Here is a 144,179-nt window from a genome sequence, read left to right as displayed (position 1 = left end):
GAGCCTAGTCCGACTGAGATCCAATAAATTTGGATGACTCAACGATGGGTTGATTGCTCATTCCCCATATGTTCCAAATTTACAGTCGGCAGATGATCAATAGAAGAGCAAATATAATTGCAAAGTATTTTATCAAAAAAATTCATTCAACATTGCATATATGACGTTTTACCCGACCCGAACCCCGACGGGTAATTCTTGAGTGTTTCCATTCTCATCCCGAATGATCGGGGGACGAGTTTACCTGCCCCATCCCGTAAGAAATGAGAAGAAAATTTAACATAGAAGCAAAATGTAAGAAAATAGAGCTATATATAAAGGTGGCATTCTAGGCTAGCGGTGGGTAAAATACAAGAGTAAAACATGGAGTCCATCTATGGTACATAAATTTTTTTTTTTTTTTTGCGCCTAGTACCCAAAAAGTCACTTTAATGGTAAGTATTTCATATTGAGTAGTAAGTATTTCATAAGAAGTGACAAGTATTTCACATTGAGTGTCACTCAATGTGAAATACTTAATTATCACTCTATATGACATAGTACTTACTAGTCAGTGTGTCAGTGTGGAGTTATTTCATTTGAAGTGGTAACTATTCTATATTGCGTGATAAATATTATACATCTAGAATACTTACCACTCAATGTGAAATACTTACCGCTCCTTACAAAATACTTACAACTCAATGTGAAATACTTACCAGTTATCACTAAAGTGACTTTTAGGTACCATACACCAAAAAGTGATTTTGTGTACCATAGAAAAATTCTAACCATATTTGTGCTTTGTTCCACAACAAGATCAATGTCCAAGGAAGAACCATATTTATATTCCGGCCCAATATAAAAACCGGACGCGGGGGCTGCTGTCCCAATTTTGGGGCCCATCCCGGTCTCGCTCCGATGATCTGAATCGTTCACTTTGTAGAGCTCGTCGAGTAGAACAACTATGCAAAAAATCAGCTTAATTGGATATCATTAAGTACCTGATCGGAGCCCATATAACTCTCAGTCCATGGGTTACAGTGGATTTGATCCAGTGTTTCGGATCCATTCTTTTTAAGATAAAAAGGTTCCGATCAGGTACTTAATGATATCCAATTCAGCTGATTTTTTGCATAGTTGTTCTACTCGACGAGCTTTACAAAGTGAACGATTTAGATCATCGGAGCGAGACCGGGGTGGGCCCCAAAATGGGGTGCAGCAGCACGCTGCTGTCCCCTTGGGGACAGCAGCCCCCCTCCCTCCATAAAAACCGGTGGCACCGTGGCAGACTACTATATGACTAGATTTAAATAGCGAATTGGCATGTTTTCTTTTGTCCGAGAAAATAGACATTCTTCTGAAGAAAAAGCAAATAGACGGAGGAAGCAATTGGTAACATTTTATTCATAATATTTATAAATAAAAAGACGAAGTGGCATTTGCATTTCCACATAACAACAGCTCCCTGAGCACCAAGATTCTCATTACCTCCCTCAGTGCCAGGATTCTCATCAGCTTCCTCAGGAGGGTTCCCACCAGCCACGTTTTCATCAGCTCCATCATGACCTTCCCCAGCAAGTGGGCCTTGGGGGACCAGGCTTTCAGCATCACATTTCAAAATGAGTTCATCAAATTTGGACTTAAAAACCAGGTCCACCCCTTTGACTAGGGAAGACCTGGCCTCATCATATCTCTTCAGATGGAAGTAGGCAATCTAGTACCAAAACGAATAAGACTTCAATAAATTCTGATAAATGCACAAAGAGGAATGAAAATGAAATGGAAAATACAGTGGAAATCAAATAATTCTTGTGTATTATTAATGATAAGTTGATTATAGAAATTGTAGGAAAACATGTTTACTAGTATTTGTGATGAAAACAAATAATCCTGAAAATCGATGAAACAAATTAGAATGGACTCAAACTAGGTTAAAACCATAATTGGTTACCCTCGTAATTTGCTAGGAGAAACTTTTTTGTATAACCAGTATACCAAATACTTGGTATCCCTCACAAATAATGTGACACAAGGCAAACTGTAATTTATGAGGACTTCAATTGTAATTTATTCCGTGCAGCCTTATTGCACAAAAGTAACCGAAGTCGTTTTGGTTTAGCCTTTTGTTTTAAGTTATGTGCTAAATTTTTTGGATCATGTGCAGCAGAAACTTGATTATGAGAGTTTTAGTAACAAAATTTAATTATAACCCTTTAGAATTATATAATCAAAATAATTAGATCTTCGCACCGATTCAAACAAATTGAAAACTGTAGCACATAATTTTTTTTAGACTATTTATATAGTACTATTAAAAAAATATGGTAAAAAAATTAAGTACTCTAATTTTCAATCCGTTTGAACTGGTGCGAAAATCTTATTATTTCAATCATATTATTCTAAATGGTCGTAATTATATTTTGTCTATAAGACTCTTATAATTTAAGTATCTACTCTTTATTTGAGACCCTATAGAGCAGAAACTTGATTATGAGAGCCCTAAAGACCAAAATTAATTATGACGCTTTAGAATAATATGATCAGAATAATAAAATCTTCGTATTGGTTCAAACGGATTGAAAATTGGAGTATTTAAATTTTTAACCATATTTTTAATACTATATAAATATTCCAAAAAATTACGTGCTTCAATTTTCAATCTGTTTGAATCAATGCGAAAATTTTATTATTTTGATCATATTATTGTAAAGGATTATAATTAAATTTTATCACTAAAACTCTCATAAACTAATTTCTGCTCTATAGAGTCCCAAAAATTGGAGCACATAAATCAAAACAGGAGGCCAAACAGGTGTTAAATGTGGCATAGGAGACAAAACGATGTCGTCTACTTTTGCACAACAAGGCTCCCAGATAAATTATATTTGAAGTCCTCATAAATTACAATTTGCCACGTGTCACATTATTTGTGAAGGAGGGATACCAAAGTGTTTGGTATACCGGTTATACAAAAAAGTTTCTCATTTGGCAAATCCAGCCTCGCCTTTGCACGACCCCAATATAGGCCGGCACTGTCATTGATTGATGCCGTGAAACTCTTTTCTGCTTCAGTGGAATCCTTGCCCAGGAGTGCTTCTAACGCGTGAATTATTTTCTCCTTCGTGAAGGGATTGAAGAAGAACATAGATTTCTTGCCTTGCGACAAAACTAACTAGCCAGCCTTCAAGAATGTGCGTAACAATGGCTTATTATTACAACCGCGGAAGGTGCATAACAATCAATGAATTCAATACAAATGGTTGCCCCACTAAACCTTAGGTACAGACCGTGTTTTCGAAAAAAAGTATTTGGTAGAAATTTCTTCTCTAGCTCTATCAAATTCTCTTTCTTTCTTTTTTGCCATTTCATACATTGGACTCTCCCATATATTCTGGCTTGACCCAATGTCGCTAACTAATCACTTATTGGTCCAACAACCACTTATGCACATTCTTTCCTTTTATAGCGATCCACCTCCTCAATGAACAATTAGGATTATTTTCATCCAATGGCCCACATTCTCCTTCTTAATCCTGCTAGAAAATATTATTCCTTCTCCACATCTCCACAATATGGCAGAACTCTCCACACAAGTCTAGCATATGGAGTAGTAGAGATTTCTAGAACATTCCAGAATCCTTTAGAATTTTTCAAAACTCGTTAACTTCCTTCTAGAATCTTCTAGAAAGATATAGAACATTCTCCAAACTCGCTAATACCTACCCCTCTCTCTCTCTCGAAATCCACCACTCTCATTGGTAGTGCTATATCTTATGACTAGCGAATTGTCCATGCCTATAGCACTACCCACTCTGATTGAAATTACCTTTTGAATCTTGCTAGTGACTCAAACACTAAATTGATGCATTCGTGTATCGTATTTGTTCCACTTCTTAGTGGCACAAAAGAAAACTACTTGAGAGATGTAACTTGACCTATCGTAGCAAATAAGCCCCTCTACCAATCTATAGACCCGACAAATACAATTCAACTACCTCCGGATAAACTGGGGAAATGGAAGGTTTAAGTCCTTTTCAAATTCCGATCAAAAAAAGTCCTTGGCAAATTGCATATAGAAATTACCTCAGGAAGGGAATCATGGTGGAGCTACGGTCTGCAATAGTATTTTGTTTGCTGCTTTTAAATTAGAACTCTTTATTTTTTTTGACATATCAGATTATATTTTATTTTGCTTTTAGATTAGAAGACTTTCACCTCAAAAAGGGAATCATCGTAGCTCCACGATGATTCCGTAGGTAGAGGAATTGTATTTGTCGGGATCTATAGATTGGTAGAGGGGTTCGTTTAGTTGCTATGATATGTCAAGTTACATGTCTCAAATAGTTCTCTTTTGTGCCACTAAAGAAGTTGAACAAATACCATACACGAATGGATCCAATTTAGTGTTTGAGTAATTAACAAGATTCAAAAGGTAATTTCAATTGGGGTGGGTAGTGCCCTAGGCACAGACAATTCGCTAGTAGATACATATTACGAAAAATGTACTAAAAAATAATCCTAGATATTTTTGATCAACTTATGTATTTATGAAATTTAGACATAATTGTAGATGCATGCATACAATATTGTACAACATACCTATTTCAAAAGGTAAAATATTAAATCTAATAGATGCATACAATCTTAATGTCTAAAACACATATGCTTTAGTGTCTACATATGCTTGACATGAGTTGGACCTATTGCTTATAGAAAGTTCTGATTTAAGAAAAAGGTTATTTTTGCTTGTAATCCTCAAAATGGAGCAGCTGAAATTGATTTTCAACTAAAATGACACTGATGATTGATTATGAAACAAAAATCTTGGTTTCTCGTCGTAATTAAATGTAGAAATAACGGATTTAAATTGTTAAGATTTCAGTAATCGTATACGAATCTCAATCAGATTTTGTCGTTTGTTCAACCGAGAAGAATGACAATTCTTATATTAGATATGAAGTACGTAGTATACATAAGTCCGGGAAAAACCCTCTAAGGGAAGAACATCCACACGCAGGTGGGGAGACTCGAACTCCCTTATGAGATGCAAGAGTTCCAGTCAACTGAGGTAGCCCCAATTGGTTACTTAGTAGCTTACTAGTACGGATTACCGAAAATTAAATTGTAAAGTGACTAGTATTGTATCAAAATGACTAATGAGAATATTAATTATTCATTGAACGGCATAGTGTAAGCAAAATAAGTAATACTCCGTCTTTAAATAAGTGTCCCTTAAAAAAAGACCTGCAATTTTTGAACAAAAAGATAAAGTAATTTCGTGCATAATTTTTTCAATTTCTTCACACCGAATAAAAAAATGTATCCAAAATAACATATCTTCGGCGTCTTCGCTGGCAACCCGAAGTGAATTACCGAAGTAGTTGCTTATGCTTTGACCGTGTTAACTCCTAAAACAGAATCAAGACCTAATTTAATTCCTCATCCCCAAAGTAGTCCCCATAAGTTTGTAATCAATTGAAATGTACAGTAATTTATTAAAGATAACAAGAACATAAGAGCTGAGTACCTCTAGAAACTGAGAAACATAGTGCTAATTCTGAGGACTTCAATATTAGATAGTTTGAACATGATATTGCTCATTGAATAAAGCTGAGGAGAGGCAAGAAATTAAGTATCACGTCGTTCAAATATGGCATCTGGGTCTTGAAGTTAATGACACGAGCCTCCCCACAGTAACGAAATGTTGAAAGAGTAAAGAGCATCAATGGCTTTTTTTGTGTTTGTTCATTTTGTGATAAATTTTTTTACCTCTATTGATTCGTCTCGACGAGAGAAATTAGAAAAAGCAATTTTTTTTTTTTTTTACTTTTACCCAAATACTTTTGAACATACCTAAGATATTGTCCAAATACTTTTGAACATGCTGGAAAGAGTAGGAGCATCAATGCCTTTTTTCGTAATTTTTTTTTTTTACTTTTACCCAAATACTTTTGATCCAATTTTTTCATGCTCATAACTATGAAATCAATTTCTATTTTAGATCTCGCAAAAAGTATATCCTAGCTCAATTGAACATCAATAGCTTATTATGTCAACAATTCACATTTGGTAACGACATAAGTGAATACAAATGGGAACTGTTGACATAAGTTATCTGTGTCCGATCAGGCTAATTTTGTATAACGACATACTTCCTTACGACACCTAAAAATCTAAAACACGCGATTTCAATCACCAATCAGGACCTGTGACGGCAAATCTAAACCAAACTGGAGGATCGAGGACTTGACAGGAGCCCGGTTTAGCAGAGATCCCAATAAATTTGGATGACTCAACGATGGGTTGATTGCTCGTTCCCCATATGTACCAAATTTACAGTCTGCAGACGATCGATAGGAGAACAAATATAATTGCAAAGTATTTAACACAAAATTTCATTCAACATTGCATATATGACGTTTTATTTGGTTTTACAAAATCCAATCTATCAACAGCCTTAACTACACCTTCCCTCAAACTTCCTGCACAATCCAAATCGACTCCAATTCTCTTGTATGCAAAGGCAAAAAGAACAGAAACAATGTGGCCACACGGCTTCGAATGAAAATGCTATCCTAATGAGGACGAAAATTGTATAGGAAAAAATTGAGAGAGAGAGAGAGAGACGAAAAGATACAACAAACAACGCCCGCATCAATCATGGAGACGTCTCTAATTCAGCAGCAACTTTAGTATTAGCAACTGAGGCTGAAGACGTCTGATCAATTTCCTTGCGGGATGCTTCCCACAGTTGCTGTTCTATTCCCAGTTTCCTCAGCTCTGTCAATCCTCGATCAACTGCAAAGAGCAAGATTGGTTTATTTTTAAACAAAATCATTTGTGATTAGTCCATATCTTATGCAGTTTCTTTCCAGTGGCTAAGGATCCTTAACCTAAAACCAATACTTCATTTTGTTTTTCAGACTTTGGGTAGTTCTAATGTATGTAAGGTTTTGTATAGCTATTTTTTACCCATCTTTAATATAGGTTGCACGGTTGCACCCCATTTTCCAAAAAACAAAAACATGTGCACACATGATCATTGACAACGGATGATTTCAGAAAACCTCAAATTCTTAGTCACCAAGTAGAGTATTTTTACATCTGAAGTTGAGAGGATCTTTTCTTCCATCATCATACACAATTCTAGTATTATTGTATAATCAAGCAGGCAATTGTTTACCAAGTTCCTAGCTTTATTTATGTGATTCATCTCATTAACCATTCCTACTCTTTACAGAGGAACAACAATTGATTTATGTTTTCCATTTTATTTTGTGGAGAGCAAGCCCCAAGTGGTGGGAGGATTTTATCACGTCATACTATGAGAAAGTAGATCCTACATGAAGAGGAAAAGAGAACTACCATCAACAGCATCATGTGATGTCGGAGACTGCCCAACACGGCTCATCCAGAACTGAAGTTGCTCTTCTGCAATATCCTCTTCTACACCATGAGCTTTGGCTCTTCGCCAAAAGTATGTAAGCCAAGCCTGCACATACCACGTAAAATTGGAAAGACGATGAATTATCATATTCATGACTTCAAAACAGATAATACTCAATAAAGTAACTCCTCAAAAGATGCACAGTGCACACTAGTAACTCTGAAGTCCAAACATAGCACCATGCATGAAGATCTCAGTGGCAAGGTTATGAATCCCGTACCGTACCGGCCGGTACGTACCGGTATTGTCCATATCCGGTACCCTACACCTCTAATTCCGTTCCGGCTCAAATACCGGATGGTACCGGAGATACCGGACCGGTTAGTACCAGCCAATATCGGATAATACCGGACTACTTTTAAATTTATTTTTTTCTTCAACTACAGGACAATACCGGACGGTACCGGGCAAATACCGGGCGGTACTGGACAAATACCGGAATATTTTTTATTTTTTATTGTTTTAAAAAGTGTATATTATACTATAAATTCATTTAGGTAGGAAAATAACACTAATAGCGATCAATCCGAAACGGTACCCGGTACCGATATGTACCGTACTAGTAAGAAAACCGGTACTCTAGCCGGTACGGTTTTCAGAACCTTGCTCAGTGGACCAACTTTCTGAAGCAGACCAGATAACTTACACCACAATTCCAAAATTAATTAGAAAAGCCTAAATAAAATTGAACGTTATAACTTCTCCAATCAGCTCTATAGGGAGGAGAGTTAATAAAACTTACAATAGCCAGAAAAAGGAAAAAAAAGAGGGAAATAAAAGGTTTATGCGTGGGCCCATTTGCCTGTTGAATCTCATGGTTGTCACAAATGATAAAGGACTAGAGTTCACTGCCTCTACTACCAAAAATCAGTGAAACTTGGCACCCGAACTACTTGGATGTGGCCCTGCAGAACGTTATCCATATTAATTGAACTCTTAATGTTAGGTCATTATATTAGATAGGGCACGTATATCTGGTATAAAAAGATAGCTCTTGTACCACCATTGGCCAGTTGCCAACTATATTAGTCTCCCTGTTTGCTGTAGCCAATGGCATGATGGTCAACAGTGTTCATCACCCTCTTAATTTTTCAACTTCCTATGTGATAAAAAAATGCAGTGGAAAGCTCCGAAGATTCTTCCGAGATGTAAAATCATCCCTTCAGCATGCAGGACACTAACGCATCACCAGGAAAAGGTCATGAACGTTAGAGCCTGACATAACAACAAACAGAGAGAAGCAAGCAACCGACCTGCTTGAAAAGAACATCTTCCAACTCGTCCGAACTTAGTTCTGCAACCAAGAATATTAAAGCTGAAATTAGTAAATCAATCAATTGTTTATTTTCTTTAACAAAAACGAGATGCAAACTCTCTCCAGACACCATCAAGAGAACAAACAAAGGCACTGCATATTCAGATACACGGCCTTTGATTGTGTGTTCTATCAGTGACACCAGCAAGATGGAATAACAATGGCATTACCTAAACTACCAAGTAAGTTACACCCATTTAAACTGCCTCTAGCCGAAAAGGCTAAAAGAGAACCAAAAAGAGAACGAATTAAGAAGAGAACAAACCAATTCTGAGCCAGGATATAGGTGATAAATAATATAATACATTTATTGCATCTGCAATATCTATCATAACAGCAATTAGAAAGTCATTATTACCAAACGCCTCCATAAATTTAGGATCGGCCGATGCTTTGGGATCTGCAACAAAATGGAAATCGAATGACGAGTTTAGTACATAACATATACTTTCTATACAGATAGAATTCACTCTCAGCTTTATATGAAATGACCAAATTGCTAACAGCTGGAAGATCTATATTTGTAACATGTCAAAAACAGTACCAAATAGAAGCTACAGCTGCAATATTTGGTTTTGGAAAAGATAGAGTGTAGTTTAACAGAGAAATAAAATAGTTTCAGCATGCCTATTCAAAGAGACAAGTTAATAGGAACCCAAAAGTAAAGCCACTATGAAGACTAATGAGGCGGTAACTTATGACCTTTGAATATGGCAAAACCAGGCTGAAAATTGTTTTTGTATAAGCGCACATTTCTTTCTGTGAATCGACGTCCCCCATCGCCTGGGTACCAAAATAATACGAAGTATATAAACGTGAGGGCATCCTCATTCAAGAGCTAGCTTTTGGGATTGAGTTCTACTCAAGACCATGTAACATGGTATGAGTCCTAGGGGTGAAAGTAAAAAACCAATAACCAAGACCAAACCACCGGTTTGGTTTGGTTTGGTTTGGTTTTTCTAGAGGTAATTGGTTTTGTAAAAACCAAACCAAAAAAATTGGTTTGGTCCGGTTTGTCACCTTCCAAACCGGAATAAACCGGACCGGACCATATATGTGTGTGTCAACTTTTGTGTGAGGAAAACCGGCCCCTATATACACACTCCCTCTGTCCCATAAAGTTAGTCCCCTATGAAATTACGTGCAATTTTCAAACCTAAAAATAATGTATCCATTGAAGTAATTTTTTATTTTTTTGCACCGTTCAAAAGAACTCATCGAAAACTATCAAACAAGATCTATAATGCACAAAAAAATCTTTCAGTAAGTACATTATTTTTAAGCTTGAAAATTGCACTTAATTTTGTAAGGGACTTACTTTACGAGATAGAGGGAGTATATATATGTATCAAATAATTATATAGATATCCATTCCGTTGCACCCAAAAAAAATTTTGTATATAGATATGAATAACACTTAACAGTATTTTAAGAGGTAAAACTTTGCTAGAACAGTAGGTTAAAGTTAAAAGGTTAAAGAAGCACCTAAAAAAATAAAATAAAATAAACTACAAGGTGTTTGTTCTACTGGTTTTGTTCTTTATTGCTTAATTCACCTAAAAAAATAAAATAAACTACAAGGTGTTTGTTCTACTGGTTTTGTTCTTTATTGCTTAATTCTACTGGTTTTGTTCTCGCAGTGTGCTACAAGGTGTTTACAATTCTTGTGGATCTTATGCTTGGAGTTCAAACCAGATTTGTGTGCTACCAAGTCTCGTGTTTCTCATGCTTGGAGTTCAAACCGGAAACTGGAATAAGCCGGTCAAACCGAACCATTCACAACCCATTGGTATCCGAGCTAGGTATCAGAGATGGGTAGGGAGCGTGTCTTTGCCCTGCACGTAGCATGTGCTGCTGTTGAGTGAGCACGCTGCGTGTGAGGGAGGTTGTGAAGGGAAGTCCCCCATCGCCTGGGTATCAAAGTAATATGAAGTATATAAGCGTGAGGGAACCCTCACTTCAAGAGCTAGCTTCTGGAGTTGAGTTCCACCCAAGACCATGTAACACTTTCTTATCGATAAGATCAAATAGAACATCCAAAAATGGCAAAAGAAGGACAATTGGTAGTACCTGAGGAGAATTGCTGAACGAAGTTTGGACGTCGAGATTGGGCAAATGCAAGCACTACAGAATCTTCAACCTTAAAAACATATAAAAAAAAATCCTTATTAAGGACGCGATAACATCAAAGATGTCGAAAAGTGAACCACGAAAATGAGTCAAATTTTCTATTGTAAAAAAGAAATCAATAACCACCCTGATGAGCAAATACTTCCAGTAATTTACGCTTTATTTCATAGGTTTGGAAGAGAAAATGCAAATGAAAAACAGAAACAACTATATTGAACTAAGAAATAAAGTAGCAGACATCAGGAAAAACCTTCAAGGAAGCTAGTTCCCTTAAGCCCATTTCAACTGAAAGCATACTTTCGATATTTCCTTCACCGGTTAGGTCATTCAGATCTCGAACAACTTTGCTCCTCCTATCCGAATCATCATTTCCTGCTCCTTTTTATAAAGAAAGAGAAATCTTAGGTAAGGCAAACATAGAGATGCAAACACCTAAAGCAAAAAAAAAAAAAAGGAAAAAAAAATCCCTGAAATTGATTGCAAAGTGAGGACTTGCCATTCTTCCAAGACTCCTTGGCTTTTTGTCCAGCAGAAACAACAAGTTCAAAGGGAAGAGGTGCTAAAGATGACCAGTGCTCATGCTTTGAGACTGCTATATCTGCACATATGCCTGTAGAGTAGGCAAGCAAAAATTGAAAGAATACAAATATAAGGTGATGGAATCACTACAGAAGTTGGCCACTCATTTAAAGGTAATACCAGAACAATGGGATACAAGCAAATCTGGGAATTAACTTAATTTGATAAAAATAGAGTGGTGTCTAACAACTCATTGCTTCACAAAATCATGCTTCATATGATATGTACCCTCTATAAACCGAACAAATAGATTAGAAGATCGAAAAAATGAGAGAAATTTTTAAAATGGCACCGATTTTTCATTCACTACAAGACATGAAAATCCAACTGACGAAACAGATAATATGCCACTCTTTTATGCTTTTTGCTTAGTTGTGTTTAATCCCTCCGTCCCAACTTCTTGGTTCTCTACGGTTTTACGAGTAATTTTCAATGGCCTATATCTCTCAATGTATATTGTTTAAAATATGCAATATGGATCTTATTTAATAGATTTCAATTATTTCTATAAAACAATATTTTCAAAAACATAAAAAACAATATACATTGAGAGATATAAGCAACTGAAAATTGCATGTAAAACTGTAGAGGACCAAGAAATTGGGACGGAGGGAGTAGTTCTTTCCAAGGATGGCTCTCATCTTTCCAAATTTCTAGATGACGTGCCCCTTTTAAACATACTTTGCTTGGTTTTACTAACTTGCTCAATTACTAAAAGAAAACACAATAATTTCCCACTCTTTCACAATAATAGCAAGTATTGACACACACACACACAGAAATAGTTAAAGTAATAATAGCAATTAGCAAGTACATTACCATGTTGTACAGCCAAGCCCCAGTAGCGGGCAAGCCAACACCTCTTCAAAACAACCTCCTCCTACACATAGAACCAAAAAGTAGATTCCAGTTAAAAGGGAATCTTCAGAGATCTAGTCATAAATCTTGTTACAGCTCTGAAAGACAACCATCTCCTCATGAGTCAAAATCATTCTCTGCGTCATCGTACGAAGAGCTTTTGCTTCAGATTCTGCCTCTTGGAGCTGTTCTACAGCACTTGCAGTATCATCCTTTAAGTTCTGATCCACACAAATCGAAAAAGGCAAAAAAAGGATCAACAGTATGTATTAAAACGAGATTTATTATTGAATGACTTAACAACTGGCTTACAATACCTCAATTTCCACACGAAGGGAAGCAATTTCCTCCTCTCGGCCATCCTTCGTTTGTTTTGCAGCTTTAAGGGCAGCCTGTCAAAAGAAACGTAATGTTAACGGCAGCCTATGACAAATAATAACATCCAGCACAAAGCAAACAACAAAGACTCCCTGGTGATTATCATAAGAGATTCCCACCACATCACATCATAGTGGGTAACCAAATCTACAATTTGAATAATTGGAACAAAAAAATTTGAAAAACATGGCTCCTATCAACAAGTCCTTGTTTGCTTAAGTCATCCCCAGAGCACTAGCACCTGAGCAACAATAAAAAGGGGGCAATCATTATCAACTATTTATTATGGCGCTCATACTCACCTCTCTTTGACGCAATGCCGCTTCCTTCCTGCAAATAAGTTACATAGCACGTCATACGGAGAACATTATTTAAAGGTATAACACAGGTGAAACAATTCGGAGTTTACCTGCTCAACAATTTAGCTTCCAGCGATACACCTTCCCCAAGAGAAGCAACCTATATGTTCAGAATTTGAATAGTGAAAGATGAAATACCTAACATCATAGCCAACGCTGTAAAATGCAAAAAACGATATATAGCACTGTGTTCAGGAGGGAGATATGGTAGTAAAGTATTCCATTACTTAGCCCCCAGTTTAGAAAACAGAATAATGGGTTCAATTGGCTAAGAGGTTACTGGTGATCTGAAAATAATTTTAGATAGTTCAAACAATAACAGATAACAGTTGATATTCATTCGTTCTGCTGGCACAGTTCCCAGTTGATAGCATGGGCAGGCTGATCTAGAAAGATATTATACCAAAATGACGTACTTAAAATACCACAAGAAAATGGAAATATCCATAGGATGAAATGTTCTCCCAAATAAGAGCACAGACATGACATGATAAGGTAATGGAATGCATACAATTACCCATAAAAGTAAGATATTGTCACAGCAAGGACTGGGACATCCAGAAAAAACTACTTGTATGTCTATATTCTTATAACACAACTAAACATTCTCAAACTCTGGAGGCACCAAAGCTAAATTTGCAATGGATTGGAAGGTCCAAAGGAATCATATACAGGTGTTGCAATGTTATTTTATTAGTGTGGGTCCTGTGGGATAAGCGGTGGGTGAGCTGATATCTGAAATGACCGAAAGGTGGCACGAGCAACACCCACTCACACGTGGAGAAGTAAACAAATACTACGTAGGGATCACAATGAAACAAAGTGAATTGCAACACAAATAAAAAGAGAAAAACATAAAACCAAATAAAGAATACAACCCCCAAAATCCGAAAGCTTATCTCCAATACCATGCCAAAGTAGCTAATTTAACACTAATTTGAAATAGGTGGAAAATATCGACTTCATAGACCAAGCTTGGATGGCTTAGAGCGGCTATGAGGGACAAGTCGCTAATATTCCCTGCATGAGCGTCCCGGTAACAAGGTGTGGTGATAGATACATAGAAACACACCTGGGGTGGAGACTTGATCTGCAAGGCCCCAACTCCTACTTCTAAGGCCGTGTGAGAATTTTGGAGTGTCCATGCTCTAATTTGGAAGGCATTATCGTGGGACAAGCGTGTCTAAGAACATGATAACGGTCCAAAGCTCAGTATTAGTAGTACCACAAAGAGGAGAACAAAGGTTGACAAATGGTTTGTATCTCTTTGTGACGTTTACTGGTTCACAGAGATGCACAAAAAGTGGAAGTAGCCAACATGACTGTTAGCCTATGGCAACAGCAACTACACTTCAACAATCCTTTAAGTAAGAATCCATGACACATATTAACCTAACTAAATTTGTTCAGAATTTTAATTTTCAGCTACTATGCTCTTGTTTCTCCAATTATACTCTTAGTCCTTTAGCCAAGAGTACCCATTGCACAATTGAGATGTGCTGGCTGCAGACCAAATCATTTTGTACAACATAACTAGGTTGCAAATTTCAGAGTTTGCTCATCTCATTTCCAACAAGTCATGGCTCCTGGTAATGTGCGTGAGTTAAGTAGGTCATGTAATTGGGCAAGCATCTTATGCACCAGAATAGTTTTAGAAACAATAAGATCTACTAACTTTTTTAACAAAGGATGTCCATGGGATGCTAAGCAGGTGTCTAGGTGCATCTACAAAGCATCAGTGTCAAACATAGACATGGCAACTCCACAGATTTGTCTAAACCTCTTATCTCCCCATAAAGGCAGCCAACATGTTTAATCAAGAGAAAAGAGAACCTAAAAAAGAACCATCTCCTCTATATGGAAACCTTATTTAGCCGATATATGCAGGAAGCCATACTATGAAAGAATGAAGATTACCAACTAATTGAGATTGAGTACCTGTTTCTCAAGCTCCTTGGCTCTGGCCTCAGCTTCTTCACGCTTTTCTTCTGCATGCCGAAGCTGCAGAGCAAATTCAGGCATAACTTGAGACAAATCAAACTACTTATATCAGCACAACTTAATTAACTTATTGTGCTCATTCGTTCCATTGTTTATTCGCAGCTTTGAAGGTAGGCATTGAGGAAACTCACCTTATCAAGGACAACTTCATTTTCCTCCTGTAGCATTTCAAGCTGCAATTCGAGCATATGTCAGCATGGAGTTAATTGGATTTAAGATTAAGTTACAAAAAAAAAAAAAGAAGTAAGCTGCTCTATTGGAGTCTCATTCAAACCAACCCAAGATTACTGTTCATACTTCATCTCTAAGCGCAGAAGCCTCCCGCAGATTTCCTGTATCTTTCATGTCAATAGGTCCAGCATCAGACGTAAACCTACAATATTTTCAAATACAGGAACTATCAAGGGAACTGCTAATATACCCTTCCAAGTGAAATTTTCTAATTCTGCCCCTCAAAAAAAAAAATCACATCAAAAATATACATACACCGTCGCGAAGAGTTCAAATCTGGGTCCAACATTGAGCATCAGAAATCAAGTAATCAACAACAATAAAGGGATTGACAACTGCAAGCAATTGACCCAACATCTAAAAAGACCAAATCTTTACTGTAGAGTTTTAACACTATGTCAACATTCGAGTGAGTGGACTCTACAGATCAATTGTACGCAAAAGCTATGTTACATGACCTCGGGTTTGGTTTTCGGCGTCAGGGAAGTGGCTTCACTGTGCAATAGATCATTTCACTCATATTTTTAGGGTTCTGCATAATCACTGGGATAAACTAGAATTAAAGTTATTGGGAGCACTATTACACATCAAAGTGTTCCATACTTTTGCCCAAGAGTTGAGTGTCCAACACAAGTACTTCGTAGGGGTACAAACAAGCCGAATCGAGTTGAACCCTGTCAAGCTCGGCCTGGCTCAGGTTTTTAAATTTTGGTATCAGGAAACGTAACGGTTTTGGTCGTAGAGCCAAATATAAGCTGCTATCGGACCGTATCGGCCGATAGGTAAGTAAATAACAGTATCGGAGGTCCAAATTTTCATTATGTAACGGCTTTTATTTAAACACCCTGGCCTGGCTAGATAAAATAACCGTTTGGCTTGAGTTCGGCTCGTCTAAATTTTTGTTAGCTTGCGGTTCACTTGAGTTCAACAAACCGAATCGAGCCAAATTCAGGCATGAGTTCAGCTCGTTTAAAGTCTTCAAAGCTTGTAAGACTCAAACTCAAACTCACCAAATTGAGGCTCGAATTTGATCATTTTTATTTTATCGTGGTACATAGACATTACCTAATATAAGCCAAAAAAAATTTAAAAATAAAATCCATCAAGAACTTGATCAACAAAAAGCTTTTACGAGATCCCTATAACAGAGCATATATACCCCACTAAAATATTATCTGTGAATAATCCTCAGAAAATTATTATTTGCATTTTGATTTAAGGTTCGCGAGCCTAATTGAACCGAATAGTCTTAGCTTTGGGCTTAGCTCATTTATAGAACGAGCCTAATGAGACTTGGGTTTGGTTCGTTTAGTAGCAAATCGAACTTGAACGGGGCCCTTACCGAGCTAAGCATTGAACAGTTCGCGAACTACTTGGTTCATTTGCAACCCCAAGTACTTGTAACATTAACAAGAGTCCATATAGCATAACACAAAAGAAAATCTGTACAAAATGCTTAGCATGATTAGCTTCATTTATGTCCAAGTGAAGGAGAGGAGATTCCATATAATTCACGATGGACCGAAGAAAACACACCAAATGAACCCCAAAAAAAGAAAAGAAAAAGAGCAAGCTGTGAGACATGTAATCGTACATCGGTAGGTTGTCAGGTTCATTGCTTTTTCCAAAAGGCCATAAAGCGCCTCCACAAGTAAGTTATAATACGGGTAAATATCCGCAAAGTGTGCAAGAACAGCTTGAGTTTGAATCTTCAAAGAAATAAAGCCATTCTCCACCGATAACAACCAACAATAGAAAAGCAATTCTAGTTTTATACCTAAAAACTACATTTACCGATCATCATCGACGAAAAAAAGTGAAGGAAAAAAAAAAAAAACCTTCAGACCTCGTTTCCCTTAGTCTGGCACTAGGAGGTTCTATTGGTGGAATGGAGACCGGCGTTCTCAGCGGCACTTGACTACGTGGCACTAATGTTGTTGTTGAACGAACTGACATTGACGGTCTTCCAGCTGAAGTAGAACGAACTGCCGGGGTATGCTCCATAAAGTTCCGACCTAACTACATACAGCAAAAATAAATTAGCCTTCAAAACTATAACAAGTTAAACTAGTCTTCCCTATTCTAGTATTAAGCAATATCTGTACTCAAGAAATGCAATCATGGATAGCCAACTAAACGAAAATGAATTTGTAACTGGAATTAGTCTTCTTAATGTAGAATACCCAAGCTTGACTCCACTGCAAGGTAATAATAGTCTAAGGCATCCAGAGTCGATAGCGGAGGGTTTTAGGTCAAAGACTCCAATGTGATAATGGAGGGATTTGGGTCAAATGTTAAAATGTTTGTTATACTTGGGTTGCTAAATGGAGCTGGTAGGACGAATTTTTTGAGTAAAATCTAACATAATTGCTAACTGTAGTTGTCTGGCTCTCACTTAACAGAGGGAGATAAGATAGGGGTTCCACTTGTACTTTTGTCCATTTTGATTCCTAAATTTAGACTACCGCAGTTACATAAGGTAACTTCTACATGAGGAACACAATACAAATCAAACTTGCAAACAAGTTTAGCTCTGATACTTTACATCGCCTAACTCGGAACTCTATTCAGATCAATTTGATGCAAACGATGATAATCAGATACTTCATCAGACAATCAGAAATAAATTGCCAATGATCAGGTTGTCAAATTTTTTGAAATAGTAATCACGAGTTGACTTGGTAATGGATTAAAAACTCAACCACTAACTTAAAAACTCTCATCACCTAGTACTGATTAAATAATGTAAGCTCTACATGAAGAACAACAAAACTAAAATCAAACTTCCTAACAGGTTTTAGTGAGGAATTTTACACCCCTTTACTCGAATTCTATCCAAATTCAATTCGATGCAAACGAAGATAATCAGATACTCCATCAGACAATCAGACTTAAGTTGTCTGCGAAAGATCAGATTGACAAATTTTTTGAACTGGTAATCACGAGTTGACTCTACAATCGATTCAAAACTTGTCCACTAACTAATAATCTCTCCATGCCTAATACTGTTTAATAAGTAGAACTCAAAACCACAGAAATCCAAGCGACTTCCCTGCTGTCCAAGGCAATCTATAGTGAATAGTGGAGGGTTTTGGTTCACTTGTTAAAATGTTGCTGAGCTAATTAGTCGTATTAGAGTTCTCAATGGAGCTGCTAGAATGAATTTGTTAAGTCAAATTTTACTACTCTTGCTAACTGTCGCCACCCGTTTAACTGAGAGGTAGAACATGGGGGTTCCATCTGTACTTCTGCCCATTTTTATTTCTTAAATTTAGACTATCACGGTTAAATATAGTAACTTCCACACGCGGAACAACACAATTAAGAATCAAATTTGTTGCATCACGTAACTCGGAATTATATCCAATTTCAATTTGATCAACCGAGGCTAAACAGATACTTCATCAGACAATCAGACTTAACTCGTGAACTACCAATGATCAGGTTGAAAATTTTTTTAACGAGTTCTAATCACAAGTTGACTCTGCAATGGATTATAAACTCGTCCACTAACTAACACCGATTAGGTAACATCTAATACTGAGAAATACGTAACAATCATGCAATGCCACGTAGGCAGACAGGTGTAGTGGTGGAGTGTTTCGATAAAATTACCGCGGGTGACGGAGATCTAGTAGGCCTAGCAATCGAGACAGCGGGTCCGCCGTTGCTACTCCGATTAAAACTGCTTCCAGAAGCCGGGGCCGGCCTCCGGAACCCCAGATCGTCGTCGTCGTCGTCCTCGTCGGCCGCCTGCGAGGCCATGACTTGCGCCAGGCGCTGCGCGGCGGCCTTGGCTGCGACGTTCTGAGTCCGCTTGATGGTGGAGAATCCGCTCGACGGCGGCAGCCGCGCTCCGGGGTGCGCCGGCGACATGGCCGGCGAGGATGATCCGGTGCTGCTGCCGCTCCACTGGCGCGTGTACACCGGGCTCCCCGTCCTCCGCCGATCCATTTGTATATATAGTAGTTGAGTTTATGTGTGACTATGTGGTTGGATTTTTTCGGGGCTAGATTCTTGGGAAGAGAATTGTCGGAGAGAGAGAGAGACGGGGGAGATCGGGATGAGAGAGAAAATTGGGAGGATCGGAGAGGTTTGAACGAAACGACACCGGGAGACGGAGGGAGGTGGCGGTGACGACGTGTTTCGCGGGGAGTGAAATTTGAGGAAAGGAAAGGAACGGAAAGTGGGAAGAAAATAGAGGGAGGGGTGACGGAAGTCGTTAAAAGACAGAGATTTTTCCGCTTATTTTTTGATTTTTTTAATTTGAATGATAATTTTTTATTTTTTATTTAGAGGAATTAATAACAAAAAAAATGGCTCCAGACTAGAAAACGCAAACTAAAATTGAATGAAGAGAAACAAAATAAAAGAACTGACTTGGACCTCATTTCGCTAAGCACTTTTTCTCTTAGCGCGTTTTGTTCTTATTCAATTTTAGTCTTGAGCCAATTTTTTTAGTGTATTATTGATTCGTCTAAGTAAATTTTTTTTAATTTTACTCAAATACTTTTGAAAAATATCCACTTTTAAGCCAAAAATGCCAATTTTTTGACTTTTTTTCTTGAAAAGTAAGTTATTTTCAAAATATCTGAGTAAAAGTAAAAAAAAATTATTTTTTCGATTTCTCTCATCAAGACGAATTAACAATCCACAAAAAATTGACATGAAATTAACAAACGCGAATCTTTTTTGAATAAGGACAAACACAAAAAAAAAACCCAAAAAAAGTCCTAAAATTCTTAGCGGAACGGGGACTAAGTACTTTTTTTTTTCAATTTAAAAATGATATATAATGAGAGAATAATAACCTGTCTCGTAAAATGAAAAATAAGTTCTTACAAAATACTATAAGAATCTTAACGGAACGGGACTTTATTTAAGCCAAATCGAGCGAAGCCCAAACTCATAAACAGTCCATTTTTATTTTTGAATTTTTAACGGCATTTGCATTTTTATTTCACCTTTAACGGTTCCGCAAAATGCTCCGAAAAGTAACTTCCACGTTACTCTCCCCTGAGAAATACCGTAAACCCGATATATCGGCCTCCACTTCCATAAACAATTTCAACTCATCACCCCAAACCCCAAGAGAAAAAAATTATTCAGGCCGCGTTCTTACGAACTTAACTTAAATTTGAGAATTGTCTTTATTTAAATTATTTTTTTCTATTTGTTAATTTTGCACCAAACTGTTGTGGATTATTAATTCGTCTCGACGAGAAGAATAGAAAAAGTAATGATGAAATTCTCAAATTTAAGTTAAGTTCATAAGAACCAGCCTCAATGCCATAAGAATTGAAAAAAAAAGGGCTTGAAATAGCATAATTTATATCCAGTTGGACCAACCTAGCGACAGAACATCATAAACTGTCCCACAAAAAAAAATAATAATAATATCATTGTTGCTACCTGTTCTTGGCTATATTTGACTTTTTGCAAGAATATGTATACGACGAAGTCACGAAGCATTGTTACGTGATGCCTCAACTTTTTTCTCCGCTACACATTGGTTGGGTTCCTATCATAAAGTGTATGGAACCCAAACAACTTTGTGATAAAGAAAGAGTTGAGGCAAGACTTGACAACGGCCGCAATAATCACTCAGCCCTAAGGTAAGGTTTTGTTCTATTCGTCTCCTTAAACTATTCTTTCCGTCTCAATTTAGTTGACTCTCGTTATATTATAACCGATAATAAATTGCTTATAATTCTAAGTCAATAATAAAATTATGTATGCAATATGACATTGTTTGGTAGATCTTATTTAATTCTATTAAACAAGATTTTTATTACATTAAGCGATATAAACAATATAAAAACGAAATGAACAATAACTAGTAATACGAGCGGATGAAGTGATTCTAAAAAATAAAATCTAAATCAGTAATTGTTTGAATGTGTATCATCGTTATCTATTAATAATTTTAATAGCAAGATATTTTTCTACAGAAGTACTACTAAAGAAAATTTGTGGAAAACTTTCAAAGCAGAGGCGGAGCTATAACGGGGCTAATAAGTATATTATTGTCCTTTAATTTATGGTTTAATCTAGGCTAAATTCAAATAAGTTTACATCATCATACGAAATTTTCTTATTTACTCTTATAGAGAAGTAATACGTGTATTTTATTATTCAAAGAAAAACTAAAATAAATCACATACATATTGTTGCATTGACCCAAGATAATGTAAGTGTATAGTGTGGTATGCCAAATCACAAAAGATATGAGTACTATAAACAATTTACTTTTTTGAATGAAAATTTGACTATTTGCTCGGCCCCGAGCTTAGATTAAAATTTTGGCTTCGCCGCTGTTTCAAAGTGCATTAAAAAATTAGAGAACAAACACTTTTTAAAAAGTTATTTCACATGATTTTTAAAAAGAAAGACTAAATGGGCAAAGAAATATAGTAAATACAGAAACAGGAGTATAGGAAGGAGTCTGAGTTTAAAAACCTGAATGATTAGAAGAAGGTACCTTAGCATGAGTAATTGAGTATGAGGAGGTCCCATAGTATATTGCCCTTTGCTACTATTTCTCTTGTTACACTAGCCAGTGGTTAAATGTCTTTATTACTCCTCAACTTTACTTTGAAGGTAAATAATTTATAAAAAATTCTTTTAGAACTTGAAGATAGATTAATAGTCAAACAAGTTTTCTTATAACATGATCGTTAAGGCTTCATAACAACAAAGGGTGAATAATCTGATACTTTCTGTGGTGTTAGCTAGATGAAAAGCACGATGGACCACAAATAAAGATTAGACTGATATTGTTGTTCTCGTTTTTTTTTTTTTAACGACAAAATTATACTAAGCTTGTGGTGATTTTAGTGCATAAACTCTTTTAAATACAACACACGATTCCCCTCCTTTCTTCGTAGAATGGAAAACGCATTTTCCCCTTTGACAGACAATTGAGCAACATGTAACTTTTTCATCCTATTGAATTTTGTTGGCGTGTTTCATGGAACTTATTATTATTATTATTATTATTGGGACTTGTTATGTTAAGACCCTCTTGTTGGCCGGATTCAAAAAGAAATGAGGGTTATTTCGTAAACGTATTTCTAAGTAATGTTGAGGCATCTTGAGCAACCTTGTCGTTGTAGTATAGTGGTAAGTATTCCCGCCTGTCACGCGGGTGACCCGGGTTCGATCCCCGGCAACGGCGATTTTTGCTCTTTTTTTCATTCATCACAAAATACTGGAGTACCTTGGTTGCTCGAGCTGACAACCCTGAGTTTTCTGAGTTCACATTACAACCCCTGCGGTTATGTAATTTACATTCCCAACTGTATACTAAGTACTACTTCCTCCGTTCGAATTTAATAGTTCATCGTTTAATTTTAATCGGATAAAAAATGAGTTATATTTTTAAATTGGTAATGAATTTTATATCCAATATAGATATTATTTAATAGATCTTAATTAGTTCTATAAGACAATGCTTTCAAAATTACATAAAAATATTATAAATTACAAGATATAATCGATTGAAAAATGACACATATTCCCAAAAAAGACTATTAAATCCGAACGGAGGGAGTACTTTTTTGAACTGCAAATATTGGCAAACATTCGCAGCTTTAAATTACATTAAGCACTTTGGTTTCTTCTTCAAAATACGGAGTATTGGATAGTTATACTCTTCAACCTAGACGCATTTGATGATGGCTGCATTTCCTTAGGATAAAGAAACCTGATTCTTGTGTCTTCTGACTTAATTCGACATCTACTTTGCAATTACGTAGTCCCAAAAAGAGAGAGGATTACATGGTGCTAATTAATATTCCTTGTGTGGGAGATAACTATAGTGGAGGGGTGACATTAGCTGGATTCTCCTATCGTATTATCTTTCTCTTCCATCCAAAAATTAAAATAATGATCCTTTTCGTCTCATTTTTCATTTATACAATCTAATATGCTATTGTGCGAATCCTACATATTGCGTCTCTCCCTCCCACAATCTCATCATTTTCAGTTATTCAGAAAAGTACTGATTAATTACATAATTAATTAATGAGGTGCGGTGGAAGTGTTAGTTCCATAGCTAACCAACACTCAAATTACAATTTTTTATCCTTTTTTAGTTAGCCACGATATCCTTTTTTTGGTTAATTAATTGAGCGGATAAGCTAATTTGACCCCTCCCGAATGCATTGTTTGGTAGGCACAACACATTCGAATTAGCTTATTTTAGACATAATAGTAGGGATGGCCATCTCGGGCAACCCGTCTGTATCCGATCGTTATTCGTTCCGAATGGATCGGATTTTTCAAATATCGGGGCGGATTCGGATTTATTTTTCAAAAAAAATTCAGAGATCGGATCGGATTCGGAGGTAAGTCTGTCCCCGCCCCGAATCCGATCTCCATTCCTGATCCGCCCCGCTTTGTCCCCGAATACCCGAAAATCTGTTTTTTTGATAAAAAAATCCGCCTCCGATCCCCCCCGAATCCGATCTCCATCCCCGATCCGCCCCGCTTTGTCCCCGAATACCCGAAAATCTAATTTTTTTTAAAATAAAAAATTTGCCTCCAATTACCCCCGATCTGTTCCCAAATACTCTGTTTGATAAAAAATCTGGGTTTTTTTTTTCAAATTCGGATATCTGAATATCCAATCGGATCTCCGTTCTCCGTTCGGGGCAGGAATGAAGGACCCAAAAATATATCCAATTGGGGTGGATTCGAAGGTCAAGTGGGGATTCGGATATGTCAATATCCGCTTCCAATCCGCCCCGTTGCCATCCTTCCATAATAGTCTCTCTATAGGCGGACAATTTCTCTCTTCCTTCCTAAAGATTGGTTCAACATAGAGATTTGGTTGGTCCGTCGAAAAAATTAACGGGCTGCTAGAGATTTGTTAAGTTGTTAAAATCACGGGTCAACGATAGTCTAACTTTGGGGAAATAACCAAACCAAAAGCGGCTTAAGTTGGTTGAGTTGGGTGTTATGCGAATACAATTTGACCTCATAAATTCAATAATACCAAGCACGTTCGATCGTCGTACCACACCATACCTCCTATTGACTATTGTTATGTTTGCACCTACATGGCCTTCTTGTTGCACCGCTCCTCACATCACGTGTACGCAAAAATGTCCATACCGGTAGTGTTTCGGTCTATTTTAGACCGATTGGATATAAACGAGAATCTTGAGGATTTTGTTAGAATTCTCATGTGATTCAAAGAGAAGATAGACTTTTCACGATTGCTCCGTGAACATAGGGTGTTTATGAAGCGGCGCAATTTCAGTCGTCCATTCGCGCAATCAATAGCGAGATTCGTTTTCAATTATGACCGGTTACAATTAACTTTTTCCCGGAAAAATTTCATTAAAATTCTGGACCGTCCAAAACACTTTTAGACCGAAGCGATTCACTTCCGTAAACTTTCGTTACGGAAGTTGACAGTTTTTGTTGTGCCGAACACGAAATTGAGAATATAGTAAATCAACAAGCGATAAACAAGAACACAAGGATATACGTGGTTCCGTTCAAGCACAAAGCAAGAACGTACTCCACGGGAAAAAGAGCAAAAGGATTCACTATAAACGGGGAGAGAAACAAAGAGCCGGCTATACCCGTAACTCTATTTGAAGCACCAAACAGATATCTGTGGACAAATCTCTGGTGGAACCCAAAAGGGAGACACAAACCCTTGGTGGAACCCTAAGAGCATAAACAAAACCCTAATATCTAAGCCCTTGAACAAAAGACCATAACCCTGAGAACCCCCAAAGTCCCTATTTATAGGAAAACACTAAATAAACCTAAACCGAATAGGAAAAGGAATCCTAGTCAATTTAGGAATTCTAGTCAATTTCCAACAAATCTCCACCTTGACTTGAATTCCATCGAATTCAACACAATAGGCAATCCTCTCCTTTAATCGCTCATCTCCCCCAAAAGCCCCTCCACGGGGCCATCACCAACGGCACAAACGAGCAAGGCTCAAGCACACCTGCTTGACCTTGTAAACGCGACTTAGGAAACCCAGCCGCACATGCCTCTAAATTGAGCCTCTATCTTCCAACGGGCACCTCCCATCCAACGCATCCCTCCCGAATGCACTCGAAGATCTGGTCAAACTCCACACGGAGTTAATTACCGACTCTACCACAGAGTTAAAAACCCAACATTGAGGCAACCTCGAATTCACCGATGAAGAACCCAAAGATGTAGCACCCACAATCGTACTACCATCAAGCACATAGAGGTTATTCGATTTTCGACCCTTCATCAAAACACGAGCACCCTTCAAAACCCTCAAGACTCCACCTTCAGCGGTATGCTTCCAACCCAAAGAGTCAAGAGTACCCAAAGAGATAAGGTTCCTCTTCAAATCTGGTATATGTCGAACACCAAACAACGTCCTCACAAACCCATTATGCATTTTGACTTTAACTGTTCCAATCCCAACAATTCTACAGGGCATGTTATTCCCCATAAGAACTGTACCACAGCTGACCGATTCATAAGTATCGAACCAATCTTTATTCGGACACATGTGGTAAGAACATCCGGAGTCCAGAATCCATTTGGTATTCGAACAGACATCACCGACACTCACAGAAAGAACCATAAGTGAATCGTCGGAATCTTCTTCAACAATACCAGCAACAACCTTCTCTTCAAAATTATTCTTATTTTTCAACCTAAGACAATTTCTCACCATGTGCCCATATTTCCTACAGTAAAAACACTTTACTTCCTGATTTGTGGAACGAGAGCCAGAAACCCCTCTACTGCCATAATCCCTCTCAGAAGTTCTTCCTTGCACCATCAAACCCTGAGCATCAAAATCACCACCCTCACCGGATACTTTTTTTCTCAATTCATTCGAATACAAACTAGACTTAACGTCCTCCATGGAAATTGTATCCCTCCCATAAAGTAGGGTAGTAACAAAATGCTCATAAGATGCAGGCAAAGAACATAACACAATAAGAGCTTGATCTTCATCATCAATCACAACATCAATATTTTTTAAATCCATAATAATTCGATTTAACTCATCTAGATGGTCTTTTACGGGCGTACCTTCCCTCATACGAAACGTATAAAAGCGCTGCTTCAAATACAACCGGTTGGTAAGAGACTTCGTCATATAGATGCTTTCCAACTTCAACCAAATACCGGCAGTAGTATCCTCCTCCCCGACCTCGCGAAGCACATCATCGGCTAAACACAACTGAATCGAACTGTGCGCCTTCGCATCGAGATCCTCAAACACACTATCCTGCATATCAGCAGGCTTCTTCGATTTTCCCAACAAAGTCTTGTGTAATCCTTGTTGAACAAGCAAAGCCTTCATCTTAATACGCCATAAACTGAAGCTAGTGCTCTGCCCATCGAACTTCGCAATTTCGAAACGAGTCGCCATTGAAACGATCACCAATTGCACAATACGCAACGGAAAACAAAAGCCTCGGATTGAAACCCGGAGCTCTGATACCAATTTGTTGTGCCGAACACGAAATTGAGAATATAATAAATCAACAAGCGATAAACAAGAACACAAGGATATACGTGGTTCCGTTCAAGCACAAAGCAAGAACGTACTCCACGGGAAAAAGAGCAAGAGGATTCACTATAAACGGGGAGAGAAACAAAGAGCCGGCTATACCCGTAACTCTACTTGAAGCACCAAACAGATATCTAGGGACAAATCTTTGGTGGAACCCAAAAGGGAGACACAAACCCTTGGTGGAACCCTAAGAGTATAAACAAAACCCTAATATCTAAGCCCTTGAACAAAAGACCATAACCCTAGGAACCCCCAAGGTCCCTATTTATAGAAAAACACTAAATAAACCTAAATCGAATAAAAAAAAAAATCCTAATCAATTTAGGAATTCTAGTCAATTTCTAACAGTTTTTCTGGTGATTCAAATTAGGGGTGTCAAATGGGCGGGTTTGGGTCAAAATGGGTAAGTAGCAAGTGGGTTGGGTCTTTAATGGGTCATTGACCCATTTAGACCCATTAATTATGAGTCTAATTACCCATACCCAACCCAACCCATTTATTTAAAAGCAAACCCGACCCGCCCATTAACCCAATTACATATTATATACTAAAATGACTAAAATACATATTTTTTTGAATAAAGACAAAAAAATTGGCTTATTTTTGTCTTCATTCAATTTTTTTTTACTTTTTAGGTTTCGATCATAATTTTTTACTTTTTAGATTCCTCCTGTCATGTCGAAGCAATAATCCACAAAAAATTAATGAAAAACAAACAAATGCGAAAAAAATTGAATAAGGATAAAAAAACAAACCACAAACAAAGCCAACTTTCCATTCATGATAAGTTGAATTTTCCATTCGATTAGAATCAAAACTAGCCCGTTGCGAGAAAAATCGAATTTTTTTGTTTTTGTTCAATTTTTTTTCTTATTTGATAGTTTTGCGTCAAACTTTTGTGACTTAGTGATTGGTCTCGTTGAGAAAAATCGAAAAAGTAAAAAATTATAATCGAAACTCATAAATTTTTAATCCAAATCCTATGCGGGACTAAATACCACGAGAGAAACTTAATTCACAGCAGAGCTATTTATTTTGACTGGTCAATTTTCAATTTTGACTGGTCAAAAATAATTGTTACCTGTCACAATTAATTTTTAATATCGTCCAAAATATATTTGGATGCGAGTGATTTAACACAAAAGAATTGAATAAACAGTAGAGAGAGAGAGAGAGAGAGAGAGGGGTCCTTCCCATGGGAGAATCTTTTCATTCCTGGGCCATTACGAGAAAGCCATGGATTCCGTCGGGGACGACTCCATTCTACCGTTCAGAACTATTTATTTTTTTTGGTGGGTTACTTGCATGACCCATTGGGTCATTTAAGTTGACTCAATTAATGCCCAATTAAGACCCAATTAATAATGGGTTAGTTGGGCTTGGACTCATTTTTACCCAACTAATAAATGGGTTGGGTTGGGTCTATTTTTTAGTTGATGGGTATGGGTTTGTTAATGGGTCTGAGTTCAATTTGCCACCCCTAATTCAAATCACCCGGAATACTACTACATCGAAACTTCGTGCGAACATACGAAGGACCTGAAACCTCATTGCTTGCGTCCTCAAACCAGCTGCCATTGGGCCAAACCGTATGGCCAAAGCAAACCCACATTGACTTGGAAAAACACTTCCGTTTTCCAAATAACTTGGAAATGTCAATCCCAGTGGTTCAGAACGTTCTTCATCTTTTTATTTTTGTTTTTCATGTCTCGAGCCGTTTAATAAGGTTTGCCCTCGTACAGAAGCCATTTACAAGTAATTACAGGCATGCCATCTTACGTTTTTTTTTTTTTTTTTTTGAACAACCAACTATTTCTTTTCATTTCAAAACTCCGGGGACATTACAAAAATTTCATCGCAGGATGTTGAATGAATTAAAATTGTCAAAATTTAGACATGGGCTCATGCACTAGCAGATTCTACGACACATGCTGCAAAAGCATACCGAGAATTGCATACGATGATACCAAGAATAATATTGGGCATAGCCGAGGACCAGTCAAAAATTTCTTAGGAAAATTCAGTTCAAACCATAGGAAGAAGCTTAGATGAAATCATTGACATCCAACCCACAAAGAGGTGAGAAAGTCCCACAAACAAGAAGAAAACATCTGCAAGAGGAGGAACACTAATTATTACTAAAAGGAAGAAATAAAAAACTCAAGTCACTGTAAAAAATATTGGCAGCGTCGCCTCGATTCTAGCAACTTATTCACTAGACGAAGCATGGATCTTTTGTTAGTCGACGATAAATTTATAATCTTTCATGATTTATCGAGGTGTGGATTATATTGGCCCAAACCTCTGATTATAATTTTTTATTTTCCCCAAATGTTCCGTAGTTCAGGACAAGTACGGTGGCAAATAGTTCCATCAAAAGCCATTTAAACCGCGAAGCAGAGCGATTAATCGTTGAAAACGCAGACATTTTCGACTCTCTCTTTCTCTCTCTCTCTCTCTCTCTCTCTCCATATACTACCTTGGACTCTCTCTCTCCTCTGCTACAAACCGCACACACGAAACAGAGCACGCACAGAGTTACACCCTCTCGCAATGGAGTTCTCGCACGGCTCTCGTCAATCTCTGATCCCGAGCTTCATATACTCCCCCTCCACGTCTCTGTCAACGAAACTCACCGACTTAGACCGCTTCGCCACGACTCGAAACCCCGCGGTGCGTTCCTCGGCGTCGGTTTCGCCGTCGACGGAGGAGAAGAGGAAGAGCTTCGTGATCCCGGCTCCCAGCGAGCCTGCAGGCAAGATAGCGATGTACTCGCCGGCATTCTATGCCGCCTCTGCAGCCGGAGGAAGCCTCAGCTGTGGGCTTACTCACACGGCCCTCACCCCTCTCGACATCGTCAAGTGTAACATGCAGGTCCGCTCCCAATTTCATCCCCTCCCTCTCTCTATGTCTAACTTTTTTGATAACAGGTTACAGGTCAGCTTATGTACACCTTGGCTGGCTAATGACAGGGGTCCAAACGAGCCGAGCATAGTATTATAGTGTTTGAGCTCGGCTCGTTTACGAACCGAGCTTAAAACTTGAGCTTGAGCTCGGCTTGTTTGCAAACGAGCCAAGCCGGGGTAATTTACTTATTGAGCCTCTTTAAACAAGACAAGCCTATAAAACGAGCCGATTTTGATTGTTGAGCTCGGCTCATTTAGTAAACGATCCTGAAACTGGAGCTCGAGCTCGGCTTGATTATTAAACCAGTTGAGCCACGAGTTGATCGCGAGCAACTTAGCTCATTTGCAGCCCTTTAGGACCATAAACCATCAACCCACAATGCAGGAGCCCCATTTGAAGCGAGAGCAAATGCTTCGTATGAACTTACCCCTAAGAAATCGATATCGATAGCACGTGAGATGTTCCTCTCTCTATCTCTCAACTGTACACGTGAGTTTTCGCAAATTGACACACCCAAACGGTGGCAAGATTTTAAGATGGGGCAGGTGAACATTAAAAAAGTTTTTTTATACATATGAAAAGCGATTTTTTCCCCGGAAAATACTATAATACACATCCCTTATTGGGTTTGTATCATATGCACTCCCAAAAATGTTATGAATTATGAAGAAAATGTTACGAATCGTATTGCTAAAAAGTTACGAATCGTATAAAGGTTATGAGATACACCAAAATGTTATGAATCATAATGAAATTGTTATGAATCGTACTACTGAAATATTATGAATTCTAAAACAAAAGTTATAAAACACACTAAAATGTTATGAATGAATCATAAAATATATGGTACACCATTTTAAGGGATGTATATTGTAGACTTTTCGTTTTTTCCCAAAACCAATATATTGTGAAAGTATTGCCGAAAAGATTATCGTATATGTTTTTTATCAACCAAATCAATTACTACGATTTTATGCATCCTATCCATTTTAGAAATGAAAAATAGAATAACAAATGATATGTAGTAAAATTTTTGCTAAAAATAGTATAGTATTACACTCTTGGTTGGGTGGCTATTGAATTTTTCAAAACGAAGTTGGGTGGGTGAACCAACATATATGACTTATTGATTTTTAAATTTTTTGAGGAATAAATGTACTATAATTCCAAGGAAGATTTGAACGTCCGCTCTCATCCGCCTCTCGATCCGTCCTTGCACATACACCGGTGGCTTGTGCATGGTGTGATTAGGTGATTTGTTTCATTAATTTGTTGTTTTCAAGTTAAGCTCCTGATCCAGTAAAATTTTCTTCTGACTTTGTGTTTTAGAGCAATTTTTTTTCAGGCATCACTTGGATTTTTGCTAAGACTATACCATTTTGTTTTTGTTCTATAATGTGAATGCGTTTTCCCCCCTAATTACAAAGTACTATGTAAACCTGAATTTTATACTATGTAAAGTTAATGGGAAATCTCTTGTCAATATGGATACGGGTTCAACAGGTGGGTGAGCTACCCGTTAACGTCGGAATCGAAATGGGTAGCCACACTTGATCATATGCAGTCAAGTAATAGGAACCATATGAACTTGCAGGATAATGATAAAATTCATAACTTTGTTTGTAACCGATGTCGATCTTGCAATCTTAGCCATTGATATTTTCTCCATTTCTCATTAAGGTTGATTTTCGTATTTTCTGTTTTGACTTTGGAAAGGCTTATAGATGGTGTATGATATCTTGTGTTGGAGCTTTTGCTCATTGTTATGGATCAGAGTTGTTTTCATAAATAAGCCCTCCTTTGATCTTAGTTAGCACGCCAGCGTTACAAGCCAAGTAGCAACCGGGTCGGTTTTGATTTTTGACTTCAGGAGTTCAACCTGCCTCATTGCTTCCCCCATATTGAAGCTTCAAATGAAATGGAAACGCATAAAAAAGAAAGATCAAACGTAGTCTCTTAATGCCATGGTTGCAGTTTCAGTTCTATGGTATTGTCTTAGTTTTTTCTTCATGAAACCGGAGTTTCCCTTTGGTGTCACCTGCATATGTATGCTAAAATGAAACTAGCATTCCATAGCTCATAATTTGAAAAAACAGTTCCTGCAGTGCCATGATAATGAGGGTAATAGAATGTAGAAATTTCCTTTTGCTCCGTTTTTTCTTTACTAGAGGCATTCTGGTGGTATTGATTTTGGCCAATTTTCAGATTGATCCTACAAAGTACAAGAGCATTTCTTCTGGATTTGGAGTTCTGTTCAAGGAGCAGGGAGCCAAAGGTTTCTTTAGGGGTTGGGTGCCAACCTTGCTTGGTTACAGTGCTCAGGGTGCTTTCAAGTACGGATTATACGATTTCTTCAAGAAGTACTACTCGGACATTGCTGGTCCAGAATATGCAGCAAAGTATAAAACCTTGATTTACCTTGCTGGCTCTGCATCTGCTGAAGTATTTGCTGATGTTGCTCTCTGCCCCTTCGAGGCAGTGAAGGTTCGTGTCCAAACTCAGCCTGGGTTTGCCAAAGGTTTGTCAGATGGCCTTCCGAAATTCGTCAAGTCTGAAGGTGCTCTTGGGTATGATTCTCATTTAAAAGTTGGCTTTCAATTATACAGTCCTATCGTGCTTTTTTATTATTGTGTCTTGTAAATATTGTACGTTTATTGTGATATTTTCTTGTTTTTGCAGGCCTTACAAAGGGCTTGTTCCTCTTTGGGGAAGACAGATTCCCTGTAAGCTAGCCTTCCCTTTATTTCTGATTAAAACATATGGCATGAAGTGTTTGGTTTTATAGTTAATTGGCTGCAAATTTTGTCTTACTGAATTGCTCTGGACAATTAGAAAGCCGTTTCTCCTTTGCTTTTCGGCAAGTGAGATTGCTTCTATCATTGAAACTTTCTTTGGCTATATCGAATAACATCCCCTTATTGGAGGCCTGCTAAGTGCTGACAGTCAAAATGGGTACTTCGCAGATACAATGATGAAGTTTGCAACTTTTGAGACTCTTGTGGAGAAGTTTTACAAGTATGCCGTCCCAACCCCCAAGGACCAGTGCAGCAATACTTTTCAGCTTGGAGTAAGCTTCGGCTGTGGATATGTTGCTGGTATTTTCTGTGCTGTTGTATCACATCCTGCTGATAACCTGGTCTCCTTTCTTAACAATGCCAAGGGGGCAACAGTGGGCGATGTGAGTTGGTTATATCCACCCTGCAGTCATATCTATTTGTATGCTTCTAGTTTATGCGTTTACCTTCGGTTGCACTACTTTGACATCATTCTCATGTCACAGGCTGTCAAGAAGATGGGCTTGTGGGGTCTGTTTACCCGTGGTCTTCCGCTCCGTATAGTTATGATTGGATCCCTTACTGGTGCCCAATGGGGAATCTATGATTCTTTCAAAGTTTTCGTTGGCCTGTAAGTCTCAATTTCCTGAGTTTGTAAAGGTCTTCTATTCTATTTCCTGCTTCTTGAAACTATATTGGTGCTTGTTGCTCGTATTAGGCCAACTACTGGTGGTGCTGCTCCTCTCCCTGCCACTGTTCCTGTGAAGATGTAAAGTTGGAGTCGACAGTTAACAAATACGAAGCAAATCTCTCTGACGACTTCAAGAAGGTTTGATTTCTACTTTTGCAGATTAATCATATAAGGATTGGTGATGCCTCCTGGATGGAAATTTCATTTTTGTGGGGATTGTATTCTGTAAAGAACAGATTAGTATGTGTTTCCATTATTTGTTGTAGTATTTGATTTTTTTTTGAGGATGGTTTTTGTTTCATCCTCTGCCGAAACTGCTCGTTGATATGTACTGATATATTGATGTCATAGGCATATGGTTTTGCACTTGGTGTGATATTATACAATAATGAGGTAGAATATTTCTCTCATGCATGAGTTGATACTGTACTCTAAATTGTGCCTTAGATGTGATTTTTTTCCTTTGTGGATATCATGGATCGATTTGTTTTGTCATCACCCCACTGTGTATATAGCACATGTTAGTTTTACTTTTGACTAGTTTTCCTGATTGAGACTGTCCGTTGTTTCCTGAGAAATAGCCCGCATTTCATGTATTCGATGCTGGCACATCAGTTTATTGGGTGAGGTCGAACTCTCTTGTAGCCTTTGCGAAATTAATGCAGGTTAAGTTTGTTTGTTCGCGCACGGAACTTTTGCCCCCTCTCACATGATTGTTGACGATACTCAAATTTGCCTCCTATGTTCGAAGAGATTTGCGAAGTTTTCAAATTGACCTCCTTGAACAGCATGAACCGAAATGCGTCTGCATTGTAAAAATGAGCCCAAATGACCAATGTAAAAATGAGCTCATGGAAGTTTAGAGATAATTTCTGCATAAATATGGTTTTGAGTGGCTAAAACTTTACATGCTTGCCCTAAGAAGATACAGAAAAGATTCACATGCTTATGAAAGGCCTGGCAGAAGCCCATTATGATCCCCTAAATGTGGCTTGGCCAGAACCCACTGGACAAATCCATAGAAGTTTATACAGTAAAGGCTGTTTTCTATGCAAAATATTTCATGTGGGAAAAGTGAAACAGAGCCATGACAGGAACGGGGCTAGAGAATTGGTCCAGAAACTCTGTTTAATTATGATGAGACACTTATGGGCCAAAAATCCAGAGCCGGGCCTAAGCTAAAACTCGAGATACGGTTGTTTTGAACCCCTTGAATTTATGAACTTTAGGGTCCTTCCTATTTTGGTAACCTTCATAATAGTCCAGCAAAAGATATGTATGTAACGAGAGATAAGGCCCAATTTTGAACTCACAAAGGGCCCAAACCAAGTTAGAAGATTCTTTGAAGCATGAAGGGGCTTCTGATATTGATGGAAAAGAGTTATTTTCGTAATTGAAAGTCTTGAGAGAGAGCTTACCACAAGAGATGACAATCCAATTGAAGTGCTTAAACTTTCGAAATGGATGGGGAATTGTTTTCCAAATGCATCAATTGCTCATAGAGTACTATATATTGATTATTCCCATTACACAGTTGCTTCCGAAGAAATCAAAGTTTAAATTGATTAAGTCTCACCTTTGCTCAACTATGTTAGAAGAACCAAACCGCAAGTAGAATGATACTATTTAAATGATGTTTTTAAAATCTTGTAATGCACAGTTAAACTTTTATGGGATTAAAGATATTTGAGAGATGGTTTGAAAATTTTGGGATGATGAATCATTTTTCGCCGTGCTAAACTGAAGACTTGCGAAACAGAGTGCTTTGACACTGGTGTGGTGTCGACCAAAAAACCTCCGATGCCTAAGTCAATAATTATTTGGAGAAACAAAGGAATCCAAGTAAGAATAGTACCAGCAGAGTTGAACATGTCACCTGTTCGTGGCTGAGGGGGCCTTATGGAGATTTTATCTGGTGTAACTTATTCCACATTTTGTGAGAATATTCCCCGGGGGCTCTGGCGGTTTTGACAGTCGTAGGCCACTTGGGCTGTCCTTCCGGGGGAAGTGAAGCGTGTTGATTCTTATCACTTCAACTGACTGGCGAGTTTAGTAGAAACCCGTTAGATATGGGCTGTTCTAAGCCTTGGGTCAGTCGCCCAAAGCACGTGTTTTGTCGAGTAGAGCAGACATTCTTAACTTGTGGTCAGTTTGTACCTATCATGGGATGGTTTGGACGGACCCGGGGCTCTGCAGTGGCATGTGCCGGCACAGTAGCCCCTGCCCACACCCCTACCCAAAGTTGTCAATACCGTACCGGCCAGCGTACCGTTTTCACTATTGGAATGGTACGTACCGGTACCGGGCTGTATCCCGGTACCGTTCCGGATTTACCGCAATTAATATTTTATATATATATTTAATATATATCTACCATATTTAAGTATAAACATAAATAAAATGTAAAAAAAAAAAAAAAAAAAAAAAGAGGGTAATTTTGTACCGGCCGGAACACCGGAATATGTCCGGAACAGGCCGGTATTGTCCGGTACACCCGGTATTGGCAGGAACAGGCCGGTATTTCAACCGGAACGGAACATGACTTTTTGTGTTCCGTTTACGCACTGGTACGGTACGTACCGGCCGGTACGGAACGGATTTGACAACTTTGCCCCTACCCACATTTCAAACGGTACCGTTTTGGAAGAAAAAATTCGGAAGGCTTTTTATTTGTAATTTTATGGAACAGAAACGTAATTATCAAAGTTTTAGAGATAAAATTTAATTATGTCTCTTTAGAATAATATAATCAAAATAATAAGATCTTCACACTAGTTTAAATAGATTGAAAATTGGAGCAGTTAAATTTTTAACTTATTTTTAATATATAAACAGTCTAAAAAATTAAGTGCTCTAATTTTTAATCTGTTTGAACAAGTGCAAAAATTTTATTATTCTGAACATATTATTCTAAAAAGACATAATTAACTTTTGTTTTTAAGGCTCTAATAATCATGTTTCTGCTCCACAGGATCCTAAATAAAGAGCGGATACTTAATTATGAGAGTTCTAGATACAAAAGTTAATTATGATCCTTTAGAATACTATGTTCAGAATAATAAGATATTCGCACTTGTTCAAACGGATTAAAAATTGGAGCCCTTAATTTTTTTAGACTGTTTATATATTAAAAATACATAACTGTTCTAATTTTCAATCCGTTTGAACCAGTGTAAAGATCTTATTATTCTGATCATATTATTCTAAAGAGACATAATTAAATTTTATCTTTAGAGCTCTTATAATTACCTTTCTGCTCTATAAAATTGCAAATAGGATGTCTTGGATTTTTTTTCCTTCAAAACGGTACCGTTTGGGTGTGGGCAGGGGTATGAGGCACAGAGCCCCCGGGTCCGTTTTGGACATCTAAATGCTTGGTTATTATTTTAGGATCTTTTTCTTTTCTTTATTGGTGCAACGGAAATACGATCTTTTTCTTATTAATAATGAATAGTTGGATTTGTTCATGGAAAGATAATTTATCTACTTATATTTTTTCATAGAGATTCATGCATGGGCCCATCTATATTTTTTGCTTTAGGCCCTAAAAAGTTAGGACCCACCCTGATGACTAACTATCATCTGTCTTGATGGATTGATTGTTTTTTTTTTCAATGGATAGGATAGATCATTTTACACCATGTATGAAGTATATAGTATCAATCTGGGACACTACATTAATCGTGAGAATTTACGAGATAACTAAGCTCAACAATTCAACCAACAGAAGAAATAAGTCCATTACAGGAAAGAAACAAACAAAAAAAGGAAAACCCATATAAGAGAAGAACACCCACATACAGCTAGCAAAGTATATTCAAACTCCTGATTCTCCTGGTGAGAGATGCAACTTGCAAGAGTTTTGTGTTGGAAATTTACGGAATTTCGGTTGAATGAAATCGGGATTTTGGAAGGTCTTTCGAGGCAACCAGTCCCGGGTTCGTTGTATCTGGACGCACCACCACAATCAATAGACGTATTGATGTGTGTGGCCGTAACTCCCGCAGCATTACTCCTCCCCATGATGGCCATGATGATGTTTTATTCAGCAATTGATGGCTGTTTTATTCTTGTAACCTCCAAGCATTTGATGGCAGCATAATGGCTGAATTCATTTCAGCAATTGATGGCTGTATTCACCCCTTCTTCCTCCTCCGCTCTATATAAAGGAGGCTCACGTTTGGAGGAATAATCAGAAAATTCCAGCCCTTCCAATAATTCCAGAATATTGTTCTTTGAGAGAGAGTGACAGGCGGTAGTCAGTTCGCCAAGGCGGTCGACGGCGGTGTTCCAACTGCTTGCGGTTTAGCCGAGCCAACCCTGGGAGGAAGACGCCGAACAAGAACCTACAACACCTACGGTAGGCGGCGAATCTTTCTTAAGGAGACTGTGGTATCACACAGGAATCGGTTTGATTTTCATTCAATCTGTTTGTATCTCGTTTCATAATCTGTCTATTGTTATATATTCTGTAACTTCGAATTATCAATGGAATTGTTCTCTGGAATTTTTCTGTTATTGTCGTATTTTTCCCAACATTTTGACTAACTGAGCTAGCCTTAATTGGTTCTTTTGATTGTTCATCATGTTATCCTTTTATAGAAAACAGGAATAGGTGCATACATTGCCAGATGCCAGATGAAATGACGATTGATACTTCACATCACACACACACACACACACACACATATATCAGTTCGATTCTTATCCACACCTCTTTCTGTCCGCACCTCCATTTTTCCGATCGAATTTCGATGATCCGAGCCATTCAATGTTTTCAGAACGTGATTTTAAGGATACCCATCAAGAAATCGGCAAAAAAAAAAACATTGGGAATGGCTTGGTTTGAGCAGTTTTTTATTGAACCGTTCAATAAAATACAAACAAAAATTGTTCGGATGAAACCCTTCCCGATTATTTTTTTTGCCGATTTCTCGTGGGTACCCTTAAAATCACGTTCTGATCACATTGAGCGGCTTGGATCGTCGAAATTCGATCAGAAAATGGGAGGTGCAGACGGTGCGGGATGTGGACTTGATCCGAACTATATGTATGTGTGTGTATATATATAATTATATATATATATATATATATATATATACACACATATATAGTAATTTTCAGGTCCACTCGTCTTGATTTTTTTATGGTCCGGATTTTTCATTTTCCAATCGATTTGCGATGATCTGAGCTGCTCAATATGTTCAGAACGTGATTTTAAGAGTACCCGTGAGAAATTAGCCAAAAAAAATGACCGGGGATGGCTTGATCCGAGCAGTTTTTTTATTGAACCGTTCAATAAAAAAACTGTTCGGATCAAGCCCTTCCCGGTCATTTTTTTTGCTGATTTCTCACGGCTACCCTAAAAATCACGTTCTAAACACATTGAACGGCTCGGATCATCAGAAATCGATCGGGAAATGGGAGCTAAGACACAATTCTGGACCATAAGAAAATCAGGCCGACCGGACCTGAAAAGGAATATATATATATATATATATATATATATATATATATATATATATATATATATCGGGGCGGTTCTGAGAATAACTAATTAGGCACCTAAAAATATACCTCATAGTTTTCGATCAAATTTAATGATTCGAGCCGTTCAATATGATCAGAACGTGATTTTAAAAGTATTTATGAAAAATCAGCAAAAAAAGACCAGAAAGAGCTTGATCTGAGTAGTTTTTAACATAGATTTGATGAACGGTTCAATTAAAAACTGCTCAAAACAAGCACTTTCCATTCATAGTTTTTGCTAATTTCTCGCGGGTACCCTTAAAATCACATTCTGCATACATTGAATAGTTCGGATCATAACAATTTGATCGAGAACTATGAGATTGAGATTTGTGGTATTTTTTTAGATATTTAATGGGTTGTCCGCGGAACCGGCCCGTGTATATATATATATATACAGTCCGGCTCTTATGAGGACTACCTCATTTTAATAACATGCGGACCTCACTTTCCTGATCGAATTTCGATGATCCGAGCCACTCAATGTGTTCAGAACGTGATTTTAAGGGTATTCGCGAGAATTCAACAAAAAAAGACCGAGAAGGGCTTCATCTAAGCAGTTTTTATTTATTTTTTATTGAACGGTTCAAACAAAAACTGCTCGGATGAAACCCTTCTCGATCATTTTTTTTGCCAATTTCACTCAGTTACCCTTAAAATCATGTTCTGAACACATTGAGCGGCTCGGATCATTGAAATTCGATCAGAAAATAGAAGAAATGAGGAGGTCAAAATGCGAACTCATTTATTTGAGACAGATTGTGTGTGTATATATATATATATATATATATATATATTGAACCGCAACTTCACATCATATTGTTGGTAGGTCTAGACTGTAACGTTGTATCTTTTCGTAGAATTATTGTCCTTTCAGGCGATATTTCTCAGCATAGAATGCTTCAGCAGAAATAATGAAAACCCAGTACGGATTTTGCAATCATTATGTTTTCATGCATGGAAACTGTGTACGCATGCATGGAAAATGTTGTTCTTTCTCGCAAATGCTCGATTTAACCTCTAACAAAGGCTATACATCATACCAAGGGCGGAACCAAAAATTTAATCTCCTATGGGCTAACACAAAATTTATATACATGAACTAAGAAGAGTTTTATAATTAATGTACAACAAACTTGTACATAGATACATAAATGTTCAAAAAAAAAAAAAAATTACAAGAAATCATACATTATTGAATTTGTACCCTACTGAAATTGTGCCCTACGATGTTTCAATGAGTTGAGATCATTTATTATCAAAATTTGAGTCGATATCTTTAACAAGTTCTCTTCCAATGTAGATAATCATAGAATGCGCAAGAAAGTGAGGTAGGCTAAAATTGATGAGCTAAAATTTTACGTTTAAATTTTTTTGTTTTTCTTAAGTTCACCTGGGCTATAGCCTAGGCTAGCCCACCCTTGGTTCCGCCCTTGCATCATACTCTCTCTGTAAACGAGTCGAGTAGAGGCAAGAGTCGTAAGTTGTTAACGCGCGTTTTGTTATTGCATGAGCTTCAATCTCCAGTCATTCACAAGTTGAAGTCTATCAGCTTAAGTTTGTTTCATATACATTATACAGCACTTATTGAGTCGAGATCAGAAAATTAACGAGGGTGAGGGAAAAAATTATTTCGTTCACGTAGTGATGACTAAACAGGCGATGTTGTGCTAAAGGATTAGCTCAAGTGATAAGGGGTGGAACTAAGTGCCTCAAAAACACAAGTTTCTAGTTCGACTTTCATTGAGAAGCAAAATCCTTTATTGGACCACATTCCAATCGAGTTAAAGCTTATGTGCAATAGCTGTGGTAGGAGACTCCAGTATATGGTGCGACCACCCAATCTAAGGTAACAATTTATGTTTTTTGAACATAGCAAGTCCTAATTGTAAGGTAAGACGGAGCCAGAAAGGGACTAATAGGTGCGGTCGCCCCCCTACAATTCTAAAAAAAATACTACTATTACATTGAAAAATAAATTTATAAGCAAAATATATTGTCTCGCCCCCCTCCAAAAATTTAGCTCGCCTCCCAACATTTTTTTCTTAAAAAAAGAGAAAGATGTAAGTGTTTAGTATTTTTTGACTTATAGCCATATATAATTCCTGAGAATTGGGGGCTAAAGCCTAATTAAATTCTTGAGAACTGGGGGCTAGCTAAAGCCTAATTAAATTTTACCTTATTTGATTTTACCGTAAAAGAACGACTATCGACTTCCCCAAACCCAAATCTCTCTCTCATCTTGCGTTTGCCTTTTCGTCCCCCAACATTTTGCCCTAACAAAGCTAGCGGTAGCTGATGGAGGACAACTAGCACCACAAGGACGTTGTCGAACACCACGCCGTTGCTACTTCCATGTGATTCCACCATCGGTATATATGTTGATTGTTCAAAGATTGGATTAGGTATATACCGTAAATGTTAATACTTTTGCTACTACGTGATTCCACCATCGGTAACATGAGAAACATGTTTGTGATTTTTTTGCACTAGATATGAGAAACGTATTTAGGATTATACGTATTGGTGTTATTTTGTATTTTATATTTTTTGAGTTTGGAAAAATTCACATTATTGTGTCTCTTTTGTTTAATTTTTTTATTGTGTATATTCACCCCCGCTACATGAAAATCCTAGCTAGCTCCGTTCAGGGATGAGGACGATCGATGGGAATTGAACCGGCCATCTGGGGAAGAGAGGTGCCTAAACAGGAGAGCCCTGTTCTCCCACTTGTGCTATCCTCACCTTCGTACCTAAGTTAACAGCTGGTGACGAGATAGATTAAGATTCCTCAATTAGCTAGAACGAGAAAAGTGAAGATAAAAGCATCAAGCTTTATCCATCCAGCATCTGACTATCTGAGGCTGAGGCTGGGGGTAAAGGTAAACACATGGGCATGTCTATCTTAGTCGAAACGATCGACCTCGGCGTGAATCGAACAATAATTTGTACGTTCTACTTGATTGATGGATGTGATCAGCTTTCGTTAACGCGCGGGGTCCAGATTTGTCCACTTTTGTGACTGATGTGCGCCTGAATTTTGATGACTACAGTACTGCGTAGTGCATTCTATCTGTTGTCTCTCGAAAATCTAATGGGTGCTTTAGGGACACTGACACGTGATGCCCCAACACTCACAACACCATACCACATATTTTTGCGGGCCAAGTCCTCTGCTATGTGCGGCGTTGATACTTGTTGGAGAACCTTGTGGCGGTGTCGTAAGAGTCGAGACTACTACTGAATAATCTCTCCATCGATCGACTAATGTTGGGGAAAATTAATTGGTTGCTCTTGGACCACTTCCACCAGTTGAATGCATGCGCGGTCACCTTCTTGGCAAACTCGATCAAACGGATCCTAATCCGCACACAGTTATACTGGACTCTGTAATTGATTCTAGACTCCATGCACACCCTTCAAATACATACAAATACCGTATCGGTCCCGAATTTTTTTTTATCACTTGCACCATTGCAAACCTCTTAAGCAGTTGTTTATGGTTTTAATTTATAACATTTCTTATAAACAATATGAATTTTGTTTAATAAATCTCAACTAGTAAGTACCGTTAGAAAAAATTTCAAAGTCGATCGTCAGAAAGCATTAGATGCACAAATTCCGAAACTGACATACAAATTGTTCCGGCAACAGTGCTACCCACACAGACATTTTAAAACAGATCGTGTACAGATTTTTGTGTGGGGCCCACTAAAGGTCCCACACAAACGATCCAATCCATTCATTAAATGTAAACCATTTTTTGTAAGGATCCTTTCGAAAATTCAGCTCAATTCTATACTTATAAAACTGTTTTTGTTGGCGTCAAAACTCTAGTGCACAAAAAACTTGTACCATGTGCAATGTACAAGATTTTTATGCATTGGAGTTTTGGCACCAACAAAACAGTTTTGGCATTATCACCGCCCTTTTTCATAATCCTGTAATCTAAATGTATGAAAAGTTAGATGATTGAATCAAACATTTATAGTTATTAGATTGAGCTCATTTTTCTCGAGAACTCTTAAAAAAATGTTATACATTTAATGAACGGTTCGAATCATTTGTGTGGAACCCGTAGTAGGCCCAAAAAAAAACTTGTGCACAATCTGTTTTGAAAAATGTATGTGTGAACATACTTTTCCTTGTGACGGAGGGAGTTACCAGCAATTATATGTAATTCTCGGCCAGTGCCTACTCCTCGTGATACAAGACAAACACAAAGAAACAAAATATAGTACGGAGTACTTTGAATTTCTTTCATTCAATCATCCATACAACATCGATATCTGTGTATATGTTTCAATTCTTTAGCTGCTATCTAGCACTCTTTCGGTCCCAAAATGTTCGATATTTTTGAGACTGCGTGTCATTTTAGATCGCTTATGTTTTTCGATTTATAAAATTTCGTGTGATTTTAAAAATAATATTTAATAAAATTAATTAAAATATATCAAATAAGATCTGTATATTACGTAAGAGTATATATTAACATTCACATTAGAAGATTCAAAGAATTAAAAAATGGCTCGCTATCAAAAACAGATCGAACATTTTGAGCTTGTTCGTTTGGGGGCTTTAAAGTCCCTGCGCACGGTCTTCAATACATTTTCTTTATCTATCTCTCTACATTTAAACCTCTTTCAAAATCCAAAACAAACAAGATAGCCCTTTGCGACGGAGGGGATATATTATTATTATTTTTTTGTTAACATTACGGAGGAAATATTTTATCCATCACAAAGTACATAAAACAGGTGCTTCACAACAAGAGAAACCCATCTTCAGATCTTCTTCTTTTCTGTGCATATGTACCGGGAGAAAAATCTTGTTTACGACACTCAATTGTGACCGTTCAAAATGTTAATGAAATTTTTCCGGAAAAGAAATAATTATGACCGGTCATAATTGAAAATAAATATCAGCCATTAACTGCGCGAATAAACGGTTGAAATAGCTCCGCTCCGTGTATAAATTGTTCACAGAGCCCTCTGTAAAAAAAACTATCTCACGTACCAGTTGCATGAACATGAACACGTTTCTTTCCATTGGGACCATGGATCAATTAATTAAACCCCACCCCCCTCCTGCCAGTAGTCGAACTAGTACTAATTAATCATTACTTGAATTGCCCGCACATACGAACCGCAATAATGTTCTCATAGTACAATCATTTCTCATTCATACCGGATAAATTTGTATGGCAGCCATGATATAGCTGGCAGAAATCTGACCTTCGATTTTCACGAGATTCATGCCAGGAAAAACGGATAGTAAAAGAAAAAACCATACATGCCAGAAAATAGGGCCACTTTTTTTTTTTTTAAAATGGTTGGACGGCATGGGATGTCCAGGTCAATTTAAGCACACTTTAACAAATTCTCTTCTCGGCTTGGTCAAAGGCAGGCCATCTTATGCGCACTTTAACTAATTCTTTCCACGGTTCGGTCAAAGACATGTCATCTACGTCAGGACAAGAGAATTTACAAAGAATAACTTTCTTGTGGTCTGATCCCAAGAATCGAATCCTGATCAATTTTATGGGAAGCAAATCTACCAACTAACCGGAGTAATCCTTCGGGCTAAAGAAATAGGGGCCAGAAGTAAATGGACATATAGAGATCCAGAGGGCCTGAGAGTAGAACTCAACTCCCATGGAATTGTGGTACTAAGCTCTAACAACTGCAGCATGCAAGTGCCACCTTGTTCAAAATGTTCATCGTAAATGCAACCCCAAGGCTTGGAATTAAGAGAGATGTTCTCTCCAAGCTAGATCTCAGATTTAAAATCTCATAGGTGTTGTCAATTCTTGCAGAATAAGGGGGTGTTTGGTTAGTTGATTTTTGCATTTTTGCATTCTCCTTATTGCATTTTGGGTGTTTGGTTACTGCATTCTAAAAACTCATTTCACAGAATCAATTCACCTATTTTGGTTATAGAGGCAGAATCCAAGAATGAGCCCCGAAGGAGCGTTTTCCATTCTTGCATTTTTCCATTCTTGGTCCAGAGGAGCTTTCCCAGTTGTGCCCTCCAATTTTCGGTTATAGAGCTCTTTTAGGGAGCTCGTTGAAAGCCCTAGAATCAAATAATTTTTTGATGAAATTTTTATTTTTCTAATCATTTTATCCTAAATGGTCATGATAAATTTTTGGCTCTAGGACTTTCAACGAACGCCCTAAGAGAGCCCTATAATCAAATAAGGGGGAGAGATCGATATAAACACAGTATATACTTATATGCTAAGAATATGAACCACCTAAAAATCTTAATAGAAAGGAGAAATTAATACGTAACTATTTACACATTTTTAACACATTAATAATAAAGGCCAAGGGCAACTTGGTAAAAAATCAACCCATAATTCATTTTCAACATTCATCTACCAAACACTACTACATTTTCAAAATACAATATGCACATATTTTCTAAACACTCCTACCATACTCAAAATACATTCTGGCTATAATTCAAAAAGTCAAAAAGGTGAAAATGAAAAGTCAAAAAGTAGCCTTTCAAACACCTCCTAAGTCCATATAAAATTGTGCTCCAACTTTAAATAGCCCCCTCCATTGAACGGCTGGATTGGTCCCCAATATATTTGCAGAGGTGCACGTAAGCTGACAGCCTAACCCTGACACCCCTTCCCGAAAATGCATGGTCCTTGAAATTTCAAGGCTGGGGGCATGCATGTGTGCAGCTTTCAACCAACTTGTCAAATTGTTTTCTTGTTTTAGTTTCCAAGATTTTGACAACATAATAGAAGAATTAATACGTTACCAATGAAAAATATCAATGCCAACTTTGTTATTTTTCTTGGTAAGTTTTTAGAGAGAAAAAAAAAAAGATGATCACAAGTTTCTATAGAAAGAGAGGCACTAAATGGAAAATTTTGCACATTCAAATAATATAAGTCACGTGGTAAAGGTTGTGAGCTTAGTTGAATTGGATCCAGTTGAGTTAGGGACCATGAAAAACAACTTTCGTGTCCTTTTGGAGTCCAATGCCACGTGAAGAGGTTGAAATTTGAAGGTTCGGCCAAATGAAAAAGCTGGTGAAAATGAATGATCAAATTTCATATATCAATATGGGAACATACCCTCTGTGTCTAGGGGGACCCCTAAAATGGAAATGGGATGGAAAATGTGTGAGAACTCTAGAGCAGGGCCACTTCATCAAGTTTCATGGCCTCAACCATATATGCAGTACTATACTTGGTTGGCTTCTTGTCATCCTTATCGTTCCCTCTTGTTTTTTGTGTGATGCTCCTGGGTCCCTTTGAACTTTTTTGAGATCGATAAATTTATTTTTCGCTGTTCAAAAAATGCAGTAGTAGCGGCAATACTAGAAGGTATTTTTTTTTATGCATCTCATACAGCTCCTCCTTTCCATGTATAATGAAAAAAAATACATGGAATCAAAAAAATATAAAAATATTCTCATTATTAACTGAGCAGAGCTAGTGTTTTTACAAGAAATCTCTAAACAACCTTCCTGAGACCATTTTGAACGTAGAATGCATGTGAAAAGGTAACCAAATTATAGTATTGAGTGTTATAGAGAGGAAATTTGTTCGATTCACCGTTTAGTTTTAGTTTTGTTTTCAATTATTACTCTATTTCTTTCTCCAATCATTACCCTATTTTTCCAATTATTACTTTCTCATCTTTCTCTATCTCTCTCAAATCATTACCCTTATCTTCAATCATTACTTTATTTCTCTCTCCACCCACTACCAAAACTAAACTAAACTAAACTCCCGACCAAACACAACCATACTTATATTCTCAACAACAACAGTCGTTGTAGTTAATTAGTTCGTGGTTGTGTGCAATAACAGTTAACAGGTGGCCGGTGGTGTCGAACGGTGGTTAGTTTATAATTTTTTTTTGTTAATAATGCAAGGTGTCCCGAGCTAACTTGCGCGGTTAGTTTGTATTTTGTATTAACTTCCTTAATCTTAATCTGCCTATCCACTCAGAAAATGAGATTCATGTAACCTTCAGTGACAAGCTTAGAGGACAGTTGCCGAGCAAAAAAAAAGCTTAGAGGACAGTTTGAAATGGAATCCATTACACAATATTTAGTTATTTACCAATATAGGAGTTAGGGTTGTTGAGTAATTATTTGGTGGTTCAAGGGCACGGCCCTGTTTGGTTTGGGTTTTAAGTGACGTTTTTTTAGAGTACTAATGAGTAGAGAGAGAAAAATAGAAAATTTATTGGGAACTTTGTCCAGAAATTTTAAGACCCCACAATGAACAAGACTGCCCTAATACTCCTATCCACCACACATTTTCGTTAGCCCCACACTCCACTGACAACTCCTTTTCAATACTCATTTTCTGCTCTCCTCATCTGCCCAGAGAGACCGGAGGGTGAAGCTTTAGTTTTTTCTCGATTTTCTCCGTCTCTGTAACAAGATCGAGTTACCAGCCGGTACCTCCGGAAAATATTCCGGAACGCCGGAATAGTCCGAGATTTAGCTTGTAAATTAATTAGCCGTAACGAAATAAGAGGGTTACCTTACCGGATTTACCTGTGGTACTTTCCATTACCGACACGAGATTCACAACTTTGATACAGACTACAATTGATTCATTTTTTCTAATTTACGCGAATTCCGTTGGAGCGTGATTCGACAAAAGGTTTCTCATTTTTATGCCGATAATAAAAATAGACTTCATCGTTTTATCATAAGGCCCCGTTCCGCTCTCTCTCAAAATTTTCTTTTTTAAAAAGAAGGTAATTTCAAACTTAAATATAACGAGAATGAAAAATGATTTTTCAATTTTTTTTGCACCATTTAAAAAATCTCAATGAAATCTATCAAATAAGATTCATATTAATTGAAAAATTATTTGCGTAAATACATGATTTTTGACCTTAAAATTACCTTTTTTTTCTTAAAATTCCTTTTCTTAAAAAGTGGAACGACCTCTAAATCCAATAAATAAAATGATTAATACAAACCCTCCGCAAAGTCTTAGAATCGACAGGCAAAGACATTGATGATTTTTTATTTATTTTTATTTTTTTAAAAAGAGAGACAAGCAAAGACAAACTTGGTTATGCTTTGAACTTCCAATCCTAGGATCTGTATTTGGACGCATTCAGAGATATGTTCGCGACACTCAGACGCGTGTTCTGTAGCATCACTCACCAATAAAACTGCATCGCAACATCATCATCACCTCATAAATACGAGGAAATAGACGAAACACAAGTACGAGTAGAGCCATTCGTTATGTGTGGATCCCGCATGCAGCTCGTGTGATCCACGTGTATCGAAAATGTTACAAATACATTTAAGGAGTGATTTTGCCGCTCTTTTTTGTCTCTCTAACGGCACTCTCCCATGTGTGTCTCTAATAAGTGATTCGTTTTGTGAAAGAAAATGAGTGCCAAAATCAATTCCCGCAAATTTATGTCTGATTCGATGTCCCTCACATCTACTTATAATACTACAGTATATATATATATCTGTAGCATTTGGCTAGGGGACACTTGTCGATATTCCCAGGCTGGGCCAAACGGAGCTTTCTGTTCAAAACAGCCCCTCCCCCCCCCCCAGGCGGCTCTACATTCACCTTTCCATGTTCACATGAACACCCAAACAAATTTTTTTTGCTTAGAATATATGTAAAAATTATGGGCTAACCTCTTTTTGAACACCAAATTTCAATATCAATGAACACCCAATATTAAAAATTATAGTCTTGAACACCTAACCCAAAAATAATTGAAGACCTAACTCAAGCAATTGAACACTCAATGACAACCCAATTACTTTCCATCAATCCAAAAAAATCATAGTTGAACACCTAACACATTATCTCAAAAATAAAATTCACAATCCTAATTGAAAAAAAAGAAAGAGAAAAAGAAGAATCAAGTGGTTTAAGTATTATGCATGTGTTCTTTCTCCCTCCCTATTGTCAATGGTCTTAATGTGTTAATTTTGCATTCGTAACAATAACTACTTTATTATTATTATTTATCTAGTTAGCTTATAGAATTAAAGACAAAGCTTTAAAAAATTCAATAACATACATTCCCCATTAGCTTGAATAATATTCCTTCGAATTTAAGATTAAGATAGAAAATCTCATCATGGCATCCTAATGAACAATATATTTTTGAAAAAGGTCGGCCTCAACATACTCTCTAAGATTTCATTCAAAATGGTTTTAGTAGATTAATACACTGATTAAATGTTAGCAAAAAATATTATAACTCGTCCAAAATAACTCTAAATTTTAAGTCCCTCCATTCTCGAAACACTATTGACTACACAATACAACAACTTAAAAAATAAAAATTGATTTTTTGTTAAAAAATATGGTACATATTATAAGTTCTCAGTTTGCCTCGTAGTTAATTTTCTTAAAATAACAGTCATGTTTTTTGGTCTGCACTATTTATATTAATACATGAGGTTTGCACGTATATTATTGGTTGATATATCAGCTAGTAGAGTTAAGGTAATTTTTGAACACCCTATCACAAATTTCTAAAGCCGCCGCCGCCGCCGCCGCCCCCCACCCCCACCCCCAAGAAAGCAGCTTCGGAAAGACAGAAACAATCTGCAGTGGGCCAAGCCCATGGCCGATTACTCTTCTATTTCATCTTTAAGTCCAGCACCAAATGGGACCATCAAGAAAAGAACATGCACCAACCTTACTGTTTGTAATGTCATCATATCCGAATAAGATAAGAGATGGAGTAAAAGATACCAGCGTTGCTATCCACCCAGAGGTGAAAATCTGCACCTGCATGTAACGATCCGGTTTTGACCTGGTTCGAGTTCCCGAAAAAATGATCCGAACTGTGCATTTTGTTTAGAATCCTCGTAAAAAAACAGCTCAATCAGATATCGGTAAGTGCGTTTTACAATAGATACAGCTTTGTTTTAAAATTAAGACCTGAATTGCTCTGGGGTAAGGTTGGATATGGTTTAGAGTTTAGGGTTTTGTGGTTTAATTTGTTACGTTTGTTCGTTCGGTACACTCCCCTCACTTCAGTACTCGCTTTGCTACCGTTACCCAGTAACTTGGTTGCCGTTAATATTTCATAAACGCCTTTACCGATATCCAATTGAACTAATTTTATATAAGGAGCCTAAACAAAAATATTTTAAACAAAATGAGCTGCTTAGATCTTCTTTTTTTTATCCGAAATGGCTCCAAACCATATCTGTACTTGCAGGTAGAGATGTGAAATCTATGTGCATATCCTTCCTGATAAAGATAAGAATAGAAGAAGTGTTACAACAATGCCCCTGACACAAAATCTCGAACAGATGTGTCTCGAGTCGTACAATATTGTAAGCCTCATTCAGATTCTGCTCAAACATTTATACTTGAGTCATTCGATGCATGTAGATCTTATGTTTTAGATAGAAGTTGAAGCGAAATCTATCATTTTAACAAGTGATTATTTAGTGCTCTTAGAGTATGCCCAAGCATCGCTCTAATGCCCATTAACCATCATATAGTTTATGCAGGGTTCGTACATTCAATTGCAAAACCAAACCAATGTGATTTTATTGTGGCTAGGGGTTTTGGAGTGCCGATTGGCCATGTTCTAGGAGCAACCGATAATTTTTCCATTTCTGCATCCATCACTTTCACATTGGCTGCTCGAGTAATTATTCAGTGCCCCGAGGCCCAAATTCTTCTCTATCACATATCAGTGTGAACTACCTCCACAGGCACGGCACCGCCACCGCGCATAATGAATAAATTTTCCTGGACTGCAAGTCTACAGTGACCTCTAGTTGCTGACGAAAACAGTAGTTAACAATTTATTGCCTGCCACGTACTCCCTCCGTTTCGATTTGTTTGTCTCTTTCTACTATTTGAAACTTTCTACAAAATTATCTATATGTTTCGGTAAATAATGTTTTGTATATGTAATATGGATCTTATTTGATAAATCTCGATTGGGTCTATAATACGATGTTTTCGAAATTATATACTCCATCCGTCCCAATTTACTTGTCTCAGTTCTATTCTAATTGGATAAAAAAATTAGTTATATTTTTAAATTGGTAATGAATTTTATATCTAATATGGATCTTATTTGATAGATCTCGATTTGTTCTATAATAAAATGTTTTCAAAATCACCTAAAACATTATAAATTACAAGATATAATCAATTGAAAAGTAACACGAATTCCCAAAAGTGATAATTAAATTAGGACGGAGGTAGTAAAATATTATGAATTGTGAGATATAGAATTTTTTTTAAAGGGAACGTATGTCGATTTGCACAAATAAATTGAGAGGGAGGGAGTATTGTAACTATTTGCGGAGAAATGTGTAATGAAATTATTGATTTGCTGTTTGTATTTGGTTGGTCAGTACTCTGGTCATCCAAACAGAGGAAATTTTTACAACCATCTCCAATGATTCATCTACAGTATTTATTAAGGACGAATTATGTTTTAGCTTGTTAGAATATTGTTTTTTTAAATTTTTGTAAAGTTCTTCCATTGCGATCAAAAGCCATTTGTTGTAGTTTAATTATGAGAAACCAAATTAATCAGGAATACAAATGGAGGCGTTCAAAAGAGTTCTAAATGTGACGTGACACAAGACATGGCTCAACAAATGGCGGAGTGTTAGAGCCACGTCTTGATAAAGTGAAAATTAAATATTAAAATCACGATGCGGGGATTTTAAATAAAATAGTTTGTTGTGTAATGAATTTATGCCTCGAAGAAGAATATAACTTGAAGTTCTAGAATTGTTGAATTTTTAAGTTTACCCTTTTACTTTTTATGAAGTAACACATGGCGTTGTCACGTGATGTTATCGGTACATGAAAAACGCAAACACACAACGTGAGTTATCACTTATCTCTCATTCACCTAATAAAAGACCAAGACCTTGTTTATTCTTCTTGTGTAACATGTCTTCATATACATACAAACGTACATTTAGATATAGATATAGATATAGATATAGAGAGAGAGGAGAGAGAGGGGGAGAGAGAGGGGGTTGATGAGACCAGTCAAATGTAAAGGAAACTGAATGGTTTTGAGTTAAAAAAGTTTTTTTAGCAAAATTTTGGAGGTGTCCTCTCTATTCTCATGTATATATATAACCTGACCTCATAAGATTGTATCAGACCCACTTTTCCCCCTCCTTGACTAGTACCTCTCTGGAACCAACAGCAGTACGCCCCTACTCTCCTCTCTTCCATCACTTTCCATTTTCAATTCCAAAGCTCTTCAAAAAAAAAAAAAAATGTCAGCCTTTTCACACCAGCACCGGCCTTTCCTCCTTGACTCCTCATTTTTCACTCCCATTAAGATCATGTCTGGCCTTGTGGAGGAACCAAACACCCCCTTGTTCTCTCAATTTTTTTACCCACCTGAGCCTGTTCACCAAATCCCTGTTCATCACTTTAGTACTAGCTGCCTTGAAAACAGCACAAAAGTTGATGCTGGCATTAATGATGATGATTCTTCATCAGTGGTGGATGGTAAGGCTGAAAGTGGGGAGCAAGTCACCCAGAAGTTGATTCCCATGGACAAGAAGAAGAAGAACAGAGATGGGTCTGCTCAATCCAAGGTCATAAACTATAACCCATTTCTCAATCATGAATCCCGTTGTTGTTTGATTTTCCAGATTGGTTGTTATTGATCTTGAGTTGCTGATTAAATTTTGTGTGTGTGTGTGTGTGTGGATGGTGTTCGATAATTTGATTAACAGGATGCAAGAGAAGTGAAGGGGAAGAAGCAAAAGAGATGCAATGGTGGGATGGAAGGTGATGAAGAAAAGAAGACTAATAAAGCTGGTAATAAGAAGAAGCTTAATGAAGCAGCCCCTACTGGGTTCATTCATGTAAGGGCCAGAAGGGGGCAAGCAACAGACAGCCACAGCTTAGCAGAGAGGGTACTGTTTACTGCTTGAAGCTTTACTGTTAAGACTTGGAAGTTACTTTAGTATATTATACCCCACACGCAAAAGGACCAAACTTTGTTAGTACATTCAAAGCAAACAACGACTCTCTTCTTCTTCTTTTTCTTTAACCGGATAATAGGGTTAGCTTGCGTGCACACCGACTAATTCGGAGCTTAGAGTAATGACCAGCCAAACCCTCTGGGCTCTAGTGGCCTCAAGTTTGGAAGGTTTGGCTTCCGTGAGATTCGAACATGCATGGAATTTCACGGGGACAAACACTTATTAGTTGTCTCATGTCTACTTGGCCAAATCCCAGAGCTAATGACTACCCATATTTATTTTGTTGGATGGGAATAAAGCAGAATTTTTACATGTGTGAAGTGCCTTTTTGCGGTTATTTCAGACCTGTAATGGTAGAGAACAGGGAGCACGTACACCTTAGCTTGAAAATGAAGACTTTGATGATCAGATTCTTGAAGTATTTTCCTTTTTCAAAGAAAGAAGTGTAATTAGCTAATTATATGGAGACAGTGGAGTTTTAGCAGGAGAAATTTGGTTACTGCAATTTTGCATGAATAATCGGAAAAAGACTAGTTCGTCGGTTATTGTTTGAAAGAAGTACATTCCAATTTTTGGCATATAAGAACATACTCCTATCGTAGCACAAGAAGTTAGCGTATGTGCATACTATGTTTGTGTTTCCGTTCCTTTTACTGGAATGATCGTTATTCGGAACCTAGTTTCATACCGTACTAAAATAAAACGCGATAAATCTATAATTTATATAATTGTTTAAGCAACTCATGCCAATACACCATTTCTTCTGTTGCAAATGGGTTTCAGGTGAGAAGGGAGAAAATAAGTGAGAGGATGAAACTGCTGCAGGCTCTAGTTCCTGGATGTGACAAGGTGAAGTTTAATAGCACAATTGACTTGACTTTGTCTTTCTATCACAAAATACTGGTCCTATATATGCTGACAATTTCATGTGGCCTTGTTGAAAAGTAGGTTACTGGGAAGGCCCTCATGTTGGATGAAATTATCAACTATGTCCAGTCTCTACAAAATCAAGTTGAGGTAAAAAATATTTTCTACTGCTCAAAAATATCTCTTCATTTTTTTTCCTGTCAAAAAAATATAAAAATAATCTGAGACTTGTATTTATGTCCAATATTTTTTTTTTTTCAGTTCCTATCCATGAAGCTTGCTTCTGTGAATCCCATGTTCTATGACTTTGGAATGGACTTAGATGCATTCATGGTTACACCTGAGGTATAAAACAAAGCTATACAATATTCCAATATAAATATATAATTATATGAATATGTTTGTCCTTTGTTTACTTATGATTTGGTTATAAAATATTATCCTACTGCATTGAATCTAATGTTGGATCTTTGTTCCTGACATGAATGTTTCAGATCAGATTGAATGGATTGGTATCACCATTAATGCCAAAATCCAACCACCACCAGGCCATTGCCTTTTCTGATACAACCACCGGCGCGGCTGCCGCCTGGACCGGCCCAAACAGCTATTCTCTTGTGGACACACCTACATCTTCATCCCTTCTATTTCAACAAGTGCAGAGGCCAAATATTCTGTCCCAGGTGTGTATCCAATACAATGCTGCCATGCTGGCTATATTTAAAATACCCACCTCAAAATATTCCTCAAATTATAAAACTTTTTACATTATAAAAAAAATTAAAAGTATTCTAGTAGAAGAAAGCAAACCCAAGTTTCTAAGTTTGACATCACTTTCAGGATAATGAACAGGTCTTGTGGGATGTGGAGGACCAAAGACAAAGAGTTATTAATCAATCTGGCTTTAGCAACAACTTGTGTTCTTTCCATCAATAAAATACCAAGCTGCAGCTGCCTGCCCTACACGCAGCAGGTAAGGTCCACCCCTTCTAACCACTGTCTCATCATGTTATTACTTTCAACCATAAACAAGAAGAAATACACATTACCTATATGGATGAAAATTCGAAAAAGTATTTTTCATAGCTATTTCCTTACTTTCACGAGCTTTGCTTTCTGTAAATTTTTGCGGTAACAACCATCTGTTGTAATGACGTGCATCACTCCAAAAGGAAAAAGGTGATTCACACACGAAATTCATATCGAAATTTCATTCAAAATGATGTGACAGTGGTACTTGTAGTTATTATGACACGGACTTATGGGCTGTTTTTATACCAATGAGAGGAACCCAATTGATGGACAATTGGAGATGTTTTGTTCTAACAGCATCACCCGGACGGCTTAAAAAAATTGGAAGATTAGAATGTTGAAAGAGTACAAATATTTATAATTGCATATCTTGTCTACGTACTGATTTTTTTTTTACATGGTCTAATTTGCAGCACCCGAGGAAATTCTACAGTAGCAAAAAGCAGAGGGAAGACACCTAGAGGGGCATGGAATGCCAATAAAAGCTTATATTCCTTAGCATCAATAGCAATGAAGATCTCCTCAAATCTCTGATTCTAAGCCCAGTCCAGTAGTCCATGAATGAATGGAGCCTAGCTAGCTAGCAAGTTGTTGGACATGAATAAAATCAATGGTGGAAGACAAACAAGACCAGATCTTTTGTAGATTCTTCTGTTCCTGTCCCATTTGACTCCACCCCAAAAAATCAAGTCCCTTAAGCACAAATTCCTATAGCTAGCTAGCTAGCTTGTGGTGGTTTTTACAAGTAGAATATTGATCCCATGCCAGAACACTGTCAAATGTTTTTGTATCTAATATGATTGTCATCCGTTAATACTACGTACTACGATTCTTGATCTTATAATTGTGACAGTTAATTCTGTTATTTACAGTTTAGATCATTTATGGCGGCGCGGATTTTACATACACGGTTTCTGTTGTTGTTGTTGTTGTTGTTGTATTTCTGCATCTTGTTGACATAACTATCTCTGCTTGTAATGGGTGGATACAGAGTCCATTGGAATCTTCTCTTTTTGGTAACGGAGAAACATCCGTACAACCAGGTCACTGAATGGACCCGACTACGCAATCCAAATCTGTGGGGGAGCTAGCGGGTCCACACCGGTCACGACCTCATACTTACTCCAGGGTATTCACTCGGTGGAGAATCGAATCCCAAACCTTGAGAAGTAATCTCAAAGCCTGGGTATCCACCCGAACCAGGGCAACCCTGGGTGTGTAGTCCAATGGAATCTTTGTTTGTTGGGGTGGCTTTTATCATGGCTTAAGGTTTCTTTTGGTGACCAGATCCAAAGCTTTAATGGCTCTTCATATCAAATAAAATTTCTTTTAATTCAAATTGGACATAACAATAAAGCCAAATTAAAACAGATCTCTTTCAAAAAATACATTCCTATATATGCATATGTATGTGTCTGGACCAAAACCCCCTTCTCTATCCCTCCACGAAACATCGCAAAGGCGATAGAAAACACTTTGGGATCATGTGTTTCTGGCTGTTTTTCACTATGTATAAAAGTCTCAAGCCTACTGTTCTAGAAAACAACTTAAGCTATGCATTATTTTATCTTGATAACCAGATGTTCGCAGTGGCTTTTATCTTGATAACCCGATGTTCTGAGTGACGACTCCAGAATATCTAAGGCCCCATTTCGGAATTCATTTTGAGTACTTATTTTTAAAAAAAGCAATTTCAAGCTTAAAAATAATGTGTTTACGCAAATAATTTTCCTAGCAATATAGATCTTGGTTAATAGATCTTATCGAGATCTTTTATACGGTGCAAAAAAAATAAAAAAATAATTTTTTATTTACATTATTTTTGAGTTTAAAAATGTGAAATACGTACTTATTTTTTAAGAAGGTGTTCAGGAATGGGGCCTAAGTGTGGGGTCAATCATCGGGTTGAAGCGAATTGAGCAATTCTCAAGTTCGGCTCGTTAACTTTAAGAACAAGCTCGAGTCATAACATCAAGATCGATTAGTTAATTAGCCGAGCTCGAGCAACTCGAAGCTTGACTCGGCTTGGCTCAATAATAACTCAATAAATGATTGATATGCTCAATAAAGGCTCGATAAGAATTTGACAAGGGCTTGAGTACTTAATGTTTGATGTACAATCTTAATAAAAGAACATTGAATTTTCAATTTCTTTAGAATAGAGTATTTTCTTGAACTTGTATATGTATTTATACATCTAAATTACTTGTATATGTCGTTAGTGCTCATAAATTGTGAAGGCTGTATTTTACGCGTTGTATTTAATTGGACTGTGTTTTGAGCAAGATTTGTGAGCGATTTAAGAATGAGAAATAATCTAATGTGGTGTCGGTCGCAAAAAAATTTGGGATCATTTATGAAATTTTTTTTTTTGGATCAGAGATCATTTATGAATTGAGAAGAAATTTTTATACAATAATAAAGAAAAAAAACTCCCATGGGTCCCGGGACACTATACCCTATAGGGTAGAGTTGCCTCTGGATGTTCGGGTCATCTTACGTGCACCTCAACCAATTGTGCGGCCTTGAAACGATCAGGCAAACCCTCCAGTGGCCTAAAGGTTTGGAATGTTATGTTTAGCTTCCGTGGGATTCGAACATTCGACCTGATGGAGGATAAACACTTATTAATTAGCTATCTTATACCCACTTGGTCAAACTTATTGGGATTTATGCATTTCATTTATAGTTGGTTTGAGATTGAGACAATAATCTGAGATATGATCACGGTTTTGTTTACATTTGTTTTATTAGGTGTCTGGACTAGTTTACTTGCACCTTAACTAATTCTGGGACTTGAAAATAACGATCGGACAAATCTATAGTGAGTCCAAGAGTTTTTTTTTTTTTTGACGGTGAGAATCAAATCTGCAATTCAGAGTGTATATTTCCGCGCTAGCGGTTTGATATCAAACCGAGATCCAATATAGACACTAAATCACGCTTACCATTTTTCACTCTGAGTTTTTAAGGGGTCTCGCATCATGGGTAGAAATCATTATTCGAAACATGAGATTTTTAATATCATCTTGGTAGACCACGGATTTTAAAAACCGCGATGAAAACATAGGGATCGTGTAGTCACCATAGCATTGCTCTTTTTGCCAATTGGTTACTTTTAGTAGCAGTGAATTAAATTTTTTTTTTCCCCTGTCTAATTCATCTTTTCGTTTTCTTGATAAGTGAAGGATAAGGACATATACAAATTACCAAAAATTTATCTGAAGTTTGAGAAAGCAATACCCATAAGCACAACTGGTGCTGGGGACGGTGGCGGGCTTTAGCCAATGGGCCATGGCCCACAGAGAGGAGGAGGAGGAGGAGCAACCCTGCATGGCACCATTGAATTTGCTTGTCCCCTTTTTGTCCATGGAAGAGAGAGAGAGAGAGAGAGAGAGAGAGAGAGAGAGAGAGAGAGAGATGGGTTTAATAAGCTGGGGTCCTAAGGTGTTGCAGCTAAGGCATGGGCTGTCCAAATATGGTCTGTGGACTTTGCTTTCATGTCTTCTTTCAAGAAAGGAAAGTTACATGTTTTGGTTATACTGGCTACCTTGTTCCATTTTGAAAGAGGGAAAAAATTGATACCCATCGGTAGAATTCACCCTTGAAAAATCAGATAATAAGGAGATTAAGGGTATTTAAGAGTTTATATTCACAAGACCAAGTTCATACTTAGACGATGTGGGATATTGAGATCGTAACATAACACCATGCTCTGCAAGTGACGTTCTTGGTGGCCCACTCTATCGACACTGAGCCGATGGTAGCATTCTCTCCTTTTTGGCGGCTCCATCCAATACTTTTAAATATTTTAATCCAGCCTATAAATCACCCCTTCCGTTGGTCGAATTAAAACGTGGTGGCTAACTCCGATACCAAATGATACATAATCATGGGTAGAACTCACCCTTAAAAATCAGCTACCGGCTTATAAAGAGAGGGTGCCTAAGAACTTATACACAACTCCAAGTCCATACTTTGTCGATGTGGGATTAGAATCGTAACAAAAATGCTGAGAATTTGAGGGATCTTTTTATATTTTTGGTAGCATGTGTTTTTGAGGCACTGACATAAATTGTGGAGAACTGGAACCGTTGAGAATATCAGAGGACCACTAGACTCTCCTATCAGCTATGCCATACCGCTGGACAGAGGCCAAATGCAATAAGTCTTCTTTTTTTTTTTATTATAAGGGAAATGCAATAACTCTATGTGACAATAGAACTTCGGGTTGGTTTTGTGCAGCGAGGTACACAGCATCGTGTTGCGCACCTCTGAGCCGTTGGATTGTGCATCCCACGGCTCGGATCTCATCTCGGCAATCAACGATCGAGAGCCGTTTATTGCTGAGATGAGATTCGAGCTGCCAGATGCATGATCAGACGGCTCGAAGGTGTACAGTACGGTGCTACGCACACTAGAGGTGATACCAATGGAAATTGGATCAATCATTTATACATATTCAATTAAGATGATTTTTTTGAAAGGATGGGTCAAAAAATTATTTTAAAATTAGCGAACAATTTAAATTTATCCTTGTGAAACCCAAAAATTGGCCCCACACGCCATCTGTATATTATATAATATACAATTTCCGCCGGTACCTGTAGTGGGGCCTTTAGAATGGAATTTTTTTTATAATTGAAAAGCTCTGAATCTAGATGCTACTTTCAGAAGAGCCTCTGCTCTAGCCAGCCCACTTGAGCTATCTAAAATAGCCGTGTTCAATAATACTATCACCATGGATATTTACATAGAAGATTTATTTGGATATAGTTGTATTTGAAGATTTTTTTGATCGGCAAAGGTGTATTTGAAGTTACCCCATGCAGCGCATTAATGGGACATTGGGACAGTCAGGGACGGATCCAAGATTTATTAGCAGCGGGATCAATTACATGCAACATACAAAAAGGATTTGAGGAGATTAAATTCTTTACACCGTCTGTGTAAAATATTTGTTTCCTCTAGATCAATTATATTGTGCTACGTCGTCAAAACAGTGGTCCCAATTATTTGAACATGGTGACGTAACGCATCTAACAGCCTTGGACGCATCTATGTTCGAATTTGTATCAAGATGTTCGTGTACTCTAGCGCTTTTGTTCGAACCGACAAAGATCCCCATAGTGTGTTAATGCACTACGGGTGTAGTGCACTTTGGTCGTTCCACCAAGATTTGTATTGTTCAGTTGTAGAGTTCGTTGAATGCTATATTTTTACCGAAAATGAAATTCATTGAACATTGAAAATCATGTGACATGATAATGATATTTGAAATATAGTTTATACTAATCATCTATTTTTTTAATAACAAATATCTTCTAACCAAGAGGCTAACCATATCCCATTAACTTAATTTTTTCTTGGTTAACCATATCCGATTAACTCAATTTTTTAGACGATTTACTCAGTGAATTCTACAAATTGAATAGTTTAGATCAAAGTAATGAGATCTCTCGGTGAAGCTTATCAAAATGCAATGCACCCCATACTCCATTAGCGCATTATCAAAACTATTTTTTGGGACATGATTTTCACACTCCCCTTTCTATCCAAATGCACTCTTCTTCTTCTTTTTGTAGTGATGTGAAATTATATGATTACATTTTTCATGTGATGCATGAAAAATGTATGAAGTACCATTTTGTAATTTTATATGAATAAAAACAAACAAATAATACAGTAAAATGCACTTGAACAAAAGGAGAGTGTGAAAATTAATTTTCTTCTTTCGTTCTTAATATCCGAAATATAATATCCTTAACACCGACTTCATTCCAAAAAGCTAAAAAATTGAAAGAAGACAAACCAATTACTACTAAAAATTTTACTGTAGTAGATTGCTTGCTACCAGAGAGAGAGCCAAAGAAATGATTTGATATTCTCCCCTCCGACATGGAGTTATGGGAAGTCATGTTATGCCTGATCAATGCCTCCAAGTTAAGTACATTCAAGACAACTCATTTCTCTCTCCTCATGATAATTATATATAGTACTTGTTCAACAAATTATCAAAACCTGTATTAATTACACACACAAATCTAAATAATTCAAGACCCATGGGCCAGTGACACTTGGCACATTGTCACCAATCAACACATAATAATGTTTCCGGACGCTCGACTTTAAAACACAACCGTATCTGGAACTTGAAAAACCCCCCAAAAACCCCCAACTGTGTTTTGTTGTGAAATTTGCCTATGCCCAGAGAGACCGTGGCCTGTGGTCCTAACAGAACCGTTCGACGCGGGTGGACTCATGTGCATTAAACGGTCCTGAAAAGTTATGTTTTGAAGTTGTGTGCGTAGTGTTGCTCTCTCCTGCCCAATAGCCAACTTGTGCAGAGAAGTAACTTTCACTTCGACCCTTTTGGCCAACGCGACTGAACTAGACCATGTGATGTGCTGAAAGCCTATAAAACAGAGTTTGGCAATGGTGGAATTTTCGATACCTCCAAAAAAAACACAAACGGGGATTAGTTTTCCCCATTGATCAACTAGTCAGATCAGGCCAAGCAAGTACTAATGCAACAGTTAACCGACCTGTGCTTATGGGGTTGTTTTGCGGCGATAGATATATACCACTATATATGCATTCCCACAGAATCCCATTTCACCATTTGTAGGCCCCAGGTTTCTTGGAGCACACAACCTGAAATTTGACCTGGAGGGGATGAACCTAGGGTGGAGGGGCAGGACTCAGGAGCAGCCGCTCACCTCAAGTTGTGAGGACAAAGAAAAAACCGTCTTATTTTTTAGTAAGATTCGATCAAAATATTCTATGAATTATGCAAGTTCGCCTCCCAAGTTACAAATTCTTTTATTGCCTGTATATACGTCTGTTGGGTTTGTGAAGTCTGATTCAGTCAAAACTTTACCACTTTGTTGACTATGTTGTGGATCGACCTGCCCGGTCAAGTAGCAGAAGTATAGGGGACAAAGCCCCTAATATGTATGTAAGTTGCAACAGCTGACGTAATATGTACACTTTTTTTTTCATTACATAGTGAAAACTAATAGTAACCTAATTACACAATTGAAAAAACCACGTAAAAATCTATGTCGGTTCTTTGTGTTCTTGTTTGAAGATTGTGTGTGTTTTAGGTTAAATCCACAACCAAAACCTAAAATTTTGCGTCCATCATTGACCTGAGGGCACTTGCGCTTGTTTTTAAACTTCAATGTCTTGAAGGATTGGATTAGGGAAAATGTGAAAGGGGCTTTCTTTGAAAAACTCAAGCTATTTCATTTACACTCTCTTTTCCCAAATAATTACAACATGCAAATACGTGGCGGTGTCCGAGGACACTGGATAATTAATAATTACTCCTTATTTCAAATCAAGTATGGGGAGGTCTAGCCCCAACCCAGAACAGGCCCACCCCACCGGCTTAGGACAGGAAAATCGACAGGAAAATCTTGGTTCTGGTCTCCTCAGTAAAAAGAGTTGGAATTTGACAACTAGTGTATCCCTATTTTCCGAGCTAGGCTATCCCAGAAAACAAAAGATCAGAGTTTGTGAATCATGGGTTTGTGAGATTATGAAAAGAGAATAATTGAGGAAGAGAGAAGAATCACCCCAAGGCCACCCGCGGCATCCAAGGGTCGCAGACTGATCATAGAACCTGCTCAATATAGTGGTACGTATTGGCTGGCTATCCACCGTGAAGTTAGCAGTATTAATGTACATTGTGAGGTTAAGAAGATGAATCAATATCTTCGGTCCCTCTCATTTTCCTTTCTCTTGACAACCCTTTACATAGGGCTGCGATTCAAACACTACCCAAGAGGAACTACACAACGGAAATACAATTGAGGTTCCACAAGCCGAAGCAGTTTTTAATCTAACCATAGAAAGTTCTGGTAAGTAAAGGAATCACTACACCCAGCTCCAATAGTCAATCCAATAATAAATACAATAGCAAAGCAAGGATTGTTCAAACCTCCAAACAAACTCTTACAAATTCAATTCAAAATGTTTACACTGATTAAAAAACCGGTGAAAAAGAAAAACAATGGTACTCTTCGAAAACTGAAATCCCACAGGCAGTTACTAGTATCCTATTATACAGGTTCAGCATTCGTTCTTATTATTGCAGGCTGAGATGATCCAACTCAGTTTTTGGGCACTGAAGCTGGAATTACTTCCCTCAGACAAGATTTATTGTGAAACAGACATAAGGATGTGCATCCGCATCACCTCCGAGACCAGCCATCCCTCCTTCCTCTTCATATTTCCAGAATGTGCTGCAATTTCATATATTGAACAAGAAATATCAACACAACAGACACAGCAATGCGGAGCAAAAAGTTTGAGAGCAATTATTTTGTTCACCCTCCTTAAAAGAGGGTGAACATTACCCTTTCTTTTATTGGTTGAAATGGTGTGGACCCTACCACAAAGTGATGTCAAGTTTACCATGCAATACACTTTTTGGTAAGCATGACATCACTTTGTGGTGGGGTCTACACCATTTCAACTAATAGGAAGAAGGGTAATATTCACCCTCTTAAGTGGAAGGTGAACAACACTCAACTCAAAAAGTTTGTACTACCCTTTTCGAGTCCATTTACCAAGGTCCTTGAAAATAGGGCAGTGTTTGTATGCATATGTCGATCAGAATTATATATCAAGTTTACTATTAGTTAGTCTATTCAAACAAACAGGCCATTGGAAACAATTAATAGGAGACCAGGTACTGGTATGGATTTGGTTAAACATGAGGTTGATGGAATAGAATAAAGTACAACTATGGATGCTCATCTAAGTACCTGTTTCTGCTGTCACATAGTTCCTCTAGGATAGATCGTACTTTCTTCTCACTTTTCACGGAAGGTGATAATACAACTGACTGAAATCAATAAGATTGCAAATTATTAGGCCAAAAATAAATGATAGGAGGAGAAACTTAATATATAATTATTGGGTGACGGGTAGAGAGCTACGCAATTTAATTACCAGGAAAGATGGTGGCAATCCATATCTCAAAATACTTTCTGCAAATAAACGTACAGCACAGAAGTGCATCCATGAGCTGAAAACCTGCATGATACCATGTAGTCAAAACAAATTTATTGAAACATCAATCGTAAAATATTCCATGAGGTGACAGAACAGTAACAGATGAAAAAGTAAAATGCTCTCAGTCACCTAAGTGCTTGAACAACATTGAACTGGGGCCTGTGGTTCATTATTTGCCAAATCACACAACATGATTTAGAACCCCATGAGCAAGGAAAGGTACACTACTGCATGAGATGTTTTTTTGGAAGTCCCTCATCTCTCCCAAACACCATGACTAACATCATTATTGGTTTGTTCAAGTTCCACTATACATTACAGAAACCACCAATAATGGCAGAACATTGTGAACTGATATGCAGTACCTCCCCATAGCTGGCATAGCACCATTGGAGAAGAGAGCTTCTGAGCGTCTCCTGATCTTGCATCAACTTTTCTAGCTCCTGCTTCCTATTGTCTTGTGTTTCGGGGCTATATTCAAATTCACGAATCTGAATCACAAGAAGAATCAAACAGCAGAACATAAGAAGGCACCTTCACAGATATCACTACCATTCCAGGATTGTTAATGCACTTGCTATCTCACCAGAGTAGGAGCAAGACATCCACCATAAAACATAAGCTAAAACTGTGATAAAAAATGCTTAAAAAAACAAGGCCATCGCTTGAGCAACAAACTCACTTGGAAACCTCTTTCGCGCGCCTTATTTCTGAAGTTGTCGGCATCACGTCGGAAAAGTGTTACAGTATGAAGAGCATACTCATTGTCCTCGTATAGCTTCTTGGAAGATCTGGGGACCTAAAACAAATAGTTCTGTAAAAAAGTGGAATTTAATGAAGGGAAAGACTAAATAGATTCTGCTTCTTAAAATATATAAAATTCTTGATGAAGAAAGATGGCACTTCTCAATAAGTGCAGCCGCAACTCTCTAATCCTAAGCGAACTTAAAAACTTCATCTTCCATGTAGTCATGCTATTTTCAAATAATAAATTGATGATCATGATAACAGAATAAGTTGACATCTTAAACAGATAAGGGAGTTTTTACCACATAGGTGGTGAGTGTCTCATAGCTAGACAACCAATCCCTCTCTGAATATTTAGGAACAATGGCAAGGAGGGTTTCCAAATGCTCTGATGTGACGATATCCTGTGGCTTAACTAAGTTGGACAGATCACGAACAGCCAAGCTGGAATAAGCAGAAAAAAGTACAAACAGAACTGTAAAATCTAGATAAAGAAGGCATCACACTACATTGGATATGACAACCAAAAAAAGGTCCTTGACCTCTGGAAACATGTAACCGTGAAGGTTTTTAACAGAGCATTAAGTTGAATGCATTAATCATGACAACCAACTATCAACACGATTTTAACAGGGTAGGCGAACTGAAACTTGGGACATACCTCCCACCCTGCTTTCTGTTTATGGCATTAAGTTGACTGCGTACATTGTTATACTCAGCAACGCGAACCTATGATGGTAAGACAGAAAACAATAGCATGATCAAGAGACTATAAAAAATGTGAACGAATAAATACATCCAAGTGGAAACGGAGGCTTCTAATTCACTGAACCTAGATGTGGTCATTGCCTAGGCGGATGCTGGAAGAAATGAACTTTGGCGCCTGGGTGAGCACACGGTTGTTTAGCCAATCTCGAGATTCCACAGCTACTTTCATTTCAGAAAAAAAAAAGAAAAAACCCTAATCCGCGCATAAGAGAGGCTCACATATAATGAAGCTCCACCCCCCTATGAAAATAACCCATTGCGACAATATTGGTTCACAAACAATCATCTTCATCATCTAAAGTACTGATGTGTCGATTAGGAACGAAAATAACATAGACAGAATGGAGTAGAAAAACAAAAAGAGCTTTCTGTTCAATCCTGTCTATACCCAACTAGAGAGAGATGGTAGGTCCTCTACTGTAACTAATTGTTTAGGTTCATCCAATCAGCCTTAGCAGGGGCCTATTAGTGCTATCAAGTAACCAGAGACGCTCAATGCACTTTCTGCAACAGGAACGAGCCTAATGTGAAACCCTTTCTGCATTTTCCCTGTTTATGGGGAGTGCATTTTTTTGTTTGATTTAATTAGCTCTATTTCGTGATAAGAGGGACTTAAAAGAGATACTGCTGAGTTGTATTATCATCAATTCCTTTAAATTTACAGCACCATTTTGGGGAGTACTTCTGCGATTTACATTGTTGCTGGTTTTCGTAAATCTTTTTGTTCCAACATTTTCAACTTCTTGTATATAATGCATTACCAATTAACATCACTAGTGTAAGGTTAGACGCTTCAAAATATATGTGCAAAAACATTATGCCAAGTGCAAGCAACCAAAATCCCTTTATTAAACAAATGTTGAGTTTAAGTGTTTAACAAATTAAAACCTCTCTATAAAACATAATATTTCTTTTTGCCCAAAATGCCAGAACAAATGCAACTCAAGTTACTCAACCAAGATTTTATAAATTTTTAGCCCAAACAGCAAGATGACCTGAGTTGTGTTTGGCTTCACTTTATTTGCCAAATTTCATGGTGGAAAATAATGCACCAAGTACTGGGCCAAGTTCAAACGGGCTAAACTTCAGGCACGCGTGCAATTCAGAAAGAAAAAGAACAGAGAACTTTTGACACATTTTTTGACTTGTAACCAAGAAGGCTCTTTAAGATAATAATAATAATAATAATAATAATAATAATAATAAATTTGGCACACCAAGCCAAACGTCAGCCTAACTGTCAATATTTTCTTAAGCAGCCTGAAAAACAGTGACCAAGTGGTTTACCCATACATGAAACAGAGAAATGAACAATTTTAAAAAATATATATATAAGAAAGGAAAGCTGGAGGGATCTACCCTGCTCGACAATCCACCAGTAGAAAATATTCTAAAACCAAATGAAAAACCCAGACTCAATGTTTCCAGCAGACAAGAATTTCAGGAACTCATTGAGGCCTATATATTCCAGCCTCCAGTTTTTCCCATCTTACCGGGGAAAGGTTGAGGAGACCCTATTTTGTTCCAGATGAACCCAGGGCCTCGAACACTAATTAGTAAGCGCTGTTACACTCAAATACCACATCAAACAAATGACAATGCATTGTACCCTTCCTGACAAAGTCTTACTTAACCATTGAACTACCCATACCACAACATACATAGCCAAGGCAAAGATGTAGAGGCAATGTCTCGTTTCCCTCACCTCTGTACACATGCAACATTTATTTGGCAATACTTTCTTCTTTTAAGTTGTCTCACACTTTGAGGAACCTTTAGCGTTCCATATGCCTCCAAGGAAACAATTCAATGAAATATCTAATCAAATCCTAGCAATATGCCTTTGTGAAGCGAAGTCCCACATCGACTGGGTATCAAAGTAATATGAAGTATATAAGAATAGGGGCACCCTCATTTCAATAGATAACTTCTGGGGTTGAGTTCTACCCAAGGCCATGTGACATGATATTAGAGCGAGGGTATAGGAGGTTTTTGGAAAAGACTCTTTTGATTGATTACCAAATTGCTTGTGCATGCACCTTGTTTCGCTACGATCCCAATGTTATGGATCCTTTGTTTACCTATCCAAGCGCAAGTCAGGGGTAGCATGTGTGGGGATTGTTAGAACTTGTCCCACATTGGTTAATTATAACCTCCAAAACTAGTATGTGAGCTTGGCCAGCCTCTCCATTTATTGCCAATTGATTTTGAGTTGAATGCTTTAGGATGGTATCAAAACTAGGTACCAAAGATGGGTAGGGTATGTGCCTCTGGCCTGCACCCAGCACGTGAGGAAGGTGTGAAGTGAAGTCCCACATCGCCTAAGGTGAGATCATCCTCACTTCAATAGCTAGCTTTTGGAATTGAGTTCTACCGTGTAACATGTTAGATAGCTTGATATACAAAATTTAGCCCATTTCCTAACAACTTAAGCTTTTGGAATAATTGGTAACTTAATATGGTATCAGAGCTAGGTTACAACAAGTCTCTCTATTTGCATTTGTTCCCCCATTTGCATTCTTTTGCAAAAATAAATGAAATTTGGATCTCCACGTGCAAGATGGGGTTGGACCTGAGGGAAGGCATTAGATAGCTTGATATACATTGTTGGGTCCATTTTCTAATACCTGCTGTGTTTGGTTTGGTATTTGAAAAGTTTTTTGAAAAATAGTAGGGGTAATAAGTGAAGAGAGATAGAGAGAGAAATGTTGGAAGTAGGGAGGATCTAGGGAGAATTTTTTGAAAAATGCTTTTTGAAAAGGGAAGAGAACAAGGCATAATAAGCGTTTAGGAAAATTGGTAACTTAACAGCCTTCACTAGAAACTCAATCACCAACTTGGAATGGAGAAATTTGTTCCACAATATTTGCTTTCTATAGAGACAAACTTAAGACCTTAAGTAGAATACATGACCACAACATGAAGGTATGCTCCATTGACCCTTGCTTTAACTGCTTTGAAGAGAGCCTTCACTTTACCCATAAGAATCACTTCAAATATCATTTCACATATGCCCACCAGATCAAATGGCAACGAGTTGGATATAGTGAATGACACAAAACCGCATATTTTTCCAATTGTACCTAACGTAGACATGTCTATTCTCAATTGTAATGAGTCACCAACAATTCAAGCACCAATGCTCTTTCAAATTTCACCTTCCTCTTAACCACTGTGAGAAACTTCATATCCAGACTGACCAGAAACCATATCCATGCACTTGTCCGGTTGTCCCAAAGGCAGTAATTAAACACACCACTCATGAAAACTACTGGCTTTTTTGACACACTTTCTTTGCAATCTGTTGATATAACAATTTTAGTTCCTGGGAATGCAATTCATTGGATCAGCTATAGAACTTTGACAGAAATCCGTGGTTATAAAAAGGCTATATCTAGTCAAATTGTTGCTACAATACCATTTCATTTCCCCTTTTCTTGTTTAGCTTTGTTGGCCTTATGGGTACTACTTCTACTAGTGTTTTCTGCTTTAATTAAGGTTGAATTGATTTAAATCCTGAAAGTTCAACAGGTTATGAACATTTGTTACCATGCTTCTCCGAATACAGTTGGGAGCTTCTCAGTACATAAATCCCATTTAATGAATATGTCAGGTCCAAATCATAAAACTTATCATTCAAAGCTTATTTCATTATTTCATAGCTAAATATGCAATATCGTATGTTACTGAATTAGAAGTCCCAATACCAACCAACTCTGGTTAGCTCAGTTGGCTACCCTTGTACGCTTCTATAGGTGAGGTCAGGGGGTCAATCCATGCCAAAAGCAAAGATTGATTATTTCTTCCCCTGAATGGGGGTTATTTGTCTAGGTAATAGTTCAAATTGTTCCCTTAATGGCCTATCAATTTAGCTTAGTATGATTGTGGTCTTACACCCCTTTTGATGTAATTCAGATACTTGTATCTTTCAAACGCTTGTAAACAGAAAAAAGAAGTCCTAATTCCTCTTTCAAACTAATAATTAAGAATAATAAAAATGCTTCGCATAACAGCTCGATCATACTAAAGAAAACAACTATAAATAGAAGGAAACAGGATTCGTAACTTAAGATTATAAATCCACAGGCCGAAACAAAATACCTTGAGATCATCTTCAATCCTGGAAACTTGAACATGAATTGCATCTACAATCTCCTTGAGCGGCGACATAGTCGGGTACTTCGCCTCATCCCAAACAAACCTACAACAACACCCAAATAAAAAACACACAAGCAACTTACACGCAATTCTCCGCATCTATAATCCAAATTCCCAGATTGCAATCGCGCAGACGGCATTACCTAGTCAAGTACGAATCGACCGGGATCCCATCGACCGTCAACGAACTACTGACCACGCCCGAAACCCTCTCCAACTCCTCGATCTGGCGCCGTATCTTGTGAGACACCCCTTCTACAAACGCATTCGACTGCCCATCACATCGGATTACACAAATCTCAGCACAATCGAATCGAATTGAATACAAAACATCGAATTTTCGTCGAATTCCGAAAAATTCTCACCTTGTAGAGGTCGTCGCTGAGGGCCAGAAGGGAATCCAAGGTTCCGACGCGGAGATTCGGGATATTGAACTGCGAATCACGTCAAAGTTAGAAACTTTTCCGAATGAATTGTATACCCAGAGAGAGAGAGAGAGAGAGAGAGAGAGAGAGAGAGCGAGAGCGTACCCTGTAGAGAGAGGTGTCGAAGGAGTGTTTGGAGATGGATTCTTGCAAGCGGCTCCAGAGGGAAGAGGCGGAGTTTTGGACGGGGAGAGAGGCCACCCAATACCTCGACGCCATTGTTGTGTTGGTTGTTGGTGGAGCTTCCTTCGAATTTGGGATGATTGCTATTCGGGTATATACACTGATGAAGGCCCTAAAAAAGGGTGATTTGATTTGATTTGTACTACTCCTACATGATAAAGTTGTTTTTACGGACAGACGGACAGAGAAAGACGATGAGGAATGGTGAGATCGGGGTTTCACTTTTCACACCAATACATCAATGCTGCAAACACCCCCTTGAAAAACAACACCAAACACAATCGTTAGACGTAGGAATGGCAACGGGGACGAGGCGGGTTTTTGCATACCCGACTCTGATCCGAAAATTATTACACGGCTCCGATCCCGCCCGGGTATTTTTGGATACTCCGTTCCCGCCCGATCCGTAAGAAATTAAAAAAACTATTAACATAAAATGAAATAATTATAAATAAAGGGATATTTTAGTATAATGGTGAAATATAAAGGTAAGATTAAAAGGTTTTTTTTAGTAAAATGATAAAAATATTAGGGTTAAAAAATAAAAAAATTAGTATAATGATAATTAGATTAGTAATAAAAGTATAATTTTATATATAAATACAACTCGGGCGGGTAATATAAGGACATGTATGTCGGGGCGGGGTACTTTCACCCTGAACCCTACCCGAACCCGGCCGGGTTTTAGAAATTTTACCTCGACCCCGACCCTATACCCGAAAATGAGGTGAAAATCCCGCCCCGTTCGGGGCGGGGCAGGTGCAATTGGCATGCCTAGTTAGATGCACATACTCAAATACATCTAATATTTTCGGAAATAATTATGTTTAAAAGTTGTGTTCCAAGACTTTTTGTTTGCGAAAATTAATTAAAACACTAAAGCCGAAAAAATATTTCGAGATTATTTTCTTTAAAGATCTTATTTTCAAACTATTTAAATCACTCATATAATTTTTTTTTTGGAATGACAACGAGGCAGAGCGAAGTGATGAAACAATCGGGGCGGGGCGCAGTTGGACTTGTAGCCTCGCGCCGCCGTACCGTTCGACATCAGGTGGAGTTGGATCGAAGAAATGGAAGATGCATTGAAATTGAGGAATAATCAGGTCCTATTCACCGTGATAAATATTGATAGATGATGAGAAGTTATTAAAGTATAAAAAAAGAAGAATAAAGAAATGATATACCGTAGTAATTTATAATTTTGAATTTGAATGTTTTTATATTTAAGCAAATGAAATGAAGATAGATACATAAACATAGGAAGTTGTTTCTTTAAACCAAAGACATAGATAACTGTATAATAAAAAAAGATTGCACAAAACCTCATAGATGATAGCAAATTTTTACCTATAATCAAACAATTCGAAAGAATAATATCTTGAATAGTAAATATAAATATCCTAGCTATTTTATAAACTAGTTACTTTATTTAGTTACTTTATACAAAATAATTAAATAACTACAAGAGAAATTAATATGGACTGATGAAAAAAAAAATGTTTTTTCTCAAAACAATACATAGTTTTAGGGGGTCAACTCGATTCATTTTCAAGATGAGATGTTAAAGTGATACCGAGTTATAGTTAAGGGAGAGTTTGAATAAGCCTCTTTAGTTACTGGACAGCGAGAACATCAAGAAATGGATTTGTTGGAACGCAGACTCATTACCGAGTGTAGTAAGTAATTGTTGCGGCCATTCTCATATCAATAAGACCTGCAAACACACAAACATTAGTTACTGGACAGTGAGAACATCAAGAAAATAGATTTGTTTGTTGGAACGCAGACTCATTACCGGGTGTAGTAAGTAATCGCTGCGGCTATTCTCATATCAATAAGACCCGCAAACACACAAACATTTATACACACATTCATAATATATATGGGTCCCACTTACATTGGACACACAAACACTTACACATATTAACTCACAATATGAATGGGTTCCACACACACTGGACCCATATGGTTGTAGCATTGTTGTTCTCGTATACCTCACCGGTGTATATGAATTCTGACCCATGTTAGTATCCATTTATATCTGTGAATTTGTGTACGTTTTGAAAGTCCATTTGCAAATCATCTGTGTTTTTGTTTTGTTGTATGTGGGGGATTATATTATTATCGGCATTACTTACTCGGGATTTCGTAATGCTATAAGTACCGATGGGGTGTAGGGATTTTGTACCGATCGGTTGCGCCGGGCTGTCTCCAACCACCGGACGGCCGATCCAAGCTATCCAAAAATTCGAAAAAAAAAACCCGAGGGGGTCCTCTCAAGAATTAACGGCATCCAAGGTGCGTAGGGTGTTTGATCCGAACACCTCTTTTTCATGTATATACACGTATATACGAAAAAGGGGTGCTACAAATCAAGCACACTACACACCTCGGATGCCGTTAATTCCCGCGCACGGCCCCTCATTTTTTTTTTTTTTAGAATTTTTGGACGGCTCGGATCGGCCGTCTGGTGGCCGGAGACAACCCGGCGCGGCCGGTCGGTACGAAATCCCTACACCCCATCGGTACCTCAATCATTTTCGTTACTTAACAAAGCTCCAAATTTAATAAAGGAGTGAAAGACAAAAGCAATTAATGAGCGAATTACACGTGGCATCAATAATAACTAGATGAAGTGCCGGCCGCGAAGGGGCATCGTCTCAGCATCTCCACCCCCACCCCGTGCAAGAAATTTCAGGCGAGCAGAACACAAATGTACCAGAGTTGCTCACCATGTGCACACGAGGAAGTTTGCAAATTGGCGTAGTTATTTCCCAGCAAACAGCTACTTAATTAATTATAGAGCCAAACGCATTCGACTGGATGAGCACACGGGAGGTCCAGCGGCCAGGAAAGAAACTTACCCAAATCACCCACGTCGCGAGCAACATGGCCGGCCACCAGTCATTGGATGGGCGTGCACGTCGGGGTGATTATGTCATGTCTTGTCAACCAATCAGCGAGGAAGCCTGCGGAAGGACAGTATTTCCAAATTCCCTGTTGCGCGGGCTGAACTACAGAATTTCCTAATTCCCTCAACATAACAAGGTTAGCTGTCAGGTAACCCATAACGTTTTCCTCTCCATCTTTTTTCTATAACTACCAACAGCTAACTGGGCAAGAGAAAAAGATCTGAATCCAACTTTCCTTGAATCAATTCATTGTCTTTCCCCACCAGTTCTCCATGCTTGGCTTAGCTCTGCTCGTCCAAAGTTCATTGCTCCATTGCTAACTTAGCCATCGGATGGCGTACTGTACTTTTCTGATTGGTTCTCTCTCTTGCAGAAGATACATGCGGCATTGAGAAGATGACATGAACATCAAGAATCTAGGGCCAATTGGGGTATTAATCCTTTAACAAGTGACATCATCAAGATTAAGCCCGCTACATTGTACTAATAGAAGTAGACTAAGAGATTAGGTTGTTTTGGGTTTCAACAAAGATGAAGTAGCCGAAAGGGGAATTGGGTAGGTTCTCAATTCCTTTTGTTCTTTGCAGCAACAAAATACGGACCCATTAGGATATCTCAACGACGACAATAAAATCTTCGCACAAGCACTCTCGTGGATATTAGTTATTCATGTTGTGATCGGAAAGAGGCAAAAAATGATATCGGGGGTGATGCGGGATGAATATGTTATTGTCGTGCAAATCTCATTAGATAACTCAAAGAATGAGTGTTCGACCAGTCTTATTACGTACAAACGTATTGACCCGTATACTCTCAGATAGGCGGTGGGAGTAGGACTAATCTTTTGTCTATAGTTGATTGTTTTGGACTTTTTATTTGTTAAGCCCTCTAAAACGTATGTCATGATGTTTTTGGTCGTTATTTTGGGTAACGAGAAATGGTTGGGCTCTGTCTGACCGAAATTTTACCGTGTTTGCTTCGTCGTGTAATGATGCAAAGTTCGAATGGATTAGGTTTACAAGCTCTAAGTGGTGGGGACTTTCGCCTATGTTACATGGATCCTTCATTTTGGCTCAAGTACCCGTGGCGATGTGTCCAACACCTGTATCCTTTTGGACACTCGGATCATCTACTTGTTAAGATACTTACAGAAAAGGAACATCATAACGGAATTCCTCCACGGAGTTTGGATTTCGTGGTCCCTTTTCGTTCTTTTAGTGAGTCATAGTTTGTTGAATTAAATGATCCTCCTTAATAGCTAGAAAAAAGATAATTCAAGTATTTTACATAGACATGAAATAGGGAAATAGCAAAAACATAATTTTCTTAACCCTTTCTAGTTTAAATACATTTGTAAACATAGTTTACAATACATAATCTGAGAAAATTATGCAATATATGATACAAACAAGAGTTCAGGACGTGTCCCCGTACCCGTACCCAAGTTGGGGACACATATCCACGTATCTTTAGATTTAAGTTTAGAAAGGTCCGACGCTTGGATTTGCACCTGCACCCGATACTCGCACCCGAGTCCATGTAACACAGACTTTCGCGATGTAACACTACGATTTCCCGGTGACACAGACTCCAAATGGGTAGGTTTTTTCTGCAATCAAGACTTCCATTCTCTGCTGATGTTTGCAGATGACTACATTCAAATGACTTTTAGAGAGAATATTCATTGTCCATCTATAAGATAACATGGGCTCTTTTACTTTTTTGACTTTGTTGAGTGAATCCAACATGTAGAACAGCTGAGAGATCCCAAAGCAGGAGAATTTGGAAGCTTGCGCGCATGTCATTTAATTTTAATCTTTGCGAAGCTGTGGCTACGTTGGAACATGCAGGTGAGCCTGCTAGTTTTGTCTCTTAACAATCATTTTCTAGCGTCGGATGCTCATATCGTCATCCAAATACATGCATTAAGGGAGTGATTTGAATTAGCATACATATAGGTGAAAACTACAGTAATATGTGAAGCTTGCTAGTGCTGTGTGACTGTATCTTTGATGAACAGATGACTTAATCGATAAGTCGAGTATTTTTATTCTTTCTCTTCGCTTAAATATAATAAGATCACGATCAAGCTCTTAAAAGACTTTCTTATGGATCTTGCTTGATAAGAGTAATGTTTATACTTTTGATCAGTAGAAGGTGAAAGAATTAAGTTTATCAGATACATGGATCTATCCATGTCCTAGCTGGAGAGTCCCCCCGGACACGGAAAGATTGGATCGATGATAGCTGTTTGATCATGTGGCATGCATGTTTTCCATTTTGTAGGAACCGCAAAGTGAAAAATAAGATTATTTGCTTGCTTGGACAAGTACTTTCTCTAGTTCTCTCGGAAACACCATCCAATTCTCCAAGACAGTTCAGCTGCTGTGCCGTTAGTTGGCAATTCAGGAAGCACGTTTCGCCTTCTAATTCTTAAAGAGGATCTGTAAAAGCACTCGACAAAGTTGCAGAATTGTACCATATATGTATGTATGTATGTATATAGTTAGCTTCTTGTAAAGACGCCCTTAATTTAATTAAGTTGCGGACGTCCCCTCTTGTCCTCTTTCCCGTCCAAATTTCGATGATCCGAGCCGCTTGTTCAGAACGTGATTTTAAGGGTACCCACGAGAAATCGGCAAAAAAAATGATCGGGAAGGGCTTCATCAGAACAGTTTTTTATTGAACGGTTCAATAAAAAACTGCTCAAATAAAGCCCTTTCCGGTATTTTTTTTTGGCCGATTTCTCGCGGTTACCCTTAAAATTATGTTATAAACACATTGAGCGGTTCGGATCATCGAAATTCGATCGGGAAAGGGGAGGTGCGGACGGTCCTGACCGTAAGAGGTGTAGACTTGATTGGGATGGAGGATAAAAATAATCGGGGCGGGAATGTAGGATAAAAATAAATCCCCGGTGGGGATCGGGGCGGGGATGGGGAGGGATTTGGGTTCGGGGATCGGAGATAGTGGTATCCACCCCCGACCCTCCCCATTGCCATCCCTAGTTTTGCCTAAACTTTTACCAAGTTAGTTGATCCTCCATGTAGCCTTTGGAGCACAATCAAATCCTGGACATGGTCTAACATTAACAAGTTAGATTATCCTTCAAACTGGGATTTTGACATGAATGCAATGGAAGTGCTCTGCAAAAGACAACAATGGCGGCCAGTTTATTCAAATTTCAACTTCTACAAAGCGTCGATAGTCAAACATGATCACCTTCTGTTTCCCGGTCTACTATTTTTTTTTCATTCCGATTTGATGCATAGTACCACCCCAGACCCATGTCCTATAACGCGACTCGAATTTGAGATTGTTGGAGAAACAGGCCTTTTCATTTCGATTTGATGCAATATACCACTCCACCACCCATGTACTACAACGCGACTTGAATTTGAGATTATTGGAGAAACGAGGAATCAATCGCAGCCCGGCTGTGCAACTTGAACATTCCTTTCAACAGAAGTTGCGCTAATTGCATTTTAGAAATAAATGAATGAATTCCTTTAGCCAATAGGGAAAAAAAACCTATTACTCAGGAGGTTGTACTGCAACTGTTACATAGGAAGTGGTTTTAATCGGATATTTGGTTCTTGCAATAAAACTGGATTTGCTTCAACTTTCATTATCACAGCTCGTCCTCTTTTGTTAATGCTTATTTATGTTCTTAATCTGATTTTTTTAAAATATTCAGTGCATGTTTTTGTTTTTTTGTTTTTATTGCCAAAACGAATCCGAACAGTCAATGCTTTGACAAGGAGCGAAAAAAAATTAACCACCAACGAAAATAATTCCACGAAGAAGATGTAGAAAGCCTATTGATTCAACCGTTATAAATGACATTGATTTGTAAACTTGCAAAAACGATACAAAAAAACACCCTGAACGGAAATAAATACTCCGTATTTGACAAGCACAATCACACGGAAGGGAAATTACAGCTGCATCTGTACATCGAGTCGACAAAATCCAACTGGTCACATCTATAGAGCACCAGACCCAGGAAATACAATTACTAAGGCAAAATGAACTCACAAAGCTCTTTCCAGAGACTTGAGAAAACTTCTTCAATCATCATCTCATATCGTCTTTACTCCAACTTGACTCTACCTTCCTCCAGTAACAGTTTCTTTGGTTCAGCTGGGAAATATTTTATGCCCACAAGGTCCCCAACTCTGCTTATAACCTAGTAAGAGGAACATTCCGTGCAAAGAATAAGCTACGTGCAGAAAAACCAATTGTTCGGTCCTGAACTTACAAAAAAACACCCTCCTTGCACCTTCAGGGGCAGTATCATCTAAAAGTAAGGTGAGTAGACTAGGTAGTATGATTATAGATAAAACTGGAGTCAACAAATAAATGTCTCAAAGTAATGCAAGATTTTGTGATAAAAAAAAGCCCTACCATGCAAAGAACATTCAAAGCTCTAGAAGAATAAATAAGCGCAAGTGCTTAATTTGTTTCGGTAGATCATGTTGCCCCCAGAAAACATTTTCTGAACGGAAACAGCTTCTTGTGTTTGGTTACAACCTTGAAAATGCTGGTGCTAGTATGGTAGTGACGCTGGGTGTGTGGCAGGCTGGCGGCACTGTGGTGGGTGTCGAGTGTCAGCCATGGGTGTTAGCTGTAGGGGAGTGGTAGTGGTGGGGGTGTGGTACTAGTGCTGACATGAAAAACAATTTCTGTAAAATCAACTCATTTTTTGGGTAACGACAAATAGAGTGTTAAAATCAACTTCTGTTTTACGTCGCAAATACAAAAGTTATTTTCTGCAAATTGTTTTTCACCACAACAAATAGAGTGTTAATGTTGTTCCTAATGCACACTTCCAAGATAGGTTCAGATTACACTCTCAATCTCATTGTTTCCTACTTACCTAAGGTTTAACTGAGAGAGGGACAAGTGTTGGATTTAATGCAAAAGATATTCAGAAAATAGGGACTAATCAGATGATAATCCATGGACAGATAATCACCTCCAAGCCTTTGAGCAGGTCTTCCCTGGTGTGAGAAGCAGAAATGCAAATACGTGCCCTAGCCAGAAGAAGAGGGGTAGCTGGAAATGCAACCGTCACGACAGCAAGCTGCATCCACATTCTCCGATGAGAATCATAATACATTGAGGGAAAAATTATGTCTAAGGCATAAAAAGTAAGTGCCATCCAGAATAATTCGAAACCTGGCCAGCTGTGTCACCAAGAAAATGGCTTTTGCAAGAGCAACGCACAATCATCTAAAGCATTTAAAGATGTGCATTTGCTTCTGTAAAAGCCACTCTTGCTTTGGCAACAGAAGAAACAAGAATTCTGCTGTACCAGAAGCACTTTCAAAGCCCCTTTGAATGGTGAGAAAGGAATGGACTATGGGCTCACACCAAATCTCACTAATTTTAGTTGAGGAATGGTGAGAAACAAAATTGGATTCTCATTTCGTTTCTTTTATCCCCAAACCTCTTCATCCAGAGGGGCTGTTAAACCCTCATAAAATTAAGCAGAAATGGTACGCAAGGACTCTTTCAACATTAACTCACATTCTGTCTCAGACACTCCCGTGAAAAAGCAGGAATTTTTGCTGGATTGTAGAGCATGATAGGCATTACAGGAGAATCGTTATCACCTAGAACCTCAAAACCCATCTTCTGCAGTTCTGACCTAAAAAAGTTGCTGTTCTCCCGGATCCGTGCAAGTTTTTGAGCCCCTATTGACACACACACACAAAGTTGCCCAGTCAATTTATATGCTGTACTGGATGCATCGTAAAAGTTATGCAGTGGACGGGGACATAAGTGTTTGCACCTCTGCTAGAACCATCCTCCCCAAGAATAACCTTTATTGAAGAAATAATTTGTTGTGCAGCTGGAGGTGATATTGATGTGGCATAAAGATGAGCAGGACAAGTATGCTTCAAAAATTGAATAAGTTCCTGAAACATCAAAAACTAGAATTGAAAGACAAATATTTGTAGCACAATAAGTCTGAAGAAACACAGAAAATGGCTGTTAAACAAAAATGTACAGGAGGTAAAATGGAACATTGGATGATCATGATTCGATGAATGGTGAGGTGCAGCTATCACCCGCATCACCCTGGTACCATAGAATCAGGATAAATGTTGAATGCAAGAACAAAAGTGTACTTTGGAATGAAGCCAAAGGCTTTGAATATATGACAATTAAAAGGTAAAAGAATTTATCCTTAACCAATTATAAACCTGCAAGGTCATACAAAGGCTCAGGCAAGCTGTCATTTGACTCATTTGTGTATGAGGCAGCCAAATTTAGGATTAAAATACGCACAACTCTGGCAAATCAAGAAGATTTATAGAAATCAACGGTTGACCCTAGAGGCCTGGAACCAAGTAACAATAAATGTGGATCTTTTGGCAGAACTTCAACATGTTAAATCCAAAAGAAAGTTGGGAAGGTGTATCAATTTAAAAAAAAACTGCCGCTTCAAAAACTATAAGCCTTCCTGCTCAAAATAATAGGTAATTTTCTTCCTTGATCCTCAATATGAGTTTAGTTCTACTTCTCGCAATAGCTTCTCATTCGCACTCATACAATGTACCATTTAAAATGTCTACAAACAGATTATTAAGGATCTTCCTGTCTATAATACTTAGAATCACATGCAATAAGATCTCTAAATTCAGTTAAGTAGCAGCTTTCCGACTATGGGTGTGACAACCTCCAAACGCCACTCTTCCCCCCCAAGGCCCCAACTCACAATTAGCAGTCATATTACTACCTTTAAATCCCACAAAAGAAAATTAATAACAAGTGTGTTGAGCACAAAAGAGAGAGAGAGAGAGAGAGAGAGGCAATAACAAGTGTTTCCAGATGCTGTTAGAAATAAGTACGCCGCATTCACACAAAAAATTCTGTAAGTAGACCTCAGAAAGGGTGCCATATGAATCAAACCTTGGATCCAGCTATATAGCCACCACAAGACCCAAATGACTTGGTGAAAGTTCCCATCATTATATCCACATCAGCGGTATCCACTCCTAAAAGCTCACAGACTCCCCTTCCTGATTTCCCAACAGCTCCAATGCTATGAGCCTCGTCCAAATAAACATATGCCTGTAACAAGTTCATGCTCATGATTATGAACGGGAAATATACATCACATCACATCTTCTTAATTCTGTTGACTACGAATTTACTTATAAAACTCTCAAAAGTCATTTGGAGGGATGAATGGGAGAACAAGCAAAAGTAAGAACCTTAGGAATATCATAAAATAAAGATGCAGACAAAGAAATATTTTCTACTGAAAATCAGCACATAGGATGGGAGAAAGAAAAACGAAATAGGTTATGCATATATATCGTCAGCTAGCAAAAACTACCAGAAAGTAAAATAAAAAATAGAAATCATAACAAAAAAGGAGAAGAAATATATTGATAACAAAGTTATTAGAGTCGCATATTACAACCAAAACCGGTTTCAAGACCATACGGGTCAAATCAAGCTCCAATCAAGCAAAAGTACGAATGAGTCAATATTCCACCTTGTATTTCTTGCATATAGCAACGATCTCCGGAAGTTTGCAGAGTTCACCTTCCATGCTGTATATCCCCTCCACAATAACAAAAATCTTCTTCCATGGTCTATGTGTCCTAGGCTGTCCCTCAGCAATTTGTTCTCTCAAAACTCTCTCCAGGTGGGAAGGTGCTACAAGGTAAAAATAATACCAATATCATAATAAACATCAGAAATCTAATGTGGCTTGCATAGATGTAATCTCTCAAGAACACATCACCCTACACAAACTTACTGTTGTGTTGGAAAACTCGAATGGTAGCTCCTGATCCACGTGCACCATTCACAATAGAGTTGTGGTTCAAAGAGTCACTGATTATCAATCCTCCCTGTACATGACTATAATCAGTTACACATATTAATACGAAATCAAAACCAATGATACAAGTTATACGTGATCATCAATGACAAATGGCCCTTGTGGAAGCGACTGTCCATACCTTCCCCATCAAGACGGGAAGGACCGCAGAGTTTGTCACGTAGCCCATGCCAAAGACTATAGCTGCTGGCTTCCCGACAAATTTTGCCACATTCTCCTCCAGTTCAGTATGTAGTATTGTGGTGCCTGGTTGCATAATTGCATAAGAGGAGACCAAATTCATATATTGAGTATCATGCAAGATTGTATGCATACCTCCATCAACACGAGCACTACATGTGCTTGGTGAAAACCTCTTCAATGTTTCAATCGCACGTGGGGTACAGTATTCATCTGCTGCAGCAAACCCGAGGTAGTTGTACGATCCCAAATTTAGGCACTTACTTATCTTTGTGGTTCTCCTGCATTGATTCAACCAAACGAGATTGAAATCCAGCCATTAGTTTGGAAACCTTGCTTTAACATTCACTAGTGGCCCATGCAATCTGTGATGCCATTTATTATTAGAAGACCAAAGCCATTTGCACAGAAAATGGAAACAGGACAAGATTCAGTAGTAGAAGGAAAACGAGCATATGAAAAAAGTTCAACCAAATGTGATGATGAAACTGTGAAAATCTACCAAATACCCTAACACTCACTTCAAGGTCTTATTGTTGTCGTTTGAGACACGCTCAACCACATCGATCCAAGCATCAGGAGCACTTGATATTGGTCTTCCAAAACAATCCTGCATAGGGATTAACAGCATATTGTGAAACCCAAAATAAAGCTTTAACACCCAAAATAAAGCTTTTACACAACGCATCGAGCAAATGGGAGCTAAAGCTCCAAAAAAATTCGATATTTGCTCAACGCGGTACAAAATCTGAAGCCCACAGCTAAGTTGAATGTTACATATCTATTTTATTAAAATTATTTTTGTTTATTTTCATTAAATGTTAGAAGTAGTGGTAGGAGATATGGTTAGTTGGATAGGTTAGTGGTCCTACTTTATAGGGTAGTGAGTTAGTGGAATATTGTCCTTGATAGTGTGTAAACATAACATATGTATATCAATTCAAGGGGAGTTGAATATTAATCAAAGTCTTCTATTGTGAAGTACAAAGGCCCCGTTCTCCTCAATTTGAGCCAATTCCTTGAAGTGCGACTTTTCTCTCCCTTTCTTCGAACATTTTGCCTCAACTAATCCCTCGGGTACATGCAGCCCCCCGTCCCACATGTACCAGGTAATTACCGGGCCTAAGCCCTGGGGGTAATCTCAAGGGCTTCAAATTTTTTACTTACAGTACATTACGAAAAAGTTGTATCACTGAAGTCAAATTTAGGTGGTACAAATATGTAGGTGAGGTTGCGATCAAAGGTTTGTCCCAACATTTAAAGGTACATGTACATCAATAAAAAGTTTTTTACAAGTACGCTTGGTAACAAGCAATTCTCATGAACATATTAATTGCCCATTTCAAAATCTAATTCCATTTGTCCAATCACAAAACACATTACTTAAAACTAACATAGGCAACTCAGATTTCATACTAATCACAATCCATAAAGCCTAGCAGAACTCGATCAAATCGTAAACAACCACAGATAAATTCAGCTGAGACATTTAAAAAAATATTGCCTTTGTTTGGTTGTTAGTTTTGAAATAAATTTTTGAGATAAAAATGCTTTATAGGGGTTTCCGTATTTTTTTGTCTCAAGTCAAATTTTATTTTTAACATTTTAACGAATTTTCTTAACAGAGGTACGCTATATACAGTGATATATACATCTAAAATGTAAAAGCAAAATCGAAAATGTTAAAAAAATCACTAAAGACGAAAAACACAAATGACGAAGCAGTCTAACTTTTTTGGAAATACTCCATCCGTCCGGATTTAATAGTCATTTTATGGAGTTTATGCCATTTTTCAATCAATTATATCTTTCAATTTATAATGTTTAACGTGATTTCGAAAACATTGTATTATAGAACTAATCGAGATCTGATAGATATGAAATTTATTACGGATTCAAAAATAAAACCTGTTTTTTAGCCGGTTAGAATAGAACTAAGAACAATTAAATCCGGACGAAGGGAGTAAGATTTTAGCATAATCCGAAAAGAGGTGCAATTTTCGGATCAGGAAATCAAACAATTACGCGCGTACGTACTTCACTTTCTGAACAGAAAACTGCAGAGACTTTTCGCGGTGCACAAGCAAGACAGAGGGAGTGGTCAAATTTACCTGAATACGGAGATACAGCCGCCTCGTGTAGAAATCCTCGAGCCCCAAGCAGATCGGCGCGTAACCCTAAGGAAAAACAAAAACAAAAACACATCCTTCCAAGTTAAACCGAAAACACGAACACAATAACTGTACGTAGAGGGAAATGACGGGGGACCTGAAGGTTGCTGGCCTTCCACCAATCGATGATTTTGCGGAAGAAGTCGCGCAGCTGGCCGAAGGCGAAGAGGAGGCCGTAGCTGAAGTAGGTGGTCAACGCGGTCAAATACGGAATCGTAATCATTCTTGTAGCAAGTTTTGCGATCGAATTGAGCTCGAAGGACGAGCAGATCTGAAGCGAAATTTGGATCCGAGACCTGTGATGAGAGAGCGAGGGGGGCGGCGGGGAGGAGAGAGAGAGAGAGAGGATTGGGTTTGACCCTCCGGCCACCAATCCTCTGAACTCGGTTTTTTATTAGCGTTTTTATTTAGTATCAGTGTTTGAATTTTTCTTTGTTTGGGATCCGAAGAATGTTCTTCGGGTGCCAGAAATTTCCCTTGGTTTTGCTTTGTTGTTTGTAATGAAAATCATTTCTATGGGACCGACAACATGTGCACCGATGGTACACACAGATCGACTCGTTAAGTTTAGAAAATCTTGTTTACAGAGCAGCTGTAAATAAAATGTTTATGAAGCTCAATTTCCGTCGTCAAAAAGTATTTTGAATGGTTCAGATTTTAAAAAAATTATTCGCGCGAATAGTTTTTTAAAATCTGGACCATCCATTATCGAAACGGACGGCTAAGATAGGCTGTTTGCAGCTGTTTTGGAAATAAGTTGCTCTCTTTGCAAAATAGATCCAAGTCGTTCATTAATTTTAAAATACTTTTTAGAATGACCACATAGGAAATCAGATCAGTTGGATCGATAGAAGAAAGTGCTTGATCCAATTTATCAATTTTTCATTCAAAATACGGCCAACTATGTATCAAAATGGAAGGAGAGATTGCCTATGGATGGATGAATGTCGAAGATCTCGAACGAAGCCCCTGCCCTTGGTCTTTTGGAGAGAAGATATCCTTGACTGAATCCACGATCTTGTATTCTGAATGAAAAATTGATACATTAAATTAAGTACTTGTAGTAACGTAGTTATTCGATTGAGCTAAATTTTTGTTGGACCACTCAAAAAGAAGTTTTTAAAATTAAAGAAGAGTTTTGATTATTAATTTTTTTTAATGGCAGTTTTGATTATTTATACGAGACTCAAGAGTAGGCGCTGTGCGACGATACGTAAACTCGTCGGTTACCATAGGATTTTCATTGGGAAAATGACGGCTCAGGACGTGTTTTGATAATTAATACCCGTCAAGAATAAGCTAAGAACATTTGTTAATGCTAAAAATGTCATTGGCAGGTATTAATTATAAAAAAAAATTTCCGTAGCCATCATTTTCCCATTTTCGTTTGTAATAATGAAGTGGGCCATGGGGTCGTAAACTTATTGGGCCAATGGAATGGGTCGGAGATGCCTTCATTGCTTGCATAGGACAAAAGTGTGAGTTTCAGAGTTTTGGCTGGTTGGTGTTATCCTAATTGGGGCCGGAGCGCAAACATGAAAACTTCTTCTAAAAATCTTACAAATAATTAGAATTCGTGAGTGCAAGAACTAAGAGCACGAACGCAAACGCAAAGCGAGAATTGAAAATAAGAGCGAAGACCATTTTGAAGGGTTACGTGACTAGAAGCGAAGACCTTTTTTGAAGGGTTACAGGACCAATGTATTATCCAATTTCTTAGCACATGTACTGTGCCAAAATAAACAGGCAAGTTAGGCAACAATACCTTCTTCTTCTTTTTTATTGATAACTCAAGTGTTCGTGCAATACCATCCCGTGAGACTAAAAAGACTACATTACCTGTGACTATTAGCAATATGACACAATTGCCTCTAATTTAGATTAGGAACCAGGACTTTTAATTTTAGGAACAATTCTCCTTGCCTCTTGGCTTAGGCACGACATTTTTCTTCTTTTTGTCTTATTTCAACTGAAAGTTTATTCAATGTGTTTATTAAAAAAGGGTTATAATTGAAAGCTAAATTACAGTGGCCTTATTTTTGCTTAAAAAAAGCTAATGAAAGATGTTTGTTAATAATTACAAATAATCACTTATTTAGCTTTCCAGCTTATTTGCATGCACTTTTAAACTTTGACGATCAACCAATAAGCGAGAAATTATTGTGCATATTTTTTCATAATTCAACTTGCACGCATATTGTGCACACGTAACACACATTGTGTGTGTATGTCAAATTTTGGACTTAAACCAACAGCCGAATTACTGTTCTTTAAGTTGGAGTTGAAACAAATTAAATGGAGAGAGAGGAAACCTAAAATATAGGTAAGAACTAATTAAGAAGCATACCTTTTTTGTCCGGGTTTTTGTATGGATCCTGAATGAAGGCGGATTTCTTCGGGAACAACACTTGAGCATCGAAAAGGGCTTCAAATTAGTTACTTTCACCTTATTTTGGGCCAGAGAGAGAGAGAGAGAGAAACTCATGAATGGAAAACGCAGTTGGACAATTCACGAATTTTTTTAGAGAGGAATTGAGTTTTTTGAAGGGAAAGTAATGTGAAGGAGGAGGAAGATCATCAGATCATGACAATGGGGGCTGGAACTTGGGTTGGTAGTCGGTAGATCATCAACGGAATTGCAGTCGTTGTCTGTCATGAGAAATGCATGGAGGAATTGTTTTGCTTTTTGGGTTTGGTAACTGATCAAGGAGGAGTGCATACGTGGGTGCATTTTGGGTTTGTTTACGAAGAGAGAGAGAGAGAGAGAGAGAGAGAGAGAGAGAGTGAATGGGAAGTGGGGAAGAGAGAGGGAGAGAGGGGAAACGTGGGAGAGTGTGGGGAGAGAGAAAATTATTCAATGCTCCTGGGCATCTTCTGACAATTTCCTTGTCCCTCCCTGTATAAAAAACATCTATGTAAGCACGATTATATGACCAATTATACATTAAATTTTTAATTTTATCACAAAAAGTTCTTTTAGAATCTAGTTTATCAATTAAATTAATTAATTCCAAGTTTTGAAAAGATGAATAAACAGGTTTATAGATAAAAAGCGAGAAAAATATTCCGAAGTAGGGCTATACTGACTGAAAAAATAGCATCTTGCCAAAATTCAGCCTAATCCAAAGAATTTTTTAAATACTTTTTGGAAATCTCGCCACGTTCTATCCGGTAGAAGATGAACATCTGCAAATAATGCGAAAAATACGGAAAATTCTTGCGTAGAATCAGGTTTCATGAGTTTCTCTTGAAAAACCGGATCAATTTCGGATTTACTATTATTTAGAACGTTTTCGAAACGATCTGACATTTTTTTTCAATTTTTCTAAATGATTATTCCAATTTTCGTTATTTTGGAAAAAATCAGGGTGACTCTCGTGTTATCTTAAATTTATCTTTCAACACACATCTTTCAGTATATAGAATGAGACTAATGTTACCGTGCATCGAACACATATCTAAAAAATATATTAAATTGCTTTTTTTATCAATTAGCGTTTGTGCTCGTTTTCCGTACATCGACCAGACACAAAAACTAGTCTAAGATAGAATAGATGTGTTTTTTTGGAAAAAATTGAGAATAGTTATATTTCTTTTTTACTCTTTCCATGGTTGAGGATAAAAACGAAAATTGACATTCTAATGCAAGCCAATCTGGTCCTAAACAAACATGGCATTAATAATTCAATCATCCAATTAATCCTATGTTAAACAAACATAGAGGCCAACGGGCTTATAGCCCAACGACACTTTCTCACTTCTTCTATATGAAAAATAAGGGTTCGATTCTCTCTAGGAACGGGAGTGTTTGGTGTGGTGGTTCATCCCCTATGGGCCTATTCCACCTGTATGCTACTTAGTGGTACCTGTTCAAAAAAACCTAATCAAGCTCTCCACAAACCAAACTAGATTGACTAATGATCAAACAAGCTCTAACCGAATTCTAAAATACTGGAACATAACATCAACTTACCCTAAAAGAGCCAAATTTTGAAGTATCGAGCAAACTTCAAAATACAAACAAATCCTATAAAACTAGCACGCAATCAAATTCCAAAGTGGCCGACAAGTTCCAGTCAGAAAATTTTTAATTCCAAAACATCTTCGAGGGATACTAGAAGACAACTAAAACCAAAAAATCCAAATGGCAAACCTAAGACGCCATAAGCAACCAACCGAATCGTCTTAGAAAAGATGCCACAAAACGCCCAAGGCGCTCAAACAAATTACCAAAATATCGGCAGTCCCGAAAAACACATCCAAGTGATTTATCTCCACAAATTCACAAGCCCGTACAAATTTTCAAAACTAAAAACCAAAGACATAAATTCACATCGAATAAACCAAAATTACCAAAACAAAGTTACCTTCTAAATTGATGAGATTCTCTACCAAGTCAGATAATCATCGAACACAGATGGTTGCATCATCCAACTCCAGAAGGATTCTCCTATCTCTAATGTCTCACAAGCCTAGCCAGTACCTATAAGAACATCTTCATAGTCAAACCCCAAAATTTCAATCCGCTCATGTGAACGGCAAACTAATGATGAACCCAAAAATGACAAACCGAGAATCTTCATCGCCAAGTTTCTCCACCAAATCAAACTTCTCCCAAATATCCAAAAATCATCAATAATCAACCAAAGCTAAGCAGCGGAACGAAACAGATGCCTAGGTCAGAACCTATAGCTCTGATACTAGTTTGTTGTGCAACAGGCCCCCGAAGGACCCAACTGCAACCGACGATCATTGATGGCTATGATGTTGGAAAAATTACTACACCAAATATATACAAAAATCAACGGATAAACCAAACCAAGCAAAGAAAATGAATAAGAGAGACCAAGATATACGTGGTTCGGCTTATGACTGTAAACCTACTCCACGGGCAAGCGAACGAGAGACGATTCCACTATGTGAAGAGAACGATGTTCTAAAGAGTTACAATGGTGATGAACAAACAAAGCCCTCACAAAGAAACTCTCACCAACCCCAAAATACAAGTTCTCTCACCAAATAAAAACTTGGTCCGGACTACGGATGCTGAGAAGTCCAAAATCGAGCCGAAAATTAACAATACCCTATCCTCATCCTCTTAGGAGTAGGCTAGACATCTATCAAGTGATCAAAAAACAAACATAAAGGATGGATTAAGAACCTCCTTACCATTCACAATCCTAATCTCACCTCTTTACAAATCCCATCAAATTTATCACAATTATCAAACGAGACCAATTTGTAACACATCAATATTATCTGCTACTTTGGTTTATTGGGCTAGAGGTCAAGTTATAAACATAACATTACCTACCACATAAATGCATCTATCAATGAGATATGTTAACCTTCTTCATGCATGGAACTATGGAAGAGAAGGTCTAGCATGAAAGATGAGAGCCCGTCAGGTTAGCCAAGAGATGACGCCTGAAACCCATTCAAGTCCTCTACACATTGAATATATGCATATATAACCCAAATAACTCTTCTCTTAGAGCCCTTTGGATGGATTTAGGCAAGTCATCCTTGGCTACCGAACAAGACTCTTAATCTTCATACAAGACCTATCTTCCCTCAACACTCATTGCTAGCTTTCTCTGTGCATTGCACTACAATTCTCGGGCTACATTTGCATGTATATATAGGCAATAAGTAGGAAGAGATTAGATTCCAATTCCCATGCTACTTAGCTCCCCCACATACACCTTATCAGACTTCTTTTTTTTGTTTTTTTGATCGGCTACACCTTATCAAACTTCCAGAATCTATACATTCCTATAGGGCATTATTTAGATTTTCAGTTGGGAATTGATTTTGGCACTTTCCAAATTTATAACCACACACTCCAGGGGAGTTCCAAAATCAATTTCATATAGAGATTGATTTTGGCACTTCCCTTTGAAAGTGCGGTTATCAATTTGGGAAGTGCCAAAAACACTCCCCTTTTCGGTTATGTTTGTCTTTGGTGACTTAACAGATGAGTTTTCAGTCATCTTTAAAACCTTAATGAGAATAAGGGATTTGACTTCAATGTGGATTCTTACTAACAGATTTGAGATTTTAGTCATTTTTAGAAGTTGAAAAACAGCCTAAAATTTGATTTTGAAGAAGTTACGTTTGAGATGGTTTTGGGGTAAACTTGATTTTGAAGAAGTTGGGCTTGAGAATATATGTATAGCCATGTAGGCCACATCCCACTAAGGTTTTTGTATGTCATCTCTCATAATACATTACATTTAATAAGTGTGAAAAATAGATATTTATTTCAGTTAGTGGAACATACCCTTGATTTTTCAACTTTTAGCAAATAAGTTGAAAGGCATATCATCTGAGTTTTAAGTCTGTGAATTCTCTCAGTAGCAAATAAGTGGTTCTTTTTTCTCACTTTATTTATTTATTTTATAAATAGAGCTAGCTTACGCGCATTTCAATTAATTTTAGCAGACCATAAACTAATCGTCCACTAGCGGAGCCCCACCTAAAGCGCAAATGCTTTGTATGGAGCTTCAGACCTGTAAAATGAAACCACATCGTTCCCTTTCTTAGGGGTGTTTCCACTAACAAAAAACACTAAAAACTTAACGTATTTTACCATTTCGTTTCCACTAATAAAAAAGTTTTAGCATTTTAGCATTTCGTTTCCACTAACAAAAAAGTTATCAACAAAAACCTTTTTTGCTATAGTAACTCTACTCACAAACCCCATCACATTTTTTGCTACAATAACTCTACTCACAAACCTATCAACAACTTATTCACTACCGGAAACAACTTAACATTTCTCAACAATTTATTCACTACCGGAAACACCTAAAAACTTCTCAATCACAAATAAAAATCTACAAACTTTTTACTACCGGAAACACCCCTTTAAACCAAATATTCACAAGAGGGTTGACTTTCACAAGGATGAAGAATAATCAGAAAAGGGATTTTAGGATTTTGAAATAAGCTTAGAAATTTATTAGAACCTTAGAAGAGATCAGGATTGACTCACATCTTCTTATCAGCTCATTGTTCCAGAATTATATTCTCAATCCTTGTGGTTGTCGATGAATCAGCTAGCTTTCGACTTTGTTCTAGTTGACGTTCCTGTTTTAGAGACACTTGGTCGATGTCTGCAACTTGAGTAGTGTATTCAGTACTTATATTCCAAGCTTCTTCAGTTAAAAAGTAAGCATCCAAAACAAGACCCATGGCATCCATCATGTCCCATGTGGAACACTTAGTCATTTTTTTTTAATAACCGGATGTCTGGGCCAACTTGCGCGCACCTGGCCTCAACTAATTCCGGGGCCCTAAAGATAACGACAGAGTATGACCCCCAGTGGCTTCAAGGCTTGGAATGCTTGGCATCCGCAGGAATAGAACCTATAATTTCATAGAGGAGCACCCAGCCACTTGACCAAACCGGTCCCTTGGGGTTATACTTAGGCATTGTTTTGCTAAGCTTTTTGAACTTTTTGAGATCAAGTTTTATCTTTTTATTCAAAAAATTTGCATTTGTTAGTTTTGCGTCAAATTTTTGTTGATTATTGATTTGTCTTAATGAGAGGATCGGAAAAGGAAAAAGTGAAATTTTTTTCTTTTACCCAAATATTTTTGAAAATATCCATGATAAAGCCCCAAAAATCAACAAATGCGAATTTTTTTGAAGGACAAAACTCTAAAAAAAAAAACCTCAAAAAAGCTTGGCGGAGCAAGGCCTTAGGCTCCGTTTGTTTCGATGTAAATTTTTTTTTTCTTTCTGAAAACAAGCTTCAAACTTTTATTTTCCGGTATTTGGTTGGCACTTGAAAATATTTTCAGAAATTTACAAAATAGCGTAGAGAGAGGGGGGGCTTAAACGGTGGAAAGATTTGAGAAATGAGAATTGTAGTAAAATGCAGCAGGTTCATTTCGAAAAATAATTTACAGAAGATTTAAAGGTAAGTCATTTTCATCTAATTAATGGAAAATGTTCTACATGTAAAATATTTTTCTCATTTTTTACACAACCAAACACCGAAAAATAGATAAAACATTTTATTAAAAAATATTTTACGTCGAAACAAACGGAGCCTAAGATATTTGGAGAACTAACACAAGGAATTCTTCTCGCCCACAAACTTTAATTTGGTGGACAAAAGACAAATATATATATATAGAAATTCGCACCCACAAACTTGAAACCTTAGATCTGTCATAGAGTACTCCAAGAAATTATAATTTGATGTTATATCCCAATGTTTTTTTAAAATCAGGTGTCCGGTCCAATTTATACACACATCGACTAATTTCGATGGACCAATTTCACTACTCATTTGCAAGGGTTCTAATTAAATTCAAAGCAAAATTTTGTATGGCTTGACCCCAAAAGAATTTTATAGCATTTGAGATGTTTCGAATATGAAACCTTTTAACTAGGATGGAGCATTTGTTATTGACAAAATTTAAGCATTATTACTTGAGGGTCCCTTAGTTGAGTGTAGCGTACCAGGTTCTAAAAACACCTTAAACATTCTTATGGGACTTGCGCAACTACCTTATCCTATAACGACCTCCATGGTCTTTTCATTTCCTTTTCTTCTTTCTTGTCCAACTTTAAAAAAATAAAAAAATAAAAAAATAAGAAGAAGGTGAAAGTACATGGAGAGCCCCTCGACTATCACTTTTTTTCTTACGAAAACACACTGACATTTAAAACCGCCTGTAAAGAGTCAAAGAACCCTTCAGCTATAACTGCTAACCAATCAGCACCCTTCTGTCAGAAAAACCGTTAAGAAAATGGTCATCATGAACAATTTTTTATAGATGCGCGAGGGGTCAGTGTAAGCGATTTAAGGGGTAGAATCATCATTTCCCATATTCCGTTAACAGAGTTAGCAAATTTTTTATTTCATATAGTTGAGAGGGTCTATATGGACATCTTTAAATATCATGGGGTCTCCACAGAAAAAAAAATGATAGTTGAAGAGATTTTCATGTACTTTCACCCATTAAAAATACCAAGATCATTGGTCTTACTTACTAAAAAAAAGATCACTGGTCTCTAGCACAAACTTCTTGACAAATGAACAGAGCCTAAAGAGAGTCGAACGGCTTTTTTGGCTAAATAATTCATTAAGATTTTTTTTTCTTATTCAAAAAAATTTGTAGTTGTTAGTTTGTCATCAAATTTTTGTGGATTATTTGTTTGTTATGGCAAGAGGACTCTAAAAACTAAAAATTACGATTGAAATCTAATTTATTTTTTCTAATAAAAACAAAAAATAAGCGGCTTAAATTATTTAGCCAAAAAAGCCCGAAATCAAGATCTCGACAGAATTATTGGCAAGCGAACTAATCTCTCGAGATCTCATTGGACCTCAATCGGTTTGGAGGCCTGGAATGTGGGGCTGATTTTTTTTTTTTGGTAAAAGTACATGGAGATCTCCTCAATTATGTCTTTTTTTCACGGAGACCCCCTAACATTTAAAACTGCCCATACAAACCCCCTCAACTACATAAAATAAAAAATTGGTCAACTCTGTTAATGGAATGAGGGGAAATGACGATTCAACCTCTAAAAATCGCTCACACTGAACCCCCTCATCTATAGAAATTATCCACATTGACTCCTTCATCTTAACGGTCTTTTTGACAGAAAGGTGTTGATTGGTTAAAGGTTATAATTGAGGGAGCCTTTATGGACGATTTTAAATGTTATGGGTTCTACATAAGAAAAAGTTATAGTTGAGGAGATCTCTATTACTTTCACATTTTTAAAAAAAAAGAAAGATATGGGGCTGATATTTAAAGCATAGGCGGATATACTAATTTTGGATTCTCCAGATTTTTTTCCTTCTTGTGTAGCTTATCTTTTTTTTTCTTTTCTTTTTTTTTCCAAGAGATGCCAAACTAAGAGAAAATAATTATATCTAAAAAACGTTAACACAAGCTTGATTTTGTAAATTATAGATGGCAGTACATGTTCAAAACTCGACTTTGGGCTTTCTAGGCTATTTGAGAAATCAAAAAATCTCTAGATTCTTCCGTGCGCGCTCACGCATTCTAAGTTTAGACCACAAAATACAATTTGAATATGATCTAAATACAATTTGACTGCATCGCGATCAAGGGTTACGAGAAGGACATTGGGATGGAAAGGAAAATGTCAAATTTATCTATTGATTCCGTACAATTCGTTGATTTTCATTTCGAGCAAGGTAATTGATTTTTCAATTTTAGCAAAAGGGTAGATGTTTTAGCTAACCACGTGGTGGCTTTTGAAAATAGTAGATTGGAAGAGGGAAGAGAGGTGTTTTATTTGAATCTTTTCAAACAATTAAATAGTGTCATGCAACATCTCTACCAAACTTTTCACGGTTTTTTTTATTATACAAAAGTGAGAGGTACTGCATTGATGAAGCCCAACGACATTTACATAACAAAATTCATTATAGATAATTGGATAAAACTAAACTAATTATCTAACTGATACATAATGAGAAAGAACGAGACAATTGATATCTTTCATCCCTAACCCAGGCATTGCCTGACACACCTTCTTATTTCCCATAGCAATCTCAAAAAAAGATACTCTCTCCGTCCATTTTTAAGTGTCCTGCTTCGTAACTCCAACTTATTAAAAAGATATCATCATTACACATTTCACATCAACTTTTTCTTTCACTTTCCCTACTTATCTGTCATCATTACACTTTTACTCACTAACTTTTCAAAATAAAATCTACTTTTAGGGACAAAATAGACAATACACCAACTTTTACCCCCTAACTTTACAAAATGGACAATTATTAAGAGACCGCCCAAATTGGAATACTGGACACAAAAAAAGGGGACGGAGGGAGTACATTGATAGCCAAGAAAAAAAGACAACAAAAACCCAGACAATCAGATGAACTTCGATCAGAAATGAACACACTAATGAATTTCTAGCAAACCACCAATAGATGCATACTAATCTTCTTGAGCCCGAACAATAAACAAATCACCCAAAGACGAACTTTATTTCTCTCACAAATGAGAGACAAAACTCTCACGAGGAGAGAGACAAAACTCCCCCAAATCTTGCCCTAAATCTAGCCGCCCAAAAATCGCCGAACGGATCGCAACCCTCACTGCCTCCACCGCTGCTGCCACAAGGGCTCTGGCGACATACCAAATCTTGCTTATTCTTTTTTTAACACGTTAGAAATTCATTGATTAAAATGATGAGTACAATCTACCGAGTGCAACTAATACAACTGTTACAAAAATCTATTACATACAAGGAGACAAATAACATGTCTAAACCAAATGAAGGATTCAAGTCCAGCGAAAGAATTGATCAGACGGTCAGGTGCCAGAGCCGTGTATGGTATTTGTCGATGTCCAGCTGTCACGGTAGTTTCACAATTGACGATACTTTCCACAAAGACCAACCGATGCCAACCTAGCGAGACCGATGCCACTAAAGTGGCTTTTTTTGCACTTTTGGTAGAGAGTACTGCATGCATGGTAGAGCCGTACGCAACTAGATGGCCGAGAAGCCAACTACAGCATAGAATCGATAGTGAAAAAGCAGAACCACACCGTAACTATGGTTATTGAACAATGAACTACAAAAATCAAAGAAACCACCACCGTAGATACTATCTTACCCACCTCCACTCATAGAAAACTACAACTAAAAACATATAACACACGAAAGACATAAACTAATGCATCTCCAGAGCACTGGAATCGTGATAAGCAGAAATCACCAACAGCGAATTAACCAAAACAGATGTGAGTCTAAATCCCACCAATCAACCTATGCCGAAGATCGCAAACACAGGAAGCCAAACCGCTGGCCGAATCGCGCCCATTTTTAACGGCGGCCGACACAGATCGGTTAGCTCTCAACCCAGAGCTTGCATCATCATCCCGGCGACAAGAAGCCTGACATCAACCTCCACCGCAATCACAAGTAGCCAAACCACTGGCCGGATCACGCCCATATTTGAACTACAGCACTTTTTCCGCTAACTCAGTGTACATGTTCGGACTAGTACTTTATGCGCAATTCAATTGATTGTTGGGAGACCATTTCCAACGAAGCTAAATCCCTCCTAAACTGGTCCGGCACAAAATGATAGCACCTAAAACTTTAGGATGCAGCAACTACTTAGGCATCAGGCCTTAACCACAAGGTTAACCCATTGGGATAGTCCTTACCATTAATTGGGATCCCCACAAGTAGACGATGAGATTAATTTCCAAGGTTAGTTGAAGATGCGAATCAGCTGGCCAGAATACGAGGGCTGCTTCCCTCCCCCCCCCCCCCCCCCCCCCCGGCCCCACACCCCATTTCCCATATTAACCCCCTCCCCTCCCTCCCCCGTTCTCCTGCTCCTCCCTCCTCCCATTTACTTTTTTTTTTCCTCCCTTCTTCTCCTGCTTCCCCCCTCCGCCCATTTACTTTTCTTTTCTTTTTCTTTTTCCCTCTTTATTTTCCTTTTTGTTTCTTTTCGGCTGGATTTTTTTTTTCGTTTTTTTTCTCTTTATTCCTTTTATTTCCTTCCACTTTGAATCTTTTTTTTTATTTTTCAATTATTTTCTTTATTTGTTTCTTTTCCCATTTACCTCCCTTCTTATTTTTTTGGTAACTCAAATTCTATTTTCAATTAAGATTACAATTAGTGTTCGGGAACTAATTACGAAATGTATTTTGCAAACGGCATACTAATCCAAAATACAAATGTTATATTTAGGATTACTTTTTTTAACTATAGTACAATTTAATAAATTTGTTAACCATTATTTAGCATAAATTCTCTTAACTGATTCAGTAGTATGTTGCTTCAAATCACGTCTCTACTCCATAGAATTGCAAATGGCTGGTTTCTATTTTTTTTATAAGTAAAACGGAAACGTTTTAGGGGCTTCGTAGGGGCTACTGTGCCAATGAGGGCGGTTGAGCCCCCGGGTCCCCCCTACTTTTTAATTTATTTTTTTATTTAATTACTTATACCTTATTTATTTAATTTCTATAAATACACCATTTGTATATTTAAAAATATAATTCAAGAATTAAGTGCTTTAATTTTCAATTTAGTTAAATCAGAGCAAAGATCGTTTTTTTTATTATTTTATTTTAAATGGTCATAATGAATTTTTTGGTTTAAGGCCTTTCAACAAATACCCTAAGACTCATTATTTAGTTTCAAAACTCTCTTAGGGTGTCTATTGAAAGGCCTTGAAGCCAAAAATTTATTAGGACCATTTAGGATGAAATGATCAGAAAAATAACAACTTTGCACCGGTTCAAACGGATTGAAAATTGAAACACTTATTTGAGTAACTATATTTTTTAATCTATAAAGGACAAAAAAAATAAAAATAAAACAGTCGGGATAAACATGATCAATTGAAACACTTTTTTTTCTCTCAATTACTTTACAAAGCCTAGAATTAGATTTGAACCTATTATTAAAGAGGAAAAAAAATTCAAACTGGAAAGAAAGAAAAGGAAATAAAATGAAAAAAAAAAAAACGAAACTGAAAATAAAACAAAAAAAAAAACGAAACTGAAACTGAAAAGAAAAGGAAAAAAAAGAAGAAGAGCCAAACGGTTAAAAAAGAAAGAAAGAAAAGGGAGAGAGAGAGAGGGGGGCGGGGTAGAATAGGAAAAGGGGGGGGGGGGGGGGGGGGGGGGGGGATTAGGAAATTACCCAAAATACCCAAGATCTAAAAAAAACAAATAATTTGTAGATTTTCTATGGCTTCTCTCTCTCACACAACACACATATTCTGGTGGGCTTTGTCCTCTGCCAGGCTGCCAGCTGCTACGTGCATGCTACTACTATAGAGTATAGAATAGCTATCCACCACGTACCCTTGTCACCAAATTAATTGATTGCTGTGCGTTTAATAGTGTACCGTTACGCCTAATCTCATCTTCAACCTTTTAATTGAAACCCTCATTTAATGAATGCATGTGACAATTATCTCTGCCCCACTGGCTAAAAAATAAAATCCCATTCGATCCACAATTCTATAATTGACACCAGGAACAGATTCAGGAATATATTTTAGTGGGGCACCTGTTAATCATAATAGCGAAAGTTTATTTTTTTAGTAAATCATAGTAAAATCGTACAAAATTAAAGCATGCATTATTAATTACAAAAGTTTAATGCGTATTTTAAGTTAAATTAGGTAAAAATGAATACAAAATCTCAGACAAAAATTTTAAAGTATGTTTTAAATGAACATCAACAAATTTTAGAATGATTGAGCTAGTTTTGTTAATGCCTTTATTTTAAATATTTCTCCTCAGACGGTTAAAAATAAAGAGAATAAAAAAAGAATAGCTTTAAATAGACAAACAGCTCGTAAAGTAACAAATATAATGCACCATATGACGAAATTCAGGTATAAAACTAATTTTATATGTGTATTTTCGAAATATATACAAGTGTGTATGTTTATATATTAACACACTTTCATAATTATGCTAATTTATACATAAATATTTTTTAAAAATATTTTAATTTCGAGTGGGGGCACGAGTTCGAGTAGGAATACGTGCCCCGTGTAGATCCGTCCTTGATTGGCACACTACTTTTTGAATAAAAATACAAGGTTAAAAATTACTCCAGGTAATGTTTGAGATACTTCATTTTCTATTTTTATTTATTTTTAAAAGGATGTCCAGGCCAGCTTATGCGCACCTCGACTAATTCTAACGACCGGACTAGGTATGGCCATCTCAGCCGACCCGTCCGAATCTGATCTGTTATCCATCCCGAACGGATCGGATATTTGGAGATTTTTTCGGTTATCGTAGCGGATTCGGATTTTTTTTTTAAAAAAAAAAATCGGAGATCGGATCAGATTTGGAGGTAAGTTTGCCTCCAATCCGATCCGCCCCAAATACCCGACTATATAAATACCTCTTATTTTTAGGGTTCGTCAAACCACAAAACATAATACCTCTTATTATGCTTTCAATGAATCAATGGTGTATTCATTTTTTGGAGGTTCAAGAACTCTAGAATCATGTATTGTGAATTTTAGTATTTTGTATTTGCTACTATGGAATTATGAAGTATGGAAGCCCTAACAATGTGTTGTTGGTTGAACTATGGAACTCTAGTATTGTTGTTGGATGCAGGATGCAGTGGTGTTAGTTTGACTAAGTTAATGCCTAATAGTTGTAAGAATCTATTTTTTTGAGATTGTGGAACTCTAGGTTTTTTTTTTTTGGATTTTTTTTTATGGGCACTAACTATGAAACCATGAATCAGTGGCTTAATTGGCAAACTGTGGCTTAATTAGCTAAGTTAATGTCTTACAAAATCTTTTTTTTTTTCAAATTTGGATATCCAAATCTCCGATTGGATCTCCGTTCCCCATTTGGGGCAGGGATGAAGTACCCAAAATATATCCGATCAGAGATCGGAGCGGATTCGGGGGACGGGTGGAGGGTTTGGATTCGGATATGTCAATATCCGCCCCGTTGTCACCACTAGACCGAACATAACACCCAATGACCCCAAGATTGGAATGTTTGGCCTCCGTGAAAATGAAACCTATAACCTCATGGAAGACAACTGAGTACTTTATTCAATGAATGCAAAGACAAGGTTAAAACCATAGGGATTTATGTGCACACTTTTAAACCATAAGGGGTTTATCCGCACCTGGCGTCAAAGTGGACTTTGCCCTACTTGATTCAAGTACTGTACCTATTATAGAATTCTGGTTCACAAATTTTCCAGGTAATGCTTGGGATACATTTTATTTATTTCTGCAGGCATGTAATGTAAAATTTGTAGCCGACGATATACATTAGAGCAACACAACCTACACAACAGACATGCACTTGGGACCCATATGGTAAATGTGAAGTCCGCACCATCGACCGGATAATTTCAAACACATCTGTATTTGGATCCGTGCATGCTCGTCTGCGTCCGTACGTAACATTTTTGTCTATATTAATGTACCGCCTCGATCCTTCTTCTGCCGGCTGGTCGAAAAGCGTGCTTCATCAAACGTGGATTCCTCTTAATTTGTTTGCCGAGATGACAGTGAGAAGCAGATGCACGAGGAAGGCCAAGTAGGAAAGATTCACGGCAATGATGATCCTGTCACAGAACCTGCCGAAATCGTTACAAATTGCCATCCACCCAATATGGCTGTTTCCAAATTTGCCCACGAGCCCTATTGCTGTTGCGGCCGCACACGCAGCCATGAGCAATGTCGTCACAGCCTGTCAAAAATACAATTCCAAAATCCTAAATACACTAAAATGTTATGAATGAACCATAAAATAAGTGCATATAATACACCCTTTTAAGGGGTGTGTATTGTAGTCTTTCCCATTTCCTTGATTGACAAGAATGTTACCAGATCATGGAGAAACATGAAGAAGTACTGGTTTGGGCCTGAGCACTTTCGAGCAAGGATTCCAGCAGCAAACAAAGAAACCACGTAGAAGAAACATGCAACTAGATTTGCAATAGCAAAGAACCTGCAAATTGGATATGTTGTAAGCCCCAATGATTGGATATGTTGGTTGGTGGGTTTGCTCCCCACATAATTTATCATGTTTCGATTTTTGAGGTCAGGCCATAAGAAAATAATTTATTAGGAATCCCCTAATCCCGGCATGGATGCAAGGCCTGCCTTTAACCAACCGAAAATGAGATTAGTCAAGGTGCGCGTAAGCCGGCTCGGACATTTCTTGCCGTCAACCAAAAAAGAAAAGATATATACACCGTCCGTCCCATAATGTTAGACACTTAATTTCCAAATAGCGTGACATTTTAAAATTGTTTATATCTTGCAATTCATAATGTTTTATGGGAATTTCAAATCTTTGTTTAATAGAACTAATTGAAATTTATCAAATATAATTCATATTGTTTAGGATATAAAAAAAAAGATTCATATTGCTCATAAATAAAGACTAATTAAAAAATATATAGAATTTTTTCATAGGACTGAAATAGCGAAAACATCCAAATTTTTTTGAGTATGGAATAGGAAATCTTGAGCTAATGGTGACAGATCGACTCACTGACAATGACACATGCATGCATATGGTGACCACCGAATGCGATGTCAGAGTGGTAGAGCTGGAAGTAGTTACTGCCCGGCACTCCCGCGCTTTTAATTCTCGCACTAAGCTCGTGCTATGAATTCTTGCTCTCGCGGGGTTTAGTACGGAGTAAACAAATGAGATCCTCCATAATTGCATGTTTTACAATCTTTAGTTGGAGTACCAAATCCGCTTCCCTCCAATAGAGGAAAAATAGAGGTGGATAATGGATTGAAGATGATTTCTTCTCCAAAATATATAAGAAAAATAGAGATACAGAGAGCGAGCTGAAGATGCCCTCGTAGCTTAAACGGAAAACAAGTACTTGAAAATTTTCAGCGCGGAAACTTGGTTCCTCGATCGGTCACTCGACTCGATGTCGAATGTTATAAAAAACATGCACGTGCTAATTGAAAATCGGTCCGAAATGTATGTATGCATGTATAGATAGAGTTAACAATTTGATATAATCGGTCCGAAATGTATGTATGCATGTATAGATAGAGTTAACAATTTGATATCTTACGTGAAAGCAGAGGAGTAGGTATATTTGGCGTCAATCACGGCGCCATACAAACAGACAGTTTGCTTACTGGTGACCGTAACCAAAGCAGCAGATAATGAAGCCGCGGCTCCCAAAAGTCTCAGGCAAATTTGGGCTGCCAATGGGGATTTGGGTGACTTTTTGGGAGGTGGGTTTTGCATGATTTTGGCTTCAACAGCAGCCATTGTGAGGACAGCTCTTGAAGTTGAAGAGAAAAAATTGAAGAAAAACAGAGCCGAAAACAGGGGAGATAGAGAGAGAAAATTGCATGCAAGACAGATGGAGGAACTTTTAGAGAGAGAGAGAGAGAGAAGTGTGAAGTTATGGGTTGATGGGTGAGCATTTATAGAGGGACTGAGGGAGAAGGTTAGGAATGGTTTAATAGGGTGGGGAGAGGTCCGAGAGGAGTGATGTGAGCGGATCAGAAACCATGTCGTTGAAAAGGTGGGTGGTTTCAACTTAATTCATCTTAGCACTGAAAACTACTACTAGCTATTAAGGCTGGGTTCCCTTGCTGTCTAAACTGAATAAACTAAACTGAATAAACAAGCTAAAGTTTACAAAGACACAAATCTCTAGACAGGTCATTATTTTCGCGTATATTATTTAAAAGTTCATTTAGCGAAAATAACTTGTCCATACACAATTTTTTCAGGAAAAACCCACCCTCAATGTATGTATTGATTTTTTGTTTTTATATGTGTCCAGGGCTGAAAACTAGTTTTAAGGCTGGGTTTTCCATGTTGTCTAAACGGAATAAGTAGGCTAAAGTTTAAAAAACACCGATCTCTAGACGAGTTATTTTTCTCACATGTATCAATTAAAAGTCCATTTAGTGGACACAACTTATCCATAGGCAAATTTTTTAGGAAAAACCCACCCTCAATAGATGTATTAATTTTTGGTTTTTATATATGTCCAGGTCAATTTACGTACACTTTAATTAATTCTAAAATCTTGAAGCCAATAATTGGATAAATCCCAAAGATTAAAAAAAAAAAAAATTCCTAGTGAAGGGAGTCAAGTCAAGTTAGTCAACCCAAGTACATGAGGGGGTGAGTTTTAAGAGCATTCTTTATGGTTAGTGAACTATTTTTAACCTTCCGGTCAAAATATCTGAAATTAAACATATAAGAAGATTTATAAAAATATAGATCAAAGTTGAAAAAAAGTATAGAAGAGGCAAAAAAAATAAGACCCCAAAAATTATCTCTTTTTGAATTATTTTTGGAACCACAGGAAAATAGGAAAATAATTTTTTCACCCCAGGCCACTTTCATATTATGGCACTTCAAAATATATCTTTTAGTTTGTTGATGAAGATTATTTGTGTATAATTAATTTGGAGCATTAAAAGACAAATTTTATATTTTGTGTACATATCTTTTACAAGATCATTTTTTTAATTTATCACGTCATAACTAGTGGATCTCTTGCACCTTTATTCAATATGAAGTATTTGAATCTCAAAATCATTCAAATTTCAAACATAGACTGATGTTTAAAAATTTTAAATAAGACGACACTTAATTTAAACAAGTAAGATAGGTGTTTGATACTTTTCTTGTCTTTAATGAACTTTTTTTGCTTTCCGTCATAATTTTTAATTTTTAGTCTCCTCTCGTTGAGACGGATGATTAATTCAAAAAACATGACACAAATATAACAAACAAAACACATTAACACACAAAACGAACAAAACACACAACACGAAGAAGAAAAATAAGTTTAGAAGGAGAGCTAAATAATGGCTTTACCGCACGTTTGTAGGTCAAATTCGGCAAATAAAACGACAAAATTACTATTTATTGCCAGTTTGCCACATTAGTGTTTCTCTTACCTTCTTTATTACTAGTACTATTTTGGTTCGTTTTTGTTTTTTTTTGATTAAGCTGGCTTAGATAAACCAGAATCCGGAACTGACTTGAATAACATTAATACGTAGCTATTATCACTACTACTAATATTAGCTTTGGCAGTTGCATCCGCGTTTCGGTTGGCCTCCCGATACACATGGTAAACCTTCCCTGCAATCAGATAAAATATTACTCAACTCATGGTTACCCACGTCTTTCTTGTTAATGAGCTGCACCAAAGTCATAGAGTCCGTTTCTACAAGGATTCCTTGCAAATTACGCTCCAATGCAAGGTGCAAACCATTCCGGAGATTTGACACCATTCCGGAGTTCGTCAAATCTCGACAAAATATTAGTATTGCGGCAAGCGAAAAGATAACTTTCACTTGGAAAATGATTTTAGTAATTTATTTTTGAAAATAGCTGAGAGAATTCGGCAGTCGAATAGATGGTCAACAAACAAATCTAATTTGCGGGGAGAGCCAGTTTTGTTTAATCTAAATTCAGACTTAGGGACAGGGACCTTTAATGTCGCAATAAATTTTCACCAAATTTCAGTTCAGAGTAGCAGGAGGTACTTCTCATAGATGGAGGCGACCAGCGCACGTAGCAACTCCCTTGGGCATAATCATAGGAGTTTCCGATCTGCTGTGAAATGTCCGGTTCGAGCCATAGGCCCATAGCTACTACTCGTGAAGGTAGGCGGTAACAAGAAAATTGAAGCACCTATGTGTGCTGAAGAAGGGTTCTGGAACACACGCGACTCCTCGGGCTTAGTCCGACAAGCTGCTCCATATCCCAAAATTTTTCGATTCCTTAGCATCTTGGGTGCTTCAGGAGCACTAAATAATTCCAGAAAATTAAACAAAATATTTTCTGGAGGTACTTCTGGAGCGGGTGCCTTTTTTCCCTTTGCACCAAAAAAGGAAAGAAAAAAAAATCAATCATAAGCTAGTCCTGAAGTAGAACTAGCATGTTTCATGGTTCATGACTCCTTGGAAGTTCTTTCAAAATTACGTCATCGTCCATAGCTTTCACATATCAATGAAAGTACTTGATTTTTTTTTGCGGGAAGTGGCATGACTTTTCGTAATGGACCATTCACTTAAGAACGGAGCGAGTATATTTTTTAGAAGGTCTACATGCAACTAAGTGTATGAACCTCGTAGGAATGTTTGATTTCGAAAGATAGTATGTAGGCCACTTCGTGAAGGTGTACCAGAATAATTACTCAAGTTTCTTACATTTTAGCACTTTTTTTGTACTATTAGGAGTTGTTTCTTCTGTTAAACTAAAACTCATGTTTCCATAGATTCCTAAACAGGTCATTTTCCTCACATACATCAACTTTCATTTAGCGGAAACAATTTGAGTATTATCATCAGTCTTGTAATTCAATGATATAAAGGAAACGCCAAATTTGATTGGGACTCAGAACTTCCCCTCACATGCTGCAAATCGGGGACCCTGTAGTGAGCAATCCTGTAGCACCCCCTATAGTATGGAGGGCAATTTTGTTTAACTTCTTTAAAAGATGGTGAACATTATCCTCCTTCCCATTGGTTAAAATTGTGTGGATTCCACTACAAAATGATGTCATGCTTATCATGCAATACACTTTTTAATAAGCATGACATCACTTTGTGGTGGATCCACACTATTTTAACCAATAGGAATGAGGGTAATGCTCACCCTCTTAAATGGAGGGTGAACAAAACTCAACTCTGTAGTATGCAATTCAAGCCGTTCATCTCGACAATCAATAATTCACATATGTTTGTTATTCATTCCCGGTAAAAGTATTATTTGACCCGTAAAAATTAACAACGAATTTGAACCATCGATTAAGGAAACGAACTGTCCAAATGATTACTACGTTCCTGTAGTGACTTGCTCGCTACATGGCCCCCGGGTCCCACATGTTTGTTGGCCAATAATTTGTGAACAGTCAAATTAATGCTAGCTTCAAATAAGTGCACAGATGGGTAGTAGTAGAATGGTCGAGCTTCGTTCCACAATCACGCACACTTGTGGATTTCAAGTCGGATCCACGTGAATGCCCAATCGAGGAGGAGGGAAGTTAAGATTACGTGATGGTATCGTATAATTTCTAATTTTAAACAATTACGGGAGAGAATCCCAACCTTTTATAACCACCATGAGCATGAAAATAGATTTTTAAGACGTGGCAAAGCGGACGCACAATTATAGGAGGCGGCTTGAAGCCTAAGGGATAGTCCAGTTGATTAGTGAATTTACTCTCCCACACAATTAATCATGGTACGATTCTTAGGATCAGGTCACAAAGAAGTAACTTCTTGTGAATCTCTTAATCCTGGCGTAGATGACCTGTCTTTGACAGGACCGGTGAGGGAATCAGTTTAAGAGCGCGCAAGCTGACCCAAACATCCCGTACTGTCGAACAAAACAAAATTACGAGATGCAGGCGCAAAAGCGGGGGCTGCTGGCACTGTACGACACAGTTTTTGTGTGTGGGTATTTGTGTGGTTGTAGCACTGCTCTTTCGGATTTCAGTCACCTTTTTGTGGTCCTTCTCATTTACTCCTGGTACCTTCTCTTTCTGTTGAGCCTATTTCAGCGGTTACATTTACTACTCTATCACATGGAATCATGCTGAGTAAATACCATTTTGGACTTGTAGTGCGGAGTTTGGTGAATGTTCTAACAGTTCGAAATTTTCTTTTATAACTGGGGTTTTCGTGCCAACTTATGCGCGTATCGATTAAAATTAGGGCAAACTTTTCTTTGGAGTCTGGATTGGCCTCAAAAGAAATCGATAACTTCTAAGAGATTTCGAATCTGAAAGTTTAAGATAGAGAAAACTCCTGAGTCCTAAGCCTCGACTCCTGGACCGGACCATGGTTGAAAAAAATAATTGAAAGTTTCTCAGAAGATCCAATGAGAAGTCTATTCATATGGGATTCCCACCTCCGACCTCACTTGTAGGTTACTACTGAGAGAGTGAGAGGTGCTTCCCCCCGACCCCACACCCTATTTCCCGTATTACCTTACCCCCGCCCACCCACCCCCTTTCTTTCCGGTTTGTTTTTTTTCTTTTCTTTTTTTTTTTTGTTTATTTCATTTTCTTTCTTTTCAGTTTGAATTTTTTTTCTTTATTTTTTAATTTTCAATTATTTTCTTTATTTGTTTCCTTTCCTGCTTTCCCCCCTTCTTTTTTTTTTTTGTTGTTGTTAACTCAAATTCTATTTTCAATTAAAATTGACTTTATACTTAATAAATTTCTATTATTTTAATTAGTTAATTAATTTGTCTTAACAATAAATAATAAAAATAACTTCTAATGAACAATAATAAAAGCAAACAATTTCATTTTATTATAATTGAGTACATATTGTCAAAACATGAAAATACAAAAAAACACAAATTCTAATCAATATTTTCTCCAAATGCAGCTCCCGGCGCACTTATACCCATTACTTCATACCACAATAGTATACGTGTTTCATAGCTATCAGCCTATCTTTTAGCTTTGTCCGATGCATGGTCTTGCCACCATATTGGGATGAGTAGTACAGGGTAATGAGGTTGTAAGAAAACTTGCACGAAGTGATTGCCGACATGGGCAATAGCAATTTCCTGGCGGCCTTCGACTGGAACTGGAGGGGACATCAATGGCAAGTGGGTAAAACAACCGAAAACATTCTCATCAAATGTATGCAGTTCAAGGTTGTATCTTGTTGCGATGACAACTCCCAAAGTCATAGCCTCCATCCAATGTGCTTCCGGTGCCGTAGGCACAAAGCAATCCAGTAATTGTAGTAGTTGGTTTGCCATATCATATGCTGGATAAATCACACTGTATAGATAATAATTTTGTCGAATCTCTTCAATAAGCTCCTCTCGTACTCGATTCCAATCATTTTCACTATACCCGATTTGTGCAGCTATCGCCCTGAATCCACAATGACCGTCACCAAGCACGTCAACAGTGTGGGAAATATAACGCTGATAAGCCTAAGGTAATCGCTGAATGTAGCGATCAAGGATGGGTGAAATTGTAGATTGAGTGTTGCGAACCCCTCCCACGTCTCCCTCTCTCTCACACTCGTGTTGTTGCAGTCCTTGATCCTGAAGTGGATGCTTCTGAAAAAGAAGGTATGCGACGTGTACTTTGCTCATCTCTACCTGCAGGTTGACCTCTATGTTCTGTATTGTACGATGGAGGTCGAACTATGCTATGAGATGGATCTACCATATCGATAAACATGTCTATAATATGCTCTCGCATACGTGGATCCATCCCATCTAATATCTCAACAACCTAAGACGTCCTGTCATGTGGTGTTCCCTCCTCATTCAACTCGGTTGCGTGCATAGACAACCTAGTCCAATGAGCATGGATACTGTATATCGGAATTTGAGTGGAAATGGAACGATAATATGCAATATCGTGCATGCATGGCAATTCGTGTGTGATTTTGATCATACAATTGCAATAGCCGACTATGTGGGGGGATACTTCTAAAGCGCTTTCTAGCTGATCATGTATGAACTCCATTGCCTCTAATGAAATGCGACACCTTACCTGATGTCGCATTACCTGATCAAAAATGTTGTCACGTAATTGTTTATGGCGTGGAATGTTCATAGATTTCTCGAACGACTTCTTAATTTTTCCGAATTGATTTTTCAACATCTTTTCTATTTTATCAAAAGATGTATGTAGCGATGACATAGTATCCCCCAAATATAGCTTTAACTTCGCATGTGCAGACTCTGCCCTATAATAGAATAATGCACTGTGTTTAAATAGGAAAGTATCAAAAAGTATTCCTTCGTGTAGTAGAGAAATGCACAAAATTTTAGTAGTAAAGTTAAAAAAAGTGATTATACATTTGACTTGAATTGCTTCCGAGATGCATACATGTATCTGTTTATGCTGAAACAAACCACTTTTTATACGACCTTAACCATGTTTGCCATAGGTAAGTTGTGACAGCCGGGAATTGGCGAAAATTGTCGCACATGGCTTGCCACTTCCGTTCGAAAGACAAAGGTGTAGATGAATTGATAAGCGAGTGCCATGACACGAAAAAGCACTTCCATTCCGAACCAAGCAGACGGTTGCAGTTCTTAATGACACACTGATTTATGTGCCAAATACACAAGATGTGACATGCCGTGGAGGAACATGCTTCAATGGCGTTCATAAGTGCTAAATCTCATTCTGAAACAAACACCAATGGCAACGATACCCCCTTTTGAAGCATCCAATTTTTTAAGGTATCCAATGCCCATGTTAGTGTCTCTTCTCTCTCATTACTAAGATATTCGAACATAAACGAGTAAGTTAGCCATGTGGATGTGATACCCACAACCTCCAATAGTGGTTTCGATACTCATTGGTCTTGTACGTGGCGTCAATGATCAATACAGACGAAAAATTGACAAATAGCTCTAGGCTCATAGGATGAACCCAAATAATATCTGTGATTTCGTTGGTATCTGGATTTGTAAGAAATTGATGGAGGTAATCTTTCTTAAGTAATTGATTTATGATATACTGAATAGGAGTTAGACCGTCCAATTTGGTTGCTTTGTTTGAAAAAAGGGCTGTAATACCCGTCCCGGATATTTAGTATTTTAAACTCAAATTTTAATTGAATTGTGTGTTTATAGGGTTAATTCATATTTGGTGGGAATTTAACTAAGGCCCCGTTCCGGAACTCATTTTAAGTACTTATTTTTTAAGAAGACAATTTCAAGCTCAAAAATAACATGTCTATGTAAATAATTTTCCTAGCAATATAGATCTTGTTTGATATATTTTATTGAGATCTTTTATATGGTGCAAAAAAAATAAAAAAAAATTTTATTTACATTATTTTTTATTTTAAAAATATGAAATAAGTACTTATTTTTTAAGGAGGTGTTCTGGAACGGTGCCTAAATGCTATTGGTCGTTTGCATAAGTAAAGGGGTGGTGTGGTTACACCACATAATTTTTCAAAGGGAGATATTTCTTAAATATCTCATTCCTCTCCCTTTCCCTGATATTTTCGTAGAGAGAGAGAGAGACGGTCGGGAGAAAGAAGAGGAGAAGGAGAAGAAGAAAAGAAGAAGAGAGGAGAAAGGGGATTTGCTTGGGGATGATCATTCTTTCCTAGAATTGAAGTCCTAACATGGTAATTCATGTTTTCTTGTATTTGATTTCATATTTATTATGTTGAATTCATGTGTTTGGGGGTTGAATTCGTGCCTAGAATAGATAGGTTTGGGTTAATTTGGATGTGGGTTGGAGTTCTTGGAGAAATTAAGAACCTAGTCTTAAATCCCTTGAATTTGGTGTTTAGAACTTGTGTTGATTCATGGGGATTTAATGTTTTTGGAGTTGTCCTTGAGTTCTAAGAGTTTGAGTATGATTTGGTGAAGTTTTAATGAGTTTTGGTTGTGTTTGAGTAGGAAAAAAGGTTGGGAATCGAAAGGGAAACAAGCTGAATTTTTGCTGAAAATCTAGTCGGTACCTGTACCACCATGTACCGGGAGGGCAGAATTGAAACATTAGTGTCGATTTTGTGTGGGTACCTGTACCGAGTATTTGTAGTACCTGTACCTCTCGGGTAATTTTCAGCAACTGTTGTGAAACTTCGAACGATCATATTTTTTTCATTCGAACTCTGTTTTGGGAAAATTATATATCAAAATTGATGTAATAAAAACATATTATCTAATGGTGGCAGTTTTATGACCTAATTCTAATCCTAAAAGAAGTTATGAACAGAATACGGTGAAATTGTTATAAGTTTCTATATAAATTTTGGGGGTTAAGTTGTACTTGAACTTTATGTATGTTTTGGTACACATATAGGTCTTTTATGATGGACATGTTTGTATTCTTTGGGGGATTGTTTAATACCTAGTTTGTTTTGCAACTCGATATTAAATATTCGTTCGAATGTCTTAGGGGATGTTTGGTGACTTGGTTAACCTTTTGACTTGTGTTAATTTGATAAAATATTATAGAGTGTTATCATACATTTGTTTGAACATTCCAGTGGAGTCGTATGCTAATATAAGTTAGCTTGTGACTAGGTAGCGAGTTTGTCAATTGGGATGTGCTAAAACCATAAGTTTGGCATGCTCTAGTAGAATCAAAGGTGAGTGTGTTTGACATGGTTATGTTCAATAAGGTATTGTTGTGGTGGTGGTTTATATTATGCTATCTTTGTTAGTTGTTGATATATTGAGAGAGTGTGCATGTGAGGCACACCATGTCGTAAGCCAAACTGAATATCTAATGGTAGTTGGGAGCATGGTGTGTGGGACATGAGGTTAATTGTTGTTATGCATGATTGAGAATTATGTGTGCTTGTTGAGGTGTTGATTTTACGTGTGAGGCATACCATGTCATATGCCATGCCGACTGATTATCGATGGATGGGAGTATGGTATGTGAGACACAACTCTGGAGGTATAAGGCAATGTGATAGACATGTCATCCCCTATGACGTGGTCTTATAGGTGTGTTATCATTGGATATTATTATTGCGTTTGGAGTATGTGATGGATATAACTGTTATTTACATTCGAGTGTTTCAGTTATGTGAGTGAATTCATTTTCATGTTGATATTCCTTCGGGTATTGTGATATCTTATCGAGCACTTCTATGTCTCACACACTCTTATTTTCTTTTTTGGATTGTCAGATAGCAGGTGGCTTAGAGTGGGTCCACTACCGGTCAACGTGTCGAGATGTATTCGGGCTTTAGCTTTGGGAGATGTTGATGGTCAAGCTTGTTGTAGGTAGTTAATGAAGGAATTAAATTATATAAGTTGTAATTAAGTCATTGGTGGATATGTTGAAGAATAAAACTTATTAAGTATCGTAATAGAGGTTGCAGTAACTTGGTTGTGCGAGCTTGTGATCGGTTAGTCGGTACGTTGACTCATTTCTATTTTTTTGTGAGAAGTCTTCCGCTGGGTGTTTTGTGACAGCCTACTCGCCGGTTGGGGGTGGGGGGGGGGGGTCACAATTTATAAGGAATGATCCGTCCTACTTGTACAAAGCCTTTTAAAGCCGTGAAGGCGGGCCAAAGAACGTAAGGACTTCACAGTTAAGCGTGCTCATCCTGAGGTAGTCCAGGGATGGGTGACCTCACTGGGAAGTCTACGGTCTTTGAGCGTTCAAAGCAAACAATATTGTACAAAGATGGATGAGATCGTCATGGGCATGCGGCCGCACCGACTCGGGCTCGTATAGGGTGTCGTGCGCGGGGCGGGCCGTGACAGGTGGTATCAATTTATAAGGAATTTATAAAGAATGATCTATCCTACTAGTACAAAACCTTTTAAAGCCGTGAGGGCAAGCCGAAGAATGTAGGGACTTCACAGTTAAGTGTGCTTATCCTGGGGTAGTCTAGGGATGGGTGACCTCACTGGGAAGTCTACGGTCTTTGGGCGTTCAAAGCAGACAATATTGTACAAAGATGGATGAGATCGTCGTGGGCACGCGGCCGCACCGGCTCGGGCTCGTATAGGGCGCCGTGTGCGAGACGGGGCATAACATGTGGTATCAAAGCTCAACGCTGGGCAAAGTGGTGAGTAGGATGCGCTCTACTGCCACGGACCCCAGGGGAGGGTTGCTGGGCACTGTGTAACGAGAACGTTACACCTCTAAGGGGGATAGATTGTGACAGCCTACTTGCCGGTTGAGGGGGGGTAGGTCACAATTTATAAGGAATGATCCATCCTACTTGTACAAGGCCTTTTAAAGTCATGAGGGCGAGCCAAAGAACGCAGGGACTTCACAGTTAAGTGTGCTTATCCTGGGATAGTCCAGGGATGGGTGACCTCACTGGGAAGTCTACGGTCTTTAGGCGTCCAAAGCGGACAATATTGTACAAAGATGGATGAGATCGTCGTGGGCACGCGGCCGCACCGGCTCGGGCTCGTATAGGGTGTCGTGCGCGGGGCGGGGTGTGACATGTTTATTTTGCCAAGTTCTGTTGTGTGGTTGGGTCTTCTATGTGGAATACCGAGTAGCCGCGCTGACCTGGGCCCACTTTGGGTGCCGTTTGTGGGGCGGGGCGTGATAAGGGCATTGTAAAAGCTCTTGATTTCCATAGTATTTGACGGGTCTTTTTGCTTCAAAATATTAAGAATCTCACGAGACGCGGTGCTGTTAGCCATGTCGACCACAAATTGTTTCTTTATTGGTTTTAACCTTGACGGGTACTCGTGATCCTCAATATGTTTTGCTATTTCATGGTTTTGGACACCACAAATAACCTGATACAATATGAATGTTCTGGTATACCTCGCAGTTGAAATGGGAAATCACAAGAAGAAACTCATGAATACCAAGAATAAAATAAGAACAAAGAACAAAAACAAGGTTTCTAGAGAGAAAAGTTGGAGAAATTGAAGGTGTGAGTTAAATGGCTTGACAAAAGGTCCTATTTATAGGAAAATGATGACCTCTCTCTCTCTCTCTCTCTCTCTCTCTCTCTCTCTCTCTCTCTCTATGGTTTATTTGCTCCATGGTCATGTCCAATTCAATTTTAAGCATGCTAATGCCTTCCCCTCTCTTGTCATTCTATCCTAGGTGTAAGACTATGTGATTATGTAGGCTAATATGCATGTATACCTAGAAAATTTAGAAAAGACTACTTGTAAGACAATTAATAGGTTCAAGTCTATTTCTAGACTTTGGAAAGTAATTGAAAGGGGAAAAAAAATGTTTCAATTGATCATTTAGTTGAAATATATAGTTGAAACACAAAGTCCTCATTTTATAGCCTCCAGAAATAACATTTTTGGCACACGAATCAACATTTTTGGATCAGCCGATCGCTGCCTTATCTTGGCACACGAATCAACATTTTTTATACTTGTCTTTTGTTCACACTCTAAGTATGAGGTGTAAGCATTGCCTCTAATTAATCCAAATATTTTTTTTCCCTTTTTTTTCCTAGATACATATTAAAAAATATAGTTAAAAAATAAGTGTTTTAATTTTCAATCCATTTGAACCTGTGCAAAGATGTTATTTTTCTGATCATTTCATCCTAAATGGTCGTAATAATTTTTGGCTCCAACGCCTTTCAATGGACACCCTAAGAGAGCCTTGAAACTAAATAACAAGTCTTAGGGTGTTTGTTGAAAGGCCTTACACCAAAAAATTCATTATGACCATTTAGAATAAAATGATCAAAAAATACGATCTTCGCCCCCGGTTCAATTGAATTGAAAATTGAAGCACTTAATTCTTGAATTATATTTTTTAATATAGAAATAGTGTATTTATAGAAATTAAATCAAAAAAATAAAATGATTAAATAAAGAAAGAAATTTAAAAAATGAGATACTTTATTGGGGGGGGGGGGCGCGGTGTGTGTGAATTTACGTTACTTTTAGGTATATGTCATAAGTTACCTGCCATTTTGTATCAACATGGTAATAGCCCTATGTTGTTCTCACACCCGTTTTTGGCAGATGATCTCCTTTTTGCTGAAGCCTCTGGGGATCAGTGCGATGTGATCATATTAAAGTTTTGAATAGCAGTAGCGTACTGCTTAGCAGTAGCAGTTTTTTTTTTTTTTAGTGGTAGCAGAAGTATCGAACGCTAAGTAGCGAAAATCGGACGTAGCGGTTGTAAATTTTTCAAAATTATATTTTGGGCGCTAAAGCACATGAAGCTGGCAAATAAATCGGAAACAAAGTGATACGGTCTCGGCTGATGCGGGTGTGAGTTTTTGATAGCTTTAGTACAATGGGGTATAGCAGTATCAGATGATCGAAAAATCGCTACGTCGCGGCCGATACTTAAATCCTTGATGATACACTCTTCATATTTTTTAGATGTTTCAGGCCGGTATTTAAAACTTGTAAAAGGGACACTATCAAATATCAATATGTGATTACCACCTGAAAGTTGCTGATGTTCCAGTGGGACTTGAACAAACATAGTCAGTTGATAATTAACCCTACGGTGCCGGGTTCACTCTAGCAGTGGGCTCGATCTTGTTCGTTTTGAGGTCTTAAAATTCGGTCTTCAATAGATTTTCTTTATCTCTCTCAATTCATTACTCTAATAAATCTCCCTTAAAACCCAAACTAAACAAGGCCGATCCCGAGTCTATTTGTTTGTTTCGTAGGATCTAATTAGGGAATTACTCTTCCAGAGACTATTTCTCCTGAAATTAGTTAAGCGTGTAATACCATGAGTCCAAGATTCGGGGATTGACTACCAGTACTCAGGGTGGGAAGAAAGCAAGGGTAGAGAGAGAGAGTCTGGGGTGGGTTCCTCCCCACCCTCTCCGCCCCCCGTTCCCCTCCTCCTCCCTCCACTTCCCCCACCCTTTTCCTTCCTCCTCTTCTCTCAATCTCGCATCTCCGGCCTCTCTCCTCTCCTTCTCTCTTCTCGTTGGGCCTATGGTTGTGAGGTGGTTGAGACTATTTCCTTTGGTAGTTGAGATTTCTCACTCTCTCCTCCTTTTTTGGACTCATGAGCCAGGTCTGGAATTCTAAATCTGGTTTTCTTGGAATCAGTGTACCGGCGATGAAGACGGCGTTTACAACTGCTTCTGCCTCCAGTTTGCGGCGGGACGAGTTTGAGTTGGTGCGGCGGGTCGTCCAGGGGGGCTTGCTCTGTATTCATACCTAGCCTCTCAACTTCAGCCTCTCCAATCCCTCTTCATGAGTGTGTTCGACGGGTCTGGCTCAGGCGTCGTGGTTCTTTTTTGGTTTGTTGTATTTTATTTTTCAAAAATGCTACAGGGACCGAATTGGGGGACCGAATTCGGACTGACGGCCGCCGGCGGGCCGTCTCCGGCCACCGGACGGCCGATCCGAGCCGTCCAAAAATTCTAAAAAAAAAAACCGAGGGGCCCCACGCGAGAATCAACGTCATCCGAGGTGTGTAGGGTGCTTGATCGGAGCACCCCTTTTCGTGTGTATATGTGACGGCTCGGATCGGCCGTCCGGTGGCCGGAGACGGCCCGCCGGCGGCCGTCGGTCCGAATTCGGTCCCCCAATTCGGTCCCTGTAGCAACACTCTTTATTTTTTTCTTTTGTTAGTTTCTGTATTTTGGGACCGGTAGTGTCCCCTCTTATCGTACTGTATTTTGCTTATATATAAATCGAGTTTACTTTCTTGTAAAAAAAAAAAAGATTCGGGGATTAATCGGAATAAATGGATAAACTTGTTCTATCCCGTGTATGTATTCTACTCTTGATTTGAAGGACTCGAGAAAGAGATGAACTGATAAAAGCCAGTTGTCTTTTTTCAAATTATTTTTCGCATTTGTTAATTTTATATCAAATTTTTATAAATTATTAATCCATCTCGACAAGATAAATAAAAAAAGTGCAATATTACCATCGAAACCTAATTTTTTTTTATTAAAGACAAAAATAAATCAATAAGCCAAATTTTTTGTCTTTATTCAAAAAAAATTGAGTTTCGATTATAATTTTACTTTTTCTCTAAGTTGAGACGGATTAATAATTCACAAAAGTTTGACGCAAAGCTACCAAATGTGAAATTACAAATGGTAGTTCTCCAAGTTACGAATTACTATGGTCGAATTATTAAAAAAGGAACTATAAATATTAGTACCTACTTGTCTAAGTAGCGAATTAATTTAGTCAAATCAGTGGTGACAACTGAAGATGGACGTTCAGATTCCAATCCAACAAGTACTAAGAGTCTTTTTATTTGTGTCTTTTTTCCTTCTCCCATTTCATCCGCATAAATTGTGTGCCCATAATGCGGCTCACGTAACGAATTTCATGGTTCACTTTATAAATTATACTAATTGAAACCCAAAAATGGGTTGTGTAATGTAGCCGTTGAAGCCGAAAAGGAAATAGACTAAAGCCAACCTGGTAGGGCTTCAATGAACAACTAAATCAATGATTTCCTTATTGAAAATGTAATCTTTACAGGTGAAAATGGGTTGTTTTCCCCGTCTGATAAGAAAATGTGAAAGGCGAAAAACCTGTACAAATATGTACACAAGAGCCAGAGAATGAGATGAAGCAGGACGTCTTACTGGCCGATGTCAAAGTATTTAGGATCAGATGGGTAATGGTATTCCACATTTAACTGCCAAAACAAAGAGCATTACACATTAGACAGGAGCTTAGTTACATTATTCGCAAGCAAAAAGAATGGCCAGAAACTCAAGTCTAGAGGCAAAATCACAGGTTTATCTGACACCTAGAAAGATAGATTATGCAAAACAAAAGATATTGGCAGTCGCTTCCAGCAGCCTATCTTTCAAACTGCGATTTGATGTTCTGACAACATCAAAATATGTTTGCTAAGTCAATGTCCAAGTGTCCAACTAATTCTCATTTTCTTGTCTCGGTGATGAGTGTCCAACACGAGTACAATACGCATTTAGGAAAATCCATCAAAAAATATGACGAGATTAATCAGCATTTTTTTACGAGAGAGACTAGGCTGAACCAGTGAGTAAAAAATTACAAAATTCAACCACAAGATTTAGATTAAAGCCTATGCCATGTGTGAGCGATACGCCCTTGTATGCTCAATAAAATGACTCAATGGTTGCCTAAATTAGCAAATAACCGACCCCAAATTAACACTAAGTGAAGTTCTGAGTGGCAACACTGTTAGGTGGCCAGTCACATGGCTAGAAATTCTAAGCCAAATCGCACCACGAAACTAGCAAGTAGTTGAGCAGTAAACTCCCATAATGTAGTATTGCAACTTACCTTGCCCTCATCAGCATCTGAGTGACGTTGAGGGAACACCACCCTCATATCATTGTACAGATAGAAACGCCGTTCGCCTTCAGCGTCCAAATCACTTATTGACGGTGCAGACAGAGGAGCAGATTTGCACCTTTGCACTGTCCTTGAAGACTTCTTAGAGAAAGGGCATAAAAAACGGAGATGAAGTGCATAACGCAGAACCCCAGAACCCATAGTATTCCCGTTTATCTTTGTAGCACTATGTACGAATTTCGTTTCAGACCTGTCTCTAATAAATGCACTGTTGTCTGCAGCAGTCTTTTTACATGCACTACTGGTAAATCCACTCAAATTTGAGGGCAACAAACCTATTCCTCCTTCAGCTTCAGATTGATTGACATATCCAGCACAGCTAACACTTTTGGTTTCCATCATTTCCATTTCCATTGCACATGCAAAATCATTTGAAGTACGAGACCCCTTGCTGTTGTTGACATCATTTTTCATCTCAGGATCTTTATTTCCATTATCCAGTACACAAGCTGGAGCCGAAGAAGCTAGAGTAATCTTCTGGCGCAGAAATGTCTGTCCAAATTGAATACAGAGTACACAGTCAGCTTACAAAAAAGTGAATAAGAGTGAGCTGGAAACTCTAGATCTTCAGTTGCGTCCATCCATTATAAGGATAAATCAGAGTCCCATCCTATGGACCTCTATCGACTTTGGACATGTGTTCAGAGATTGATGCGTAAAGCCAGAAAACTAGGAAGGCTGAATGGTGCTCCGAAGCAAAAAAAAGAAAAAAAAGAAAGAAAAGGGAAAGAGAGCAAAAGAAAGCCTCTTTTACGCGTGCTGAGAACAAAATTCGATCCCAAGTAACTTTATGACCCTGTTTAGAAGTCCAAAGTTCTAAAATTATGCAGAACCCGAAGCAGATCTAGAGAATGCATGGTTCACCCAACTAGGGCTACGTCTAAGATGGTTGAGGTTGTTTCACTACGATGAAGGACAAATGAGAATTAAATTGGAGTTGTGCTATGAAATAATACAAAAAGACGGGGCCATGGAACTACTAAATAAGTGCTTGAGAAATTTTGCCTGTGGATGCATCTGCGACATGTGTGGCTCGGTGTACAGTAACATCAGGCTCCACAGTCCACACTACATAACACAGAGATCATCTGTCTAGCTACACAACTAAGCAACCCGAACCATACCAAATTTGGTCTATGATAAGCCCTCATCTCAAGACACAAACAGTTCAGTTCCCAATTCAAAGAATACGTGAAGTTTATTTCATTACTGGTTATTTGTTCCTCTCATTGCTGAAATAGCACAGCGCAATAAAGCTGATGATGACCTCAGCCAATTTCAGCACTTACCCCACTACGCTTCAGTCAAACATTCACTCGATTTACATGCTTACATTGCAAATAGTACCATTATAATATCTCTCTTCCTTTGTTCTAAATGTGAGGAGATGTGTCCACCACATACCAAAATTACCGCAACAGACCCAAAACCACTTGTCAGTCGTATCTCATTGCATGACTATGAGGTAACTAAAGTTGACTAGGCGTGCACTCAGCCATATTAAATGCAGATATATTATCTTCAGCTTACATTCTAACACAACTTTTATGTTACAACTTGGCAAAAATTTAAAAGATTTTGCAGGGTTCCATGGCAACTCACCTTGGTACCAGCTGGCATGTCGCTCAGATCATATTTACAGAAGAAAGTGTGAATAGGTGTCTTCTCTGGATTACTGAGGACCTGCCCAAAGCAAGTCAGTCTGTTAGTCTAACCTAGTGAAAAAATAATAATAAATCAGCCTCTTTATTGTAAAAGGCCCACAAAGTAACTTGCCAAACACAAAATCAAAATCTGAAAACAATAGTAAACACATGGAAGATAATCATCAGCACAGTACAATGAAAAACATTAGTCGATATGCTCTCAAGGGGTACGCTTTTGTATAAGAGTTTGTCTAAGACAGAACGTAATCATTTCCATTTGAAAAAGTAACTTAGTGCTTTCACTCCTCGTTTAGCTCTTTTTACAGCATCAGCAACTATTTCAAGCGTCACTTCCTGTGTCAAAGTTATTTTGTTTTGCAATCACCATAGGAAACCTTTAGCCTGATGAGAGCAATTTCCTTATTTGACTGGTGATTCTACGGCCACTAATCAGAATGGGAGACAAAATAGAGCATGAATTCTAATCCCCATATAGTATATCATCAATGCACATACTTGAAAATAATATATCAACCAGTATCTCCTAGAAACAAAGGTGAGGTGCATTTACTTGAACTTTGCACCTTAAACATATATACCATGAAATACACTCCACTTTTTCTTGAAATTCTCGTGGCAAAGCTAAAGTAGCTTTAGAGAAACAAATATGATTTAAAGTTCCAAGTGAAACTGCGGACTAAGCAAAGATATGGGTTTCAACCTTCCATACTGGGCCCCACTCTCCAATTACGTTCAAATCCATCCAGAATTTTTCAAGGATACAGGCTCAGGGTTTGATGGAAAGATAATGATTCAATCAATCCCTACATTTTGGATTCTTACCGGTTCTCAATATTTTGCTAATCATAAACTCCAACTGCAAAAGAAGATTACCCAAATTCATGAGATAAAACATCAGCCTCGTGTTGCACAAGTCACCAATGGTTCTAATTTGCCCTCTATCAATGGTACTATATCATTCTAATTCTGCAGAATCAGCCTCGTGTAACTCAAGAACCATTGTAGACATTACAAAAAAAGACTCAATTCTGATTTTGGGGGAGGGTGTGGAAGTACCAGCTGTATGCACCCTTTAATAGGTATCCGCAGGCGGCTCTTTTCTGCTCGAGAGTAATCAATGCTAAGACTCCTCTTCATTTTAGGTCCTCTATGCCGATTTGACGGCAAATTTCCTGCAAGATCTATAGACGAATAATATAATCGGTAATTATCTCCATCCATGCTGGTAACTGCAAATGGAAGCTTTTGAGGATGTGGCGAGAAATTTCCTCCAGTAACATTAAGAACGGCAAGGAAGCCATCAATTTTCTGTACATCATTAATTGTAAAGGAATTACAAAGCATAACACATGCTGAGCTTAACAAAAACTTGAAGGGACAGACTACATACTTATCCATAGATGTAGGATTTATAAACACATGCACTAACCTGACAGGCTACAACCGATGATAAACGACCAGATAACAAGGACTCCTCAAATGAACCAACCAAGGACCTTCTAACAGGTGCCCCACTCAAAGATCTGACAAACTTTGCTCCATGAGGAGTACCAGTTGAATCCTGACCCCAGTGCCCATCAATTTCATAGGTACTGTCACGGGTGAATCGGTCAAAGTTTTTCCGCAGAAGATGAACATCTTGAAATGATCTGCTTGGCATTCTACAATCCTCTTCTTTCTGCGAGAGGAAAATGCCAGAGATAGTACCATCAAGAGATTGTTCCATGTCCTTTAAGGTTAAGTAGTTGTCATCTAACTCCTTTGTTGCAGCCCCAAACCCTCCCGAAGTTTTCATTCCTCCAAAGAACTTTGGACCAAGAGGAGACAACGAAAGCGGAGAGGAGGCTGACTTTTTCAGTGGTATGGCTATTTCGCCCTTTTGGTACTTAGCTTTAGTTGTTTCATGAATCCAAGTTAATCCAGGTGAAGGAGGAGATATACTGAAGGCCTTAGAGTCCTTCTCAAGCAAAGGGCCATCTGTGAAGAAACTATCAGTGGACCATATTGAAGGACTAAGATAGGCCGAATTGCCCATATTAGCTTTCTTAGGCTCTTGCAGAACAGAATAATAATGGGAACCACTGGTATTAATGGTGCTGCCGATATCAAGAGATTCACCATCAAATCGATCTGGTATAAGCATGCCATTCAAAGGAGACAATAACCGCTTTCTTGCTAGTGAGCTAGTGATCTCAGTTTCACTACACTTGCTGCTAACCAAACTAGAAGAAAGACTTCCATCTAGTTGGTTTCCCTCGAGGGAATCCGATGCCCGTGGTTCAAACCCCACTATCCTTGAAACCGGGCTATGCACATTCCGACCACCTTTGCGACTAAAAAAGCCATTCCTTTCTGCGGAACCAATTTTCAACGTAGGCATGTTGATTGCACCATCTTTATGTAAGTTGAGAGCATCTGGATCCTTCAAGAGCTCTCTTGAAGAAGAGCATGGGAAATCCAATGGGATTCGATTGCCTGGGTGACCTACATGGACTCCACCTAAATCACAGCTGCTAAAACTAACAAGTCGAGGCGGAGTTTGCACAAATGTGCTCAGTGATAGAACCATTTCTTCTGCCACATTGCTCGAGGAAGCTTGAGGCAAACCCATAACTATTATTCTTCTTTTGTAACTTCTTCGCTATAAAGGACAAAAAATAAATACTAAATCTGACACTAGTTTTTCAACGGAACTACTGAATTTGAGTTGTTCACTCCAATGCCATATAGGAAGACGGAACCTTCACGCTCTAAACCCTGCTACCATTGCAATGACAGACCAACTGACTCTCATAATTCTACTTCAGAGGTTGCAGCTATCGATCATCTAAATGGATCCTCAATCCACCACGAGCTGCCTTGTACAAACATAAACCAGATATCAAACAAGCACCGATAGAAGAATGAGCGTTGCCTCCACAACCGCAAGAAACATGAACACGCTGTTTCATGGTTTATTCTACAACCAAGCCCCAGACCTGAGATATATATCAGTAAAGTCACATGACTACTTCTTTTATTGGTTATTAGAAGAGAATATGAAGAGAGTTTAGCCAATCAGTCGCCTTGTGACCCAAATTTTCAGCTTCATATTCACCAAAATAAAAGCACATACACATCACCAGATGTACTTTCCCATCTCTATCCCACAAATTTTCACCATATTTCTGATATCAAGACATCTAGTAGTTTACGTGGTTAATGATATCTGAGTGAGTATAGCCTCCACAACAGCAAGCAATATGAATCCAATGCTTTACGGTCTATCTAAAAACAAGGCACAAAACAGAGATATATGTGATACGGAAAGTAAGATCTTTTGTCCGGACAAGAGAAGAGAATACAAAGAGAGCTAAGAACTCAGTTTCCCTGCTACTCAAAGAGTTTACGCATCATATTCACAAAAATTAAAGCACTTACATTGTCAATTAGCATGCATTTTGCCCATGTCTAAAAATTATCCATAAAATGACATTGCTAACTATAGAGGTAGGGATTCTCTTTATTTCTTTCAAGAAGATGGAACTTTTTGAACAAGGTACTGGTCGATATGCAACAAGAACAACATTAACTAAGAGCTCTACAGCGTGATTTCCAGTTCCACCATTAGATTTTTCCAAACATCAATTACAACAAGCACATTGTCTATTTATGTCAACTGTAAATCGTACATGCCGCAGAAAGCTATAAAATTGAAGCAATGTAATGCCTCAAAACGCATAACTGATGAATGCAAAACATCAGAGTAAAGGCATAATTTTTTTGCCACGCGAACACCAGAATCTCATTTTGACATCATTCTGATTGAAGACTTTCCAAGCAAAGTTCAACGTTCACTCAGTCAATAATTCATGAAGCAGATTAAATCAAACTAAAGCCCAAAACGGAAAGGTAAACAAATAAGAAAATCACTAGCAACATAGTCATAACTAGCTCACTTTTCACCTATAAATCGCATCAAATAAGTATTGAACAAAGCTTCCGCATCAGAATTTCGCGGCAGCGTATAAAATGCTCAAAAACTGAGAAAATCCACAACTTTTCATCATCGGAGACCAGATGGAAACTCAAATAAACCCAAAAACCGTGGTTTAACATAACAACAGTCCTCTCATGTTTGAACCCAGAAAGCAATACATCACGTCCAAATACACCTATCATCACATCTCTTCATTCGTACATAATTGATGAAGAACAAAAACACTAAGCAAATCAAAAGTACAATCTTCCAAGCTCATATATTCACAAAAATATCAATCACAGCAATAAAATACAAACCCAGATACAAAAGGGCCCATATCGATGCGATCAAAGCTAAGAAAAAAATTTAAAGACTAATAGAAGAACAATAATCAGATACCCACCAGAGCACACAGATCCAAAGATAACCGACAGTCGATAGAATTTTACGAGGCCAAAAAAAATAACCCAATTTGTTTCTTTAGTTTTCTTCTTCGTTATCGATTTTTCCTCTGGCTTCTGCGGTTCTTAAGCTATTTCTCAAATTTCATCTGTTCTTCTTGTTAAGTTTCTCTCTCTAAAATGGAGGTTGTAACTTTGCAGGCCCTTCAATAGTTTATGGGGATTGTATATATTGCATCATCTAGATGGGTCGTTTTTTGGGGTAAGCTATAATTTTCTTGGTTGTGATGTGCTTGGACTCGTGAAACCACAGGCTTCGAAATCACAAGTTGCGGTCCATAGTATTCTGCCATCTCTCAATCAGTCAAAAAGTGTTTTATTGACAATGGCTAGCCTTTGGTAATTACCAAAATGAAAATTCCAAGAATATATATATATATGGATAGCTTATAAAAATGACGGAGGGTCGTTTAATTAGTTTTCACGTCTCATGTTGTTTACTTTGAATTCAAATCTGGACACGGTTGTATGCTAATTCAAACTCGAAATAAAATAGCAAGACAAATAAAACAATAAGACTCGATAACCAAACATGCATGAAATATTTAAAAGTGTTTGTGGACATGAAATATTAAACTATTTAAGGGTGAAATAAATAAATGGATTTTGGAATTAAATGTTTTTGAGGTTGACTATACATTAGTAAGTTTACGGCTTAAACTTTAAGCTATTAAAAGTCTAGTTAGAAATTTACCAAAATTGATGGGAGCTTTCTTCCAAATCAAGAGTTGGTTACAAATTTTCCTATTGGTAATACGGATTTGATGGACTTTAAGTGCACACATGCCCTAATTCAGTCCAAGTTCAATTTTTCATTTTTTATCACAACCCAAGTTCAATTAACTCCCCAACTTTTGAGAGAGGCTAAAGAGGGAAAGGAAGAAAGAGAAGATTAACGTAAAATGGAAAATCACTTTTATCTTGCTAATTACCAATGAGATTATAAGATCAAGTTATTCCAAACAAAACCGTGGTAACTATTTTGAGGGATAAAAGCAGCTTCTCTTGTTTCATTCGTAAAATTTCTTTTTTTTTTCTAGGTAAGTTCAACCTATTCTTGAGTCTCTGAAATTTCTTAACTGAGTGAAACTTACCACAGGTAACTGTTGAAGTGATTTCACAGGACAGGATTGATAACCTTTATCTTCATAATATAGTAGTATAGATATAGAATTCTCATGTGGAGTAGTACTTTATTGTAGTTGGCGTTATCACTTTCATAAAAAATGGAACTGGAGTGATGTGGTGCAAGTTTTGTTGTTAAAATGCTCCACGTTATCTTACAAACGTTGGCAGAGACGTGTTTGGACTCTCTCTCTCTCTCTCTCTCTCTCTCTCTCTCTCTTCCTCTCTTCTTGAATCTTGATTGCTTATGCTTTACATGACGCGTGCAAAGAGGGGCACTCTCTCTCCCTTTGCCCCTTTTAAGGCAATTTGATTGTGGCGTGTATGGATGAATGCTAGTACTACTCTTACGTAGGGTCTGATATGAGAAAAACAAACTTATGGATGAATGCTAATTAAAACTACTCTTACGTAGGGTCTGATATGAGAAAAACTTATTTACAATTCCGTAGTTGATAATATTTTCTGGTCTGATATTTGCCTTGCAAATTAAGCTTTCAATTCGCTGCGGGATCGGTATCTGTGCATTCAAAGCCACCCGTAGAAACTCTCTTCTATTAGAAAAAGTCCTAATTAGGCCCACTACTGCCGAGGCAAATTATTTGACTGATTTGAACATTAACTATTAAGGAATAATTTGTCACTAGAATCTACCCCAATTAGCAAGAGGCATGACTTTGATAATCTTTTTTTATAACCAGATGTCGCACACCTTCACAAATCTCGAGCCCTGAAATTAATGACTAGACAAACCCTCCAGTGGTTCAAAGTTCGGATGTTTGACCTCCATGAAATTTAAACACGCGATTTCAAAGAGGACAAACGGTAATTAGCTTTCTCATACCCACTTAGCCAAACCGCTTCGAGTTGAAATGACAATATTTGAAACTAAGAGGTATTTCCTTAGGGAAATGATAATGTCTTTAGGCAGATAGCCAGAGAAGATTAGGCACGAATTTAGCTCAGGGAAGAATGGCGACAATTTATATGACATCCGGTAGGACCCGGGGGCTCTGCTGTGCCATGAGGCACAATACCTGTTTGGACCATATATTCACCGCCCGTCGATAATCGACCGAAAGGTGGCGATTATGGAAATGCAACCTATTTTATTATTATTTTTGGTATTTGTATTTTAATAACATGTGCAGGACACTTGGCGTATCTCTATTTACTTGGAGGTTAAAAAGACACTTGGCTTGTTCTTACACATTTGGAAGTTAAAATGACACTTGTCATGCTCCTACACATTTGAAGGAAAGTGGGAAGTTATTTGGACAAGTGGAAGCAAAGAAAAGAATAAAGAGTAGTGGGAAGTTTGGAAGTTATTTCCTGCACATCTTTGTTTTTCTATAAATAGCCTTTTTAGGCCTCATTGTAAGGACACACAAACAACGCCAATCAGGCCTTTATCTTTTCTTTTCTAGGAGTAGAATTAACTTGTAATTGTTCACTCAATCATCTCGATTGATTGTTCTTCTACTTTGAGGGTTAATAAAGTCCATTTTGTTAATCTTCTTCCACACCTCATCCACTTCATTGTTTGTTTCCAAAGAAGTCCTGAAATACGGCAAGGAACCAAACTCCACTTTTCACATCCACATTCCAGCAAGCTTTACAATACGATTTACCGTCGATTCTCCGTCGATTGGAAAGAAAACAAGAATTTTGGTAACAATACCTCCTGTTGGAAATTTATTATTTTAATATTAAATTTCTGTACATTTTATGGTGCTTGACTTTTACAAGTCATGTGTATATCTGCGTGAGAGACTCTTATCTTAGCGGTTATTTGGATATCTAGACAAATCTAGCAAATCTAGAAGAATCTAGGAGTATATCTTGCAAATCTATCCATATCTAGCAAATCTAGATAAAATCTAGATTATATCTTTCATATCTATCCATATCTTCCATATCCTCCAAATCTAGAGCATATCTATCCATATCCAAGTGAGATTTGGTCATTAATGAAGAGATTTGATTTGGATTCTCTCTTGCCTATATAAGGCTTGCTTGAGTGAAGCAATCTAAGCTAAGAAAGCCAAGGGCAATTCTAAGATTTCTCCAAAACACTTAGCCTTCCATATTCAATTCTCCCTTCCATCTTCGTTCTCTAAAAACTAGTCGGTGTGAGAGTCTTGGGCAAACTGTAAGGGTATTTTATTTGTGGAGCTTTGGGTTCTCCTACTTGTGCAGAGTAGGTCCGAACCAAACAATAAATTATCGGGCTGTTATATCCTAGAGGGGACAAGTCAGAGATTTTCTACTGCACCGGTTTGGTACCGTAGTGGGCTTGAATCTCCTTAAAGAGAGCGAGATTTCCGCGACTCAACCTGTTAATTTGTCCATTGTAATATTTATTTTGGTGTGAATCTTTGTAATATCACCAACAATTTTAAGGAGATTCAAAAAAAAGGACCAAACAGCTGAGAAGCCCAATGAAAATGTCGGAGATCTCAACAAGCCCTTCAATTTTAAGGGAGCTCACTTCAAGCGATGGAAAGACAAGGTGCTATTCTGTCTTAGTCTCCTCAAGGTGGCCTATGCCCTAACGGAGAAGGATCCCAACAAAGTCTCCACCGATGGGATGACCGATGATGAAAAATATGCTCATCTTGAACAAGTTGAGCAGTATAATGCAGATGAGTATAATTATCGGTATTATCTTTTAAATTGCCTTGCAGATCAATTTTATGATTATTATGATACTACTTACTCCACTGCAAAGAAAATTTGGAAAGCCTTGCAGAGCAAATATAATACTGAGGAAGCAGGTGCAAAGAAATATGCAGCTAGCCGTTTTTTCCATTATCAGATGATAGATGGTAAATCTACTGTGGAGCAAATGCAAGATTTCCAAATGATTGTGGCGGAGGTACGGTCTGAAGGCATCAAAATTGGGGACAATCTTGTGGTGGCAGACATCATTGACAAATTACCACATTTGTGGAGGGAGTTCCAGAAATCGATGCGCCACAAACAAAAGGAGACGTCCCTAGAGACTTTGATTACCCGCATCCGAGTGGAGGAGGAGGCTAGAGGCTAAGATGCACTTATGACTCACGATGGTAATGGACACTTCACCATTAAGGTAAATTTAGTTTCCGCAAAAAATAACTTACCCAGAGGTCAGTTTCCAAAGAATGCTTATTTAAAGCCAAATAAGAAAATTTTCAAAAATAAGAGTAAATCTCGCGGTGAAATGCAAATGAGAAAAAATAATTGGAACCAAGGACCCCCTTCACAAGCACAACAAACTGGTGGGTGCTTTGTCTGTGGCAAGAGTGGGCATATTGCTCGATTTTACAAGTTTCGAAAAACACAGAATGCTCCAAAGGCTAATGTTGCCGAAGAGCCTTTTGTGGCTATGATTATAGACATATATATGGTTCAATGTGTGGAAGGGTGGTGGGCAGATTCTGGTGCCAATAGGCATGTCTGCTATGATAAAAATTGGTTTAAAACTTATACTCCATTTGCAGAAGAAAAAATTGTGATGCTTGGTGACTCTAGTACTACCAAAGTGCTTGGGAGTGGCGAGATTGATTTGAAATTTACCTCTGGACGTGTGCTAACTCTGAAAGATGTGCTTTACACACCGTCCATGAGGAAGAATTTGATGTCCAGTTATCTACTCAACAAATCTGGCTTTAAGCAGACTATGGAATCTGATCAGTTTGTAATTACTAAAAAAAGAGTGTTTGTGGATAAGGGATATGCATGTGATGGAATGTTCAAACTAATCGTTGAGAATAATAAACCAACTACTGTTTCTGTTTACATGTTGTCTTCCTTAAATTTTTGGCATGCTAGACTATGTCATGTAAATAGTAAATATGTAGGAATCATGAGTAGTTTAGGCTTAATTCTCAAACTGAAAAAAGATTTTGAGAAATGTGAAACATGCAGTAAAGCAAAAATCACAAGGAGGCCTCATAAAAGTGTTCAAAGAAATACCGAATTGTTAGAACTAATCCATACGGATTTATGTAAGTGTGAAGGAATTTTAACTCATGGAGGAAATAAATATTTTATCACTTTTATTGATGACTATTCAAAATATACGTATGTATATTGTGTGAAACATAAAAGTGATGCACTTGACAAATTAAAGAATTCCTCCAAGAAGTCGAAAATCAATTCGGTAGAAAGATTAAAAGAATTAGAAGTGATAGAGGCCGCGAGTATGAATCGTTTGAATTTAACTCTTTTGCTCAGTTTTTGGGAATTATCTATGAAATTACTCCACAGTATTCGCCTGAGTCTAATGTTGTGGCTGGAAGAAAAAATAAAACAGTAATTGACTTGACCAATGCCATATTTATTGAAGCAGGCACTCCCTCAAATCTCTGGAGAGAAGCAGTTTTAACAGCTTGTCATGTGATAAATAGAGTGCCACACAAAAAGGTCATAAACCAAATTTGGGATATTTGAGAATTTGGGGTTGTTTGGCCTTTGTGAGGCTTTCAGACCCTAAAAGGCCCAAACTGGGTGTTAGAGCTACCACTTATGCTTTTCTTGGATATGCAAAAAATAGTACAGCCTATAAATTTTTTGATATGAAAAATAAAATTATCTTTGAATCAGGCGATGCAATCTTTTATGAAGAAAAATTCTCTTTTAAACTTAAAAATGGTGGGGGTCAAGAATCTAAAGAATTGATTTTACCTGAGCCTAGTTCTTCAACTCCTAGTTTACAAAATCAAGAGAATTTTGAATTTGAACCTAGAAGGAGTATAAGAGCTAGAGTTGAAAAAGATTTTGGCCCTGACTATCTTGTTTTTAATGTGAAGGATACTCCACTTAATTTACAAGAGGCTTTGACATCACCAGATGCTGTTTTTTGGAAAGAGGCTATTAATGATGAGATGAAATTACTAATGTCCAATAAAACTTGAAAATTAGTTGATTTACCACCGGGTTGTAAAGCTATTGGGTGTAAATAGGTCCTACATAAAAAGCTTAAACCGGATGGTTCCATTGATAAATATAAAGCAAGACTTGTTGCAAAAGGTTTTAAGTAACAAGCTGATCTTGACTTTTTTGATACATTTTCTCCGATTACTAGAGTAGCATCCATTAGACTATTAATTGCAGTTGCTGCAATGATTTAAAAATTCATCAAATGGATGTAAAAATAGCTTTTTTAAATGGGGACATAGATGAGAAAATTTACATGGATCAACCCGAGGGCTTTGTGGAGTCTGGCCAAGAAAGCAAAGTGTGTAAGTTGACTAAATCCCTATATGGCTTAAAGCAGGCGCCTAAACAGTGACATGAGAAAATTGATTCATGTATGATTGAAAATAGTTATAAGATAAATGAGTGTGATAAGTGTATCTATTATAAATCTTGTGAAAATTCACATGTTATTGTTAGCCTATATGTTGATGATTTACTGATCTTTGGCTCTAATGTGCATATAATTGATGAGACTAAAAATATGCTTAGTGGCCATTTTGATATGAAAGATCTTGGTGAGGCTAACGTAATTTCGGGAATAAAAATTACAAAAACATGTGATGGTATATTTCTTGATCAGTCTCATTATATTGAGAAAATTTTGAAAAAAAAACCATTTTGATAACTGCAAACATGTTCTTACTCCTTTTGATCCTCATGTGCATTTATTTTCTGTTAAAAATGACAAGGATATTGTTGATCAAAAAGGATATGCTAGCATAATAGGGAGTTTACGTTATGCTACTGATTGTACTCAACATGATATTGCTTATGCAGTAGGAGTACTGAACAGGTATACTAGCAAGCCGAGTAGAGAACACTGGCTAACCATTGAACGAATAATGAGATATTTATCTAGTACCAAAAATTATGGCTTGTTTTACAAAAAGTATCCTGCAGTACTTGAAGCTTATAGTGATGCCGATTGGAATACTTTGTCAGGTGATTCACTCTCTACCACAGGATATATTTTTAATTTGGATGGTGGTGCTATATGCTGAAAATCGAAAAAGCAATCTATTATTGCTAATTCTACTATGGAGGCTGAGCTAATAGCATTAGCATCAGCGAGTGAGGAGGCTAATTGGTTGAGAGATTTATTAAATGAAATCCTGTTTTGGAAAAAACCAATTCCTCCCGTGTTAATTCATTGTGATAGCACTGCTGCAATTGGTAGAGTACAAAATCGTTATTACAACGGTAAATCTAGACCTATCAGAAAAAAAACACAATACTGTGAGATCTTATTGGAGTAATGGCATCATAAATGTGACTTATGTGAGGTCATATGATAATCTTGCAGATCCATTAACCAAGGCCTTAGCAAGAGAAAGAGTCTGGAATACATCGAGGGGGATGGGACTAAAGCCATTAAATTCATGAGTCACGTATGAGGATACCCAACCCAAGGACCAGAGATCCTGTAACTGGGTTCAATGGGAAGAACGAATCATATGGTGGTCATTTGAAAATGCACTGAAATTTTTTATTAAGTCCATCCCTATAGTGTGAGTGCATTTATCCTATAATGTTATGGAGGTTGAGTTTTTTAAGAAAATCTTAATGAAATTCTGTAGCTCTTATGAGTGGGGTGTTAGAATTACAGGAGCACCCTTGATAGATTTCACCTATGTGAGCGTGGAGGTGGGGACGATTCCTATGAGAATTAGGCTTTGTTCTCAAAGACACTCATGAAAACTGGGATTAACACAAGGCCATAATGTGTTGGCTATTAAAGCTCATGTCAATACCTAGATTATTATGTGTGGGCAGTATTTTTTATTTCCCCTAAGCAGTCATAGTTCAAGTCGGAAACCACTATTGACTCTGGAGTAGAGATTACTGTTTTCACTGAGTGAAGGTTCAATGCAGAGCACACCTTCATGATGCATAATATCTTTCTTTGCCTAGGAGTCTCATTTAATATTAAAATAGGTGGGGGAATGTTGGAAATTTATTATTTTAATATTAAATTTCTGTACATTTTGTGGTGCTAGACTTTTACAAGTCATGTACATATCTGCGTGAGAGACTCTTATCTTAGCAGTTATTTGGATATCTAGGCAAATCTAGCAAATCTAGAAGAATCTAGGAGTATATCTTGCAAATCTATCTATATCTAGCAAATCTAGATAAAATCTAGATTATATCTTTCATATCTATCCATATCTTTCATATCCTCCAAATCTAGAGCATATCTATCCATATCCAAGTGAGATTTGGTCATTAATGAAGAGATTTGATTTGGATTTTCTCTTGCCTATATAAGGCTTGCTTGAGTGAAGCAATCTAAGCTAAGAAAGCCTAGAGCAATTCTAAGATTTCTCCAAAACACTTAGCCTTCCATACTCAATTCTCCCTTCCATCTTCGTTCTCTAAAAACTAGTCGGTGTGAGAGTCTTGGGCAAACTGTAAGAGTGTTTTATTTGTGGAGCTTTGGGTTCTTCTACTTGTGCAGAGTAGGTCCGAACCAAACGATAAATTATCGGGCTGTTATATCTTGGAGGGGACAAGTCAGAGATTTTCTACTGTACCGGTTTGTTATCGTAGAGGGCTTGAATCTCCTTAAAGATAGCGAGATTTTCGCGACTCAACCTGTTAATTTGTCCATTGTAATATTTATTTTGGTGTGAATCTTTGTAATATCACGAACACCCCCTACCCACACCCCCCAAACGTACCGTTTTGGAGGAAAAAAATCAAAAAGCTTCCTATTTGCAATTCTATGGAGCAGAAACGTGATTATAAGAGTTTTAAAGATAAAATTTAATTATGTCTCTTTAGAATAATATGCTCAGAATAATAAGATCTTCACACTGGTTCAAATGGATTGAAAATTGGAATAATTAATTTTTTAATTGTATTTTTAATATATAAATAGTCTAAAAAATTAAGTGCTCCAATTTTTAATGCGTTTGAACAAGTGCAAAAATCTTATTATTCTGAACATATTATTCTAAAAAGACATAATTAACTTTTGTTTTTAAGGTTTCTAATAATCATGTTTCTGCTCCACAGGATCGTAAATAAAGAGCAGATACTTAATTATGAGAGTTCTAGATACAAAAGTTAATTATGCTCATTTAGAATAATATGTTCAGAGTAATAAGATATTCGCACTTGTTCAAACGGATTAAAAATTGGAGCACTTAATTTTTTTAGACTGTTTATATATTAAAAATACATAACTGCTCCAATTTTCAATCCGTTTGAACCAGTGTGAAGATCTTATTATTATGATCATATTATTCTAAAGAGACATAATTAAAATTTATTTCTAGGTCTCTTATAATTACGTTTCTGCTCTTTAGAATTGCAAATAGGAAGCCTTGAATTTTTTTTCCTCCAAAACGGTACTGTTTGGAGTGTGGGTAGGGGGTACTGTGCCTCATGACACAGCAGAGCCCCCGCGTCCCATCCGATTGGTCCCTTGATTACTTTTTTTACCTAAACTTTGAATGGACAAATGAGGGCTAGAGTATGTGGACAAGAGAGTTGCATTCAAATTTTTAACTTGTGAATACATTTGTGAAGCATGAATCAATTCATAGGCGTAAACTGATCCAAAGATAGAAACAAAGTGGGTTTCTTGCATACGCACCTCTACCCTTAAAGTCGGGTTAAATATTTTATCAAGGAGTAAGGAGCCACTATAATCGCTCGTCAACTCACATTCAACCAAAAACCAAAGGCATCCACTTCGTCCTCTCCGAGCTTCCATTTTCATTAACTTTCTTAGAACCCTTCCAAACTCCGGATCAAAGGTAGAACACTCTATTCTATACCCACTAGTTCCAAGCATATTAGACAAGACACAGGCATCATTTTTACAAAAATAGGACACGAACGTACATTTGAATGGAAAAACAAAATGATCACATTTTTCATAGGTATATACTCTGTAGTCTGTATGCTATAAATACCTGGGAGAAAATGAATGATTCTATTTTAATCAAAAGAAGGTTATAAAATGTGGCTACAAGTACATATTTTCTCGCATGTAAAAAAACAAGAGTCGTAATCATCTGTGAAAATTTTGACCATGCCTCGACTTCGTATAATTCCTTTATGACCTCTTAACGTGTCCCAGCATGCCACCAAAGTGTCCTAGAAGGCTCTCAGCATATCCGAAGCATGTCCAACAGGTTAAATATGATATGAACTCAGACACATACTTGGAAATGTCCACCTAGCGTCGGACACGAGGCATGTGACCTAGTTCAAGAGGACAGAAAATAAGAGGCTTCTGTGTGCGGATTAGAACATCTCTAACAGAGTGTTTGGTCTTTGAGTTTCGTGCTTTTGTTTTGGCTGGTAGATGTATAGTTCAGTTGGAGCTGTTGGTGCTCCTTGTTTTGGTTGTTCGTTCTGCTCTAGCAAAGAGTATAGCTTGGTTTGTGTCAAGTTGGTGTCTGGTTGGTTATACTCCCCTGTCCCATTTTGTTTGTCCATTTTCGTTATTCGTGTTATTCTTTAAATGTTTATATATACCAATCTGTAATGTTTGTCACAATTTTGAAAATTTTGTACTATAAACCTAATCAATAACTATCAAATAAGATCCATATTGCAGATTTTTGAAGATTTATATGGGAACCAAAGATATAAACGATTGAAAATAAACACCAGCATAAAAAAAAAGGACAAACAAAATGGGACGGAGAGAATATGAAGAAGGTGTTTTCTCCTTACCTTCAATTTATGTGGCTATGAAACTTTAATTTACCCAGAAACAGGAAAAAATGAAAAATGAAAAGAGACAAAACAGCGGTAGAAATAGGGTTTCAAAGGCCTTCAGGAAATTTCAATAGATTCATAGATTTACGCAAAAGTTAAAATAAAGGGAAATTTATATAAATGGTCCTCCGAGTTTTATCCGAGTCTCATTTTTGTCCTTCAAGTATCAATTACAACTCTTTTGACCTTCAAGTTTGGTTTTCGTACCAAATTAGTCCAATTGATAATTTCTGTCTGTCAAATTGGACGGAAAAAATCAAATTGATGGTAATTTGGACGTTGCAGTTCGCACCAAGTTGGTCTAATTGATGACATCTGCCCTCAATCTGATTTTTTTCATCCAGTTTGGCTAACAGACGTTATCAATTGGACCAACTTGGTACGAAAACCAAACTTGAGGGTCCAAAGAGTTGCAATTGATACTTGAAGGACGAAAATGAGACTCAGTTAAAATTAGGAGGACCATTTCCATAAATTTCCCTAAAATAAAACCTAATTGATTGAACCCAGAGAACAGCCCTAGCTTGAAGTTATCAACAAAAGACAAATGATTCAATACGAGAGATAAAACACAAAACAACAGTAGCAAGGGGGGGGGGGGGGGGGTTGGTGTTTCAACTGACTTAGAAATTTCAAAAGATTCTACGCATAAGTTTGAATAAAACCCTAACCGATTCAACACTGGGAGCAGCCCTAGCCGGAAAGTATGAACAAAAGACAAACCAATTGATCAATACGAGAGATAAACACACAAACCCAAACACCAGAACGCGCACACTCGCACGCATACAAAAATTGTTATGCAGAATAAGAGAGAAAATTAGAGACAGAGAGAGAGAGAGCGTGCATCAGTGATGGCTTCATAGTCGTCGTCGCCCTCGTAGTTGGCCATCCACACACGTTTATGCATGCATGGACCTTTCTTACCGGGTGAACATAGCTAAGCAACCCCAAACCAGCCAATTCATTTGAAAAACATTGGTGAAAGTACACAGAAACCCCCTCAAATGTCTTTTTTCCGCAGACAGCCCTTGACGTTTAAAATCACCCATATAGACCCCCTAAACTATATGAAATGAAAAATGAAAAATTGGCTAACTCTGTTACCGAAATGAGGAGAAACGATGATTCTACTCCTAAAAAAACACTAACCCCCTCATCTATAAAATTGTCAACGCTGACTCTTTCATCTTAACGATCTTTTTGACAAAAGGATGCTAATTAGTTAACAGTTACAATTGAGGGGGTCTATATGCACGATTTTAAATATTAGGGGTCTCCGTGAAAAAAGTGATAGTTGAGGGAGTTTCTTTTAGTTGAGGGGGTTTTATGTACTTTCCCCAAAAAAACATGGAGTATTTGTTAGTCCTGGGCAAGTGATGTCCAAAATGTGCGATAGATAATGGTGTTGGAGTACTATGTGATCAGTCACGTCTCCAAAAATTTTAAGAAGAGTGTTACAGAAATCTTTACAACCCCAAGTATATGTGTAAACAAAAATTTACCTATTACTAGTATAAACAATGCCACTCAAAAACTGGGAACCATATACTCCATATGTCCCAAAAAATTAATCCATTACGAAATAATGTGCAATGGATCAAAAAATAAAGTACTTGCATTTATAATTTTAAAATTTTTTTTGCCTGAATAAATTCTTTTTGGTTGGAAGAAATTTGAAAATTTGTGTGTGTAATTACGCTAACTTATATCGAAAAATTGCACTTCATTATGCAATGGACCAACTTTTGGGGAGCAGGACTTAGGATATTACCATTGCCTTTAACGCTCGAACAAATTTGAAAAATTATGCATGGAATTACGTTATTTTTTGTCCAAAAATTGAACGACTTTGCGCAGTAAACTAATTAACTTTTTGGGACATAGGAGTAGGATGCTACAATTCCCCTCTACGCATTTTCATACTTTGAAACATTTGCATAATAGCCCCACTATAAGCGGTATCAAATACATTGCTAAATATAAGAAACCAAGCAATTTGGACAACCCTGGGTTATACTAAAAAAATACGATACTCTAATGCAGCAAGCAACCATAAAGGAATGGGGCACCAAGTTGGGATGCAAAATTGTCCACGCAGACCACTAGAAAGTAAAAGTGCTGTAAAGAATGAGACGCGCCGGGACGCCTACTATTAGTAAATGGCATTTCTCTTAAAAGAAACCACCAAGCAAATGAAATCACAATGTAGTTGTGAACGAACTGCATCAGTACTAACACTGAACAAATGAAATCCAAGCAGTACTTGAGGACATTCGTGGCGTAATGGTCTCTTGCAACTTTCAACCTTCACATAGGGTAATCCATTCAGTTTACGAAGAAGTCATTTTCGACAAACTGATATGTAAAGTAAATGTTACAAAACTTATTTACCCGCGCACAAGCATTTATTTAGAAGTTTCTCGGCGAAAATAAATGTGCTAATCCACCCATTTTCGAGGATTAAGCAAACTTTTTCTAACCAAAACTGGGAAAAGCAAAATAGACAAGAATCATCTCCAAACAAAAAAAAGAAAGAACAAGATCATTCAGCGAGATTAAGCAGTTGCAGCCATTGGAACTGATCTGTAACAGGCTCTCTTTGCTGCACGTACAATGTCTTCAATCTGTTCAATAGACATCCCATAGAAGAAGGGGACAGTGTTCAGGAAATATCAATAGACTGCATCGACGGAGTATACGACAACAACAACATAACAGAACCCATATAGTCCCTAATCAATGGGGATATGGGTGAGGGAGTATCTGTCTTGAAAATTATGCAATTGAAATTTTAGGAAAAGAACGGTCAGCAATTCAGGAGTTAAAGGATCTTTCATTCAAAGTTCAACCACGATATTCTGTTGGTGCTCCATCTTATTTCCTTGGAAATTAGGCACGTCATTGAGACTCATTCAGGAATGTAAGATATAATTCTTTCTTGAGGTTGCTTCCGCAAAGCACTAACTGACCATGCATTTACTAATAAAGAAAGGTTGTCAGAGAATGGAATTCATGGGCAATAATAGACTCCAAACCATTTACTTTCATTTTCCGTCTCAATTGATCAACAACTGCTGAAAACATACACACATACTACCTGAAAGCAAAAGCAAAGAGGTTTTTAACCACAAACCTGTGGGAAAGCCATCCTCTCAAGATTTGCCGCGTAAGGCGTGGGAACGTCTGACCCTGAAATCCTCTCAACAGGTGCATCAAGATACTCAAAACTATCCTCAACAACAGATGCACTGTCAGAAAAACAACAAACATACAGAGTCAAATTCACATGCACAGAGGAAAAGAGAATAACATTCGAGAGAGATGAGAAATTGTGTGCAAGTAAAAAGAAGATAACCAAATCTCAGCTCCGACACCATGTTGAGGAAATCCTTCTTCAACCGTTACAAGCTTGTTGGTTTTCCTGACAGAAGCATTGATTGTGGATCTATCAAGTGGACGAATCGAGCGCAGATTTATAACCTGCATAATAAAGAGCAGTTAGATTTTCATATAACAAAAGTCGAATACTCATAGACTCCGCCTTTCCATCCATGGAGCAAAGAATGTTTGTAAAATATGTACCTCAGCACTAATTCCTTCCTTTGCAAGAATTTCAGCGGCCTGAACATGTTACCATTTGAGAGAGTTTCATATCAGGAAATTAGAAAAGCTATCAAAACGAAACAACTTTCCAGAGTGAAATTAAAAAAGCTATCAAAACAAAACAACTTTCCAGAGTGAAATTATACAATAGTCCGGGAGTACCGCCACGTGGTACTCCCGACCGCTTTACAACCACACATTCTTGTGGGGTCTACCACTAAGTGTATGGACCCCACAAGAATGTGTGGTTTTAAGTGGTCTGGAGTACCACGTGGCAGTACTCCCAGACTATTGAATAATTACTCCTTTCCAGAAGAGAGAGCCATGGAAAGAAAAGGATAATGTACTTGAAAAAATGGAGAAATGAACAACCAGATCAAGCTATTTAAAAGAATACTAAAATGATATATGGGTAGAAATCACCTATTTTCATTCAATAGTCTTTAGAATGGAAAAAGAAAGGAAGACGGAAGACCTACCAGAAGTGCACTATGAAATGTGCAGTTCTAATGCATGTGAAATGCAAGGAAAGATGTACCAACTAAAAAAAAAAGGCAAGGCAGTCTCCAGGTCTGTGACCAATGGATTAAGGTAGAAAAATAGTAGAGTATGATCCATTCCCTTCACTTTCTCCGTGGATGCTGTATCTACTCTATACAGTAAAAAAGGCCAAGATAAACAGGTGTAGGCTACCAACACATTTTCTCATGTCACTGTCAAAAGGAGCATTTCTTGATCCCTGACATAACTAACTCCATACCTAATTTCAGAATAGCTCTCTCTCTCTCTCTCTCTCTCTCTCTCTCTCTCTCTCTCTCTCTCTCTCTCTCTCTCTCTCTCTCTCTCTCTCTCTCATGCACGCGCGCGGGGTAATGAGAGGCAGACAGCAGTAAGGATGTCTTCCGCAATTTGTTTCACTCATTGGAGACAATATGAAAACCAGATGCATCAACGCTTAAACATAGCTTATCACAAATAGGACCTTACACAACTGGAAGAAGTAACGACAAACCTTAAGAGCAAAACCAACCATCTTCGAGAAAGCAGTGATAGTAACATCTTTTCCTTCAAGTTCTATCTGTCAATAATTTTTAAAGTTACAGAGACAAAAATCAATAACAAAAAGAGAGAACAATAATGATGTCAGAAGAAAGTACCTTAGCTTTCCCTATTGGAAGACTGAAGCTAGAATCAAGAACTTCTGCTGAAACAGGGAAGGACTCACCATATCTGGAGAACATGTCAAATAAGCACCATTAGCCCTCAAAGCAAACTAAACTAGCAAAATCGTAATGCTCCTAGAGCACTTACAGCAACTCATTTTCAAGGAAAACAACTGGGTCTGGGTCCCTTATAGCAGCTTTTAGTAGGCCCCGAGCATCTTCTGATGAGTACGGAGCCAACACCTTCAATCCTGGACATGAACTATACCACGCTGCATAACACTGAGCAAAAACAGAGTATGTAGCTTTAAACTGGTGAATTTGATCCATAATCTAATGACAAATCAAAGAAATAAACGAACATTTTCACACTGTAAAAATCAGTCAGGGATAGAATTATTCAAAATATCCTAATGCTTCCCAACATCACAGAAGCTACTGAGGACAAATGTGTTGCCCAATAGCTTGTGGCCCAGAACACCCCAACACTCCCATAGAAAGGTTGGGGAATCAAACTTGGTAAGCACCTATGGTCTGGGTCGAAGATTCTTCTAAAATTGGCCCGTCAGCTCCTACTCCAAAAAAGAGCAAAAGAGATCTAATGTATGGCACTAAGCATAACTTCAAGTGCAAAAGAGATCCAATGTATGGCACTAAACATTGCTTCACTTGAAGTCATACAAACCCACACACACACTAAAAAGTCAATGATCTCTGCTTGTGGTAATAACTGTCTTTCTTTCTCTAGCAGGCAGACAAAGTTAAAGGCCTTTGCTTGTATATTATTTTCCTTTTAGGCCCAACAGCAATGACACAAGAAACAACTAGTGTGAAGTAGTACAGACAATACTCTAAAGCTAAAATACAGTCACGAAGACAAATTGCCTGCACAGCAAAGCCGAAACATACTTGGGAATGTTGAGCACCAACTCCAGCAGCAGCACCATTTGGTCCTCTAAACACAATCGGTACAGATATCTGACCAGCAGACATGTAATTTGATTTTGCAGCAGAATTGATAATGTGGTCAATTGCCTGCAACAAACACCAAAACTGAGTCCAGACAGACACCTAACAAAGCTAAGAGTGACACTTGAACATTCCTACATGAAATAGAAAAGAAAATAGACATAATAAAAAGTGAACCATTATGATTTACGATGACAAAAGCTAATACTAAGTAACTTAATTAGCTTAGGCGAACATTGAGTCAACCAAACAGATTGACCTGCCCCAAAAAGAATCTGTTATCCAGCCCCACAATTAAGAAAGACCTTGAAAACTGCAAAGCAATTGTGTTCCGAAGCATCATAAAAGTATTTGTGTAGGCCTAGGTTCGGTAAGGGAGATGTCAACATACTAAACCATCAGTTTTGGCTAAAAAACTACATCAACAGTGAAATTACATGCAACTACAAAACAACAAACAAGTATAACCATGCAGATGTCAACATACTAAACCATCAGTTTTGGCTAAAAAACTACATCAACAGTGAAATTACATGCAACTACAAAACAACAAACAAGTATAACCATGCAGACTAATGCAAGCCATTGCATTAGAAACAACAATACCATAAACCCTTTGATTCAGCCTGTATACATAATTTTTTGAACAATGAATACTTGGTGAAGTACGAGTTACTAGCATAGTTTCTATTGGACTCGATAGAAGAATTGGATGCTACCCTGCTCGTTATAGCAAGCAACAAATAGTCAAATACGGACACGTTGGTACAACACAAATATAACTATGTGATACAGCAAAACTGATAAAGTTTTGTGATCTAACTCATAATGGATATCCATTTGCCTTTACGATGATTCCAATAAAAGATTGTACAGATGAACACTGACCTGCATGGAGAAGTTAAATGTCATAAATTCTACAACAGGCCTCAAACCATGGTAAGCAGCACCAACTCCTATCCCGGTGAAGCCAGCCTGCAATATTGGTTCAAAAGTTGGACGTTGTAAAAATTACTACACACTAAGTAAATAAATAAATGCATACCCACAGCATGGTTTCTGAAAGAAACATTAAATTAGAAAGAACAATAAGGACAATAGAGTACCTCTGTAATTGGAGTATCAACTACCCTATCAGGACCATACTTGTCCAAAAGACCCTTGGTAATCTAATAAGAATTCAAATTTGAAAAGTAAGTTTTAGATAGAAGAAGCACGTAGATCTAGCAGAACTTAAAGATTGATGAGATTGATTTTATGTGTTGTCTGTCATTTCTAACCTTGTACGCACCCTGATATTCACCAACCTGCATACAAGTAATATAACTAGTCAACTTTGCAAATCGCCTACATCGATAACATGTCAGCTTCAATTGTAAAATATTTCTCATCAAGCTTCTCAAATACCTCTTCACCCATTATAAATACTTTAGGATCTGCGGACATCTCTTCGTCAAGTGCAGAATTCAAAGCATCTCGCACTGTCATCTGCAAGCAATAAGCAGTCCCAATAAGATCAGGAAAAAGAAACATTAGATAACATAACAAGATGGATGTTGGCAACCAAAGACAAAAATTCAGGGCATGTTTCTCTAGGTGAACTGTCCAGCTTTCGCACCTCGTGTTCATAAAGGAGCTCATCTGAAGCAGTGAAACGCCGGCCAGATGGGTGGGAAGAAACAATTGATCTAGATTGTTTATTAGACTATGACACTTAGTAATGTATCCCAACGACCATGATTTGACTAGTTTCAGACTGGTAGCTTTTTGTTGCCTATTGGGAGTCTAGCTTGAAGGGTGCTCGAGTGGTAAGGGCCATCAACCAAAAGGTGGCCCGACTGCTCAAGCAGAGATGGCATATTTGATTTCCATTCTAGCCTCTGCTCAAAGCCCATTTGCTCCAACTACGGAACTTGCCCAAAATACTTTTCCAAACAAACCTACCTATAGGGCAACCTATACATATTCAATGCACTGAAAGACTTGTATTTTGCCCCATCTCTAGTCCTTTCAAGACTGCTTGTTGTGATGCTGTCCTTAAAAACTTCAAAGCACGATCATTTTCTATCCATATGCAATGCTTAGACAACATCCCAGATCTATTTCAAAACCCTGCACAACCACATTTTCACTATAAGTGAGTTCCTGCCAATGCCGATTGCATATGAGAAATCCCAGGGTGTTCGAGCCATTGGTGAGTAGAGATTGAACAAGTGATCGACTGATTGTGGAAACAAGATATCATAAGTGAAGTGCATCTACATTTGAGTTGGCAGCTATCTCTTGATCTAGCGGGCTGTTTTGATCTCAAGGTACCATTGTTTCCTAACTCAAGACTTCTTTCTTAAAGGGTTTTTGTGTCAACCTTGTGTTCTTTCTTACTATCGTTAGTCGTGCAGTTGATTTATCTTCATTCTTCATTAAAGTTGCCGTTTCAATTCTAGTTTGCAATACTCATGCGGACTTGGCCTGCTAACCCCTTCAGGAGAACACTAGACCCGATCTGAGTCCAACCTTATAAATTTAAAACCTTAAAATAAAAAATGACCAGCTCCTTCACTGTCAACAAATGCCAGGATATCATCCAATTGAAGAACAAAAGAATGAATAACAAACACATCAATGATTAAGGGAAGTCGGACAACAAAGCATGTTAACGTAACGGGTAAAATAACACGGAAATGATACCATAAACTATAGAAGCCCTTTTACATGTAATGGCAATCTACACACTTGCTCAAGGAGACTAAATAACTTCTCTATCACCATTTACCACCTCACCCAATTGTCATTTTCCTTACTTGATCTGAGCCACACTGCTTCATGCTTGAATTCCTTTTGTCTTTACTTTTTTTTTTTTTTTCATTTTTTCAATAGCCCTTTTCATCCTTCATTTGAAGAATAGGGAATGAGAGATCAGAAATATAGGTTCTTTTGCAAGTCGATTCACCAGGATTTTCTCAGTACCCAACTTCGCTCGATATGAAGAGAATAAACACATGCTGAAAAGCCCGGCTGATATTTGTGAATTCATTTTCTTAAGGTAGATACATGTTAGACTTTATCCCCTCAATTCGTACCTCCACATACATTCGGGCTACACATGAGGGGAGGGCGAGAATTTCTCCCACATCGCTAATCTAAGGCTCTGAGCCACCTGTTATACTCCACCTATTGCCAATTGGTTTTAGGTTGAAACCCTCAGAGAAATGTAACATAACATCTTTCTTTTTGTGTGAAAACTAATTGTATACAACAAACAAACATGGGTATTCTGCTTGATTAAAGAGACCTATACTCGTATAGACTATAGAGCGACGAGTTACCTGTTTTGCAGCAGACGAGTAACTCTTCGACGCCAAGAGTAGGGACTGACTTCGAATCCTCTGCAGTATAAAATCATCAGAAATCAACAACAGCTAACGTAATTTTAAAAAACACAAAAAACGAAAGAATCGATGAATGAAAAACAAAGGCAGCACGAACCGAAGCGTTCATGCCTCCACGGGCGACTCCTTTCCCTGCGATCCCCAACATCTTCTCTTCTTCTCACAAAACCTAACGAGCAACAGGAGATTCGTGTCAGTAAAGCCAAATCTTGCCGACAATGATGCGAGTATCAACGCAGATAAATTGACAAAATATAGTTACCTTTGGGTCGATCGGTGGGGGTGGGGGAGGAGAGAGAGAGAGAGAGAGAGAGACAGAGAGAGCGCTTTGATGTTTGTGGTTAGGTGGCGGTGGTGGTTGTTGTGAGCTCGGCAGCGCGCGTTCAAGTCCGGATGGCGGAAATTTATTTTTGTTTATAATATAAAATATTCTGATGGGTACAAAGATGACACGCGACCTTTGTCTTTTGCTTTTGTCGTTTTTTTTTACATGGGAAATTACCGAAACCACCCCGACGTTTCTCAAATTACAGGTCGTCCCCTCAAGTTTGGAAAATTGTAAAATAACTGATGTCTCATAATGAACTACTCTCTTGCCGAGATGTAGCCGCTAGAAAATTCAACAGAGTCTGTCTATCTAACCCTATCCAATCTTAGTTACAATCGACCACACTGTCCTTTTCACATGCTAACAAAAAATAGGCTAGTCTATTGCTCTATTGTAATTCTGTAATTAGAATTTTAATATCATTTTCAGTCAAATTTTGTTGAATTGTCCAGCGGCCCAGCGGCTACGTCACGATAAGGAAGTAATTTGTACTGTGGGAGAGGTACTTTGTATTTTTCCAAACGTGAGGAGACAATTATAATTTTTGGAAACCACAATATGGTTTTGGTAATTTACCTCCTTTCTAAACGGCTTTTGCTTTAGTCGTTTGGCCTTTTGTTTTACATGAGCTGAAGTTCGGTTCGAGTTCGGAGCCAGCTTCAAATTTTTTTTATTAACAACAAAAAAAAGTTGTAATATGCATGGACCGGTAAATATTTTTGAAACTCCGTAGCTAAAGTTCTGTTCGAGTCACAATCGAGCTCGAGTTAGTATTTATGATATGAAACTCGAGTTCGGTGCAAACCGGAGTCGAATAAATATAAACAAGTTAAGCTCGACTCAAACTTGAGCTTTGAAACAAAACATTTAGAAACAATTTGTATCACTATCGGAATTACTAAGAGTCGTCATTCAGTCCGCTAGCCTGAGACCCATCCGAAGCTCGCTCGGCCCGTCGAGCTATTGCTCGGCCCGTCGAGCTATTGCTCGGCCAGAGCCCATGTAACGGGGGGCTAGCCTAGCCCGAAGTGTTCATGGGCCGGGCTTGGGCCTAGAAATTTTTGCTCAGCCCGTCTATGAGACCCGCCCAATAGCCCGAAAATCACCCAATATTACAAATTATAGAGGTTGAGTAGTGCACATGATTGACAAGTGTGTGGGTGTCAACCTAGTTTGGATGTACATATTCGTAGTGATGCAATCCCTCGCCTGTTTCTTTTTTGTGTAACAATTTATGCATATTTAATTTGAGTACTTAAAACATATATATTTTTTCATCTTTTGATAAATAAAACATTCAATTCAATTGTGCAAATGCAGTTATTAGTTAGTATTGGTTTTTTTTCATTTCTTTTTTGACCTTTGGTTAATCTGGTAGCTAGAGTAATAGCCAGTGGTAATCTGGTAGTTAGAGTAATAGCCAGTAGGTAAGCAATTAATTCATTAATGCCATTTCTTGGTCATTGTGAGTTTCCATTTGTTTTGCAAAGATGCTACAATAAATGGTCAAGATTCGTTCAAACTTTTGCTTGG

The 144,179-nt window shown here is 37.7% G+C and overlaps 8 protein-coding genes and 1 non-coding gene across 13 annotated transcripts; 3 read left to right on the top strand and 6 right to left on the bottom strand.

Annotated features, from left to right (window-relative positions):
* Window positions 1–6,363: 6,363 nt before the first annotated feature.
* On the bottom strand, window positions 6,364–19,483 carry LOC131335233 (coiled-coil domain-containing protein SCD2-like). The gene is made up of 17 exons (XM_058370496.1): window positions 18,896–19,483; window positions 17,127–17,299; window positions 15,347–15,422; window positions 15,181–15,222; window positions 14,987–15,049; window positions 13,099–13,148; window positions 12,992–13,019; window positions 12,629–12,703; window positions 12,422–12,532; window positions 12,273–12,333; window positions 11,371–11,484; window positions 11,125–11,246; window positions 10,815–10,884; window positions 9,103–9,144; window positions 8,683–8,723; window positions 7,348–7,474; window positions 6,364–6,780 (listed from the first exon to the last, which is right to left on the bottom strand). The coding sequence occupies exons 1-17, from the start codon at window positions 19,232–19,234 to the stop codon at window positions 6,641–6,643; spliced, it is 1,674 nt and encodes a 557-aa protein (XP_058226479.1). The 5' UTR covers window positions 19,235–19,483; the 3' UTR covers window positions 6,364–6,640.
* A 2,902-nt stretch (window positions 19,484–22,385) lies between these two features.
* Window positions 22,386–22,457, top strand: TRNAD-GUC (transfer RNA aspartic acid (anticodon GUC)). Its single transcript has one exon. It is a non-coding gene; the product is annotated as a tRNA-Asp (tRNA).
* Window positions 22,458–29,142: 6,685 nt separating this feature from the next.
* LOC131335232 (mitochondrial phosphate carrier protein 3, mitochondrial-like) lies at window positions 29,143–33,601 on the top strand. The gene is made up of 6 exons (XM_058370495.1): window positions 29,143–29,693; window positions 31,932–32,293; window positions 32,406–32,449; window positions 32,690–32,904; window positions 33,007–33,131; window positions 33,219–33,601. Exons 1-6 carry the CDS (start codon window positions 29,373–29,375, stop codon window positions 33,271–33,273), a joined length of 1,122 nt encoding a protein of 373 aa, XP_058226478.1. The 5' UTR covers window positions 29,143–29,372; the 3' UTR covers window positions 33,274–33,601.
* An 18,122-nt stretch (window positions 33,602–51,723) lies between these two features.
* On the top strand, window positions 51,724–55,496 carry LOC131335231 (transcription factor BC1-like). Of its 3 annotated transcripts, none has more exons than XM_058370494.1 (8): window positions 51,724–52,298; window positions 52,440–52,622; window positions 53,475–53,540; window positions 53,640–53,708; window positions 53,820–53,903; window positions 54,053–54,241; window positions 54,411–54,531; window positions 55,004–55,496. In XM_058370494.1, exons 1-7 carry the CDS (start codon window positions 51,972–51,974, stop codon window positions 54,492–54,494), a joined length of 1,002 nt encoding a protein of 333 aa, XP_058226477.1. In that variant the 5' UTR covers window positions 51,724–51,971; the 3' UTR covers window positions 54,495–54,531; window positions 55,004–55,496. The 3 variants fall into 3 exon arrangements, with proteins under 3 accessions (XP_058226477.1, XP_058226476.1, XP_058226475.1); XM_058370493.1 differs by having other exon boundaries at window positions 51,725–52,298; window positions 54,399–54,536; XM_058370492.1 differs by having other exon boundaries at window positions 51,726–52,298; window positions 54,399–54,531.
* A 6,991-nt stretch (window positions 55,497–62,487) lies between these two features.
* LOC131335230 (V-type proton ATPase subunit C) lies at window positions 62,488–70,187 on the bottom strand. Its single transcript, XM_058370491.1, has 11 exons — window positions 69,818–70,187; window positions 69,653–69,721; window positions 69,431–69,558; window positions 69,231–69,330; window positions 65,023–65,090; window positions 64,664–64,805; window positions 64,297–64,413; window positions 63,980–64,105; window positions 63,552–63,635; window positions 63,365–63,444; window positions 62,488–62,839 (listed from the first exon to the last, which is right to left on the bottom strand). Exons 1-11 carry the CDS (start codon window positions 69,929–69,931, stop codon window positions 62,743–62,745), a joined length of 1,125 nt encoding a protein of 374 aa, XP_058226474.1. The 5' UTR covers window positions 69,932–70,187; the 3' UTR covers window positions 62,488–62,742.
* A 6,431-nt stretch (window positions 70,188–76,618) lies between these two features.
* On the bottom strand, window positions 76,619–142,628 carry LOC131335226 (long chain base biosynthesis protein 2a). 2 transcript variants are annotated; one of them, XM_058370488.1, is made up of 13 exons: window positions 142,606–142,628; window positions 83,123–83,347; window positions 82,966–83,031; window positions 81,376–81,464; window positions 80,990–81,135; window positions 80,796–80,920; window positions 80,591–80,684; window positions 80,324–80,487; window positions 79,732–79,893; window positions 78,608–78,734; window positions 78,343–78,509; window positions 77,789–77,896; window positions 76,619–76,999 (listed from the first exon to the last, which is right to left on the bottom strand). In XM_058370488.1, the coding sequence occupies exons 2-13, from the start codon at window positions 83,246–83,248 to the stop codon at window positions 76,904–76,906; spliced, it is 1,470 nt and encodes a 489-aa protein (XP_058226471.1). In that variant the 5' UTR covers window positions 83,249–83,347; window positions 142,606–142,628; the 3' UTR covers window positions 76,619–76,903. The 2 variants fall into 2 exon arrangements, with proteins under 2 accessions (XP_058226471.1, XP_058226470.1); XM_058370487.1 differs by lacking the exon at window positions 142,606–142,628 and adding an exon at window positions 85,373–85,804 and having other exon boundaries at window positions 83,123–84,050.
* On the bottom strand, window positions 98,746–100,962 carry LOC131335229 (CASP-like protein 1F1). The gene is made up of 3 exons (XM_058370490.1): window positions 100,605–100,962; window positions 99,385–99,508; window positions 98,746–99,247 (listed from the first exon to the last, which is right to left on the bottom strand). Exons 1-3 carry the CDS (start codon window positions 100,805–100,807, stop codon window positions 99,026–99,028), a joined length of 549 nt encoding a protein of 182 aa, XP_058226473.1. The 5' UTR covers window positions 100,808–100,962; the 3' UTR covers window positions 98,746–99,025.
* LOC131335225 (uncharacterized) lies at window positions 115,361–122,633 on the bottom strand. 2 transcript variants are annotated; one of them, XM_058370486.1, is made up of 6 exons: window positions 122,307–122,630; window positions 119,372–120,920; window positions 118,999–119,250; window positions 117,878–117,958; window positions 116,204–116,767; window positions 115,361–115,568 (listed from the first exon to the last, which is right to left on the bottom strand). In XM_058370486.1, exons 2-6 carry the CDS (start codon window positions 120,551–120,553, stop codon window positions 115,512–115,514), a joined length of 2,136 nt encoding a protein of 711 aa, XP_058226469.1. In that variant the 5' UTR covers window positions 120,554–120,920; window positions 122,307–122,630; the 3' UTR covers window positions 115,361–115,511. The 2 variants fall into 2 exon arrangements, with proteins under 2 accessions (XP_058226469.1, XP_058226468.1); XM_058370485.1 differs by having other exon boundaries at window positions 115,361–116,767; window positions 122,307–122,633.
* LOC131335227 (pyruvate dehydrogenase E1 component subunit beta-1, mitochondrial) lies at window positions 135,471–142,725 on the bottom strand. Its single transcript, XM_058370489.1, has 15 exons — window positions 142,581–142,725; window positions 142,416–142,487; window positions 142,256–142,315; window positions 140,337–140,417; window positions 140,210–140,236; window positions 140,036–140,098; window positions 139,818–139,904; window positions 138,870–138,995; window positions 138,109–138,242; window positions 137,955–138,027; window positions 137,810–137,875; window positions 136,777–136,815; window positions 136,550–136,674; window positions 136,328–136,442; window positions 135,471–135,818 (listed from the first exon to the last, which is right to left on the bottom strand). The coding sequence occupies exons 2-15, from the start codon at window positions 142,464–142,466 to the stop codon at window positions 135,750–135,752; spliced, it is 1,116 nt and encodes a 371-aa protein (XP_058226472.1). The 5' UTR covers window positions 142,467–142,487; window positions 142,581–142,725; the 3' UTR covers window positions 135,471–135,749.
* Window positions 142,726–144,179: the final 1,454 nt, after the last annotated feature.

The sequence above is a fragment of the Rhododendron vialii genome, chromosome 8a, assembly GCF_030253575.1.
Source record: "Rhododendron vialii isolate Sample 1 chromosome 8a, ASM3025357v1".
In the NCBI taxonomy this organism is placed as follows: domain Eukaryota; kingdom Viridiplantae; phylum Streptophyta; class Magnoliopsida; order Ericales; family Ericaceae; genus Rhododendron; species Rhododendron vialii.
The sequence above is the reverse complement of the archived record's forward strand: the minus strand, read 5'-3'. Positions and strand labels throughout refer to the sequence as shown.

What these genes read in the sequence shown, in the direction of transcription:
- LOC131335227 (XM_058370489.1), bottom strand. Translation starts at nt 142,466, where the DNA reads ATGTTGGGGATCGCAGGGAAAGGAGTCGCCCGTGGAGGCATGAACGCT. An exon ending in GTGGAGGCATGAACGCTTCG is followed by an intron (nt 142,316 to 142,415) that starts GTTCGTGCTGCC and finishes TTTATACTGCAG; the next exon opens with AGGATTCGAAGTCAGTCCCT. An exon ending in TTGATACTCCAATTACAGAG is followed by an intron (nt 139,905 to 140,035) that starts GTACTCTATTGT and finishes CCAATATTGCAG; the next exon opens with GCTGGCTTCACCGGGATAGG.
- LOC131335225 (XM_058370485.1), bottom strand. Translation starts at nt 120,553, where the DNA reads ATGGGTTTGCCTCAAGCTTCCTCGAGCAATGTGGCAGAAGAAATGGTT. An exon ending in CATCGGTTGTAGCCTGTCAG is followed by an intron (nt 119,251 to 119,371) that starts GTTAGTGCATGT and finishes AATGATGTACAG; the next exon opens with AAAATTGATGGCTTCCTTGC. An exon ending in ACATGCCAGCTGGTACCAAG is followed by an intron (nt 116,768 to 117,877) that starts GTGAGTTGCCAT and finishes CAATTTGGACAG; the next exon opens with ACATTTCTGCGCCAGAAGAT.
- LOC131335233 (XM_058370496.1), bottom strand. Translation starts at nt 19,234, where the DNA reads ATGGATCGGCGGAGGACGGGGAGCCCGGTGTACACGCGCCAGTGGAGC. An exon ending in CCAAGGAGCTTGAGAAACAG is followed by an intron (nt 13,149 to 14,986) that starts GTACTCAATCTC and finishes CTGAACATATAG; the next exon opens with GTTGCTTCTCTTGGGGAAGG. An exon ending in CGGCATTGCGTCAAAGAGAG is followed by an intron (nt 12,704 to 12,991) that starts GTGAGTATGAGC and finishes TTCTTTTGACAG; the next exon opens with GCTGCCCTTAAAGCTGCAAA.
- LOC131335230 (XM_058370491.1), bottom strand. Translation starts at nt 69,931, where the DNA reads ATGGCGTCGAGGTATTGGGTGGCCTCTCTCCCCGTCCAAAACTCCGCC. An exon ending in TCAGCGACGACCTCTACAAG is followed by an intron (nt 69,559 to 69,652) that starts GTGAGAATTTTT and finishes TGTGATGGGCAG; the next exon opens with TCGAATGCGTTTGTAGAAGG. An exon ending in GATTGCCACCATCTTTCCTG is followed by an intron (nt 63,445 to 63,551) that starts GTAATTAAATTG and finishes TATTGATTTCAG; the next exon opens with TCAGTTGTATTATCACCTTC.
- LOC131335231 (XM_058370493.1), top strand. Translation starts at nt 51,972, where the DNA reads ATGTCAGCCTTTTCACACCAGCACCGGCCTTTCCTCCTTGACTCCTCA. An exon ending in ATGGGTCTGCTCAATCCAAG is followed by an intron (nt 52,299 to 52,439) that starts GTCATAAACTAT and finishes TTTGATTAACAG; the next exon opens with GATGCAAGAGAAGTGAAGGG. An exon ending in CTCTACAAAATCAAGTTGAG is followed by an intron (nt 53,709 to 53,819) that starts GTAAAAAATATT and finishes TTTTTTTTTCAG; the next exon opens with TTCCTATCCATGAAGCTTGC.
- LOC131335232 (XM_058370495.1), top strand. Translation starts at nt 29,373, where the DNA reads ATGGAGTTCTCGCACGGCTCTCGTCAATCTCTGATCCCGAGCTTCATA. An exon ending in TCGTCAAGTGTAACATGCAG is followed by an intron (nt 29,694 to 31,931) that starts GTCCGCTCCCAA and finishes GCCAATTTTCAG; the next exon opens with ATTGATCCTACAAAGTACAA. An exon ending in TTGGGGAAGACAGATTCCCT is followed by an intron (nt 32,450 to 32,689) that starts GTAAGCTAGCCT and finishes GGTACTTCGCAG; the next exon opens with ATACAATGATGAAGTTTGCA.
- LOC131335229 (XM_058370490.1), bottom strand. Translation starts at nt 100,807, where the DNA reads ATGGCTGCTGTTGAAGCCAAAATCATGCAAAACCCACCTCCCAAAAAG. An exon ending in ACCTACTCCTCTGCTTTCAC is followed by an intron (nt 99,509 to 100,604) that starts GTAAGATATCAA and finishes TCCAATTTGCAG; the next exon opens with GTTCTTTGCTATTGCAAATC. An exon ending in TCATGTTTCTCCATGATCTG is followed by an intron (nt 99,248 to 99,384) that starts GTAACATTCTTG and finishes TATTTTTGACAG; the next exon opens with GCTGTGACGACATTGCTCAT.
- LOC131335226 (XM_058370488.1), bottom strand. Translation starts at nt 83,248, where the DNA reads ATGATTACGATTCCGTATTTGACCGCGTTGACCACCTACTTCAGCTAC. An exon ending in GGGAGTGTCTGAGACAGAAT is followed by an intron (nt 77,897 to 78,342) that starts GTGAGTTAATGT and finishes ATGTGGATGCAG; the next exon opens with CTTGCTGTCGTGACGGTTGC. An exon ending in ACCTGCTCAAAGGCTTGGAG is followed by an intron (nt 77,000 to 77,788) that starts GTGATTATCTGT and finishes TCCTCTTACTAG; the next exon opens with GTTATAAGCAGAGTTGGGGA.